Source organism: Streptopelia decaocto (genome assembly GCF_964273445.1).
Source record: "Streptopelia decaocto genome assembly, chromosome: 4".
NCBI classification, from domain to species: domain Eukaryota; kingdom Metazoa; phylum Chordata; class Aves; order Columbiformes; family Columbidae; genus Streptopelia; species Streptopelia decaocto.
The window spans coordinates 29,629,645-29,739,062 of record NC_138658.1 but is presented as its reverse complement, the minus strand read 5'-3'; the positions used below and the strand labels follow the sequence as shown (position 1 = coordinate 29,739,062).

At 41.5% G+C, this 109,418-nt stretch overlaps 1 protein-coding gene across 1 annotated transcript; it reads left to right on the top strand.

Moving 5' to 3' along the window:
- Window positions 1-32,756: 32,756 nt before the first annotated feature.
- Window positions 32,757-89,779, top strand: TECRL (trans-2,3-enoyl-CoA reductase like; the record flags this gene model as incomplete). The annotated part of the gene is made up of 12 exons (XM_082051994.1): window positions 32,757-32,990; window positions 49,647-49,698; window positions 69,285-69,329; window positions 70,488-70,591; window positions 81,562-81,677; window positions 83,506-83,611; window positions 84,486-84,558; window positions 85,107-85,150; window positions 87,332-87,389; window positions 88,234-88,319; window positions 88,730-88,775; window positions 89,652-89,779. The coding sequence occupies 12 exons, from the start codon at window positions 32,757-32,759 to the stop codon at window positions 89,777-89,779; spliced, it is 1,092 nt and encodes a 363-aa protein (XP_081908120.1).
- Between the last annotated feature and the right edge of the window lie 19,639 nt (window positions 89,780-109,418).

Genomic DNA, 109,418 nt, shown 5'->3' with positions numbered 1-109,418 from the left:
AGTCAAGTTTAAAATGGCAACAAAAAAGATAGAAGTGCAGAACTGACCATAATTCAAAACGTGTCACTAAAGATAGACATAGGAGGGACTCTCAAAAGAGACAGTGGCAAAGGACTGCCATTTGTGGTTCCTAGGTTCTCTGTGAAACATTAGGGTACTCTGGATTGGTAGAGACATTACTAATGAAGAGGGAAGAGAAAAAGGTGAAGCCTAGAAACAAATTCTATCAAGGCCAAGGTCATTAAAAGTAAAATTGCTCCTCCTTTTGTACTTGGTCTTTCAGAACATCAGCTGTTGCTATTAATTCAATCCAAAATGACATGGTACTTCTCATCAGCCTAATAAAGCAGCAAAATATAAGGAGCCCAAAATATGACTGTGCCTCAGAAGTATTCTAGGGATGGAAATGATAAAACAGGTGCAGAAACAATACATTATAAGGGGAGTTTGTCTACAAAAGGAAGAACAGAAAGAATTATTGCATAATGTGGCTGCTGAACAACAAGGTGTACTATGTAGAACTGTCAGCTGATTTGGGATAGCTGAGCTGGTAAGTCTGTCTCACGAGAAAATTCTGCTTTTATTCTAACTTTATTCCATTTCAGGAGTATTTTAGGATGTGCATAAACATAGCAAAGTCTTCTCCAATTTCTGGAGCTAGAAAGCTGCCAGGGAGGGACTAATTAGCAGAGAAAGAGCAGCTGGTTTACTGCAGGTCTCCAAGACCTTTTCAGTGCCTCTTCACTCTTATTTTCTGCAGTATGCTATAATCTTGACTGTTACAAAACAAACAAACAAACAAACAAAACAACACAAGCCACACAAAACAAAACAAAAAAACCCCAACCAACCAACAAACCCAAACAAACAAAAAACCCCCACCACACCCAGAAGTCACTATCTTAAGGTATTGGGTAGGGTTTGAGATGCTTGAAAGGGATGTTCTGCAGACTTTTCAGCATTGGTAGGCTGGCAGCAATCCACACACCCAAGTTTCCTCCCCTGTGCCATGTTGGAACTGCTTTAAAGAGGGAAAAGAGGCTGGGGAATGGAGACATTGAGAATTAGGTTTACACTTTAAAACCAGTCTAGAAAATTTATTATGCTGGACAGTTTGCATTGCTGGCTGGGATGGTCCTTACAACTTCCTTAAGTTGAATACTGATACTTCCATCAAGGAACTTGTATCAGCCTGGAGCTGCCAGGCACATTTCAAAAACATTTTCACTTTTTTTCCTAAAAAAAGTCTTGAAGAGCTCTTGAGTCTCCAATAAATGCAGCAATTTTATTCAACAACACTTTTCAAAAATGTATGAGGTCTAGGAAAGGAAGTACAATCTTACCATTTGCCTTTCAAATATTTGGTGCAAGTGGAAGCCCATTCTGAAATACCCATAGCCTTGTTATTAAATTCATGGAGTGTGTGGATATATTTTAGATCTGTAGATATTTGCATAATTAGCATAGTTGATAAATAATTACTAAGCTACAGTTAATTGTCCCAATAATTTTGAGAAAATCAGTTTGGAAATTGGAGAAGCCTCACAAGTTGCAATAAGACGACTGAAGAGCAGAGAAAAGAAAAAGATAAATTCAATTAAAACCTCATCCAAGTCACCTTAATATTTTTTAAGGCAGTGAAGGCAGGTGAGCAATTTCCATCCTGCTGCTGTGAGATTCTTCTCTGCCATTGAGATCTCTAACACCGTTAGCCCTGATCCTCTGAATTTTTGCACAGTAGCTCAGCCTGTTACATAGAAACCATTAGCCTCACTGGACTCTGAGCTATACTTACCCTGAGGAAGGTTCACATATGTAAACAGAGACGCTTGAAAGCTTCTCTGTTTAATAATACATTATTGGGAAGTAGCTTTCTATGAGTTGGAGTCTTCATATTTGCAGGCTCAGCAAAGAGCTTAGAGTAAATACAGCCAGACCATCAGTGTATATGCCATGCTGCCTGTAACACTGCCTTCAACTTTGGTGACCCTTCTTTGACGGATCTGTTAGCAGCAAACTTCAGACTGGCTTCTATAGAAAGTGAGTGCCTGGGCGAATCTGGGTGTATGGGACTGTACATCATGTTATCCACACTTGGGGGAAACAGAAAAACTCATTTAAGGTTTTGTGGTTTGTTTTTTTTTTTTTTTAAGAGGAAAGAAAAAGTCGGGGTGCTACAACAGAAGAACTGAAGACCAGAGGGTAAATTGCCTTTTGTATGAAGCAGCATTAGAGTCACTCCAGCATGACAAGACAAAAGGATTGCTAACCACAGTAGGGGGGAGGCAGCATCTTGGAGGAGGCTGGGAATTTCTGTTGTTTGCGTTCTTTGAGCACTTTAAGCATAGCCTCTACTTTTCACACGTGATTTTGCAATTCTCCCATGTTTTAGCCATGTCTTCACCCACCAGCAAGTTTACTTTGCAAACACGAGAGAATAACTGCAGTTTTAATAGAGAATGCTTTTAGATGTGTATTTATTTTCAGTGAACAGTCTGTTCCTCCCTCTTTTCCTTGCTTTCCCAGGTAACTGGGCACACATCTCCTACTACATCACCTTTTATTCTTGGCCATTGTCTTCAGATGAACATTTTTCCCTGTCACTCACACTTGCATGGCAGTTTAGAACATCTGCCAGTATGTAATGTGTTTTACTGGTTGTTTTACAATACTAATACTGAAACTCCCTTTGTTTCTTTTTTTTTTTTTTTTTTGTACAAATTTCCTGGACTACAAATTAAGTAGCATGCAAATATGGTTACTTATAACCCTTGCAGGTTTTTTTTTCTGATTTTTTGTCTAGTCATCTAACTACTGGAAGCAGACTTCATCTGTTTCACATGGATAGTGTATTCCATTTCCTCTCCTCTTCCTCTGTTTTACTATCCTTTATCTCCAGCTCTATGTAAATACCAACAGTAAAGCGACTAGAGCTTCTGTATACTTCAGAGCATTGGTATTACAAGTACTCCCCAAGGAGTAAGTTAATGCCCCCTTTATGCTCCTGTGCCTTTTTTTCTTTTTTTGTACCAGGGGAGGTGGGCTGTGAGTGAAAACACAAATACAGACAGATGTTCCAGCTCAGCTGGCCATGGATAAATGTAGTGAGTCTTCATAATCAGTGAAACAGAGAAAAGCTTGATGTCACCTAGTGCTTTTGATAGTGAGAACAACCTGCTTTGGGAAGGAGCTTTGTTTTGTTAGCTTTTAGGGAATAAACAATTGTGGTCCTGATTCAAATATGTGTGTTGCTAGCCACAAATTACTGATGGTCTCCAAAAAGACTTTCAGTTATTGCTTGTATTGTTTCTCCTTGACATTTTCCTAGTCTGTTATTTCAAATGTCCTCAGCACAGCTGTGTTTACCTGCTAACCACACACTATTTTGCCTTAAGGAGTTTCACTCTGTGACACAATTGCATTACCTTTTTTCATCAAAGGAAGGAAGCAGTGTTGACATGTGTTTGGCATTGGCCAATATCCAGGGAAAAATTTTAGAGCGAAGTTCAGGGTCACCATAAGAGAAATTCAGCCTGCGTTTGGAAGGTAACTTTGTCTCAGTAATTTTAAGGAATGTTTACCTGAATGTTAGTCAGACTCTTATTCATGGTGCAGGGCTACATTAAAATGCTGAATGCTTGCTCTTAGAGTTTTTCTGTTTCATTCAGCAAATACTGGAAAGTTCTAATTAAGATGGAGAAAAAAAGAAACTGCCGAAAATTGTGCTGTGTTCATCTCAGCTGCATCAAGCAAATGCTGAAAATCTAGCACAAGTGCAATTGCCAGAAGTAGTTCTGCATAAGGTGATATTTGCTGTTCAGCTCCACCAGAAGTGAAAATGGAGTGCTAACACATAAGTGTTATATAAGAGGTAAAAGTGAGTATATGCCAGGCTAGTCTGAAAACTTTTATGATGCTCTTGGTCTTACCATCCACTAAACCTAAGACTATGGAAACAGTGGGTTTGCATAGTGGCACAAACTTGTTTGCTCTGAGGCATGTTCCTAATGTCATGTTTGTAAAGATATTTAGGGGCAGTTAACTTTTAGTGATTTTGCGGAGTACAGGTGCCGTAGCAGCTCTTAAAGAGTGACCTTTCCACTGTATGTGCTCAAGTTACCTGGATGTAAAAAAAAAACCCAACACAACAACAACAAAAAACCCCCAAACATGACCAAAAAAATGGTAAAAGATTTCCTCATAGTAACATAGGTATTGATATATTCAAGTTTGAGGATACTGAGGTAGTTTGGTGATGGAAGATGTGTCAGTCCTTGAGAAGTCCCCAACAGGGATTCTCCATGTGCCTAAATTAATCCCTTCATATCCCTGACCCCAGTCAGACATTTCTGAGCCTAACTCCTCAGCTCCAGCATGGCTGGAAGCTGCATGAGGAGTAGAATGGAGGATCTTCTGGTGTCCCCACAAAGGATTGTTCAGTATCTGCTGGATTCTGTAACATGGGACAAGCACCACATGCTGTATAACCAGGGACTTTGGCAGACTTCAAAAAGGTTAGGTTTTCATTTAAGCCTTTTATAAGTGGATCAGCTCTTTTCCAAGTTCTTTCTTACTGTACCACTTGATGGCACACTTGCATTAGCACACTGCAGGCTGGAGGCAGGACAAATCAGCAAGCAAATCCTGTCCAGAATTGTTCCACTTAATTTGTTATGCATCATGAATGTACCTGTTTAATTGACTAAAGGAATCTAACAGTGAAGTATTGAGTAGGAATAAGCAGGGCATGCAAAATAATTATACCAAGAAAGCCCTGTGTTTTGCAGTTTTCATTCCAAATATTGCCTGGATAATTCATTAGTTTTTCATTGTTTCAGTAAGTTTTGTAAGAAACTTGCCTTTGCCTTACTGAGCCTTTTCTTCCAAGGACAGCAAATTTTCCTTGCACAGTATTTTCCTTTTTATCAGAAAATTTGTAGCAGGTTTGTTCATTAGATGTGTTCTGCCCAGTTCAGTGGTTTTGTCCTTTCAGGTCAAAAGCAGCAAAACAATAAGTTGCTACTGAAACTTAAAGACACCTTCCATTTGGGTGGACTGTAAATAGAAATTAATGTCCTCTGAGTAGTAAAATTGTGATCCACCCTTTTTTCAGAGGAACATTCTCCAGTGGACTGGATAAGGTTAATAAATGAGTACAAGGTGTTATCACATAAGCCACTTACCTCTAGATAGCTATAAATACATCAACAAATGCTGCAAATGGTTAAAGGCCACAAGTAGAAACAACTTGCTGGTCTGCTGGATTTCTGACTTCATAAAGAATGTATTAAAACATAGATTAGCTCTGCAGAATCTTAATGAAAAATATAACTGACCAGGATCTGAAGGTAAAATATTTCAGGAACTGGGGTGAAATATTCAGAGTGTGGCTGCCTGTCACAGAAACATCTGTTCAAGAGCTGGGATCAAACATCTGAATGAGAACCTTGAGGGGAAAGCTGGAAGCATCTCTCAGTACAAATAACCGAGTGCTGGATGACCCTTCGATTTAACAAGGCCTAAGTCCCACATAAACACCAAAAAAAACCCCAAAACCGCAAACAAAAAACCCCACAGAATCCAAACCAAAACCAGCAAAAAACCCCACACAAACAAAAACCAACCAAAGCCACCAAAGAAACAAACAAACAAAACACCTTACCAGCCAAAAAACCTACAAAAAAACCAAAACTACCTGGTGCAGTTGCTAACAATCTTCCCTATTCATGACCTGAAGTGTCAAAGTAAGGGATGAGACAGTTATTCAGCTCCCCAGAGGGCTAAATGAGTGAATGCAGACTTCTTGCCTTTTTTTGTCAGCATCCTTGTTTAACATTTTGGATTTGTTCCCCTCCTTCTTCAAATGCATGGACAAAAGATGGGCTAATGGTTTAAACCAGGGAGAGCTCGTGTGTTTTATTCTGCCTGGAACAATGGAGGAACAGAGTGGGAGCCTCACAAATAAGTATCATGGGTAGGTAGCACCAGAGAGGTTTTGAATAATCTACTGTCCTGACATCCTCCATTACACACTGAATTGCATTGGCAGTGATAATTGCAGCTTCAGGAAAAATAACTGCTAAACAGTGATAGCAGTAAAGCCCTACAGCCTTTCTCAGTTCTATCAAGTGGAAATTCAGTCCTGGAGTACTACTGTTGAAACTGGCTGAGCAGAATAAGAGCAAGTGCCCTGGAAGACAGTTTAGGGCAGGAGAAAGACTACTCACTTTGCTCTCTGATCAGCCTCTCTGTGCCACACCCCCCACCAGCAAAAAGTCAGTGGCCACCTCTGCCCTGTATCTCATGTTGGCATCAGAATAAAAACAACAGATTGGAAGTTGAATCTGCTCTAATGGAGGCCACATAAGGTGGTGAATTTAGGGGAGGGCTATTGTCATCTCTGTAGCCGTCATTTCTCTTCTGGTTTTACATCAGTAACTTGTCCTTCCACCATCATTCATCTGTCTCAGCCACTTCTTGATCTTCAAAGGCTATTTTGGTATTGTTAGTATGTCCTTTCTACCTCATTTATTTCTACCCTTTCTGGTTGTCCTGTTTTTTTTTTTTTTTATTAGCAGTATCTGCAAACACCTCACATCTACAAACTTTAGTCTTACAAAGTAGAACCCTTTGTCTCTATACATTTCTGTGCTAAGGGGAACTGGAGTCAGTTTTGGTAACAAAGGAAATACCTTTACATTGATTCGATATAAACTACCCAAAGTGAAAGAATGAAGCCAAGTAGGAAGTCTTTGTCATAATAACTCAGTGAATCCAGGAGATTTTTTTCAAAAAGTATCAAAGAGAGCTTTTACTTCAGCCTTCATAAAGGAAGGGGACTCTGCCTTAATGAACATTATTTGGGATAAAGACAGAATAGGAAGGACAGGGTTTTATAGAAAAGAATGGCCCACAAATTGATACAGCCTTTTAACCTCTTTCTGCAGAGCTGAGAAACAGTAACTCAAATAAGCAGAAATGTTTATAGCCAACCTTTACATAATAAAACTCTTGAAGAAGTGCTGTCTCAAAGATTCTACTCATCAGTTTATCTATCCAAATTGTTCACAGTGCTTAGAAAAGCTATCTGAAACTTTGGAAACCAGATAGACACAGCACATGGCTCTAACCTAAGAAAAACAGATGCGTTCACCTTTGTCTACCACCCAAAGGTTGTTCACTGAATTGAATTTGCACCATTTCCCCCCTGAGGTGACCAGGCTCTTCACAGCACTTGGGTCTTGCCTGAGGTTTCCTTTCGCTGTTTCATCATCACTTTTGTGCCTGTTCCCCATTGCTTCTGGTGTATTTTGAGCAGCACTTGACCCCAGTGCTCTGTGACAGGCACTTTATCAGCGTAACAAAGCATCTTTGGTCTTGTGGGAAACAGAAGTCATCCTCTGTCTGGAAGCAGCCCAGACTTACTACAGGTTGTCAGGCAGAATCAGAGGCTGAGAAAAGAGAACTTGTCAGCTTTCCCTTGATAAGCCTATGAGTGTGAAAGACATGCCACATGCAATTTCCATTACAGAGATCACCAGGAGTCCATGAGAAGCAGGAATCTGTGCAAGGAGTCAGGCATGCAGAAAATTATTCAGACCAGAAACCTAAAGTTGTTTCAGGTGCTTTTCCAGGTTTGCATGCCTTCCATAGGAATCAAAGGGTTCTCAAAGTTGTCTTACAATCTCAAGAGAAGATAATCCATTAGAAAGTACACCAAGATAGTAAGGTAACATTTTCAGATTACCCTTCCTATAGTTTCCTGTCCCCCCCGCCCCCTAGCAAAAAAGATGATAAATTCTCTCACAGTAGGAAAGCAGTTGTAGTGCCATCCAAAGATATTTCAGTGCTTTTCCACTTAGGACCATCTATACACATGCCACACTGCTGGCCATGGGACCCCCTGCAACTCAGCAGCCTTCTTGTAGCTGCCATGAGTCCAGCTAGGAGATGAAGGTTCCTCTTCCTGAAGCTGGCTGTTTGGTGTCACCAGGGGTGTAGGGAGGCATCTAGGAAAGCTAAGGCCTCCTTAAAATTAAATCTGGCAAGAGGGGTCAAGGACAGCAGGAAGAGCTTTTTCCAATACGTGGCAGATAAAACTAACACCAGAGGCAATGTAGGCCCACTGGTGAATGAGGTGGGTGCCCTGGTGACAGAAGATACAGAGAAGGTAGAGTTACTGAATGCCGCCTTTGTCTCTGTCTACTCTGCCAGAAGCTGTCCTGAGGAGCCCTGTACCCCTGAGGCCCCAAAGGAAGTCAGGACAATGGAGGAGTTTGCCTCGGTTGATGACGACTGGGTTAGGGAGCAGTTAGGCAATCTGGACATCCATAAATCTATGGGTCCAGATGGGATGCACCCACAGGTGCTGAGGGAGCTGGCTGAGGTCATTGCTAGACCACTCTCCATAATCTTTGCCAAGTCTTGGGAAATGGGAGAGGTGCCTGAGGACTGGAGGAAAGCAAATATGACTCCAGTCTTCAAAAAGGGCAAGAAGGAGGACCCGGGTAACTATAGACCGGTCAGCCTCACCTCCATCCCTGGGAAAGTGATGGAACGACTTATCCTCGGTGCCATCTCAAGGCATATCAAGGATAAGAGGGTCATTAGGGGCAGTCAACATGGCTTCATCAAGGGGAGATCATGCTTGACCAACCTCATAGCCTTTTATGAGGACATAATGACATGGTCAGATGTTGGCAGAGCAGTGATGGGGTCTACCTTGACTTCAGTAAAGCATTTGACACAGTCTCCCACAGCATCCTCACAGCTAAACTGAGAAAGTGTGGTCCGGATGATCGGGTAGTGAGGTGGACTGTGAACTGGCTGAAGGAAAGAAGCCGGAGAGTCGTGGTCAGTGGGGCAGAGTCTAGTTGGAGGCCTGTATCTAGTGGAGTGCCTCAAGGGTCAGTATTGGGACCAGGATTATTCAATATATTCATCAACGACTTGGATGAGGGAACAGAGTGCCCTCTCAGCAAGCTGGCTGATGACACCAAGCTGGGAGGAGTGGCTGACACGCCAGAAGGCTGTGCTGCCATCCAGCGAGACCTGGACAGGCTGGAGAGTTGGGTGAGGAAAAATTTAATGAAATATAACAAGGGCAAGTGTAGAGTCCTGCATCTGGGCAGGAACAACCCCAGGTTCCAGCATAGGTTGGGAAATTACATATTAGAGAGCAGTGTAGGGGAAAGAGACCTGGGGGTCCTGGTGGACAGCAGGATGACCATGAGTGAGCACTGTGCCCTTGTGGCCAGGAAGGCCAATGGCATCCTGGGGTGGATTAGAACGGGGGTGGTTAGTAGGTCGAGAGCGGTTCTCCTTCCCCTCTACTCTGCCCTCGTGAGACCACATCTGGAATATTGTGTCCAGTTCTGGGCCCCTCAGTTCAAGAAGGACAGGGAACTGCTGGAGAGAGTCCAGCACAGGGCAACTAATATGATGAAGAGAGTGGCGCATCTCCTGTACGAGGAAAGGCTGAGGGAGCTGGGTCTCTTTAGCTTGGAGAAGAGGAGACTGAGGGGTGACCTCATTAATGTTTACAGATATATAAAGGGTGAGTGTCATGAGGATGGAGCCAGGCTCTTCTTGGTGACAGCCAATGATAGGAAAAGGGGTAATGGGTTCAAACTGGAACACAAGAGCTTCCACTTAAATTTGAGAAGAAACTTTTTCTCAATAAGGGTGACAGAACACTGGAACAGGCTGCCCAGGGGGGTTGTGGAGTCTCCTACTCTGGAAATATTCAAAACCCGCCTGGACACCTTCTTGTGTAACCTCATCAAGGTGTTCCTGCTCCAGCAGGGGATTGGACTAGATGATCTTTCAAGATTGGACTAGATGATCCCTAACATTCTGTGATTCTGTGAGATGCCAGGAGATGCGCCACTCAAAAGTGTCCTTGTCAGTGGATGAGCTGACTCTGATAAAGGAAGGTGCTTCCTCTGGACCTGGCAAGCTTTGTCTCTCAACAGTGAGGTATGGGTGCCACCCTGGATTTGGACCAATACCTAAATTAAACAATATAAATGTGCCTAACAGTATGTTTTTGAATAAACCTAGCTGCCTCTTCCCAGAGCATCAGTGCTATGTTTCTGGGCAGCAACTTTGTTTTAAAAACTGATTTCAGTTAAGGAAGGAAACAAGCTTTTGTTGCTTACATTCACCCCCTCACACAAAAAGCTTCTGCACCTAGAAGCTGGTAACAGCACAGCATATTTGTGCAAGTTGAAAACACAATTTTACTTAGGAAAAATAACATGCCTTCGAAAACGGCAATTTCAGACCAGCATTACCCCCCGATAAAATGTTTGTTCATCAATACAGTGCTAAAGTAGCATCACTGTAGAAGTTCCCCAGCCTAGTCTCAAGAGCAAAAGTCAGATAATGGTTACTTTTGCAAGACAAGTAGAAACAAAGTCTGCTTGTGTCAATCAGTATGAAAATGTAATTTAATTCAGTGCAACAGAAACCAGTTTTTCTCCTAGAATCTAAGATAACTAAATATCCCATAGTCAGCTTAATTAGTTTCTGATACTTTTACAACATTACCTTTAAACTCTAGAAAAAGCACATTTTGTATGTTGTTTACAATTCTTTCCTGTTCTGCTTTACTGCTTAGAAAGCTTTACAGGGGCAATAAAATCTTACTCCCATTCAGATGTTCTTGTGGCAAGCAGGAGATGGAATCAAAGATCCATCAGGGCCATCTGATTAGTATCAGATGAGGCCTCAAGCCTGACAGTATTCAAGAGACTGGACAACGCCCTCAGACACAGGGTGTGAACTGAGGAGTTGTCATATTCAGGGACAGAACTTGAACTCGATGTTCCTTGTGGGTCCCTTCCAACTCAGGACATTCTATGATTCTATGAGTATCACTAAAGCAAGCTCAACAGAGGGGAGAACACAAAACCAGAGGTTCTGAAACCTTTCAAAAAAACCCTTTTCTCATCAGTTGCGTTCCCTAGAGAAGTAGCAGCGCATAACAGATGGCACAAATTCAAACTGTTTTCCATTGCCCAAAAAGATATATCTGTCCAAGTCTTTTCAACATCAGTAGCCTCTTCTACAGCCCCTGCTCTGTCAGCCTGCAGTCTGAGGCACTCAGATCCTCAAGTTTGGTCTAGAAGCTCTCATAAAGCAACCAGAATCTCTCTGCTGCAAACAAACTTTCAGGGTCCTGTACCTTCACCTTTCCCTGGAGAAGCTGATGAAGGCAGTCGGAGTCTATTAGCACTCTCAGGCCATGCCTGGCTCTCCCCAGGCTGCTTTGAATCAGCAATTTTACCTGTGGTCCATGAGACATAGTAGACACTGGTTTTATTTTTTTAATTTGGACTGCATTTCCTAAAGTTAAAAGAATTTTCCTTGTTATAAATGTTTTAATCAGTCACATGCACTAATCCCTCATTCAATATGAGGTTTGTAGTGGTTGAACTAAACCGGCTCTTGCACTTGGATTTGCACCTCTAAGCCCAAAAGCAGCGTGATTTCTGAGACCCCTGAGTTGTCTCTTTTCCAGTTTGCCCTGAAACACTCCGCTCTGTGCTTTTCCCCCATACACCCTTCTAGCTCTGTAGTCCTTTTTCGGGCCTATATGTTTGCCATGAGCACTGTCCTTAAAGAATAAAGCCAGGTCCGTGAATTTTCATGGACATTCAGAAAAGGCATGGTCCTGCTGTGCCTGTAACACAACCTGAATGCCCCAAGGTCACACAGGTAGTATGAAGTGCAGATTTCAACCCCCCCCCACAATAAGCACTTTTATAAAGCTGTGCTTACTGAAGCGGGCTTCACAGCATACTGGAGCTATCCAGAACTTCCTTGGTAACTGTTGGTTGGAGAGGGGATGTTGCTTGAACTATGTGCTCCTTTAAGCGCAAAGTTGTGATGTGATAAAATGAAAGATGGAAATCTGCATGGCTGTGATAATAACCTCTCATTCTCTTTAAACTTACCAAGGGCAGTGGGGTGAGAGTTTAGTTAATCAATCCTGAAGAATCCTTCCCTCCTATCTTTCCCATCAGTGAAAGAATGAAAGCACAAATGATGCAGATGATACATACCCAGCAAAAAAAGACATGAGAAGCTCAAAGTGCAGTTGGCACAACAGCTTAATTAAAGCAAGTGGCAGAGGAGACTGTTGATAATGCCCTCTCAAATCTCTTCTTTCTTGAAGTGGCTTGTAAGGTCTTGAGGTAAAACTGCTCTAAAACTGGAGGCAGAGAGCGTACTTATGTGCCACTGTCTGTCCTGCCCTGAGACTTAATGCATGGAGGCAAAAGGCAGCACCAATATTCCAGGCAGGGGACCTAGATCAAAATTTGTATTGGGATCACTGTGATTTTACCACCTATGTAGCTGCTTGACACTTTCAGAGGGATAACCTGAGTGAGAAGCTGATTATTGGCAAAAGCTAGGGGACAGTGTAAAAAACACTATCCTACCCTCAAGAAGTCACAATTCAGAGTTTCATTATCAACTCTTGGATTAGTTATAGGATTGTAGAGGTGAAGATGTTGAGAAAAGAGTGTATATATGTGGACTGATTGTAGAGAGAAAAAGAAAAGCATAAAAATGTTCAGACTGGAAGGGGGAGCAAGTTGGGGTGAGGCCAAGCCTTTGTAGCACATTTGATTGTCAATTATGGCAAGAATTCTATGCATGGTTGAAAGTCCTCATCTCCATATTGCTATTGGAGTTGATGACAACATGTAAAACACATGTTCCTAGAATCAAGGCTACAGTCATCTGCTAAGATAGGCACTACCAATTCTACCAACACTAACATTAAAAACATCATGCATGGGGCTTCAAAGATGAGATAACTACATTTTTTTTGTTAATGAATGCTAATACTGTAGCATAACCTCTTTACTCCAAGAGGTGAATCTTTCCAGGAAACCTCAAAAACCTCAAACCTTCAAGGTTCATGCTTAAAATCTCGGCATATCTGATTTACAGTACAGGATGGCTTTGGAGAAAATCAGTCCTGTAGCCGTAATGGTGTTTGTTACTGCAAGTGGCAGAAATAACACAAGTGGTGGAAAAAAAAAGGAAAGATCCCCATCAGGAAGGAATAATTCTCTAACAGAAAACATACTTCATTTTCTCTATATTTCATTAGCTTAAAAATTATCTGACTAGTTTCAAACCACAGCCTTTAAAGTCCACAATAATTTGCAGTGCAGTGCACCCAGCCTATCTGAACTTCGCACTGGAGCTTGATTCTGGTCTAGGTTTGTCTTTTCAGCCTTATTTACAACTTTGTCTTCCTGTAAATTGCTGGGAAAACTACTCAAATTTCAACTTTTTTCTATACTGTCTTGGCTTCTATCCTCTTATATAATTTATTTTTCATGCATACTGGGAACTCAGCTGAACTCCAACTGCTAGGTACAACCACCTTTACGGTGCTCAAAGGGCCTGAATTCCAATCACAAATTCTATGTGGATTATCCTTGGGTTGGAAAGAGATCCAAGGGGCTTGCACACTTTTCAGCTGGAGAAAAATAAGATTTATGTGGGGGTGGGAGATGTTCATGTCAAGAGCCTGAATTTCTGGATTGCTGGGACCGTACCTGCATTTGGCATAGATCACGGCCAACCGTTTAGCGGCTGAGGGCAGAACTGACCCTTGAGATCACTGATGGGACAAATATGAGCATTCATTGTAATATTACTAGCATCTAATCATGATTCAGAAAAAAATGCAGCCCCTATGGAAGGAAGGTACAGATCATATCTGTCTGGGGCCTGCTGATTTTCTGCACTGCTACTGTCTATATTAAAATCCCATATGTATGGTATAGCTTAGAGCAACCCTAGAGCAGCTTTAAATGATAAGATGGCCAGGTCTGGTCTTGAGAATCATTGCATTGGAAAGGGCTTTCTTGTTGTCTGTGGTTTCTAGCCTGTTAATCAATCTGCTTCAAGATGCTGACAGAGCTCAGTCAGCTGTATTTGAAGGTATTATATAGAACAGGATTTTCTAAAGCAATCATGGTTAATTTTGGTTATTTAATAAGACATAATAAGGAATTTTCTAATTGGCAAATACTTTCTGATACCAAGAATCTGATCCCTTGTCTGATCTCTGGTGAGCATGAAGGGTTGTTTATTGCTAATGTTATTTCCGTTGTGTCTGAGAAGACAGTTTTCATTCCATCCATTCCATTCCATTCCATTCCATTCCATTCCATTCCATTCCATTCCATTCCATAGGTAATTCTCAGGTAGCCATGCTGTTGTTCCTCTGTGGGGTAGATGTGTATAGCTTGTGGGATGCCAAAAGCATTCAATTTTAGCATGGAAGGGCAAGGAGCAAACTAGTCCTCTTTATAGAAACTGGCAAAGTCACACCACCATCCCTTATGTTGCTGTTCTGAGAGAATGGGTAGGACGTAATTCACTTCATCTCACACAGAAACAACTTGGCTGTACTGACATTTGCAGCTCTCTGGGACAGCCCTAGCTACTGACCTGTTTGCTGAACACTAGTTCAGCTGTGTCAGTTCTGTTGAAAACTATTTCCTGGCATTTGTGTTCAGCTCAGACTATTTTGCAGTACCCCAGCCATGATTGTTTCCTTTCTTAAGGAAAACCGCCTCTCTACTTAGGCCATTGAAAACCTGGGTGTTCAATGCCTTTCATGTATTTTATCTGCACTGTGCACCTGCCTTCTCTGCTGTTCATAATGTGTCCATTTGTCATGCTTCACATCTACAGACTGTTAGCAGGGTTGCTTCTGGGAAGCTGCGTGGCACAAAATGACCCTGCCCCTTTATCCTCGCTGCAGTGAACAGACTGGACTGTGCAACTGCATTTATGCTTAGAAGCAAAACTCAGAAGCACTGTCCCCAATGCAGCAGAAACAGCAACATCTCCCTTGGTCTGGGAGTAAAGCTGAGCCCTCAGAGGCACAAACGCCTGAAGCTGTTTCCTTCTGTCAGTTGTCTGAAGTCACTGTGAAATTACTGAGGACAACACATTTAACTAGAGAGATCAGTTCTGCACATCACGACAAAACTATGCAGTAGGCATAGTTCCTTCAGTAGCAAGCAATTTAAATTACAGCATACCTGCAATTCTTTCAGTGCACTCACACTGCAAGCAGTGTAGCCAAACTCTAGCTTTCTGTTTGCTTAGCAGCAATAGCACTGCTAGATAATAGTTCACATTGGAGGACAGCACTTCTTCCTTCAGTTCTGTATTGTAAACATCTGTAAGCTCCACAGATGTTCCCCACATCTCTCCTAATGAGCAGGTTTGAATACATATTATGCCATTGCATTTCAGAAGCAGCTAATCCCATACACTTAACTGGCACATGCTCCAAGAAGATTTGTTTGGAGCTTATGTTTTTCTCCATGAGATAAACAGATCTGAGATTCTGTGATTCAACAGGAGAGACAAATGCATTGGCTGAGGCAAAATTTACAAAGCTATACATGAAAATTACTTAAGTAGTATTAAATTGCATTTTTTTCCTTTTTTTTTTTTTTTTGTAATTGAAAACTTTCACAGGTATACAGCATGGGAAGAAAATACTAAAGGAGACAAAGAGTCTACTGTTCTGATAGTGGACCAGCATTAGACATTGGTTTGCAAGCCATGTAAAAAAAGCCAGTGGCAATCCTGCCTGCCTGTACAGAAGTACTCTGGTGCACTCATTTCTTGTATGTCCTGTTGAGTCTGGGCATTGTGTTATCAGTTGGGAGAGGTCAGAGCTAAAAGAGAAAAAAATTGATGAGCAGACCATTGACTTGGAATGAGCAACTCGAACAGTTTGAGAAAGATTAAAAGGACTGAAGTGAATTGTACCAGCTGATGATCTGAGCTGGCTAGTTTAGTTTTGGTCACTAGCCAACCTAAAGGTTGAGAACAGAGCTCAGCAGTCTGCAAATAACTGAAGGCTGTTAAATACCAAGGAGGAAATGAAATTATTTAATGAAGCACACAAAGGTGTAACTAGAAGTAGTTGGACTTAATTAAGGAAGAGAAGAATGTAAATGAGTATCTAGAAAGCTTCTTGCTAATGAAATACAATAGTTTGCAAAATCATCTTTGCCTCAGACTTTTAAAACTGGATGTGACAGAATACAAATGTCCTGCAGGTCAAGAGATGTTGTATGTTTATGGTATATGAATTTACAGTTACTGTGGGGCTGAGCTAGTTGAGGCTTCGCAGTCTTGGGCTCATCATACTTAATATGTCCCAACAGACACACCAAATAATAAAATAATATGCGCATCTTGGCAGATGCACACTATCATGTATGTTTGAGAGCCGCAAGCATATACCCACTATATAATTTTGCTCCTTTAATGTATGTTTGCATCACTCACTTCTGAATGTGTGTGTGTGTGTGTCTCCCCAGGCTAGTAAGGCATGCTTAGTAGAGAACTGGTTTTATGGTTCAATGGATAAAAGTGGAGATAACTATGTGGAAGAGTAGCAAGGATAGCCCTTGCCAAAGTTCTCCGATCAAAACTCTTAGAAAATGTCCACCCTGCAGTGAAGCATTTAGGTACTTCTATAATGCAAAGAAGAGGTACAGAGGTATTACTGCTCCCTTGACATTAAAATCAGTAGCAATGGATTGGGGCAGTGACATTTCCACTTGTGAACAAACTGAATCATTAGCTCAGATGTTTGAGAGAGTATGATTGCTCTGAATTTGCTAAAATGGCCAATCTGAATTTATTTCACAGCTCATTGGGGAGCTGTGTATAATAAATTAGCCAGCATGTTACATTCAGCTAACATGCCAGCTCCCTGGTTTGTTTTATGCTCTGGGTTGCTGAGTGTGAATAAGCGTGCAAATGACAGTGACTTGACAGAGCTTTTTTTCTTTCCATGGAACATAAAGTGGTCTCTCACGAACCTGAAGGTGCTTTTCTGCATTCTACAGCCATGAGGCTGTTTCTACTCTATAAGAAATGACACATTAGCAGAAGGATGGAGCTACCTAAGGGCAGGACGGTCTATTTTTCTTACTGGTTGGTGCCCACAGGAATGGTTTGACTCTGCCTCGTAATTTCCACTGCCCAGTGGGCAGGATTTCCAAACAGGCTTGACATGACTTGTAGACCTCAAGGACATGCTGGCCACATGCTCAGCCTCCTTATTTTGTTTTTCACTTTGTGCTGTGGTTTCATCTGGCTGCTGCACAGCATTGGGCATAGGGAGAAGGCTTCACCTTAGTTACTGTCTGTAACAGCTATGTGGGGTTTTGTTTTTTTTTTTTTTTACTTGACTACTCAGTCCCAATTTGCTCTGTGGCCCCACTTTATCATCTGTAGAGTTGTAAGAAGGCACAGTTACTGATGTGGAGAGTGGCAAAGCAGGAAGAGTTCCTGTGTGTATTTTTTTTTAAACAATTCAGTTTTTCATGGAAAGGATGACATTTGGGTTTGTGTGGTGTTTTGTGTGTGTATGTTTCATTATTGGGGGGGGGGGGCGCAGCTGGGGAAGGGTATTAGTGTGTGTTTGTTTATGTTTTGTTCTTTTCCTTTCAGAATTTGAACCCTCTTGGTGAGATCTCCTTTCCTTTCCTTTCCTTTCCTTTCCTTTCCTTTCCTTTCCTTTCCTTTCCTTTCCTTTCCTTTCCTTTCCTTTCCTTTCCTTTCCTTTCCTTTCCTTTCCTTTCCTTTCCTTTCCTTTCCTTTCCTTTCCTTTCCTTTCCTTTCCTTTCCTCTCCTCTCCTCTCCTCTCCTCTCCTCTCCTCTCCTCTCCTCTCCTCTCCTCTCCTCTCCTCTCCTCTCCTCTCCTCTCCTCTCCTCTCCTCTCCTCTCCTCTCCTCTCCTCTCCTCTCCTCTCCTCTCCTCTCCTCTCCTCTCCTCTCCTCTCCTCTCCTCTCCTCTCCTCTCCTCTCCTCTCCTCTCCTCTCCTCTCCTCTCCTCTCCTCTCCTCTCCTCTCCTCTCCTCTCCTCTCCTCTCCTCTCCTCTCCTCTCCTCCCCTCCCCTCCCCTCCCCTCCCCTCCCCTCCCCTCCCCTCCCCTCCCCTCCCCTCCCCTCCCCTCCCCTCCCCTCCCCTCCCCTCCCCTCCCCTCCCCTCCCCTCCCCTCCCCTCCCCTCCCCTCCCCTCCCCTCCCCTCCCCTCCCCTCCCCTCCCCTCCCCTTCCCTTCCCTTCCCTTCCCTTCCCTTCCCTTCCCTTCCCTTCCCTTCCCTTCCCTTCCCTTCCCTTCCCTTCCCTTCCCTTCCCTTCCCTTCCCTTCCCTTTCAGTTATTCTATAAAGTAGATCTCCACAGAGTGAGAAAATGTTTCATTAACTTCTTTGGTGCTCCCTAGGAAAGACTAATTCATACTAGAACTAGTAAAATACATGTATGAGAGTAAAATATATGTATGAGTCTTTATACATATATATGTATAATAGTAATGTATTTGTGCTTTCTCATAGTGAAAGCATTTGATGATGAACAGGGAGATTTTGAGATATTTCTCTGTGGAAAATTTCAATTTTCTGTCAGTGCCATTTATCGATGCAATTGATTTTTTTCACAGGTTATCTGTTCCAGACCATATTGCTGGCTGTTCAAGACTCCGCGGGGCAGTTTCTGTTTCCTGCTCCCTGGCAGGTTTGCATTAAATCTGATATAAACAGAAAAACTGTACTGACCGTCTAGAAGATTTCCCAGTTGTTTTTGTTAAATCAGCAACATCCATGACTTTGATATGATTTTTAGGTTAGGAAGTGCTTTATTCAGTGTTTCCTGAATTGTTAAAAGGAAAATAAAAAACAGACAAGTATTGGATACTTCTGTCTCATATAAAGAGTGTCCTGTGAAATAAATACATGTATCTTTACCAAATTAGATTTCATACAGATGTAGGTAGACTGGTGCCGAGATTGACTCAGACTCTTCCATAAAGTAAGTCACAATGTCAACTTTAATTTACAGACTGGTGTTAAGCGATCAGCAGCATTCACAGGTACATCACAGCAATACGCAGGTGTTAAGGCACTTCAAACCAGTGGCCACATTTTTTTTAAAACCAGCCACTTCCACCTGCTGGGAGGAGACCAGGATTTTTTCCCTCTGTGTGGTTCATGACTGAGCAGCTCTTGCGCTGAGCTGGCGTTTGGGAACTGCAGGTGCCTTGCAGCCAGCTGAAGCTGTGAGTGTCACTGGAGGCAGATTGTGCCTCTGTTTCTCCAGCTGTGGCCAGGGAGAAGATTGCACTCATTGCTTTGTTTGTGCTTTGATGGCAAGTGCTTTGTGAGAGCCAGGCACTGGGGCTATGACAAATGGTCTGTTCTTATTCCCCTGTGCAGTTGGTAACACCACTAAACAAACAGTCCTTTCACGCACATGTACACCCAAATAGCTCTGCAAACTTCTGACTGATGTTTTCTGACACTGTCCTAAATAGGAGATGAAAACAACAGGCTCTGTGCAACAGAATAGAGGGAATTCCTCTTTCTTTAAACCATACAGTCTACCTTAATTGCTTTCCTGTAATAATATAGTGATATGGTGTCGGCTTTTTATGAATAATTCAGGGTAGTAAAATGATAAAGTTATCAACAAAAGATAGCTTGCAGTGATTCTTTCATGCATTTCATAGATATTTCAAAGACAAAAATATATATCTGCAGGCGGAATGTGGAAAACTACCTTGAGAATGCATACAATGTATTAACTATTACTGGGGTAGAGGAAAAATAAGTCAACTGAAGATAGTGAATAAAACATTTTCTTATTCCCTCAATGTATGTTATCTTCTTCTATTAAATAATTAATAAAAGATCTTTGCAAAATTCAGATAATCTCTTGTGGAATAGGTACACTTTATTTTACAATAAGGAACAGAAAGACCTGAAGAAGATACAGGGCTCTGTTCTGTTGGGCTGGTTAATAAATGTGGCAGTATGTGTACAGCAGCAATATAGATGGGAACAGATTTTATGTGTAGGCTACACATACAGGGGGTGCTAGGGCTTTGCGTTAGAAAACATGCCCTGCATACAAAAGCTCTTCTTTCTTCAGCCCACTCCATGCACTGCACAGCCACTGTGAAGATGGAGGATTTGAATTTTTAGGTACAAGGCTCAAGGCACTCTTAAGTTTGGACCACAGCTTGCTTTATGTAAATAATTTATCCATTGCAGTGACATTATTCATATCCATTAACCCTTGAGAAGTGCGAGCACCAAGCACCACTAGAGATCTGCCCCTGGAATAAGCTTGGAGATTTCTCTTGTATTAAGTAAATTACCTTGTTAACTACATTTTCCCCCATTCTTCCCCATTTAAAGCAAGTCAAAGAGGAATCTTCACTCTTTGGTGTCAGACGAAAGTATCTTTTTCCTCCGTTCTATTCCCCTTTACACTGTTCATTTACCTGTTCACTATTAAAATAACTATCTGATGGTGGCATTACTTGATAAAGTTATAGAGGTATGCTAAGTGGAGTGTGACAGATGAATTCCATAATTTGAAAACCTGCTAGCTATGAGGTAGCAAGCACTGCATTTTTCTGTCTTTATTGGCTATTAAAGCTCCACTTTGCAGCACTTGTTCCAGTGACAAGGCTTTCCATGCAAAAAGTCGTGTTTGATTGTTTGTTTGTTTGTTTGTTTGTTTGTTTGTTTGTTTTTCTGAAACCAAAAAGCTTCCCTTCTGAGGTCAGGTGGGCTGTGTAATTTTGAGGACATTTATTCAGCCCTGAGAATAATAACATGGCTTTTCATTAGATTCCTAGAATGTACATTTTTTAATAGGTAAATTAAAACCTTGCTTATTAAATGCAGTGCATGCATTGGCATTCTTTCAGTATAGCCATGCCAAAGCGGTTGCTGGCCAGGATGTGGCCCAGCAAAGGGAGAGATCTGAGGTTGTATGGATACATCTGGTCTGAGTGATCCTGATGGGAGATTCGACCACAAATCCCTTTCCGTTATTGCTTTCTGCTCTAATTGTTTTGTGAAAAGACACAATGATTGTCCTTTTGATAAGATGACAAACTTTTTAGATTGAAACTGTACAGTGTTTTCCTTTGGTGGAAGCTTCCACTTTAACAGGCTAGGAGTGCTTACAAACTCAGCTTAATCTCATTTTGGCTCAGTTCAGTTCAGCAACAAACAGCTGAGGAGTATCTTCATTAAACATGGGCTTTGTGGCAGGGGAACATTGCCAAAATCTGTACTTACTGTGAAGTATGTCATAAAGAGGGAAAGCTAGGATTTCATTATGCATTCATTCCTATAGCAAAGATAATTGTATTTGTCTCTCATATAACAACTTTCATGGACTTTAATAAACATGAGTTAAACCTAACCTAACCCTTTACTCTACAAACAAAATGATAAATAGCCATCCTTAAAAATCAGCTCTCAAAATAGGCTTTTATATTTGTATCTATTCATTGGACTGTGTGCTGAAAATGAAAGGCCAGATCTTGATCTTGGTTACCCACTAAGGAGTGACAACAGACATGCTGGGGGCTAACAGAGATTTATGCAGGTGTTTTCGTATTAAAAACCTTGTCTGCAAGTGGTAGCTTTGGAATAGTGTTGGCTCTCTGGTGACAGGTGTGCACATGCACTGCTCTGAGTATGGGGCAGTAACTTAAGTCTATTGGGAGTTCTGTGTTACTGGAAGTTTTTTTGTAGCTGGGATCTAAGCTGTGATTTCTGATTACCTACCTTTTTTGAGAAGTCTACTAATCCCAAAATTTAAACCATGCCATGACTCAAGTGGATCAGAAAGCCAAACTTTAATTCCGTGGGAGTTTCTGATGATGGACATCCAGAGGGCTATTTGGAGAGCTTAGGCACACAACTCCACAGAAAAGGGGCTGTGTTTTTCCCAGGCCTGATTTATGTGCCTTGATTTACCTTCCGTCCACTGACTATGTATGTAGGAAGGGTACAAAAAGTAGTTTCCTGTGCTGGAAGGTGTGAACGACCGTATTTTATTCATTTCTTGGCTAAAAACATCTGAACGAGACAACAGCTAAATTGAATTATCTCTAAACCTTTTATCCCATAAAATGTTACTACCTTCTTTCATTTTCAAAATATTTCATTTTTAAGTGCTTCCTTCACATATTTATCAAGGACACAAACATGCTGATGTTATTCAACCAAAACCAAGTTTCTTCTTGCTGCTGCAAAGAGTTTTTGTTTTAGTTTGTTTCTGAGCTCAGCCTCCAGGTCACCGGCTGCTGAGCCCCGCAAGGTTTTTGGTTTTCTGGTTTCTACCCAGACACCTAGTCCACGCTAATGCACTTGCTCTGATTTTCAGAATTCTGCCTAGATGGTCTTCTCCTCTGGAATAGTTTGCGATGCTGAATCTCCCATTCTCCTCATGGGAGAAAGATATAATTTAGTTTGTGGGGTTTAGTAGTCCTACTAATGACTTTCTGCTTGTGTTATTGTTTTTGAGTAGCTACAGATGCTTCACTGGCACTTTTATATTGTCCTGTATTGTTTCCATCAGTTGTTGGATTTCAGGAGGGAGAGATGTAACCTGTACTTCAGCTTCTTGGAGACAAAGCTGACAGAGCTATTGAAAATGAGGCATATTCTGCTGTTGGAGATGTTGACTTTTTGGATTGTATTTTGCAAGAGAGAGCTGGAAAAGTATTCCCATGTGAGAAACTATTGATACTGGAATGCTTGTTCACAGTCTAAAGAGCATCAAGTAGGAAAACATTAACTTTGGGCTCAGAACTTGCCCTTTAGCAATACACAGAACATTATTAAAAAAACCTTTAAGGATTTTGCTGTTGAAGATGCCTGGCAACTTGTTATCAGCATCTCAGCAGTGCTAACTTAAGGCATGAGGGTAAGGAGGTTGGTCTCTCATATTGTTTAGGAGTGTTTTTAAAAGGTGTACTGCAGTAGTTAGCATATAATAACAAAAATGATACAAGCAGAAACTATTTCATCCTTGTGGTAAGCCATGAAGAAACAAGATAGAAGGTTGCTCGCTTCATGCTCTGACGAAGATTCTTTTTTATCCTGGAGTGCATCTCATAGTGCTACTGCTAGCTGGAAACAGAAATATTTTCTGGAAGCTTCAAGAGAAACTCCTTTTTTTGGCCCTCTTCATGAAAGGTGTATTTTTATTCTGGCTGAAGGACCAAGTATTTAAGTTTAAACGGGTGTTAGTCTGCTAAGGAACTGTCCTGAAAGAAATAATCTGAGATGCAGTTTGCGGTTCCGTCTGTGTCCTGTTCTTAGCTTACAACAAGCTGACACCAGTGGTCAGTCTGCTTTACTCTAGATGCTGTGAATTCAAATGTTCATTAGAAACCTGAGGCTTTTCAATATGTCCTTTTTTTTAAAAATTATGAAAACTGCATATACTAACAGTTCACGTGGCAGCTGGGTGCTCTATGATAGCTAAACCTACAAAGAAAAACTGCAACAAAGAGTGATCAAGTCTCTACTAATTATTTTCTGTGTCTATTCTTGGCTGTCATGCTTTTGCATCCAAAATCAGCTTTTTTGAGAACAGCATGAAACTCCCAATTCCTCTGTATAAAGAGCAGCAACAGCAAAGCAGGTTATCTGTAAAAAGAGACTGGCAGGTACAGCCAGTTCCTCTGGGGGCTGAAACAATGCCAAGAGCTCTGGCACAGAGACTGCTAAACAGAATAGACTCAGATACAGTATCTGCAGCGCTTGCATGAGGTTTGCTCTCAGTGGAAAGTCGCAGCAGAAAGAAATTTGGAGCAAGGTCTTTAGTATGATGGTGATGGCCACAGTTGTCTGCAGCTCTGGAAATAGAGAGACAGAGACTATGAAGGTTGTCACGTGTGTGCAGTGAGTAACCCCGGCCAGCTCACCCCTCCCAGTCAGCACCAGAGAGCAGTGCACAAGCATTATGTCTAAGTACATCTGCAGCAGTACATGGTTTGCCAAATGTCTGGCAGCTTGAGGTCCTGGGAATCAGGGAAAAATAGCTGATGGTCAGGAAAGGAAAAGCAAAGCTATACCTCATTGCTTTTTAGACAGGACACAGGACCAATTATTTATTAAGGCTGTATAGGATGTCTGGCAGCTTGACTGACCTTTCAAATGCAAACAGATACTCCAGTCTCCTGCTGTAAGACAGCAGAAGTAAGCCAGAGTTTCCTTATTTGTGGAAAAAAATATATCTATAATAATAAAAAAAATTATATATCTCATCAGCTTGTGGAACTAGTGATAATTGCATCAGGTCCTGCTATGCAACTGTGGATTTCCCATTCCACTGGTAAATTTCTAGCCCTAGAAGATTGAAAATGTGATACTGAATCTTCCTTCATTTCACCCTTATATACGGGCATGATGCTTCAGTTTGAGAGCACTTCTTACAATCAGGTATAGAGGGAGGACATTTATGCTACTCAGAGCCTTTATTTTATAGCATTTTTGAAGCTGTCTATGGATCTGAGTCGCTTTCTGCAACAGGAGGTCCTGGCAAAGTGTGCTGATACCTTACCTGTAATTCTCCAGTGCTGCTTCCCAGAGTGTTAAATACCACAGCTCTCCTTGTCACATCTATCTGTATGACCTTGCTCCCAGGATGGCTACAGAAATTGCAGGAATGCTTTGCAGAATCATTTGCCAGCCTGCGAGCAGCATCAGTTTTTTTTTTTTTTTTTAAAGCAAAGATAATTCTGACAGCTGGATGTAACCACACGGTAGTGGTCCTGACTTTGTTTGCAAGCTGGTCAAAGTAATTCCTGACTAGGAGCTGTTAAAGTGGAAATCAGACTCCAGAGGTGTTGAGTGACATGCCGTTGTCTTAATGTGTCAACCAACAAGTGCTATCTTTTGGCGGCCAGAGCTTACATATTGTCTTCTGTCAAGGTTTTAGAATCTACTGTGGCAACCATCTGCTCTGGCTTTGCTTGTACTCAGAGCCAACTCAAAACTACTTACCACCATGTTGTTACATACAAGCAGCAAACCTCTCTCCTTTCTGATCTGCTACAGGACCAGGGAAGTCTGTGCATTGCAAACTTCACACAAATTATTGCACTCTTCCATGCCAACTGTGCCACACAGAAGCACATTTTTTTTACTTTCAAATGTTTCTGTGCCAATGTTGGTTGTGATAAAACAAAGCATGAATAAGTTGAGAGGCAACAGAGAGCCAGGTGGAAAATGCTTTCTTCACCAGGAATGCAAGTGTTTCACAAGAAACGACAAAAGCATTTTTGGAGCTAATAACACCATTTTTCCTTGGAGCTCAAGGCACTAACCCAGGACAATACCCGTGTTTGGGTAGGGTCACTTCTTAATCGTGGTCTGGGGGCAGAAGATTTTACTGTATAAGGAGAAGAGTCTAAACAGGAGAAAGAACCATAAATAAATAAGAGTATTTCAGCCTGATGAGCATGCTTGTGTTTGTTTTTTTATTTTGCTGCATGGAAGCGGTTTGTTTTTTTTCGAACATTTCAAGCTTGAAAAAAACCTGGCACTGATCAACAGTTCTAATGAAATAATTAAAATCTTTTGTTCACTTATCTAATTCCAAGTTAGGAACTGTGCTGTTTCTCACAATCATTCTTTTTTGAGAGAAAAATGCCACAAGAATATTTTTTAGTCAGAAAATGAATGTGAAAGTAAAGGACTGAACATTTTTCAGCTCAAGAATAATTTTCAGGCTGAGCCTGAATATTAAAAATGTCATACCAAATGGCAACTTTTCTGAAAACTTGAAAGTTTGTGAAAGGAGGAGGTTATGCTGACAGATGTTTCAGAAACCTAATTAATGAAGCTCTGAAATGAAAAAGACTGAGAACAATTTGACTTCTTTTATGAGAAGAAATAACATAACATTTTGAAAGTAATAAAAGACCAATCACCCCAAGAACTTCAGACAAAAAGGGAGGATTATAAAACAGGAGGGTTTTTTTTTTGCCATTGTAAACTTTTAAACATATCTGTGGATAGAACTGTCTGAAAGACCATAATTATATTTTGTGACAAATATCAGGTTTCAGGATTTTTATACATTGTACATCAGCAAACAAAAAGTTTTGAATGTTTTTATATTGAAATAGCTCTTTCAGGAATCTGTAGGTGTTCTAATCAAGGTTGTTCTTCCCTCCTACTGGTCAGAAATTATTAGAGAGACGATATTGTTCTGAACCTCAAGATCTTTTCATTCAAATGAGTAAATCTTTATTGGTGCTTCAGTGTCAATGAAAACTGCATATTCGAAAAACATTTTGTTTTCCTGAAATTATTCCAAGTGATTCCAGCTTCATCTTGCACGTAATAGTTTTGCATAAAGATGCATTTAATCTCAGCTCTAAGAACATGGATTTGCCAGTTCTTTATTGCTGCTGTTTGTGAAAAATAGCTTTGCCTTACTGTATTTCTTTTCATCATCCTTACTCAGTGGTTGATCAGCTTCCGATAATGTGTCTACTTGATCTTACACTGTGAAATTACAATCCATTATCTCGTCAGGATATGTTCTAGGAGGGGGATTTAAAAAATGCTGTCAGTAATACATATACTCAGTTGAAATTAAATGAGGACATAAAGTAAGGTTGCACTGCTGCAAAGTCCAGGGTATCAGCAACTGTCCTTCATTAATCCACTCAGTCCTCTCTCATTACACTGTGGAGTGGCATTGATAACATAAAGTCACAACAAAACGTGTGGAAACCTTCTGTCTGTCCATCCTTTGAGGACTTCTCATCCGTGGAGATGCTGTCTTGTTGCTTGCTCTGCCACTGGGCACATGATGGTGAAAACCTGAAATGAAGCCAACATTTGGAAGCAAATTTCTAACCTTTGTTAACCGAGATACTATTTCATGAGGTGGAATTGACAATGCCATAAGAGGACATCACACCATATTAAGACCAATGTATGGAAACACTTACTGAAAGGCAAAGGCAGTGTAAGGAGATGGTACAGGGTGAGTGTGATGCTGCAGGAAAAATTCTGCAGGTAAAGGTCAGTGGGATTTTCCTTAAAAGTATTTCTTAGACAACTTTGGGTGACATTTCTTTGTCTTCTAATACTGCTTTCTAATCTTTGCCTCAAAGATTAGAAAACAACAGGGTATAAAGCATATTGACCGCGTAAGGACTCAAACATGAATAGCGTTGATCTCCCTATCTGACTGCCTCTTAAAAGCCAAGACTGGCTTAAAAATTTGTAAACTTTGTTTGAAGGGTAGGGAGTATCTTTGTTTCTAGACCTTTTGAGGTCAAGTTTTCAGACATTCTTGTATGAATGAGCTACAGATTTATGTGAGTGAAAAAGAATAACAAAATGTATAAGTAAAACAACCAACCAGAAAATACATTTCACATAGCACTTCACAGTCATATACTTCAAAATGCTGTGTATTTAGTGAAAAAAAATCACATGCCTCAAAATAATGAGTTAATAACGTGAAGAACAGCAAGATCTGCAGTGATTATTTTAAACAAGGATTGAAAATTCTCAGCTGCACAGCTGTAAATATGCTATCTTTTGTCAGTAACATTTTAATTAATCTAGCAGGTTGCCTACAAAGATTTCTTTGGGCCTCTTTATCGCCAGGACCATCTATCTCCCCAGGCTGCTTCTGTTCTCCAGTCCAACAGCTGTTTTTTGCAATATATCCTGACTGCCATCAGATTTGAGCTCTGTATCAGGCTGTACTTAACTTTGGTAGAAAAGCAGGTGTGTGTTTGTGTGCAATGGGCTAGGGGTAGAGGTTTCACTTTGTACTTCTTGCAGGTGAAATTCCTGGGCCTGTCTGTTGTCTTTGCTTATTTCTTTTACGTCTCTTGGGTATATCTGTGGGGTATAAAATAAGCCCTGGCTTTGCATTTGATTCATGCCGTGAATTTGCTTCTAATTGGCACCACCCACACTAAGGTTTAAAGTCACCATGTTTAATTTTCAAGCCAGAAGAGTAAAGCCGGGCTACTGGAATGAGATTTTAAACAGCTGGCAAAGGCCATTGCTGGGACACTCAGTGGTAAAAATTTCTCCTCCAGAGCCAAGGTGGGCACTAGAGATGACTGGGTGCTCTCTCCTTCTGTGCCTTCCTATGCTGACCATTACCTCCTTGTTAAGAGATTTAGCTTCAGGAGAGAATATTGAAGTACCAAGTAGTTTTAGTAGCAACACTGTGGAGCTTCTTCTACCAAGTAGTTTTACTAGTAACACCGTGGAGCTTCTTCTAAGTGTTTTTTTGTGTGTGTGTAGACACATAGGTAGAACACTTTAAATTGATTTTGAGGCTGCTGAGGTGGGCCTGTGCAGGCAAAGAAATCCCAGAGGTTCCTGCAGGTGCTTTTTTTTGTTTGTTTGTTTGTTTGGTTGGTTGGTTGGTTTGGGGTTTTTTGTGTTTGTTTGGTGTGGGTTTTTTTTTTCTTTTTTTGGGGTGGTGGTGGTGGTGTTTGTTTGTTTGTTTGTTTGTTTTTCTTTGGTTTGGTTTGGTTTGGTTTGGTTTGGCTTTTAACTACACAGCCTTTAAAAACTGTACATGTGACTAACAGTATCAGACTTCACATACAGTACCCTGCAATCTTAGATATATGTTCCTTATTTCTAACAGCTGGGCTCACATGCTTAAATTCCTACTCTGCTTCAGAAGTGCATTCTAGTTGTTACTAATATGATAGAGATAACAAAATAAAACCAAATATTTAAAAGCATTAGCACCCAAAATAATCCTGTAAACCTATTCCTTAAGTCTAAGGCAGATGAAGCCAGAAGCCAGAAAAATGACTGTTTTTCCAAATATGAGTACATTGTATCAGGTTCTTCAATCCTTCCTTGGACAGCTCAGTAAAAAGAGGCTGAAAGCAAAGCTACGCTCCTGCCTGGTTCTGAAATCATGAAGCCCGAGATTGTGATGGGGAGATGCGAAGCAATGCTGATTAGATCAAGTGCGGTGCCAGGCATATGGGCTGTACAGCCACTAAATGAGGGTGGGGAGGCCACAAGGCATGGTGCGTGTCCTGGGGATGTATTGGCTCAGCACTCCTTTAGCAAGGGCATCTCGCTGCTTGTTTGCAGTAGTCAAGCGCTTGCTCCCAGTGTCTCCTTCCCCAGCAAAATGAATGGCAGAATCTCCAAAAAAGGACACTGAAGTATGATGTGACCTCAGGAATCTGCTTTGCCTTAGGCCATGTCACCTGCAGTACCAAACTCCACCTCTGGAGTCTTGTGTCTTGGGGGTGTTGTTCAGTTCTTTGGCATCACAAACCTGATGGGAAAGGAATAATCCAGCTTCCACTAAGCATTTGGAGTGCATGTGATAAAAAAGTGATGTGTGAGGGGCTGTTGACAAGCATCTGGAGTGACAGAACTGACTTAACAGTTGACATTTTGCAGACTGAGAGGAGATCACAAGTTCTCTGGAGAAGGAGTACTAAACATGACCAAAGATGAAAAGTTGAAAGATGAAAATAAAACTTCAGAAGCGCCTTCAGGCCCAGGCTGAGATCTTGTGAAATCCCTTTGTGCAGAGACACAGTGCAAGGAGAGCCTCTCACAGAGAAGGAACAGGGAGGGAAAGCAGAAGAAACAGCAGTTCCCTAACAACTCACAGGCTCATAAGCAGGAATTGAAAGCTAAGTCATAGCCTCTGCCCAGCGCTTTTTTACCTGTTTTGTCATTGCCTGCACAGGTTGATGCTTGTTTCCAGACATCATATTAGAAGGCTGCAAAAAGTCTGCTACAGGTGTTGATGTTGTTGTGAAAATACCAGCATTCAGTAAACCTGAAATGATGGCGCTGCTGCATGCCTTGGGGGCTGGTACCCCTCCCTCCTGGAAGAATAGTCTTTCAGACGGATGGCTTAACAAAATGCTTGCCCATGTGCAAAATGGCTCATGTCAGCCAAGTGCCAAGTGAGGAGGAGGTACAGCCACAGTTAGAGAAGAGTTACGCCCATCCTCATGGCCCCTCGAACACTCGAACATATCGGCCCTTATATGGCAGGAAATCCAGTGCGAGTTGAAGATGTCAGAATGATTTAGTTCTTGCTGAGTGCTCTTTGACTCCTCTCAGAGTCCTAGAATGAAGCTGAGGTCAGGAACTTGGTGACTGCTGGTTACTAGCCCTGCCATGGCTCTGGGACAGTTCTGTGCCAGCAGCTCTTACCTATCTGACATGAATCAATAAATCTCACCATGGGACTGAGTGCTTGTCCCCATGTGCTGGGACTCCCCATCTCCAGCGTCAGGGGCTGAGACAAGGTACTTATAACTGCACTGAATGTGAAGATGTGCCTTTTGTGCTGTAATTAATGTTTCCCTTCTGTGTGCACTTCTACACAGAATGGGCTGATTTCACATCGAGCCAGAACATCCAAACCCATTGATGACATTTCAAGTGAGTGCAGCACTTGTGACATTAATGGCAACATCTCCACTGCTTTTATGCATCTCCCTTTTAGAGCTTAGGTTATCAGTGGTAACTCTATCCCTGATTATTTTTGGTAGAGTAGCTCTCATCAACCTTATATGCAAGTAATATGTTTGCTATAGACATGATGCTGCAATCTAATCCTAGACCCATAATTTAATACAATGAAGAAAGGGCCAAACACCTTGAGGGAAGCCCTACTAGTTTATGTCAGCTAAGTATTTGGCCCTGTAAAGATTGTTTTATCAAAATATTGCAATTGCATATGAATAGCTTAGATGGAAAAAAAAAAATTGTAGGCGTTTTCCTGGAATTGTTTCACATACCCAAGTGTTCATTAGTCAGTAACAAAAATCTGATCATTTAAATGTCTGTAAGAAAATCATAAGGTATTTTTTTTTCAAAATCAGCAGATTACATGTTATCATTTTAAATAAAATAGTAAACATACCCACAGTAATAACTGCAACATCAGTTCCTTATATAAGCAGAAATTAGCCATGATTATCAATATTAGTCTTTATTGCTTTTTAATTGAAATAAATTTAGAAATTTATGAATATATGCTGTTATAGCTCACTGATCAGTAGATTTTACAGCTAAAAGCGGATATTATATCAGTTTGTATCATCTCTTGTACAGCAGTTTATACAGTTTCCTTATGGTTCAAATAATTGTATTTACACTTGGAATTTGAGATCTGTGTGAGCTGTGGTGTTTAACTGGCTGTTTTTAGTAAGCCTGTTATAGTCAACCAAAAATTTCTCAGTCTTCACATTCTGACCAGTTGATACCAACATTTCTGCAAATTAGTTCTGCTTGCGATACTGACTCTACTGGTGTGATGGTTCCTTGCGCACTTCATCTATCCTTGGAGACAGGTGTACTTCTTTGATCACAATATAATCTTGTTCAAGTCTAACAACAATTCTTGTCTTTAGGGGCTGACTTGTTTTGCCTCAATGGCAAGACATTGATTGATTTCATTACATTTTTTCATGTCATATAGACATAAAGCATCTCAGTTACAAGCTGGGTTTAGCCTTTTTAGTCAGAACAACTGGCTAAAGAATCATGAAGAATTTTGCTAGGAGAGGAGCTTTAGTTTGGAAGTTGCATTCCTTGGGGGGTCTCCTCTCATTTTTAATTCTTGCAAAAATGTATCAATAAGCTTATCTGTTATTTCATAGATCTTCTTGTCCTGTCACTAGACAAGATGTGGTGACCAGTATATTTTCTGGAAGTAATAAAAGAGTCAAAGAAGAGACCTGTGCTTTATTCCTACCCTGCCTCCCAGAGAGGGTATTAGCTGTGTTGTCACTTTTATCTTGTTGAAGGTTTTTTTCACTTCATTAAATTTCCTTAGTGGCATGAAATTATATGGTTTCTGTATTAGTGATCACAGTTTCACTGAAGTTTTACCATGTGTTCAGAACTTACTCTGTGTCTCCAGCTGTCTGCAGAAATCTGTGGTACCCTCTAACACTGTAATCCTTGGCAGTCCAGGGAAATTGAGGCAGAAATCTCAGGATGGAAAAGTGCCACCAGTTCTAGTAAATCATATTAAAAAGTCATACAAGGAAAAACTAAGTTTAAACAAGGCTTGGGGAAGCCCTTGGGGAAGACAAAATTTGCTGTTGTAAGGAATCCTTATTTTTACTATTAAGGCTACTTTTGTTTTGCTGCTGATTTGCATTGTGAAAATTAATTGTCAGGAAATGAGTAAAATGACCCAAGCCCTGAATTAGTGCCTTTATTATTATAATTTCCTTTGCTTCAGTTGAGTTTCCCTGGCAAAGCTGTAAGGAAACCCCTACCCTATTAAATAACAGAGTTCATAGTACTAAATACAAGTAGGTACAAGATCCTCTCTATATTTGCAAGTTACCCCTAAATTTTGCTGAAGAACTCTTGGCATTTTTTTTAGTAAATACTTCTAGAATAGATGACATCTGATGTAATTTTGCAGATATAGATTAAGGCTGCATCACATGCATATAACACATATATATGTACGTACCTGTACCTATACATATCCGTAGATTTAAACATCCGTCTCAATAGATAACAGTGGAATTTGCTGTATTCATTCCTGATTCCTTCAAGGGTCTGGAATTTCAGAATCTGACTTCTTCTAGTAGGGAATCTCTAGATGTGGCATTTCAAATGTTGGTTTAAATAAAAATAATAATAAAGCAGCAGCAGCACAGCATAGCACAATAGCAGGTTAAATATAGACATGGATTACAGAGCCATTGTTTTCACTCCTCCTAAATAAGACAGTACTCTTAAAATGGAATGCCACTTGACCTTTAGTGTCCCATCAGTCTGTGATTGTATTTAACTGATGCAGAGAGGAAACATTTTACCCTGGAACTGTCCCCTGACATGACGATCGCTCCTGCTGGGTCACACCATGCACAGAAGGCAGAAACCCGGAGCTCCGGAACACAAGAGGGACCTTGCAGCTCACAGAGGAGCTCTATCCATGTCTCACAACGACACACGCTCTTTTTTCAACTTGTCTCAGCTTGTGCTCTCAGCTGGCCAGCTCAAATCACCACCCGTGCTCAAACATTCCAAAATCACTTACTTTGAAGTGGAAATTCTTGATGTGCAAAGTAAGAAGCAGATCTGCATTGTGGACAAGGTGAGTGTGTTATTCCAGGATGCAGAGGATGTGCCTCGTTCACAAGATGCCACATCAGGGATTCTGTTTTCACTCTGTTGTGGTCCTGTTCTGTAATATAAATGATTCCATTCTTTTCACTGGGAGATAACCAGAACTTCTTGTTAGTCACAAGCCTTGGCTGTGTTACTCCTGGATTTTTACAGATAATCCAACACTGGTTTCTTCTAGACATCCTAGCTACTCTGTGGACTCAAAATACATCCTTAGGCTGTCTCTTGACACTTAGATTACAGTGTTTATTTCAGAGCACAATACTTTAATGTCTACATTGGATTGTATATTCAGTTTTAATACATTCATAAAGCTTAGCATCCCTGCAATGCTTTGGGTTCTTCATATCTAAACTTATTCAGCTGTGCTCTACTTATCCAATAGGGCAGAAACCTGACAATATTTAAATTTGTATTTTTAAACAAACAGTCTTAGCTAAGAGAAGTGCTTTTAATAAAGTAAATAAAAAAATATAAGCTGCAGTCAAGTTGTATAAGTAGGAGGAAAGGACTGGGTAGGAAGGAAGTTTACAACACAGTAAACAAAAGCTGAAAAAATACTTCATAATTATTTTCATCACAGTTTTTGTGGTTCATTGTCCCTCAGCAGAAGAGCTAGTCTCTTGCACACCATGAAAATGGGAATCTGTTTAGACAAGAGGAATTTTCTGTAACATATTAGAGTTTTGAAACTTACTGTTTTGCTAGAAGAAGAAAATAAAAATAACACCCCCTCTTATATTCACTGGCAACAGCTGGAACTGGTGGATAAGTTTGCTTCATAATGTTCAATTTAATGCCTTTTATATATGTGGGATGGAATACCACCAGATTTCTCATGTTCCTGGTTGTTTAAAAGGGTGTTTTTGCAATTTGTATGCCTAGTTGAAGGCAAATGTCTCCTTTGTTCATTCTTAATGGGCAAAATGTTTTTTGAGATTTTTTTAATCTAGTCAAAGGGGAAACGTAAAAAATGACCAAACAAATATGACGACTATTAATACTAGTTCTAATGATAGTGTTTCATTATTTAATTTATTGAGTGATATTTACACAGTTATTAAAAAGGTTATCTAAATACTATGCTGAATAAGGTTTTGATAAAAAAAAACCGACATGAGTCTGTTTCTTATCTTAAGCTTTCCTATAATTAAAAGAAATATATTGAGGTCCCTTCCAATCCCTAACATTCTGTGATTCTGTGATATTAAGAGAAACAGAACTAGACCATGGGACACATTTCAGGAATCCTTCCGTGATGCATGGAAGAACTGTAGTCTGCTGGGACAATCACAGACCTGCATTTTAATCTTTATTCTGAATTTTGATGAGCCTTAACATTTTTTACACTGTCCCCAAACCATGGACTCTGCCCCTTGTAGCGATGGAAAGTGAGTTACGGGTGGTGACAGCAAAGTATTCTCTATATAGAGGTAAAATACACATGGTGGAGCAATAGCAACTGTAAACTGAAAGCGTCTGCTCAGGAATCTATGTTCAATTTACAAGGCCATTGCCAGCAGTGTGGACCTTTTTAATTTTATTTTTTATTTTGGCTCAGTACCAAGGAATTAGTGCAAGCATGGTGCAAGGCTGAGTTTTCCAAGATGGCCTAAAGCACTTAGATTTTGAATGAACCTGGCTGTCCAAGTCCCTTAATTTCCTTTGAAAAACCCTTCCTAAGGTGACCCTGAAAGCACAGAAGTTGCGTTCCTTGCTTCCGTGAACATTTGTTAGTATTGCTGAACTTCATTTTACTTGATTATGCATAGTTTTCTGCTTAATTAAATACAACATTGATACAGACCCAGCATGACACTTCTAATGCCTGTTTCCTGTTTGTAAGATAATTATTATTAGCTTAATTTCTCGGGGTTGCATGTAATTATTACTTGTCAGGATTTATAATAGGAGAGAATAGAAACCATAGATTTTACAATGTATGTATTTACTGTCTTGCTGTCCATTGTTAGTAGTTCAGACTATTCTCATTTAGCAAATGCATTTTCAATATTCACAGATTAATAAATCTAAAGGGACAATACTATAATGGCAGAAAGAAAACCCCTTTCTTTCTCCGCCTGATGGAAACTCAGACAGAGTGATCAGATGATTAATGCTCTGTAGTTAAATACCAGTCACTGCTTCCAGAGGGTTAGTTTTTGTGAGACTCTTGCATCAGAATCCTGTTCAGATTAGTGGGGACTCTGTAAAGCCTGCAGAGTGATGATACATCTAACTAGTTTTGGTATTTTGAAGGAAAAAAGGTCCCGTGCTCAGTGCAGTGTCAGGGACTTAGCAGAGGTGTGCTCTCGAGCAATCGGTTGACATCAGTAGGCTTGGAACTAGTCGTAAGTAACTGGGAATCAATTCTCCATCTTTTAAATGAAAATAACATTATCTGCTTTGGCTTTCTTACCCATCTTACACTTTGGGGAAGGATCAGTCACTTAATATATGTAGGTGTGGTGAGTGGTCAGTATAAGGTCTTTAAGATTGACTTAAAGAACAGAATAAATACATATTTACCTGTTTTTTAAGCCCATAAGATATTAATACATATGCATCATACTGCGGGCTTTTCCATAATCAGAAAAGGCAGAAAAAAATACTGAAAGGAAGTAGCAGAAAACTCCAGACATATCATCATATAGTCATCCCCTCCCAGGAGCTGGGTCTTGAAGAAAAATACCTAATCTTGCAAAACTTGAAGTAAATTCACAAGAGTCAGCAACACTGGCTGTTTGGTTTGTACATGCACACTTCAAGCATTATTTTTTTTATAAAAGTATAATTTCTTTAATATTGTCAACCTGCCCTGGAGACTTCCTCTGCTATGGATGTGAAATTATGCAAGTAGTTTGGTGCACACAAGCTTTTCTGGCAAGTTCCTTAAAGAATTTAAAAGAGAAATAATAACAACATGAGATATTTTTCCCCAGATTTGCTCTTGGTACAGAAATTAATTCTGAAGAGAGATATTAGGGAGAAGAGGTTCCAGATTTTGGGGCTGGGGAGAAAAGGGAGGAAACAGAAAGGTGTTTACTCAAGTAGGAAAAGGCCTCACAACAGCTGGTGGCTGAAAGCCTCAGTTAGGCAAATTTAGCCAAGAAATCTGGCCCAGATTTTGACAGTCAAATCAAGGACAGACATCACACACACAGTATCACACAGTATGTTTGGGATTGGAAGGGACCTCGAAAGATCATCTAGTCCAATCCCCCTGCTGGAGCAGGAACGCCTAGGTGAGGTCGCACAGGAACGTGTCCAGGAGGGTTTTGAATATCTCCAGAGAAGGAGACTCCACAACCTCACTGGGCAGCCTGTTCCTGAGAAGAAGTTTTTTCTCAAATTTAAGTGGAACCTCTTGTGTTCCAGCTTGATCCCATTACCCCTTGTCCTATCATTGTTTGCCACCGAGAAGAGCCTGGCTCCATCCTCATGACACTCACCCTTTATATATCTGTAAACATTAATAAGGTCATCCCCTCAGTCTCCTCTTCTCCAAGCTAAAGAGACCCAGTTCCCTCAGCCTTTCTTCATAAGGGAGGTGCTCCACTCCCTTAATCATCTTTGTTGCCCTACGCTGGACCCTCTCCAGCAGTTCCCTGTCCTTCTTGAACTGAGGGGCCCAGAACTGGACACAATATTCCAGATGTGGTCTCACCAGGGCGGAGTAGAGGGGAAGGAGGACCTCTCTCGATCTACTAACCACCCCCCTTCTAATACACCCCAGGATGCCATTGGCCTTCCTGGCCACAAGGGCACAGTGCTGGCTCATGGTCATCCTGTTGTCCACCAGGACCCCCAGGTCCCTTTCCCCTACACTGCTCTCTAATATGTAATTTCCCAACCTATACTGGAACCTGGGCATGTAAGAGTTGGGCATCTTCGGTCACTTCAACATGGAAATGTTAAAAAAAAAAAAAAAAAAAGCTGCATTTTTAAAACATGTTCTGTAGTCAAAACATGAGTCACACAGGTTTCTGGCTCAAGGAGTAAAAAAAATATTTGGAAAAGAATAAATCTCTTTTTTGAGCAGTGTAAAAACATCAGGTGAGCCCAGATCATCACAAGTCCGTTTTTATGGATGAAATTCCTTTCTGTGAAAAGGAGAGAGCATGTAATTAGTGATGACTAATATTCTGGTATGAAATAGCTTCATACTTTCAAAAGGAGTTGCAAAATGTCTAAGGGATTTGTCTCCCATTTAATTCCAAAACACTATAGAAAACATCAGAACATACAGAGTTCATGAAGTGTTAAAAATATAAGAAGATAATCACTTTTCCTGTTTATTTAACAAATAATACACATTTCTCAGCCTCAGACACAACTTGTGAAAGATACATGGCTACTCAAAAACTGGTTTACATAATTCCAAAAGCCTGATGTAGGTTAGTTTTAAAGTTACCGCTGTGCAGCTATTTGATTTGTAAATGCTGTTAAGGCAACTCATAACTATTGCTGTTATAGCATTCATTGAATAATATATTTTTTTCTTCAAATTAACTCATAATAAAATGTATTTTCCTACAAATGTAGTGCAATGTAATTAATTTTGCATGAGTTGCTTTTAAGGCAGAAAGCCTTACACAATATAGGTTTTACAGAATAAATCACCTTTGGGGAAAACAGCAGAGAAAGCTTTTTGCCATCAAAAGCCTCAGAGCACCGTAGTTTAATGCTTCACAATTTTGCTGGCTAACCTGTAAGCAGAGGGGTAAACTCTGGTTTTAGCAGAGCCTCTTTTCTTGGTGTGCTGCAAAGATGATGGAGACTTCCTTCTTCCTTTTTATACATTTCAAGCACAGCACTGTCACCTCTTGCAATTTTAAAACAACTCACGTTTAAAAAAAAGAAAAAAAATTTATTTAAATCACCACCTTTAGCAATCATGAACCTTTCAACTTTGATTATTTAGTTCTCTAAGTACACTTCATCTTCCTACTGTGACCCTTGGACACTCAGAAAACTGAAGGCAGATCAAAGGACCTTGTGATTTCTTTCTGTGTTTCTCACTCATGGTTTAAAAGTTTGTGACCCAAATTGCAGACTTTGGAAAACCCAGTTACTAATAGTTACGTGTTTGTGGTTGATAATATATAGTGTAGGAACATCTAATGGTATGTTTGTGAGTGCAGACATGCTGTGCAATGCATACAGTGAAAGTGAAGTGAACATTTTTATTTCTGTAAATTAAAGGACCTTTGCGTAGTGCCGGTCCTCTAGTTACGCACTTCTGTCAGGCCCAACATAATATCAGTTACTTCTATATATACAACTCTCCTTGATGTTTAATATTACACAATACATGTATACCTACACCTTTGGCTAAAAAGACAAATTAGGGCTTATTCTCACTGCTCTGAAAGGCTTGTATGCCTCTGTCCTTATATCTGCCCACCGTGGCTTAACAATAAAATGGATTTACACTGGCATGCCAACAAAATCAGATACAGGCAGAAATGGTATCTCCAGTGGCAGAAATCTCTAATTCTCTCCTGTGGGCTGCAGCTCTGTCACAGAACGTGAGCAGCCAGGAACAGCTGTCACCAGCTCTTGTGCATAGTCATCTCTAACAAATAAAAATAACTTCTTGCATCATGACTTGGAGATTAGACATACTACATTGATTTTAGGTGAGCAAATGCAATCATCCAAGTAGGTAATAAAATGCTGCAAAGAAACTCTTTTTAGTACCAGGACATGGCCTTCTTCATCAGATTCTAGGGAAGTATAGTAAAGAAGTCCTTTCTCAGGAAAGAGATTAGGGTTTTTTACTTCCATTTGGAAAGAGGATTTTTGGTGTCCTTGTATTTCACTAAACGTTTTCACAGCATCCAGCACAATGGGAATCTGGTCCCTGCTGAGAGGCACTGCAAGAAAATACATTACATTTACAAACATGTTATAAAGCCTGTGTGTTTTCTTGCCTGTAAGAATTGAATCTTATGCCTACTCCCCAATGCTGAGGTGATGACAGTGGTATTTTTTTTCTCAGTTATTGGTTACACTTGGCAAAGTAGGTAAACATATTCCAATCCTATTGTTGCAATGCATTACACTCATTTCTTCCTGCTCTACTAGAAATTCACATCATTTCAATGTCAATATAGCTACAGATAGTTTCAGATGAAGACACAATTTCTGCTTGCTCTTTGCTGTTACCATTCTTTTTTTTCAATACAGCTTTTTAAATAGAATACCTGTAGAAATGGCCTTTGATTTATCTGGAAGAGAGAGACTGGGGAGCAGAGAAGCTGGTAACTTCAGGGCATTTAGCATTTGTAAAGGAATAATTTAAAGAATTACAGAAGAATAATGCTTCAGCTGAGATTAATTTTCAAAGCTTAGAAGTGCCTTTAAATGGCAGGTTTTATACATCTCTTATTTTACATAGAGAAGTCTAAGCCTGGGGGGAAGAAAGAGTGAAAAATACAAATGATTAAAAAAAAAAAAAATTAAAGTTGCTTCAAAGTTCAGCAAAAACAAGAGAATGAATTCCTGAGACACCAGTGCTGCTCCCGTTCTTCATGATCATGAGCTGTTTGTTCTGACCAACACTAGAAGTCAGCTATGTCACTAGAGCAGTAAATATTGCCAAAAGTGTCTCTGTAGTGTGAAAATGTCCTCTTCTCAACAAAGTTCTGACATTTTACCCCAGCTGCACATTTGCCTTCTTGCATCAAAGATAATTCACGGATTATTGCAAATTTTTAATGTATTGGAGCTATATAAGACCATAGGGAGCTGTAGGAGTTTTATTAGGCTAATAGTTAATCAGCACAACCCATTATTGAAATTTAGGTGTGTAATGGCAACTCATACAGGCCCTGGAGCATTGAAGTACTCCTGCCCATGATTTATTGGTTCATCAGAACATGCTTCAGCCTCTTTCCAAAATGTTAGTCCTGTGATTCTTCACAAAACACCTGAGCCCTGTAGCAATGGATCTATAAATATCTAACAGTATATATTAATGCTATCATTGTACTGTATCTGTCTATGTTTAAACAATTGTGGCTTTTAAAAAGTCCTTAAAATGCAAGCTTTCCTTTTCTAATATATACAGCCCTTGTGCTACAAGAGAACAAGTTGTGGCAGTAAAACAGCCCCACTTTATTGTCCAGTGGACACATTGTAGGAGCCAGGGAAGAGCTATGGGGTGGCTGGAAAAGGCTTTGGAGTCCCTTATATACTATATATATATACGTATATATATAAAAGAAGATATGGCTTTAGTAGCCCTGCTACTTGTAGAACCACTTGTTTTACTAATACATGTTCTCCTGTGAATTTTTAGTTGGTTGATCTTGCTCTTGCTTTTTGTTTTCATACAGTTCCCTAAATAGTTCGTGACCATCCTGTGCCACGTATTGGTTTCTTGGGTGCGCTGCTTGATTTTAAATGTTATCAATCTGCATAGGTGTAAAAGAACAAGCAAAAGCCTCTACAGCCATTTGATAGAAGAGAGAAGGCAAATTCAGAGAGATCTCACAGCTAAGCTATATGCTTAATCTGTTCTAGGACTTGCAATTGAAATCCAAACAAAACCCTACACCACCTTCTTCCTGAGAAGAACTGGTCAAAGTTTTGGTTTGGTTTTTTAAAAGAAACCAGTCCATATCCCAAATATTGTTTTCTTTGCAATTTAGAGTGAAAACAAATGAGTCTTGAATTTTTGATGAGGTAGAATTTGTGAAAGATTGCTTTACAAATTAACTTTGCAATATTTCAATCTCTTACGACACAATAAAAATTTAATTTCCGGTGCAATTTGTTTTACAATTTAATAGTGCATTTATTTGATTATTATTTCATATTGGGTTATTTTCCATGACTTGAAAGCCATGTGTTATATTATTTCACACTATCATGATTGATATGTCATAAAATAATGCAAAAGAAATGAAAGTGCCATGCCAATGAGAAATAAGAAATGAAAATAACACAGTGAAATGAATTTTCAGCATGTTCTTGAAAAAGGATTAAAAAAAAAAAGTTTTCTATTTCGTTTTAAAAATTCAAAGTCAATACAAATTTACATATCCAGAGTTCCGCTAGAACAATTCCATTTTCTGAGTAGAAAAGCGTTGTGACAGAATCTTCCTGACTAGTTCTGCTGTTGAGCTCTTAAGATGATTACAGCAACCTCTCCCACTTCTCTTGCACAAAAGGTTAGAAGACAGAGAGGCATACCAGTTCTGTTTGGATTTGCTCAGCAATAGCTGAATGTACTGAATTTTGTAAATTGAGGGATGGCCTGCATGCCACCTGTCTGCTAAAGGTTTGCATTCTCTTCCCTTCTTGTCTTTAGCAGAGGGAGAAAAAGCTCTGACAGATTTAAAGAATATCAACAGTTTCTGGAAAGACTGGCTTGAGATCAGAGCTAGCTCTTTAGTTTTCACTAAATTCCACATAAAGCCTTTGTGTAGTTGCTGACAACACTTGTCGGTGTGTACAGCATTTCCACGATGGGCTCATCTTTGGACATGACCAGCGCACTGGTTCACCAGGCTAATGAGTGCAGTGAGGGAAGTTACAGTAAAACAGTAGCCATTTTTAATACTGTCTTTTAAAAATAAAAATAAGAAAAAATAATCAGATATAGAAGCCAAAAACCCCCCAGAGATCAATTAGAACAGGTGTTTATCTGATAAACTTTATGTGAAAAAATGCTGCTTATTTCTAATAATACAGAATGTTCCCCAAGCAAGGACAGGATGCAAAAGCAGCAACGATGAAGTATTTGCAGTATTGAAAAGTATTTGTTGAGCCCTGATTTTGAAAATTACCTGGCTTTCTCATTATTATCTGTTTTGGGGTCAGATCCTCAGCTGCAATAAGCTGACATCACCTTTTTGAACAGATTTACCTTGGCTCATGATGGAGTCATCTGTGGTTTAATAGGTAGCTGCAATGGCAGAATTTCTGAATTTCTGCAGTTATGGAGAATGAGTGCCTGTTGGAAAGTAGGTGACTAAGCAGTGCAGTGGTACTGACACATCACAAAGGGAAATGTTGCATGAAAGATCACCTATCTGGTAAAATTATTCAATTATTCAAATTCATATTGATATTCTGCTAACCTCTAACCCCTCAAATAATTCTTTAGTGCAAGAAGTGTGTGATGCAATTACATACAGATCGACAGATTTGTTATAATTCCTTGACTTATAAATGTGAAAGAGGTATGAAAGTGGATAACTACCTGATTAGCTTTCAGTCACAAAATGCAGTATTAAGTTCCCATAATATCTTCCACTTAGGGCTCTTCCTTGAGTCATAGCCTAGGTTACTAATATTGTATTTTAAGTCTTAAAAATAAATGTGAAGCTTTGTGCATTGCTGCATAAAGGAAGGCTAGAACTGGAACGGATGAACCAGAAGGTCCTTTCATTCTTGAATTCCTAAAAAATGAAAAGTTGCCTCAAATGGAAAAAGTAAAAGGATTTTTTCCTTTGAAGGTACAGGAAAAAAAGGATTTGAGGTTTTAAAATCATCCTTTTGTGAATGAAAAGTGTAATGAATGCAACCCACACCTGTAAAATACAATTTTTTCCTAATATGTTTTTATGAAGCAAATGTAGTCTCAAACCTTAACACATGATAGCAACATATCTGAAAGTTACTTTTATTTAAAATCTGGTGTTAGACTACAAGTTAAGCAATTGCATGGAAAACTGGCTTGCCTGTCAGAGAAAAGATAGGTACCAAGTAAGAGATGTTTTTACAATGAAGTCCATCTTGTTGTAAATGAACCAAGGGTGGTCTTTCACTCTGTTTTCCCTTTGTGTATTTGAAAAGTGCTAAAATAGAGAAAAGGGAAGGTTTATAACACTTTCAGAAATCATTTAAAAGAATAAAAGGAGAGTAAAACTAATAATTACAGTGAAATGTTCTAGGGTGTTTTATTCAGTTAGCTCAAAGGGTAGTGAGAGAAGGTGCTCTTCCAGTCCTTACAATTCTTTAGCTCTTATTGATGTACAATGAAAAGAACAAAAGATAATTAATGGTCTACAAAGAGGACAGTCTTAGTAGTAAGCTGATGTCTCAGCATCCATCTTCACATTGATCGATATTAGAATCCATAACTTCATCGGTTGTTTTATGAGGTCTTTAAAAAAGTGACACAGAATTACCAAGAACATAAGAAAATTTATTTCATTCTTTTGTGACTATAGTCTCGTTATTCTGCCTGGGAAGGGACACTGCGACTCCTCTGTGTCACAGCCCTGTCTGAAGAGGAAGATATTTGTGTAATTTTTCAACTTGCTGTCTCTGGAGTGTGTCTCAAGCCAGCTAGCCGATAAAACAAGTATCTGCCCTCCTGGCTGAGCCTGCGCTCCTGGTGCCAAACAGAGCTGCCAGGCTGTGACTAACCACCCAAGAAAACCATTTAAACCAGTTCTAGCCTCAACTAGCTGGACTATCCTCAGGCACAGCAGTGGTCTGGCAATTGAGCTACTGAGAGAGGCTTCTCATAGGTGTCCTGTGGAGCACAGTCCAGCTGCAGCTATGTGGTCTCAGCACTGGCTTGGGATGTAGGGCAGAGAATATGTGATGGTTCATGTCACACCGCATGGACATGATCATGGGTTCATAGAATCATAGAATCATTTGGATGGTGAATCCACCACTGCCCTGGACAGCCTGTTCCACTGCTTCATGACCCTTTCTGCAAATACATTTTTCCTAATATCCAATCTGAACCATCTTTGGTGCAACTCAAGGCCATTTCCTCTTGTCCTATTGCTTGCCTCTTTGGAGAAGAGACCAACACCCTACATGCTCCAGCCTCTTTTCGGGCAGTTGTAGAGAGTGAGGTCTCCCCTCAGCCTCGTTTTCTCTAGGCTGAACAAATTGGGTTCGTCTGCTGGGAGCACAGAACCTGGCAGGCACTTTGTAACTTTTAAACAGCTAAGGCATGTGAATTGTTCTATGAGTAGAGCAAAACCACAAGTTTAGGCTAATATTAGGCTAAAGTTAGGCAATATGAACCCCATGGCTGGTATAGCAGGGTTTGGAGGGCAGCAAGCACTGGAAGCCTCAAGCTGAAAAATGAGGGATGTAAAGGTAAAGTTGCTAAGAAAGGCTGGACTAGAAATTCTGCACTGAATGAATGCAGCTCTGCCCTGAACCTGGCACATAGCTGGTGCAGATGGTGGAGACCATGGGCTCAGTTTTGAGCTAGATCAGCTCTGTAAGTGTGCTCAGCTTAGCAGTCTTTCAGCTCCACCTGACTGACTCAGCTGATCAGCTCTCCAGGGCAGGGGCTGGCCCTGGCTGCTCTTTCCCATAACCTGACATGGTAAAATGTTGATCCCCTGTGGGGATGCAGGCGCTGCAGTTATGTGGCTTACTGCATTTAAAAGTCCAGAGGGTCCTCCATCACATTGGAAAAGACTAGCCCCTTCCTCGAGCCAGCAATGCCAGCTCTGGTGCACCCAACAGACTACTATGCACTGCTGATCTTCCAGACATATGGGGACGAAGCTGTGTCCCGCAGTCTGAGGGGACTGAAGAAAGATTTCAAGGCCTTGGGATGGATGGTGAAAGAGTCTGGAGCTCAAGTGATTTTCTCTTCCCTCCTTCCAGTTTTGGATGACAACGGGAATAGAAAAATTCAGTCCATAAATGATTGAATACAAGACCGGTGCTACAGGCAGGGCTTTTGATTCTTTGATAAGAGATGGTTTTATAAGATACCAGTGCGGACAGTGATACGTGGGATAGGTTTATCTCGCAGGGGCAAAAAGATGCTCGGACAGGAATTAGCAGGGCTCATTTGAGAGCTTTAAACTAGATTTGAAGGGGGATGGGGTTTTAGCTGGGCGTGCATCAGTGGGCCAGCACTCTAGAATTGAAGACTGGGAGGCTTCCCATACCCTTAGGGTGAAATCTCTGTGCTCAGCTCACTCCCTGAAATGCCTGTACACCGATGCATGCAGCATGGGGAATAAGCAGGAGGAGTTAGAAACCTGTGTTCGGGCAGGAGATTATGATCTGCTGGCAGTTACAGAGACATGGTGGGACAGATCACAGGACTGGAATGTGGTCATGGATGGCTATGTCCTTTTCAGGAAAGACAGGCCAGCCAGGCGTGGTGGTTGAGTTGCTCTTTACGTGAGAGAGCAACTACAATGTGTGGAGTACTGTCCAGGCACGGATGAGGAACAAGTTGAGAGTCTATGGGTGAGAATTAAGGGGCAGGCTGGCAGGGGCGATACAGTTGTGAGTGTCTATTACAGGCCACCAGATCAGGGAAAGGAAGTTGATGAGGCCTCCTACAGACAGCTGAGAGCAGCCTCACAGTCACAGGCCATGACTGTCGTGGGAGATTTTAACTTCCCTGATGTTTGCTGGGAGGACTACTCTGCCAGCAGTCCACAGTCCAGGAGGTTCCTCCAGTGCATCGACGATAACTTTCTGATGCAACTGGTGGAGAAACCGACTAGGAGAGGTGCACTGCTGGACCTCATCCTCACTAACAAGGAAGGTCTGGTTGAAGCAGTAAAGGTTGAGGGCTGTCTTGGTCGCAGCAACCATGAAATGGTGGAGTTCAGGATCTTGTGTGGCAGGAAGAGAATAGCAAGCAGAATCACAACCCTGGACTTCAGCAGGCAAACTTTGGCCTTTCCAGACTATTGCTAGGGGAAATCCCATGGGCAAGGCTGCTTGAAGGTAAAGGGGCCAAAGGTAGCATTCAGGGACTGCTTCTACCAAGCTCCAGATCAGAGCATCCCGACACGTAGGAAGTCAAGGAAGGGAGCCAGGAGACCTGTGTGGTTAAGCAGGGAACTCCTGGGTAAGCTCAAGTGGAAGAGGAGAGTTTATCGATCATGGAAGGAGGGGTTGGCCACTTGGGAAGAATATAAGGCTGCTGTCAGAGGATGTAGGGAAGCAAATAGGAAAGCTAAGGCTTCCTTAGAATTAAACCCGGCAAGTGGGGTCAAGGACAACAGAAAGATCTTTTTCAAATACATGGCAGATTAATACCACAGGCAATGTAGGCCCATTGATGATCAAGGTGAGTGCCCTGATGACAGAAGATACAGAGAAGGCAGAGTTACTAATTGCCGCCTTTGTCTCTGTCTACTCTGCCAGAGGCTGTCCTGAGGAGCCCTGTACCCCTGAGGCCCAGAGGAAGTGGAGGAGGAGTTTGCCTTAGTCGATGAGGACTGGGTTAGGGAGCAATTAGGCAATCTGGATATAATCTCTCCATAATCTTTGCCAAGTCTTGGGAAATGGGAGAGGTGCCTGAGGACTGGACGAAAGCAAAGGTGACTCCTGCCTTCAAAAAGGGCAAGAAGGAGGACTCGGGTAACTATAGACTGGTCAGCCTCACCTCCATCCCTAGGAAAGTGATGTAATAACTTATCCTTGGTGCCATTTCAAGGCATATCAAGGATAAGAGGGTCATTAGGGGCAGTCAACATGGCTTCACCAAGGGGAAGTCATGCTTGACCAACCTCATAGCCTTTTATGAGGACATAACAAGGTGGATAGATGATGGCAGAGCGGTGGATGTGATCTACCTTGACTTCAGTAAAGCATTTGACACAGTCTCCCACAGCATCCTCACAGCTAAACTGAGGAAGTGTGGTTTGGATGATCGGGTGGTCAGGTGGACTGTGAACTGGATGAAGGAAAGAAGCCAGAGAGTCATGGTCAATGGGGCAGCATCTTGTTGGAGGCCTGTATCTAGTGGAGTGCCTCAAGGGTCAGTACTGGGGCCAGTATTATTCAATATATTCATCAATGACTTAGATGAGGGAATAGAGTGTATTCAGCAAGTTTGCTGATGACACCAAGCTGGGAGGAGTGGCTGACACGCCAGAAGGCTGTGCTGCCATCCAGCAAGACCTGGACAGGCTGGAGAGTTGGGTGGGGAGAAATTTAATGAAATAGAACAAGGGAAAGTGTAGAGTCTGGGCAGGAACAAGCCCAGGTTCCAGTATAAGTTGGGGAATGACCTGTCAGAGAGCAGTGCAGGGGAAAGGGACCTGGGGGTGCTGGTGGACAGCAGTCTGACCATGAGCCAGCACTGTGCCCTTGTGGCCAGGAAGGCCAATGGCATCCTGGGGTGTATTAGATCCTGGGGTGGTTAGTAGATCGAGAGAGGTTCTCCTTCCCCTCTACTCTGCCCTGGTGAGACCACATCTGGAATATTGTGTCCAGTTCTGGGCCCCTCAGTTCAAGAAGGACAGGGAACTGCTGGAGAGAGTCCAGCACAGGGCAATGAAGATGTTTAAGGGAGTGGAGCATCTCCCTTATGAGGAAAGGCTGAGGGAGCTGGGTCTCTTTAGCTTGGAGAAGAGGAGACTGAGGGGTGACCTCATTAATGTTTACAGATATATAAAGGGTGAGTGTCATGAGGATGGAGCCAGGCTCTTCTCGGTGACAACCAATGATAGGACAAGGGGTAATGGGTTCAAACTGGAACACAAGAGGTTCCACTTAAATTTGAGAAGAAACTTCTTCTCAGTGAAGGTAACAGAACACTGGAATAGGCTGCCCAGGGACGTTGTGGAGTCTCCTACTCTGGAGACAATTCAAAACCCACCTGGACACATTCCTTTGTAACCTCATCAAGGTGTTCCTGCTCCGGCAGGGGGATTGGACTAGATGATCTTTTGAGGTCGCTTCCAATCCCTAACATTCTGTGATCCTGTGAAAACCTGCATGTCTGCCCTACGCTAGGAGACGTGACAGATTTTGATTTGCAGTCTTGCATGCTGTAGGGTTGTTGCTACCTAACAGCACTTGCATCTATATCTGATTCTGGGCTACAGACCTCACAGATGGGAGAAAGCAATTTCAGATATTTTTAGAGGTTTTGAAAACATAAAACCCTCCCATTCCCCTACTCAACTCCACAGTGCTCATATACATCACAAGAAAAGGCACATGTAGACTATGGGAGATGTGCTGTTCTACTGGAAGTTGCATGGAATGGCTTAAAATCTGAACTTCATGTACTGCTTAGCACAGGTATCATTTTATAGCTTTAAATCACTGAAAACTGTATTGACCTCTGTGCCTGTTCATATTATTATCAGAAAGAAGCTGGCTTACTCCTATGCACTAATGGCATGTATATTGTGTATTTGTGTGGGGTGTCAAATTATATAAGAGCAAAAGTTTTCTTTCTGTACTGATTTGTTGCTTTTGAGTCAGCAATTTTATTTCCTTATATCAGAGTTTTTCCAGACTCAGTCTTTTCAGCAAAACAACCTATGTTAAAGTTCTGACTGATCTCTACTAGCAGAATTTCCTTGATTGTTCTCTATTTTTTATGCATGATTATTGTCACAGTTCTCTAATATGACAAGTAAGTAAAATAAACAAATAGATAACTATCATTTATCACATTTTGAAGAAGTGGGGCTGAAGATGGTGCAAAGATCAAAGCAAGGCTGAGTAAGCTGATTAATGCTTCAGTGTATGAGCTCTAGCTAATGCAGTGAAAAAGTAATTGTATTGTTTAGGTGGGAAAAGAGTGACAAGCTTTTGCAGAGGAGAACTGTTGGGTTCCTGTGTAACTGCCGAGGAGGCTCCATCAGGAACCTGCCGTGTTCTGGTTAGACTGGGGGAAGCTGGAAATGGGGTGAGCCAGGTGAGGAGGGCCCAGCCAGGGAAAATGGTGCCTTGTCTGTTTCTCTACCTCAGAAATTCTCTACCAAAAAAATTCTGCTGCTGGTCCTCAACCTCAACCTCCACCACTTACGTTGCACTGGTGCCTAAAGTCTCCAGGGAAGGTGGTTTTCTGCATTCTGCTGTCTTGACTGCAGCAATGAGGTCTCTCGCTAGAGTCAAAGCAGATGCCCATGGTTAAGACACAGTTCAATTTACTTCTCAGTCTCTGTGCTTAAATGAACAATATAGAATATTAACTCAGTGTCAACTGTGAAGGCATGATCTTGTTAAGACCAGACCCTTGCCTCTTGACACCTCCATCTCTAGATGAACATACTACATCCTGAGGTTGTCCATTCCCTTTCCTTGTAAATGCAAGGTCCTTCTAAGTCTTTCACTGTAGTAACTTCAGTATTTTTCAGGCACTTTGTACAAAGTGTATTAAGAAATCAATATACATAATAAAATAGAGCCTAACAGGCCTCCAGACTGCCATCTAACACTGTGACACCCGAATTGCTTCGGTGCACATGAACAACAGCATACATAAGCCAACTCATTTCAGACAGAAAAGACAGAACCTGCTACCTTTATGACTGGCCCCTCAAGGAAGACACCTTCAATTCTTTTTACAAGAGACACCTAATGCTCGAACCTGACTTTAGAGCTACCCCTTTATGTTGTCCCATTGGTATGATCTTGGAGGCAGCTACTGCCTCAAGCAGGGCCAGAACTTTCCCTCTTGACCCTTGGGATTTTAGTCTTCCAGTGACCAAGCAGAGGTGGCCCAGGTCATGTGTAAATCAAATACAGACAATGCTTAATAACATATCAACATGTGAGGGCAAATTGGCTGATTTGCTTCATTATTGCCTAAGGAACTTTCAGACTAATTGAATCATTTCTCCATAGAGGAGAGAAGGGTTCCCAGACTGAAGATGATAGAAAAACTAACCTGCATGCATTTTATTTTCTTTTCCAGGTACCTCCATCATCTACCCTTCTTGATGTGAAACACAAATTTCACAAAGCCTGTAAGTACTACGGATAGCAGGCTGAAGGCATAGTTAGAGGCCTTTCAGCTTAGAGAAATTGTCAAATTTATTTTTCATTAAATCTCGCACAAAAGTTGAGTGGCTTGACAGCTCCACTGTTAAATTAGAGCAGTATTTGGAGTAAGGTTCTACTGTAGCTATCACAGATGCAAGAGGCTGGAAGGAGAGGACTGCATAATTTGCCAGCCCATGAGGAGCAAGACTTTTCTATCCTCTTTTTAACATCACAGTGTCAATTCAAGACCACGACTGCATTCGCCCTTCCAGTGTTATATGAGATAAGCTTCGATAACATTAGATGGCTTCAAACTGACCATAAACAGACCAGGCAACTACTGTAGTGGGGACCTCAGGCGCAGAGTGATTGAATGACATATCTGGGTCATGCAGGCACTTGGATGGACTTCTCGACTGACTCGGCCATGTCCAGTTCCCTAATGTTTGGGGCAACCTCCCTTTCTTCTAGTACTGCTTTTTTTTTTTCTTTTTTTTTATTCGTGAGGAGGGAAGAAAATGAGGGGGAAGGTAATTTTTGCACATATAGACCACAGATATGGACTTTGTACATGAGATGAGAGCAATCATACTTGAAAATCCCTCTTGCTGCCAGAGAACAGAGCCATTTTGCTGGATTCTTCCTTTCTGTTTCATCCTGGCCACATGCCTCCAGCCCCTTCTTACAGGGAGCTGGATGGAAAGCTGGGAGAAAAAGTGATGAAGGTAGCGAGCACCAAAGTTTGGTGGCATTTACTTTTATCCACTGATTGCTGGGTCAAACCTTCAAGATGTTTATGTATGTATAGTGTGAAACGCTAAAATGCTGCTGTATCTGGTTTATACAGAGTCTAACTGTGCCACCCTTGCTCCTACACTGAGAAATGTTTTTCCCACTCCTACCTCTGGGAAGTACATTGCTACTTGTGCTGAGGACTGGGACCTTGAGCGTCACTCATGTTTGAGATGTGCAGGTCTGTGAAAGGCCTGTTAACTTGAGCTGGACTTCTTAGAACTGATTTAGTTGAGTAGAAAATGTGCCAAAAGAACTGAGGGCTGGAAGTGAAGGCCACAGAAACTCAAATTAGGAATGAGGTATTTGGTTCCAAGAGGCAGGATGGTTTACTGTTGGAGTAAGCATCTTAGATGATGGGCTTTCATTATTTTTACAAAAAAAGGTTACATTCAACCTTTTTTTTTTTTTTTTTTAAAAAAAAAGCTTTAGTCAAGAGACAGAGCTCAGAGTAGGGTAAGGAAAAGAAGTATTATGCTTCTCCTCTGTCCTTAAAATTTTATAAAACTCTAAAGCTTGAGGCTCCTGTGGTTGCACAAAGGCTCAGTTGATGAAGCAAAAGGCTGTTGACTGCTCCAAAACTATTTGTTTTCACTCCCTGTATGGGCTTGTAAAATGCAGAAGGGTAAAGTCCAAAAACTGCACAGCTGAATATGAAAAGGCCTGAGTGCATAAGACTTAATATTTCAATAAGAGTATGTCCTCCCATCAGTTTGTGAAATGCAGTGCATTTCTGCCTAGACTCTCTTAAATCAATTTAAACTGGGTTTATATTGATGCAGCTTGAAGATCACTGGCACAGAGATTTATGCCAATTTAACTGTAATGAGGTTTTAAATGGATTTGGGCTACAATGGTGTGAGTCTGTGTATAAGCCATTTTAATGGCACCAGTTTTCATATTTAGAGGTACCTCACTGCTCCACAGGTACTCCCAGCGATGCCAGTGGAGCTGACTATAAAGGCAGACAGTAAAATACAACAAAGCACCATACAAATCCTGAATGGAAACTCTGACAGTATGGAGCTTTACAGCACGTGGAAGGGTTGTCATGTGCCTTCAGTGCTTTTTCAGTTCTCAGTTCAATTCCATCATTCCTGGGAGCACACCATGTCAGTGGCTTGTGTCCTTTTTTCCCATTCCGTTTCTTTTCCAGTTCCACCTGGATGTTGTTGCCTCTTAAGGTTCCCCCCTCCTCCTCCTTTCCCTCTTGCAAAGAACTAACCTTATTTTTTCTCTCTTCATATAGTTTGCAGGATGACAGCTTACAGAATCCAGTTCTTTTAGGCAAGAGCTGAGAAGGGACTGAAGCTGATCTGTGGGTGCCTTTGGTTAGCATGCTATTCCATACTAGCTCATGAATTCATTTCTGTCATTTTCTGTGTGCCAGCCTCACAGGTTCCCTATAATCTCATGCTAAAACACACTCCCACACACACCAGCTTACACTCTCCCTGTCTACATCCATTCTCTTTTGATCACCCATGCAATTAAGCTTTCTCCTCAGCTGGTATCTTGTCAGCCCTTCAGTGAGAGGAACCCCTGTGCAGCAATTCCACAACCATCATCTCTGTCACTGATCTGTTTTTGCTGCCTGATTCAAGAAAGGAGGAAAAAGATTGAATTATGAATTGCAGCACAGGAGGCTGGTAATCATTAAAATAAAATAAATGGGTTGCATGTAACATGTTACTGCTCAGTAGTATCTAAGTCACTCAAACACTAGTTTGCATCTGTGTTTATACAAAAGGCAGAACGTGGGTGTAGAAGTCCAGGAACAAATGCCGAAATACTCTTCAGCCCTCACTGCAGCAAAACTGTCTCTACTGAAACAATCCCAGCAAAGCCTAACCCTGTGTTTTTTATGGCACTGAGTTCAGGGGGGCAGTCCCAGTTTTATCACTGGAGATCCAGGGATCTGTGAGCTCTTAGTGAAGAATAACCATTGAGGACAAACTGCCATTTCCTTTGAAATTAAGGGCTTTCTCCAGATTGAAGATGGATGTTTGGAATCAGCTCGTGGCCACTGTAGCCACTGTCCCTGCACTAGGTGACTTTACTACTATTTTCCTCCTTCCGTCGGCTTGCTGGCAGAGGTGAAACCAAGATAAAAACACTGTATAAACAGGAAGCCTCTTGTCTCATTTTCTCAGTTGCTTATAATGAGTTAGGTACTTGGCATTTTCTTTATATAAAGATGAGGGTTTCAATGAGGAAAGAAATACATTTTAGGCTAAACTTTGCGAGCTTTTGTCCTTGGCAATAACTCTTCAATTTAATTTATTTTTATCTTTGCAAAATGTATTGGACTGGTGGGGAAGAAATCTTACTGATAAAAAATGAAAAGCTGTAATAATAATGCTAATTCAAGTATCACATAACTAAAATAAAATACCTCTAGAGCAGGTAATACAGTGGAGTCAGTGATCATTAAATATTTTCAAGGTTACTGCACAAGAGTAGCTGAAAAATCTAGAACAGAAGGTGGAGGCATAATAAGATCTCAGCAATATGGTAACAAACTCCTGGATGCAACCTCCTGCACAAGGAGGTAGCATGACTAGAACTACTATTTGAAGTCAGAAAGGAAAGCCTAGGGAGGCCAGAAATTGCCCTTTATGCAGAAGGAGCAGGTGGGGAAGGAAGGACAGATGGGAGGAAGCCTGGCAATGGGTGGAAGGAAAAAGGAAAGTTGAAGAGAGAACTGAGAACTTCATATGCAGAGTATCCCGGTCTGCAGAGGGGAATGAGATACCCAAGGAACATTACAAGCTGCCAGCTGTCCCAATAAAATATTATCTCCTAATCCTTCAGCTCCAAAACTGTAGCCCACCCCATCTAAGCTAACAGATGTTACATAGGGTATTTAAAATAAGTAATGTCAATGAAAGTAAATAATTAAGAAATTGTCAGTAGATGGCACTCAAGAATAAACAGCATAATTTCTCGACACTGTGCAACCTCAGAAGTCTGCTATATGATCTTACAACTGCTTCTTACAGGTAGTTCTAAGGCTATTCTAAGAGCCATGTTCCCTGGAAAACCACTCAGATATTTTCTGTTGCTTTCCTCTAGGGAGAGGAGAAAAACAGTGCAATTCCTTCTTCTCAGTGGGGACCAATCTCTCTTGTCACCTCCTCCTTCCTGGCTGCAGGGCAGCGTGTTGGAGTGCATTCATCTGCCAGCTTTCACCTACTGCTCTTCCTCCCGCTCGTTCCCTAGAAGCCACAGCAGAACAGGCAGCCCCATCGACGCTGTCACCTCCTGGTCAGAGCGTATCCTGACCAACACCATGTGCAAAAGCAGCATCGAGGGCTCCTGTGCAGCCCCTTCCAACACGCCATTTCACCAAGACTATCAAACACTTGCCCTGAACTTCCAAGTGAGATCCCATACCGTCCGAGAGGACAAATGTAAGCACAAGTACCAGATCACACAACTCTTCTCCAGCTGCATGGGGAGGCCTGTGCGTGGTCCCGCTCCTTCCCGTCTCCAAATGAGCTGTGACTGCCTCCAGCTCTCCTCTTCCCCTGCTGTCTCTCAGTCATGCTCAGGTCAGACAGTGTTGAGCAGCTGGAAGGACAGCAGCATTTTAAACCCAACAGGTGCACCCAAAGCCCTGAAGCAGATCTTCAGAACACAGAGCAGTGGAAGCCAAGCTGGCCCAGTGAAGAGCAAGGAAAAGAATCTTGCATTGCTTAGAAATCACAAGGCAGGACTTGTGAGAGGAGCACGAGGTACTGAAATTAATCCTCTGGCAGAGGAGGTCCTCTTTTGTTTTCTCCTTTCAAAAAAGCCTGCTCTGAATCTGCAGTTTGCCTCTTTTTAATGGCATCTCAGAGCTAGTAGCATGACTACAAGAACAAGGCTTTAAGGAATAACTCCATATTTTGCAAGAAAAGCTCGATGCATAGCTGTTGCTGGAAAGGATGACTGTTCTTACTGCATCACGTCATTCCCTCTCAGAGGCTGCCTGTGATGTTAAACTGCAAGGCTCAGAGAGGTGAGAAACGATGCTGTGGGGATTAGTCATTAAGAACAGTACCAGGGATAACAGTGACTGCTTAGCCAGTGCCTCACCTGTATCATCAGGACTGTCTGATGACACAGTCTCGCTGAGAAACAGCAGTTCGCTCTGATTTTTCCACAGTGTCTATTACAGCTGGATTCTCAGGTTGAAGAAAGTTAATGAAATCTGTCAGTTTTGATGCCTGGAGAGAGACTCGTATGCCTGATGAACACACCTGCTGGGGACTCAGAGAAGCTGAATTATGCTATTTATGGCTCTCCCAAGCTGACCTCCTAGTATTTTCCTGTCAATCAACCAGGAGCCGTTCATGTGTTTCACACACTGAAGAGACACAAAGAAGTTATATCTAGGGCACAGAGCCTTCCAGAGGGGTCCTTTTTCTGCCCTATAGTAGGAGATCAGTCTTTGAAAAAGCCAAAATATTGGAAAGAGGGTCACGATCTGATCCTGGAATGAGTCGCCTTGAGCTGGATGCACTCCCCAGACAGAAAGGCAGCTGCAAAGCGTATGTTTTTTGACAAATCTCAGTCTCCTTCCTCCCTGTTCTTATCCTGGGCAGTTCAGGCTAGCCCACAGTCACAGCTCAAATCCACATATGAAGTTTTCATACATGTTTTCATCTATGTTTTCAAAGGAACAGGCAGCAAACCGCTGTCCAGGCTGGCTGACTGCAGAGCTCATTGGCCCAGTTTTACATTCCCAGTGCAAACATGCAGAGCGCATTGGCTTGACAGTCACATCCAGCAATTGTTTTCAATAAATTTCCCCTTTCTGCTTTCATAACAAATCAATTGGAAGTGAACAGTGAAGGCGAATCACTGGGGGCGGGCAGTTATTGCAAATGGGTGCTATGAAGTACAGTGATTTCATCTGGGTAAATCACTCATTCATCTGTGTTGACTTTGTAAATGAAAATGACTAGATTAGATGGAAACACAAAGAGATTTATTTCCTATTATATTTATAATTTATTTTTCTTTTGTTTTAGTCTCAGAGCAGATAGCAATAGAAGTGTATGATGAATTTCAGTATCCCTCAAATGGCAGTTCTAAGCTCTTTTGACTCCTCTATGCCTGTCAACACATTTCAGTTTACTAGGAGCTCCTTGAATTCCTTATTACTGACGCAGTGAGGCTCATATATACTTAAAATCTTTACTTCTTATTTTGCAAGGCTAAGCAAAGCTCCTGCTACAAAACTCAAACCGGTTGCTACCATCTTCTTGCCCACCTCATAGTTGGAGATCTAATCCATGAGTTAAGTTGCTTCCTGCCTCTCCAGAGCACACATGCCAGAAGAGAGCTAAATCCTTGCCTTTGCACGCTGCTTCGGCCATGAGGCCAGCCTCTCCAGGAGCCTTCACGTCTGATACACACAGGAACAAGTTTCAGGAGGATGACCTCCTCTCAGCTTCCCTGTGGCACATCTGTGCCAATCTCTCTATACAAAATACAAGAGTCTGTCTGCTGGTAGTTTTGTGTAACTTGAATTTACAGCTTAGCTGCCAAAATAGTTGAAGCGCACCTACGAGACCTGGGAATACTTAAATTTCTTTTGCAATAGCCAGCCAGGAATGGCATCACTGACCTAACACATGTAAAAGACAGAAGACACCAAGCTGAGTTAGCCTCATCATTGTCATTGTAGGAAATAATTATTTTGCAAATATAATAGGCTCAGGCAGGATCTCTCAGCAAAGCAATTTTTTTAATAACGATATTGCAACACCAGGTGTTCTACCTAGAGGTAGGCACACATAATAGGGCAAAAAGCCCCTGCTTATATCCCCCCAATATCCCGGCCACAATTTCCCTCCCCTGTTCCCCATTGGTTGGGTACTTCAGGGTTTATAGACTATCCCGACACTTGCCTCAGTTTACATATAATACCCTTCCTCCTATATTAACTTGTAAATACAGGTATCAGTATGTATACAGGTATCAGTGTATATTCCAGGAAGAGACTGTGTTTTACATTAAGGATTCATAGTCCAATGTCTCTCGGTCCTTCCACCTAAATTAACTTGTAAATACGGGTATCAGTATGTACACAGGTATCAGTACATATTCTGGGAAAAGACTGTGTTTTACATTAAGGATTCATAGTCCAATGTCTCTTGGTCCTTCCCCCCTGCTAGGGTCAGGCACCAGGTCCTCAGTTATGTAAAAACAACATTTCGTTCCTTACAATTTTCCCCCTCTTTTTCTTTTACTTTTGTTGTTTTTGCATTATCTTATGATACAGACTAGTAGGTGGCTTCAAGCTGAGACAACATAATTTCACATTTTTCTTCAGGAGTTATGCATTCAGCATTGTTTCTTTCTTCTTGTTCTTTTAGCAGCATCATTTTATCAGAGTACGGCGGTGGCCCTAAAGGCATTTGCTTTGATAGAGCTGCCTCAATAAGGCGTTGAACAAGTCCTTGGACACATGGAATGATGCAGCATCCTATTGCAGTTAACACCCCTGCTACTACAATTAAAGAAGTAAAGGTAGATGCAATAACTTCTTTCAATTTTCCAAACCAAGATTCTAACCATCCCGTGAGCGAACTATCTATTCCTGAATTCTCAGCCAATTCTTCTGCTAAAATTGTGAGTCTTTGCAGTGCTCTGGTTATAGTGCCGTCAGGGATAAAGGTACAACACCTATATCTCCTAACATTACACATGCACCACCTTTTTCTGCCAGCATCATATCTAGGACCATCCTATTTTCCCATGCCAGTCTACTAGTAGCATCTAATTGTTCAGCAATTCCTTTAATTGCTTGTCTAGTATAATTTATAAATTGTTGTTGGTTATAATAAATATCACTTATCCTGTCAACATTCTTGTTTACAGTTACCCACCAAAACAAAAAGTACTCAAAACCCGCAACTACTTGATTCCTTGCTTTGTGTTCATTTGGGATCCCTCTGGGGACCCCAATCAAATCGAGATAAATTCTGTCATCAAAGGAAAACCCTGAACTCCTTTTTCTGTTGCCCTGATGAATTACAGTGTTCAAATGCCAGGGTAAAAGGAACTGCCAATTGAACAATGTCACAGGTACCCCCCAGTGGGGGGTAAAATGGAATGAAGTGTCATCTTCCCACAGTACCACCAAAGATCCACTCAAGAAGCATTTGAAGATGTATGAGGACCAAATTCCCATGTCTCTACACACCTACTCATGTTCCTCAGAACTTGGTATCATTCCTGCCCCATCATGAGAGACAGGCAGTGTGATTTCCAATTATTCCTGAAAATGCCGGGGGAATTTTGGTATTTTTTTCTGCAAGGCTGGAAATAGTAGGGAGAGAGTATGACACGACTTATTTCCCCATGCCGTAGAGTCTTGGTATAAGGCTAAGATGCACTCCATCCCCTGTCAGTCTTTACTCCATGCCAGAGGGAGGGGCACCACTTGGGCCACAGGCCTTCCTGGTGCACAGGCATAGCAATTGCTCTCATTTAGGCTTTGCACCATATATTTGATCCATTCTACCCAGGCATTTGTATCTCCATACCCTGTTTCTACTTCAAAGGTTTCTCTTAAATCTGATATTTAACAGTTATATTTTGAACCTTCCCAGGGCATCTTTCTACTAATGTCTGTTCGTGATCCATAAACCCCACTTACTGAATCATCTGCTCCCTGTATTGTAATTAGCAAAGGGTTGCACTGCAGGGACTCACATCCTGGGAGAAATTGTCCTTTGGATAGGATAATTTTTCTTTTCAACTCTGTAACCGTTCATTGCTCGCTGTCCATCCCCTAAACTCTGTGGTCCAGATAACACTGTACCAGGAGGGGCAAGGAGAGACAGCAACAAAAACTATGCACTTATTTAAATCATACTTAGACTCAGTCCCTTTGGACACGTATGTTTGTTTTCATAACTCAATTCTCTTTAGCTCTGTACATCCTCACACTTAAGGATCTGACAAGCATCTACTCAAATTGTTAGGGAACCTTCAGCTTCAGTGATGTTAATGTTAAGTAACCCATTTGTAAATTCTACATAACACAGGATTAATAATCCCCCAAAGTTTCATTTCATTTTCATCTCTGTATCTTTAGTTGAAGGGGGTTGTTAATTGTCAGTACTTGCCACTCGTCATTGTCCTTTGGAGGTTCGACTGGCTCTTTAATCTATGTGTAATGAGTACACCCTTTCTCAGCTGGCCGTAGTGCTGCTGTCTTGGTGATCAGCAGAACGTGAAATGCTCCTTCCCAAACTGGCTCAAGCTTAGTTTCTTTCCAGGATTTGACCAGGACCCGGTTTCCAGGTTGAGACTTATGATCTGCAGACTCTAAAGGCAGACTTTGTGCTACAAGCCCTTGGTGCCTGAGAGAAGATAGAAAAGAAGACAACCCAAGTATACAGTTTTTGAGAAACATATCCTTAGTTTCAAACTGTGAGGGTCCATCCATTATTTAATTTGTTGTAGAATCGCTTTTGCTACCACTGCTACTGTGGCAGTGCTCAGAGGGAAAGCTTCTCCCCACCCAGTAAGATGATCAAACACTAGTTAAGTTTTTAATTCAGCCAACAGCATGTAATTCTGTGAAATCAACCTGAATATTTTGAAAGGGTCATAAACTTGGACTCCGCCCTACCGCAGGCTGCTTTCTAAGTGCCTTTTTATTTACTTTTTTACAAACCACACATCTTTCACAAATTTGCTTGGCTATAGTATAAATTCCAGCACACCTGTATTTTCGTAATACTGTCACACATGGCTTGTGTTCCCCACTAACTCTCCTGATGTAAAATTGCGAATACCTCCCTCATGGTTTGCTTATTTAACATTTCTCTACCATCTGGGAGTACCCATTTCCCATTCTGTTCCCTGGCTCCTAATTCTTGGAAGACTTCTTTTTATTTTTCATTGAAAACTGGAATTTCTTGCAGGGCCAGGACCTTGGGCATGAGATAACTTATTGCTTCAAGTTTTAAGGCTGCTTTTCAGGCCATTTCATCTGCTAACCAATTTCCCTTGACACAAAAGGAGTTTCCCCTCTGATGTCCATTAACATGTACTACAGCCACCTCTATTGGTTACAGCAGATTACATAACATTTGTCCAACTATTTCTTCATGAATCAATTCTTTCCCTTTGCTATTAATTAGACCCCTTTATTCCCAGATTGTCCCAAAGATGTGCACTACTCCAAATGCATATCTAGAATCAGTATAAATGGTACCTTCTTTTCCTTTTAACATTCACAGTGCCTGATTGAGAGCATATAGCTTGCGTGTCTAAGCTGACCAGTTATTAGGCAACCTTCGCATTTCCCTTATTTCACCACTCACACCTTCAATGATGGCATACCCGTTGTGCCTTCTCCCCTGAATTGCCTTTGAAGACCCATTGTCACCTCTCCATAGGAAAGCAGCAGCGTTTAATTTCCTGCTTTCTTCCACCAGAAGAGCAGTTGCTGCTGCAGCCTGCACACACTCTGGCCAACCTCGAGACACTGTGTCTAAGAGCTTAGATAAGTGTGCCACTGGTTGTTGCTTCCCCCAGCCCACTTGCTGGTGGGGCAGTGTGAGGGGCAGAACAGGCCACTCTGTGCAAGCATTGTTTGACAATAACAAAAACATCTCTGTATTATCAACACTGTTTTTAGTATAAATCCAAAACATAGTCCCATACTAGCTACCATAAAGAAAATTAACTCCACCCCAGCCAAAACCAACACAAACTTCCAGGTAATATAATAGCTTTCATATTTTCTCCTTGTCACCCCCCAGGCAGTAACTGTGTTTCTGCACCCAAAGCCTGTAAAAGATTTCTCTCTAATAAATAACCTGGGGAATCTTCCACTAATATAAACCTTCCCCATACACTTTTAATTCCTATAGCCACAAATAGGTGTTTATTAATAATTCTCTCTCCTTTCTCCTGCTACCTTGTTTATTACAACTGTATCTTCGGTCTAAGCTCTTTTTAGGGTGAAATATAAAAGGGACAGGGTAGCTTCCATTTCTAGTAAAAGCTCGACATCATGACCTCCTGCTTTACTAAATATTATATTATATTATATTATATTATATTATATTATATTATATTATATTATATTATATTATATTATATTATATTATATTATATTATATTATATTATATTATATTATATTATATTATATTATATTATATTATATTATATTATATTATATTATATTATATTATATTATATTATATTTTTTCTCCCATTCTTTTACTTTTATCACCAACTTCAGTCTAAATCCTCTGTGGTTTTTCCCCTTCCAATCTTTATCTTTTACTTGCAAATTCCTAGTTAAAGCTGCTGCTAACATCATCTTCAAAGTGACTAAAAATTTACCTTATACTTAGACCCCAAACTCTCTTTGCTTGCTCCCCCCATGTTGGAACAACAGAAAACCAATTCTGGCCCTGCAGTTCACTTTTGCTGAGCACTTGAATCTCATTCAGTAGTGTGGAGAAAGATACTAGATCAGCCTGAAAAGCATCTGATCAGATAACCCTGGAGTTTTGGTTTTGGAAGTGTACATGTGGTAGTAAAGAATATTTTCATTGTGTACTGAATTAGGAAATTATGGCTGAGGCTTGACTCACCTAGAAGCAGTTCACTTAGCAACATAGGACCTTAAAAAACACTTTTAGGGTCAGATTTTTAAAGCACTAGAAGATAGCAATAAAAGCCAGATGGCTAACTGGGATTTTTGAAGTCTCCCAGTTCACATGGAAATGAATGTGAAGTTCAAGACTTCAGTCGTTGAGACTTGATTCAGAGCCAGTGGGAGCTGTGCTACTGACCCGGGTGAGTTGTGTGCTAGACACTTTCTTCCTTTTGAGCAGCATTTTCTCATCTATGAAGTAAGAATAATTAACCTGCCTTTCATCCACCTTGTGATCTTTTGTCTGTTTTGGCTGTGATCCCATAAGAAACATTTGGGACAAAGAATGACTTAAATGTATCCCTAATGACCTATTGAACCGGAGGGAGTGAGATGTCTACAACACAAAAGCCAGGCTATCCATTAAATGCTCAGAGGAATAAGATGACCTTCAGGAAAAAACAGGAATATTTAAGCCAGCAATAGAAAAAGTGAAGATCAACTCAAAAACTTTAACGGAAAGTCACATTATTTCTCTTTTTTTTGGCAGCTGCTACATCTGATGTTATTGCATTTCATTAAGAGGATTACAGATATCATTTCAGATGAGTAATATAATAAACGGAAAGGCAGTGAATCTATTGAGATGTAGCTTGAAGCAGAACTGGCCCTCTGCTTTCTGGGATATTGTTCCCAGCTGAGATTTCTGGGTCTCTAACAATGCATCACAAATGACATACTATGTAAACAATCAGAGAACAAATGTGAGATGCTGTTTAAATGCCTCATTGAGAAAATGAAATGTCATAGCTAGAGTCGTTACTTTCCTTGCCTTTGCAGTAGATTTAATTGACAGACCTAGTTGAGAAACAACAGAATTTGTTTATCAGAATTACCTGTTATTAGTTACAATGAGTCTAATATTAGTGCCTGTGGCTCTACTGAGAAAAGGACAGTGTGAGGCCCTGTAGAAGTAATCCAAGCCCTGGAGAATATCTAGTTTCAGATAAAACAAAGAAGTGAAGCCTACTGAACTGTTAACAGCAGATGACAAGGTAGTTATTGGTTTTAAACAGCTCCTACATCAATTTAAACTCAGGTATTATTATTTGTCTGAAGAACAGATAGAATTCCAGTGTTAACCTGGCCTTCACCACCAGATTCATGTGAGCTTAATGTTCATTCAAGGAATTCAAGATACTCTGTACTCTACCCATCAAAATCTGATTGAAACTAATTCCTATCCCCACCAGTTAGTCTCAAATTTTTCTGTGAAGGACCCAAACACCTCACCATATCTAGTTGTTGCTGGTACTATGATGTATATTTGCTGTGGGTTTCATGCCGCAATCTAGACACTTGCCTGTTTTCAGTGCACACGTGCATTCTGACTTGCTTTCTGGGTAATACGGCTCATACTTTTTATTTCCCATCATAATGAATGTAGGAGGCACCGTGTTTTCCAATCAAGATTTTGCCACAGAAAGCTAAGTTGTGCCTAGCAGCAGTTAAAGAGACTGGATGTTCTCCTCAAGACAGGCAAACCTAACTTCATAATTACCAACCAGAAGTTACTAAAACTTTAGACAAAGAAAAATAAATGTATGGTCTAAATTATTCCATAAATGTGGTTAGAAAAAAAAAATCTGGAGGTAGAAAGAGGAAAAAGAGAACTGTACATGGCAAATCAGACACTGAAAAAGAACCAGTAAGCCAGTCATCAAATATGAGATCGGGGTTTTTTTTCTGGGTTTGAAATAGAAAACCTGACTTTCTCCATGAAAAGCTGAATTCTTGGAACAAAAGCCGTGCTTTAACAACAGCAAAAATATTTTTGAACACTTTGACCTAATTCTGCCTGCAAATGGGAAGGTCAGCTCAAAAAACTGTTACCTAATGGCACAGAAATGGAACGCACAGGATGTTGGTGGTTTATTTGCTTTGAACAATCTGTGTTGCTCTGGTTTAAACTCTCCAGTGAGAATTTAATTGGCACTAAGGAAGAAAGCATGTAAATTCAAATGTGGTCAGTTAATTGCTGCCATTGGTATAGCCATTAGATTAAAACAAACAAACAAACAAACAACAACAAAAAACAAAACAAACAAACAAACAAACCCCCAAACAGTCAAATATTGAAAGAAAATTGTGCTTCATTAGCATATTTCATTAGGTTATTGAGTAAGGAATGCTTTTAAAGAAAGAAGGCTGGGGTAGGACTCTACCCAGTGTTTGAGCAGTTAAGGATTCAGATAGCAACTGATTTCATAGGCCACCAAACATAAAGCTGCATTTTTTGAAATTCCATGTTAGAATATAGACAGGCAGCAAGAGAACGAAGGATATTTTAGGTCCCTGAAATACACTGTAAAACATATATGCAGTTTCTCATGGTTGGGTCGCCCTTTGTATGAAGGCTTCACTGATAGAGTTTATATTAAGGAAGAGAATCCTGCTTGAGTTCTTACATCCCCCTGATATCTCGGCAGCTATCTTTGTTACCCTTTCCAAACTTGTAAAGACAGGAGAATCAAAGCTAATTGCCAGAATGCAGATCCCAAATCAGCTTAAAATACTGCATTGCTCTTTTAATTGAGGTTGGCATTTCAGAGCCAGGACACAAGTGTCTGCAGATGTTGCATCCAGCACCTGCTCAACTCCTCGCACTCCCCTGACATCGCTTGCAGCTCCAAGATTGTCAGGGTATTGGTTTCCCTGTTTCTCTGGATTCTGCTCTGTGGTTGTTATTAATGAAATAAAAGGTGAGCTGCATTCCCTTCCCTTCCCTTCCCTTCCCTTCCCTTCCCTTCCCTTCCCTTCCCTTCCCTTCCCTTCCCTTCCCTTCCCTTCCCTTCCCTTCCCTTCCCTTCCCTTCCCTTCCCTTCCCTTCCCTTCCCTTCCCTTCCCTTCCCTTCCCTTCCCTTCCCTTCCCTTCCCTTCCCTTCCCTTCCCCTCCCCTCCCCTCCCCTCCCCATGCACATGAATTTAAATACAAATCCACACAGAAAGATCAAAATTATTCACACTTTCTGCAGCAGGCTACAGGGAAAACTGAAATGCACAGGACTGGATTTTCTTTTTCCTTTTTCTCTTTTTTTTTTTTTTAAGTAGAAGGGAGAAACAATGTAGCAAAAATATTAAAATGCCCATATTTGCTTGCTTTTAATTTCTGATGCTTTGCTTCTTTGAATCTCCACAGCTGCTTTCCATGTCTAGCTGTTGAAGAAGGAAAAGTGGAAGCTTAATCTGCTAGTGACATAAATTGATCTTTAAATGATGAATAATAACCTGTTTACCACTAATAACAATTGATCTTCATTAAGAAAAACTATGCTGACTCTTAAGAAATATGTCTGCTATTGCTCAATCAGAATATAGCTGAAGTATGAGATTGGTTTTTTTCAGGGAAAAAGAAGTGGGGGGATGCTTATGGTCAAATTGCTTCTTTTTCAAATTCCATGTGTCATGAAAAAAGTGGTTATTTGTGTCCCTATAGCAACTAGAGGTTAAGGTGCCTTTGTAAAATACATGGCCAAACATCTTCCCTGGAAATCTCACAAGTTAAATAAAGTAGAGAAAATACTCAAAGAAAAAAAAGCAAGAAAAGGGATTTATCCTTGGCTACACAGCCATTAAACACAACGCCCATTTCAGTACCAGCTGAGATTTTCCTGAAGAGGGCACACTGGGTCTGCTCTTTCCACTGACTCCACATAAAAACACAGATCTACTTTTAATATTCTGATATATCATGCTGAAGGTGTTTTTACAAGGAAAACCATGGTCTAGCTGAACCATCCCAAGGCCAGGACTGGGCCCTGCAAGCCCAGCTGGGCTCAGGAGCTCAGCACGGTGCTGGGCCAGCACAGCAGGCATGGCTAGAGCCGGTCCCTCTGCAATAGCCCCCCAAAACATAGAAGACCCAGATGTGATTGTGCCTGCATTTAGCACGTCAAAGCAACAAAACATCCTTTGGTTTGTGGCCAAAGAGGACATTTTGAGTGGGACCATGTGGAGGGACACTGGTAATAGAATGCCTTTCAGCTGTGCTCAGTTCAGGTAGGTGCTGTTACAATTCTCAGCTAACATGTAACATTTTGTGATCATGTAAGAAGTATTGGTGGTCCCCAGAATTTCCTGTATTTCTGCAAATTTAAACAATGTGCTGCTGTTGATTGATGATAGCAATTTTGTTGTTCATATCATCCTATTCATATCACAGCAGGTATTGCTTGCAATTATTAAGCCTATTTGTTATTAGAGATGTGTGGGTGGTGAAATCCAATGAGAAACAAATAAGTTAAATGATAATAAAAATTAGCTGTTCATGGAAAGTCAGTCTGCTAATTATCTCCAGACGGTGTCCGTCAGCTCTGTTGTGCATTTGTTGGACTCCTTGCTCCCCAGTGGCACACAGGGCTGTGTTCTAAGGAACGCACTGAATTTCCCCAGCAAGAGTTCTTCGTCATGGTGTATCTTTGCTCTCATGTAGGTCCACGTAACCCCATAAATACTTCGGGAAAAATAGGCATTTCATTGTGTAATTCACTGCAGAACAGGCAGCACACTAGAGATTTTTTTATGGAAGGATCTTTATGAAACTTTAAAAAATTAGACTGACCCCTTCACTTTCATAACTATTGGAAAAGTACCTAGTACTTGTATTTCGTAGTTGTTAAATTTTCAAAACCTCTCGCAATACATAAGTGGTGGAGCACATATTAAGCTCAGTTTGAATCTTGTGGATAAAGAAAACTCGTGGATGCTTTTAAAACTGCTTATGGGCTTTTAAAACTGTCCTCAGTTCCTGCGATTGTCAGCTGATTGACTTCCTGAAGTTCTAATAAATGCAGTGAAGAAACAAACCATGTGAGCAATGGGACCAGTAGAACTTGGTTTTCTGTGCATCTTTGCATTGCAGTATTGTCAATGATGTTGACGACACTTAAAATCAAGGAACTTGCAAATATTCTTTCAGCTAAGGAAGGGGAAAAGCTGCCGGGTGCCCATGTGCCTGCAGCTGGGGGAGATGGTTTTAAAGATCAAGACAAACATCCTTCCAGAGAAAGGTAAGTCAGGAGGGCAGAAATAATCAAACAGGAGATGGGTGTCCTGGTTTTGTTAAAAACAAAACCATTTTGTCTTTTAGTGAATTTTCCTTTCAGCTAAATTCTTCTAAGTAACTGCATTTTTCTGAATTTGGCTGCACGTTTTTTGTTCCGGAGCTGATAAGGGTAGCAATGGTATGGCAGAAGAGGCCCAGGTCTAGATTTATTGCTATATGGCAGCCAAGGTTACTGATAAAATTTCGCACGTCCCGTAAGTGAGAGGGGCATATTTGCAAGGAGGGGCAAACAGAACAGGTGACTAAAATTGACCAACTGAGTATTCCATCCTATACACGTCATGCACCCTATAAAAGTGGGAGATCACAAGGGTCTCACTCTCTTCGACCATAGCCAGCATCTGAAGAGGACCCTGCCTGTCATGGCTGTGATACAAGGCCTGGTTCCAGACCCTGCATCCCTGAATCCAGTTCCGGTTAACTGTAAGGTCCAGCCCAGGACTTCTGGGTGCCTGCCCTGCAGCTGCTGGAGCCCTGCCAGCTGCCCCAGGAAATTCAGGATTGGTTTTGTATATTTTGTATAATTTTCTGTATTTATTAGTAGTATTAGTAAAGCATTTTTAACTTTTCCAACTTGCAAGTCTCTCTCCCGTTTCCTCCTATTAACTTTCCTTAGTGGGGAGGGTGGGGCATTAACAGAGAGCATCTACCATGGTTTATTGTCGCCCTGCAGTAAACGGTGACAATGGGAAACCAGGAAGACATTTCTATAGCTGTTCAAATGCGCTGCAAAGAACGGAACCAAACTTGCTCTACACAAATGCTAGAAATCTGAGAAATGTGACTGTGGAACCACAATATTGGCTAAATATCAGAGAATGTAATATTGGCTAAACAGACCTGTGGTTTGAACCATTTTATTTTTTGGTCAGCCTATCTCTGCTTTATCAAGTCAAAACTGGTCTGGGATCTATATACAGACCCTTAAGATTTAGTCTAAAACCAACCTACTTACAAGTAGAGATGCGTTTGGACTTTGTCCCGCACTCCCTTTGCATCACATTTCCACTTGACATTATCTAGTGGCCCTCCACTAGATATTAAGAGCTGGGGAGGAACATCCCAACAGCTAATTTCAGGTCCCTCCACAAAATACACACAGCACCCCATGTATGGGCTGGAAAACAGAGCCACTCACATCAGGGTGATATCAGGGTCACTGCAGCAAGGGCACGCTTCCATCTGTCTAAATCTTTGAGTATGTTAAACATTACAGCATATTGAGGCTACAGGACTGGAAATGTGGGATGACATGCTTAAAGGCACAACCTCTGTTTGCCCTTGCAAAGATGATGAGCCATACCCAAAAGCGCATTGCCACAGGATCACATAAATTGGCTTTTATTGAAACATTCTGTAATGCGAGACGGGGGAGTGCTTGGGAGGAAGATTCCAATTTAACCCACAGACATTGCATTTTAGGCTCCCAAATAAGTATTGATATCTGCTGTCCTGGAGCAAATCATATCTTCCTTGACAAGTCAGACAGCTGCTCTTTCTCTATCTTCCTTTTGTTATCTTTAATAGCCGGGGATGATTGTGGTACCTTGAAAAAAAGTTTGCCACTTACTTGATGGATGTCTCACCTCCTGCTATTAGCCCTGGTTCCTGTGTTCATCTAATGCTTGTTCTTGCCTACAGAACTCAAACTTGGACCAAGTACTTTGGGAATGAGGGTGTGCCAGGTCCCCCTGCATGGTGGGTGAAGTGCACACCAGGTACAGTTCCCCTTCCGCACCCAGTAGCAGCTGCTGGGGTGGAGAAGCTCTGCTGCTCATCCTAAACTACAGTTCAGGTGGAAGCCACCTCTGGAGTTCATATGGGCCAGGCTTCTGCACGGAGCAGGGCCAGCTTTCAAGTGATGTGAGATCTTTCAGGATCTTTCCTAGCTGCAGTCTGTCTGTCTCCAGGGAAGTCAATCCCAGAGTTTCTTTCCCATGTTTGATCACAGTCATTGTGAAGAATTTTTTTCTGCTTGCTTAAGGTACTGGTATCTTAAAAACAGGAATACTAACAATTGTAAGACAGGTCTAAAGGCTATATTTGACCAATTTCACCCAGACTTTGAATTGAAAAGACAAAGCAAATCTCTTTCAGGCTACTTACTATCCTGAGGTGTGTCAAAGGAAATAAATGCGGTAGTGATGGCTGGGGGTGCAGCTGTTCCCTTGTCTTCATTTATCAGACTTTGCTGCACCTAAACTCCACCAACACCATGGACTGTGTGAGGTCTCCTCAAGCTGCTCCAATGACAAATGTGCCAGGTCAGCCCCAAAAGCTTTCAGCAGTAAAGCAGCTAAATTATGTGGTTTTGCAGTGCTCATAGCAGCAAGGCAGCCAGCAGAGCTGTGGTGGCACAGCCTCCTACGTGCAGTCTCTACAGAGAGCTGGACAAGGTGACAAATGGAACAGCCACCAGCCCTTCTGCAGGCTTTGTGGCACTGACCCAATTGCTCTGACACTGGGAGAAACAAATAGAGCTGGAGACTTGTACCTGTTTGAAATAACAGTCATACGTAGCCCTGTATTAGCTACCCAGATGCCTCTGCTTTTTGTATCTCTACCTGACTAATGGGATTTCTGTGCTCGCTGCATGTCCTGAGTCAGATTTTATATTCCTGAATGGGGAAAAAACAATCCCTTTGAACCAGACTGCAGAACAGGCATCATTTTGGAGGGAAGGGCAAGACAGATACATTTAATATGGAGGTTTGACAAATACAGTAGTAAACAGGGTCCTCTTCATAATTCCCAGTGGTACACACGCTGCCATTTTTTGTGCACTGGTGGAACTTTCAGCAGTGAAGTTGGCCCTTCCAGCACTCAAGTGGGGAAAAGGGATTTCTGCTCTAATACATGTAGTGCATGCTTCTTCTAGCTCACTTATATTCTCCTTGTATAGCTGAGACCTAAAGAGAGGATATTTTCCCCTCACATTTGTAGCTATCATCTTTTAGAATACTGTCAATAACAGAATGAGAAATTTAGATTCTCCACTATGAAATTAAACAGCCATGTTTTTGGATTTCAACAGGTCCCCAGTGGTACCCTTCCCGTGTTGGCCTGCAACTAGAACGTAGTGAGTATTCACAGGGTTGAGTACAGGCACCTAACATATTCCTAAGCCTTTGGCAAGTTCTCCTCTTAACAGCATTGCTCTCTCTATATGTGTTATTGGGTGAACTGTTAGCACTTTCTCATTAATTGACATCAAAGCTTAACTTACTAGCTTTCTCATTAATAAAGGAATCTAATGGTTTTCATAGCCATTGCAGAAAAATGTTTCAGAACACAGTATATGATCAAATAATGAAGACAAGACAGTTTTAAAACCATTCACTCCCCTCACTCACTGCATTATCAGTTGTAATACTTGCTCACAGCCTCCTCAGAAGATACAACTGGCTGCAGGAGACAACCTCTTTTTTTGAGGCGGGGCCAGTACACCAGTTCTTGGTGGACATGGCAAGTGGGAGATGCAGCTGCTACTGGTCGTGTCACATTTGGTCTGTGGACACGCAGCATTGCAGAGCCCTAGAAAATGAAGGCTCAGCACCTGGTGGAATTTAGCACCCTCACAGACTTAAACAGTCAATAAATGTTTATTGGGAGACACAATACATAAAGTCGAAAAGAGAAAAGCATTGCAGCCACAGCAGCACCCCATGCCAGTGGCTGCTGGGGTTTCCTAATGTCCATCTCACTGTCTCTACAAAATAAAAGAGAACCAGATACTGACATTTTATATTTCTGCTTGTACGCTCCAGGTTCATCAGGACTGGAAGCAGAGTAATACTGAGATAGACCGAGGCTGGCTAGGTCACACAAGCTTACAAAAAAATCCTGATTGTGGGCCTTTGCCCAAGAAGTTGCATTCATCCTGATGGTGCCACCTGCTGTAAAATAGCCTGAGAATGTAAATGCTTCAGCAAAAGTTACCAGAGAGGAAGACATAACATCGACTTTACCATTAGTCTTGCAAGACAGAATAAAAAAGTGCTCTATGACACCATCTGTGTGATTGCATGATGTGTCTCTGAGAGCATAGGTGAACAGAGAGCATAGTGGGAGCTGTGGCACATTGCTGCTCAGCATCATGTCAGCCACATGCTTTTTGTTCAAATGAGAGGAAAACTCCTCTTGTAGAAAGGTTTTGAGCTGCTAACCTGAGCAGCCTATGCTGAGCCTCTGCAAGGATGCCTGTTGTTCATGCCATTTATTCTTTTTGTTCTTACAGATGGGCCCTATTTGAAGGATTCCATTAACATTCAAAGTCTGGCCGTTTCCTCCATCATCACACTGTATTTCACAGACCTGGGTCAGCAGGTTGGCTGGACCACAGTAAGTATGTTCTTGTAACAATTAACGTGATACATCTTAATGTACTCAAGGTCTTGCAACTTCCTCAGCCTGTCCTTCTACATGTCAAATGGTGTTATTCCTTTATCAGCAGTCAAAACAGAATTAAATTGATGGTGAGCCAAGTTACCAACATGCTAACTCTGACATCCAGTTAAAGGTTAGAAGGTGGACATAGCAATATTGCCTGAGAAAAGAAAATATTTTTAAAAGCAGTTTTAGCTAATGTAGGGTTTATATGCATATGCAGGAGCTGTACTCAAATACATCCATTTGCTGCAAGGCTCCTCAGCTTTGCAAGTGGAAGGATATTAAAAGAGAAAAAAAAAATGTTTTTCTGCTAATGCTGTCACTAAAGCAGAAAAGTTGTTGGATGGGAATTAGTTAAACTTTGTTCACCTAAAGAACAGTTCCAGGAGTGTGGCACAGCCAAGGATTCTGGGCAGAAGATGCCCAGCCAGACTTAGGAGTCACAAAACTTTAAAATCTCTTTGTAAAACAAAAGCATTCATCATGAGCAACAATACCTGTATTACGGTGTTGGTAGAACCATCGTCTGTTTTTACTGCTAGTCTTGGTTCAACTGGTTATTTCCTGTAAGCACTTGTTGGAAGGCCCAGGTGGTGCAGGAGAGGCGTGCCATAAAGGCTGCAATGAAACTGTTCATAGCAATGGAAAACAGTCAATTGCCTGCAATTCTTTTAATAAGGCAAATGAATTTTTGTTAATTGTCATTGTTGGCTGTAGGGCAAGTTATTAATTAGATTCTGGCCTCAGGCAGCCCACAGATCCCTCGCTGCTCCCGTGGGGCAACCACAAGGCCCACAGACAAGCCACTAGCCTTCCTTGGCTGTGCCTCTATGGATGGAGCTTGTGAGCTTTCAGCTCATGGTACTGGTTCCTCTTTCCAGCAGCTCACAGGCTAGGAGGCTTTACTATGAGATGCCTAGAACAAAGTTGCTATTTTATAGCCCTTTCTCTCTTAAACAGTACGCTCAAGGTGGATGTTACTGCCAGAGCTGCTGCTGACTTTGGGAAGAGTGTGTGATAGCACCGTCAGGTCACATATCCATCTGACCTGCTCGAGCTCACGTACATTCCCCATTCGGAAGCAGCACAAACTTGGGGACATTTTAGCCCCTATGAACAAGAACATGACCTATATCTGTCTTACTGGTTAATGCGAGTTGGGCTTCTGTTTCCGCCCAACCCATCCCACAACTTCTTAACCGTGGAATTGCTTCAGAAAGCAACATTTTGAGCAGTGAAGCCTCCTGTTTGCTACAACTAAGTAATCTGCAAGAACCTTATTTATTTTCTCCTTTTCTGGTGGTTTATGTAGCCTAAGACAGTAACATAACTAAAGCTTAATATCCCATTATAAATAGTGCAGTTACGACTAGGCATTGATACTGCAGACAGTGTCATTTTTTAATGATTTAATCTGTGTGTGCAGAAAATGGATTCCATGAGTTTCTAAATACTCATCGTATCCCATTCTGTTCCATATTCTGAACTGTCTCCGTTCTCACTGAGAGTCAAGAGATTTTTATATTATAGCCAGTCTGTAGCAATAGAGAAAAAGTTTTTAGAAGATAGTATTCTAACGACAGCAATTAAGAAAGTATTTGTACACAGGAAATATTGTTTTACTGCCATTTTTACTGTGCATAGAGCTTCCATTCAAACGCCCTCGATGCTCTATCAGATTTATGCACAGTGAGAGACGCTTCTGATTTATAGAGCTGACATTTAAATAAACCCGGCACAGAATAAAAATATTCCAATCTCGTCAGCAAAGTGATAGCTGAGGTACAAAGGGCCACATTAAGGTCTAGACTCCAAAAATAAACATGAAGGCACATGGAGATCTGTTGGTTCTCCAAAGGTCAATCTCTTAGGTGTGGATCTGTCTACGGGAAAACTAAGCACAGAGGTGGGTCATCTGGAGCTTCTTTACCTCTCTTGAGGACCAAAACCACTGAGATCTGCAATCCTGAGGATTTCCACCAAGAAAAGAAACTCATGGCTGTTTGAAAAGGGAAAGTGGTACCCACTCTGCTGCCTGGGAGCAGTACCCCCTCCAGGTACATTGTAAAATAAAATACTATGCTTTTGTCTGTTCCCAAATAAACCATTTGGGTCCCTAAGTCTAGAAGCATATTTCTGAATTGAGAAACCTCAGCTTCCCATTTGGTGCATGTGTCGTCTCTGATTTACAGTCCTTGTCAGATTGCACCTTGGTAGCTCAAGAGTTTGTCTGCTCCTGTTGCCTACTCAGTCCTTCTTTGTAGGAAAGATGTCTCCTCAGCCTTCTTACAACATGGTTCCCAGTGAACCCTGGTTTGGGGGTTTGTGCTGTTATGAGCAGGTATCCCCTAGGCTCAGGTTGTACCACAGCTATGAGTTTGGTTGCCTGGATTTCAACAAATTCTAGAGGTTGGCTTGCTCTGGAGAAGGAAGGACAAACTGGGTTGAGGGATTTGCAGTTGTCCTCCACTGGAGCAGTGAGCTTTTGAGAACTCTTTTGAGAATGAGGCCTTTTCCTGGGATAACATGGGTAGAAATCCAACCTCAGCTGACTCTTCTGAAAGAATGGAGGTCCTCAAGGCTCATCTCCAGGAAACAACTGAGGGAGAAAACAAAACCTGTTTCTTAGCATCAGGGATTTTGTTATAACTCTGCCTTCTTTTTTATAAAACAATATTACCTGAAACACATAATTTACTTCTGGGCGAGATTTACCAATTCCTTTACCCTATATCTGGGGGGGGGGGAGGTACTTGAGGTTCGCTGACTGGTGCTGCAGAGATACCAATGGGAGTTGAGCTTACAGATATTTACTATATTCTTCCTGCAAAGATTGTGCCTCCAGGGATGTTTGAAATACCCACCACTGAAGGGATAGTGTTTTATTTTTAATCTAGGTCCAATTTTGGGCCTAAGCATGTTTGATAGAGACCTCTTTTTAGATATGGTAGTGCAGCATGTGACTTTTTGAAACGTGGTTGGCATTTTACTGCTAAGAACATGTACTGCTGCTGTAGTCGAAAGGAAAACCATTCTTCCTGCACAAGTCCAGACTTCTGTTAAAGCTTTCCTCTTCTGAGAAGTGATTGCAATTTCTGATTTATCAGCTTCTGCTATCTAGTTGCTATCCAGGCAGGCTAGCAGAAGGATAAAAATAGAACTGGAAAAACAGTGTTGAACTGTGAAAAGTACATTTTACCTCCAAGTCTCTGAATTTTGAATATAAGCCTTGAAACACAGTGCTTCAGTAAATATTTTCTGTAACTGTGAGGTAAATTAGGGACTGCTCAAATACTTTGACTTGTGAGAGCCTTAAAATACTGAGACTGGCAGCAGAACTGCTCCATTTCCTTACGTTGTACTTTTTTTTTTTGCTTTGTGTTTGTACAGCCCCCCCCAATATAAACCCTTCCTATATGACTCTGATTCCACACAGCTCTGTAATACAAACAAATAATCACAGAGAAAACCTTTGATAGTCTGTGATCTGACTTATGGCTACAATAGACTTCTGGTGGTGTAAATCAGAGCTGGCTGAAAAAATGGAACTATATTTAATAGATGTAAGATTTTATTATATATAATTTTTCTGGAACAATTTCAAATGAGCAAAGACAAGATCTGAACAATTTGGAGGAGTGAGAGGGCTGGGAGTCTCAGCAAACTAGTGGGTCAGTTAAGAAAAGTTATGTTTTGACACAGTCTCCCACAGTCTCCCACAGCATCCTCACAGCTAAACTGAGGAAGTGTGGTCTGGACAATCGGGTAGTGAGGTGGACTGTGAACTGGCTGAAGGAAAGAAGCCAGAGAGTCGTGGTTAATGGGTGGAGTCCAGTTGGAGGCCTGTATCTAGTGGAGTGCCTCAGGGGTCAGTACTGGGGCCAGTATTATTCAATATATTCATCAATGACTTAGATGAGGAATAGAGTGTACTATCAGCAAGTTTGCTGATGACACCAAGCTGGGAGGAGTGGCTGACACACCAGAAGGCTGTGCTGCCATCCAGTGAGACCTGGACAGGCTGGAGAGTTGGGTGGGGAAAAATTTAATGAAATATAACAAAGGCAAGTGTAGAGTCTTGCATCTGGGTAGGAACAACCCCAGGTTCCAATATAAGTTGGGAAATGACCTATTAGAGAGCAGCGTAGGGGAAAGAGACCTGGGGGCCCTGGTGGACAGCAGGATGACCATGAGCCAGCACTGTGCCCTTGTGGCCAGGAAGGCCAATGGCATCCTGGGGTGGATTAGAAGGGGGGTGGTTAGTACGTCGAGAGAGGTTCTCCTTCCCCTCTACTCTGCCCTGGTGAGACTGCATCTGGAATACTGTGTCCGGTTCTGGGCCCCTCAGTTCAAGAAGGACAGGGAACTGCTGGAGAGAGTCCAGCACAGGGCAATGAAGATGATTAAAGCAGTGGAGAATCTCCCTTATGAGGAAAGGCTGAGGGAGCTGGGTCTCTTTAGCTTGGAGAAGAGGAGACTGAGGGGTAACCTCATTAATGTTTACAGATATATAAAGGGTGATTGTCACGAGGATGGAGCCAGGCTCTTCTCGGTGACAACCAATGGTAGGACAAGGGGTAATGGGTTCAAACTGGAACACAAGAGGTTCCACTTAAATTTGAGAAGAAACTTCTTCTCAGTGAGGGTGACAGAGCACTGGAACAGGCTGCCCAGGCGGGTTGTGGAGTCTCCTACTCTGGAGACATTCAAATCCCGCCTGGACACATTCCTGTGTAGCCTCATCTAAGTGTTCCTGCTCCGGCAGGGGGGCTGGACTAGATGATCTCTTGAGGTCCCTTCCAATCCCTAACATTCTGTGATTCTGTTACTCTGTGATTCTGTGATTACTTGGGAAGGAATGTGAGAACAAGGTGTGAGAGTGAGCTGAGGATCTGTAGAATGTATCAGTGGAGAATGTCACTGAATATATTTCTTAGTGGATACATATCAGAGCTTGCCAGTTCAAACACAATTAGTTGTGGGACAGGACCCTCCAAATTGAATGATGCTTTCAGGGAGTTGTGGGTACCTTGAAAATTTTGCAGCAGTGCCAAAGAAACAGAATGTGTGATTCTGTGTAACTCATGAGTGGCTTAAGGATGACTACAACACAGATGCCAGAGAGAAATCCCCAAACATATTTTCATTGCTACATTTCTTGGATAATTTGATCATAGAATAGGATCTCCAGGAAACAAAAAAAGTCAGTTGCCTCTACAGGCCCTTTTCCAGCTATAGTTATTTGTAACACAAAGCACCTCCATTTTACAGCTAAGGGTTTGTATTTGGCAGAGGTTTCTGCCTGAACACGTAATGTTATACACAGAAAGTGTCACTCTGCCTTGGTACAACTGGCCTCAAGGCTTAAGCTGATACCAGTCACAGGATGGGAACCCTCAGAACGCTCTGACTTTTCACAAAGGCAAACCACACACGCAAGATTTGTCTTAATTTTCATTTAATTAAGTCTAACAGTTCTCAATCTCCAGAGTTATCAGAAGAGAAGAGCTTCCATTTGCCTGATTTCATTACATTGTTTGTGCCTTTCCTTGGGCCACACATATTCTTGGCTTTTTGTTTCTGCCTAGTGGCAGCATGAAGTCAAGTGATAAGGGATGCGGAGCCCTCAGAAACTGCCCAACTGGCTGCTTGGGATCCCTCAGACACTGCTTCTCATGAGGCAGACAGTGGTATAATAATTCCTCTTGGTCTCAGCAACAAATGCCACAAGCTCAGGATGAACCATGCCAGCATGTCAATTTTTCAGGTGTCAGCGGGATTTAGGGAGCTACTAGGAAAAATAATTCCAATGAGTGAATGTTCTAGTTGCTGTTTAGCACAGTACAGGCTGCACAACCTATGCATAAGTGTTTACAGTAACACCCTTGAGTTTTTAATGCTTCAAGAGCAAAAAGAAGGTAGAGAGAATTCAATAACCAGAGCAAGCTCTTTCTTTCAGTTATACACAAATTTATCTTTAAACCAGTCCTGCTACTTACAGAACAAATAGCTACTCAAAGTATGGTGCTGATAAGCGTAGAACCTTTCCTGTTTGTATTCATGGTATCTAGGGAGATCGACAATTTGTCAGTCTAGGCAAATTGGAGAAGTTTTAGTCCCTCTAGAATGCATGAGCCTAGCAAAATTATTTTCTATGGGGAATTTTTGCCCAACCCCATATTTGGGGTAAGAAGAGCACAGAGAAGAGAGTGAATCAGTGTTTGGGAGAGTGAGGTTCTTTGCCCACCTTGTCTGGTGAGTTTGACATATCTCAGTTTCCAGGTTTGGAGCAAGAAAATAAGAGTATTTTCCTCTTTTGCAAAGTGCTTTGAGGCTTCTAGACAAAAAGTGCTGTGGAAGAGCTGGTTGAGGTTATTAGTAATAGTCAGGTGTTTAAAAGCATGACTTCATTTAGGTATCTGCAGAGCAGGTGGTGGATATACATTTTAAAATGATACATATTATAGCACAGATTGCAAAATGCTGTCAAAGCCCTGTAAAGATTTGGCAGCAAATGTGAACTCACCTTGGTCTTTGGTTACAAACAGAACTTAAGGGCTTCACTGAGTGTGCATAGGTACAAATATATATAGCATGCACACGTGTGTGTATGAGAGCATTTGTTAATTTGCAGTAATTTAACATTTTGAATATGAACACGCAAAGGCTCGTGCTCTCAGGGTATGAAGAGGTCTGAATCCAAACCCGTTGTGTTAGCTCAGTCTCAAAAGAAGAGACAGGAGGAAAACTGGGATTTCCCCTCCTTTTTCTCTCTGGCCTGGCTGGGGGAGAAGCAGCATCCATCACTGTTTGCTCCCTGGCTGCAAGAGCAGGCCTGAGTCAGCTGGAATTTGCCTATAAAATCCTACAGCAAATCCATCCCTTTCTCTGGTGTTTGCAGTAAATATTGAGATGCAGCCTGAAATACACTGAAAAACTCCGAGTCACTGCAAAATCTGCCCAGACAGGGGACTTTCAGGTGCCCCCTCTGTACTCTATTTAAGTTTTATAGACTGGATCAACCAATTCCATGAGAACTTGAACAAAAATCATTGAATATTCAAGGAGCCATTAAGAATTTTACCACCCGATGCAAAACTGCTGCTGAGGATTTTTGCAAACATGAAAATACAAAAAAAAATATTTAAAAAGTGAAGATTCAAAGATGCTGCTAAGATGATGCCATTATCATCCCTAGGTAACTATATGGCCTTTAATGAGGTAGCAAAGCATATGAAGTAGGAATTAGTCCAGAAATTAATGATGTTTCTTAATGATCATTAGCTCAAGAGTAATTAGGTCTGGGATTGTAAAAGGAGTCTAAGGTAGCTAGATGCTATATTCAGTGTGATGTGGGGACTCAGGGATGATTCAGCTGCCTGTTTCTCCAGGGTGTCCCAGAAACCCCAGCTGTTTTCTGTCCCCTCGCACACAGCAACGTGTCTGGTATCAGCACATCCTCCGTTTGTCCTGCATCTACTTCCTTTGCCTCACATTTATCAGAGAAACAGAGCTCTATCCATTAGATAATTTATATACTGCAGCTGTTTTTTCTGTTCGAGTTACCCAGGACACACTTGCGCTATTTTGTGTCTCTTGCTGAGCTGAGAGCATCTGGCAGAAATCCAGTGTTGTTGTCCCATCTGCAGGTATTATCTTTTCCCAGATTCAACTCAGCCATCCTGCTGGCAGAAGGGAAGCCATCGCAACCAGCACTGAGGAACCAGGGAACTGCCCCTACATGGCATGGAAATCACTGTGGGCTGGGATCAGCCTGGAAAAGGCTGTACGGCCTCTGCTCTGCAGCTTGCCCTCAGTGAGATATGGCGTGAGGCTGTGCCAAAAGGCAACATGATCCCAGAGAGGGTGGCAGTGTGGTATTACTGAAAGGGCATGTCCTGAATGCTGGAGAGAGGAATGAGCTGATGCCCTCATGTAAAGATATTGCTAATTTGGGCAATGTTTGTTTTTAAAGGTCCTGATGAACTTTTTTCAGGCTTCCTCACTCCACACTCTGATCATAGCTTCCTTCTATCCTTTTATGCCTTTTCCCAACCAGGACACACGTCAGAAACCTTCCATTCCCTGTCTCGGCCCTGCTGGGATAGTGTCAAGCACATCAGCTGCCCCTACCAGCCAGAAAATTCACGTCCTGTCCCTTAGAGTTACCAACAACAGATAACTGTAAAGAGTTTGTTTCACCTCTGGGGAATTCCTGTCTCCCTGAATAGACACTCTGCCTCCTGAGGTCTGGGATTATAATTCCTGACCTGGTTGTTACTCAGTTCAGCGAAGTGTTACTGGCATCATAATATGAACAGAGATTAAATTCTGTTGAGCTGTGCACATTGTAAGAGATGCAATGCTCCTCCAGGAAAAAAAAAAAAAATTATATTTACTGTGGCCATATCTGCCACATCTGGCTGCACCAAATCTAGGTAGGCCCACAAGATGGTAAATAAAAAGCAATTTTCTTCTAAATATTGGATGTTTTTGACATTTCTGAAGATAAATGCTCTGTGTTTTAAACAACCACTTTTTTTGTTTTTTTTTTTACAAAATTATATTTCTTTTGTCCAGAAGCTACAAGCTACAATGTTATTATTTTTAGGGTTTTGTTTAAGTTTTGATTATTTTTTTTTTCAGGATATGTCAGCAGAAACTAGTATCTTAGTAATTTTGTAGGTTTTTTGAGTATCTGTAAAAATAAGAAGTTGAACTGATCCTTAACACCATTTCCCAGGCCTAGGAAACAGTCAGCTGTAGGATGAGTTATGAAGATGGTAGGCTTAATTGCATATATTCATCGAGAATCCATAGTGCTTGCCTTAGCTGATGATTAGAACCAATTGTAATTTTTTGTTAATTTAAGACTACTTTCCCCTGCAGCTGCGTGAACCTGTGAGATTTTCAGCAGCATTTCTCTGCCTTTCTCATTTCTGGTACATTTAAAGCTGGTGGGCCAGAGGAGGAGAGCAGAGGTTTGAGCATGGGAGATGCAACAGGGGGACACAGACCAAAACTCACCCAAAATGTCACAAAAAGCATGGCAGCAAATCAAACCTCCTCATCCAGGCAAAGGGATTCAGGTGTCAGCTTTGGCTGCTAAATAGAGACCAGATTACTTTTTATTTTTCTTTACTATGTCCTGAAGCTTCTCCTTTCAGCATCTGAAATCAGCTGGGGGCAAAAGGGGAGCACTTGGTGCAGTGACAAGTAATCACAACTTGGTGCCAAGTCCTGCCAAACTTTTCTTGGCAGCTTTGTCCTATATTCATGCCAAACAGGTGAGAAAAGCTGGCGGTTACTGGGTGTGACTGGGAGGAAAAGCTACACCAAAGCAAACAGCTCATTCCATGCTCTTATACTGACCTGTCCAGGGCATGTTCTCTGCACCTCTGTTTCCTGTCCCATCATTGTCTATATTTAGTGTATTGCTTTTAATAGAATAGCAGGGGTCATGTCATACAGAGTTTCCAGAGTGCCCAACACAGCGGGCTCACAAACAGTTAGGAACAGACCCACACAACTGCTTCGAGGACAGAACTCTGATAATCTCTTGGCTGCAGTGTGTTTCACAACCACGTGGGCTCTTAAACACTCCTCAATCAAATGTTTCCATACACAGAGGCACGACTGCTTTTGGGATCATGCAGGGTCTAAATGGAGCACAGAAATCATGGTGTCATGGGAAACAAAAGAGAACCTGACATTTCCCTGATAGAGAACACCAAAGTCTCTCTCCTTTGGAGACAGTCCTGCTATGAAAGGTTGAAATTTCCAATGTTTCTCCCTGTAACAGACAAAAATAAATACTACAGGGGTGGTTCCAAAAGAGGGAAGCCTAATGATGGAATATTTCTGCAGGAAAACCTTTGTTTCAAAGCTTCCTTCTTTAGAGGACCAGCACACTGAGGCTTGAAGTGCCTGCCACATACCACTTTTGAAAATTGTAGTCTAAATTCAACGTTACCTCCTTAAGCCACACGTATTTATCCATTACAGTTCTATAGCAGTGCAAATAGCCACCTTAAAGTCAACCAGTCCATTACTAATGAATCTTTATCCCTTAAGTAACACTATGCATTTGAATTACAAGTTGCCACTTGCTGGCCCTTGTAAGCCATTTCCATTTTATTCTGAGATTTCATTCCAGTGATCAAATCCAGACCTCATGTCACTCTTAACCACATTTTACTTCTTCCGGCTGTTTGTAGCTTCAGAGTGTATCCTGACAAAAGTACCAAACCAAAGCCAGAACTTCGACCTGAGGATGGCTTTCGGCAGTCTGTGGCTCACAAGGATCGTGGTGGGGAGGTGACATTATTTCTGTTTTACAGGGTAACTTGTCCCATCTACCCACCACAGGCTATTTCTGCCCTTGGAGGAGTCTCCCTCTGTCCCTGAACAAAGGCTCAAAGCCCCAAACACCAAGCAGACAGGTTGTGATCTTCCTCCCACTGCCACATTTTAGGCCATGATCCCTCCCCTCCAGACAATTCTGCTCACCACCAGGATTCAAAGCTACGTTTGTTGGCTTTTAACTGATGTGCAAAAAACACTGGCGGAAAGCAAGCTGCCTTCTGCTTCTGGACATTGATTTTTAGTGTTATTTAGATTCCAAATAGGCACCTGATGGCACAGACAAAAGTATAAAGAGGAGATAACTGATTTTGACCACCTTCCACAAAGCCTTCCTGACTGGGTTTGTGTTCTGCACAGAAACCTCTCTCATCTTCTAGATGGATTTTACTCCTAAAGAGACAGCAGGAAAACAACTACACGTAATTTAAGTCCTCAAAATAAAGCCAAAATGACATTTAAAGGATGAAAATGTGTTGTGGATAGGGTTATTCTTTTTCTCATGCCTTTATTGGTAAAATTTTCTCCTCTGATACAGCTATTTTCTTTCTCATTTCTAGTTTTTTCTAACCGAATACACTGGGCCTCTTCTAATATATCTGCTCTTTTACATTCGCCTCTCGAGTATTTATGATAAAGTGGAAAGTACGAAGAACTTCCGCCACCCAGTGGTACAGTAAGTGAGGGTTGTGGGACCTGTTTCCTGGAGGGACAGAAACTGTATTGCCAGGGCAGAGGAGGTTCCAGGGGTCTCAGATTATTCTTATCAATAGCAGCACTCATAAGCCTGACCAAAAATGAGATCTCAGTTCAGTGGTCTTTGTGCCTCTGTGCCTCTGTGTTGTATTTGACCCAAGTGGTTTGCACTCTAGACGTGCATCCTGAACAGAAGATGACATAATAAACACAGCGGGTAGTCACCCAGAATCTTGAGAAAAGAGGACAAGACTTCGGGTGTCCCACTCCCAGTCTCTTCACAGCACATTCCCACTCATAAGTAGCATCCACGTCCAGCACAGAAGATAAATGCTCCACCCACTGGCAGCTCTCCTGTAGGCAACAACAAGGAGGAATTAATTCTGCGAAGTCTGCGTGTCATAAGTCAGGTCAAGAACTAGAGAGAAACTCAAAAGAACCACCCTAAGAATTCAGAACTGGTAATCTGAATTTCAAAACTACCCTCTTCAAATTCTAATTGTTCCCCAGGGCCACACACACAACCACAGAATTCAGATACACAAGATATGTGAGTTCTGAAAGAGCATTAGGAAGTAAAGCACTTAGGTGACAAACAGAAGTAAGAGCTTAGCTGCTATTACAGAAGAGTGAAGAACACAGAACAGTTGAATTCAAACCCAGAGCTGCAAGGCACCTGCCTGCCTTCTTTTGCTTATAAAAGGAGAGAGTTTCTGGTAGCACAGAGGAGCCAGCAGTACCTTTAATTTCTTTTAGCTGGGTAAGGGGTGTGTAGAACCCTTCCAGTGGCCTCTCCTTAATGGGTTCATCTGAGGTCCCCATCCTGAGCCAAATTAATTTTTAATTCCCAGCAAAGCTGGAAGTTTGCTCTAGCCTTTGGATAAATCGTTAACTGTTTGAAATTTCCTTAGCTAAATTCTTTCTGGTTTAATTACTTCAAAATTGTTTAATCTTTGGCTATCATACGAGTTGCATAATAAAAATATTTGAGATTTCACGTGCTGAAAAGCACTCTTCATTTATGCCTTATAATTGTTTGCAATGAGACAGGCACTGGCAGTATGGTAAATGTAACAAGATAAAATGCCACCAGGAATCACTCTTGACATTTGTTTCTGAAACTCAAATCTCTGTGACGTGCAACTCATTCTCAGAAGCAAATCAGCAACGCCTCTTATTGGTTCATAATCTTCCTCAAAAGAGAATCAGTGTAATAATTTCTACCACAATTATCTCATTTCTTTGTCATGGGGAACAAAACGGGGGACAAAAAAGCCATCAGAATGGAATAACTTTGCAATAAAATCTCATTTTGCATCCCCAGGGTAATGAAATACAAACTACCTCCATGTAGTTACTTCTGTTGGCAAAGGCCAAGGAAACCATTCCAAACATTTTTAAATGTCAGGCACATCCCATGGGAGCATTAAGGTAGCCTGAAAACATGGGAGATAGCTTTCGGAAAAGCATGGCAGATGTCTACTTGGATACACAGCTGTCCTGGTTTAATGGTTTGTCAGGGCTGTGCATCATACCCAGAACTCTAGGAGTTCTTTTTCATTCAAGGCTAAGAAAAATCAGTTTCTTCCCTGCAAAATGAAAGCAACTTTGTACAACACTGAAAATTACTCCATTAATCTTTGGTTCCAGGTGCTTCAATTAAGACAAAATCTTAAATCCCACAATTTCAATGTGACTCGGCAGTTTCGGAACATTAGTCTTTATTCATTTTGTGACATTAAGCTGTGAAGTCTTAAAAAGCAATCTTTCACTTATGTTATTTTCCTTTTTTTTTCTTTTCCTTTCAGCTTGGCCTGCTTCTGCCATTGTTTACACTACATCAGGCATCTTCTGGAGACGTTATTTGTTCACAAGTTTTCAGGAGGGCACACTCCTCTAAAAAATATGATAAAGGTGACAATATGTTTATAATTTTGTCTAAGAGAGAATACCCTCATATTAAAGCAGTCCTTGAAAGAACAAAAAATAATCCATTTTCTAGCTTCGGGAATTATGATTGGTCAAAATACAAATGTAGGAAGAATTTCAGGACCATGTCCCCAAGGATGTGAATTTAAATCAATATCCATTTTAGCTCCTGCATGTCAACTGACTCATCTACCCGAAGAGCTGACTGTAATGTCCAGGATATTTTTCAGACTGAATGCTATTTTATGATGAGATAAGCTGCTGCAACATCTAGCAATCCTGACAGAAATCACACTCTTCTTCCTCGGTGCAATATAAATACAGAGTGAGAGACAGGCCTTGTATTAGGAAGCTAAAATCAAATTATGAGTAGAAAAAAAAACTAAATTGAGGCCTTGGGAAGGAAGATACTGAGCTGGTCAAAAGCCTTTGTCTCCCGAAGTTTCCCAAGCTTCGAATGTGTGTCATTACTCATAGGCTCTCTTTTCTTTTATATCACATATTTATGGTCTAGTACCAGCTCAGCTGTTTTAACCAGTCCGAGACTTTTAATAGTTCAACTCAGAGAAACGTGCCCTTCAGCAGCAGAATGAAATAAGGAGGAAACAAACATCAATCCCTACAAGAGGCATAAACCACATTCAGCACAATTAAAAAAAAAATATATCTACACTATGTGTCCTTTTTGTTTTTATCCTAGTGGCTTCATAGCATCTTAAAAGCTCTATATTCTGTAACTCAGAAAGCCACTGCAAAGTGGCTTCAAGGTTTTGCATTTACCAGAATTTATGAAGTTACAGTTTGTACTTGCTTATCTCCCTTTCTAACAAAAAATAAATGTCTCTTCTGTCCATTTCAGGGCTGTGCCTTTTACTGGGGATTCACATCCTGGATCGCATACTACATCAACCATCCGCGGTACACACCACCATGTACGTATCATTGGAAAGGTTTTGGTGTGCAACCTAAAGTCCTCCAAAATCAAGAGGTCTCATACTGGTCAGTGAACTTTGGGGAATAAAGGGTTTTCTTCACCACTTTTAATTACACTCAGTTAAATTTCTAATTCTTTTAAATCAAAAATTTCTTCCACACGGAACTTGCTTTCCTAAAAAGTAGCTTTTGAAGTAGCACAAAAAAAAATCTGTTTCAGATCAGTGAAGTGAGGTGCAGACACGTGGTTTGTGTCCCTAAGCCGCAACCCAGGTTTACAGGAGAACTGTTGACCTTTGGAGATGAATATGATGGAGCTGACAAATATTAGAAAAAGTCAGGTGAAAGCTGCCTTGAGATTGGTGGTGAGGAGACTGGCATTTCTAGAGTGCTGTTACTATTTGCATTGTGTGTGATAATATCCATTCTTCCTGCAGAGCCTGTCAGGAAAGAAGTATTTCTGCTCCTCAGCACTAGATTAATTTCACCCATTGCAAACCATGTGCATACTGTAAAATGCAATTTATTATTTTCTTCTGTTTTCCAGCATTTGGCCACAGACAAGTTGCTTTTGCTGCCCTTGCTTTTCTGGTATGTACAAAAAATACAAGTTTTATGAAGGATTGCACAATAGGAACTACTTGTAATTTGCAAAAATGCTTTAATGCTGCTCTGCATTTGTGTATATGTATGTTTACTCCCACAACCCTGTGTCCTTTGACTGGATGTAGCAATTATTTACTAAGTCTAAGCCTTAAATTCACCTAGTACTATTTACCTATACAGAGCTTAATGCAAAGCATTGTCCCTGAAAGCCATTAAGAACATCATTAGCAGTATTACTACTCGCAATTGTGTAAAGTTGCTAACACTTAGACAAATTGCAATTTTTAAAACACTGAAGAATTCTATCCTAAGCAGACTTTGCAATAGTACTGTGTGCCCTGAATAACTTATCCTTGACAGCTATTAACACCAAAAATTATTATTATATATTAAAAAAATGCCTGCAAAGTGGAGGAAGCCAAAGGAAAAAGCACAGGTGAAGCAGGATGGCTGGCATTTGTTTTTCAGCCAGTTTAACCTTGTCTTTATGGAGCTACAGCTAGAAATGCCACTTTTTCAGAGAATTAAAGCCCTGGGAGTTCCGTGGTGGGTAAGCATGTGGTTTGCTGGGAAAAGAGGAAAATGTATCAGTTCACCTGTTCGGGCATCAAGCAGAGCTGAGTTCTGTTGGGGTGTTTGCTATAAAATATATCACACCCTTCAGATCTGCACCAGCACCTGCTTTGTGCTCTGAATTCTGAGAACTTCCTGACCATGGAAACTTAAAACACCTTTTCCCTTCCAGACCTTGTTCTGGCAGGTTCCCAGACTATGAATTTAAAAGAGTAACATACACAAGAAAATAATTTGAAGCTGTTTTCACAGGTTTCTAAAACATATGAATGAAGTATTTGGAAGATTTTTTTTCTTCTCTTTAAGGCTTATTACACATCCCGATTTAAGTGTATACATCTGCAGCTGCTGTAAACAACAGTACTCAGTAATTTGAAAAGTGTCAGCAAGGCCCTTCGGAAATACTGTCATTTTTAGAGAAATTACTCTAAGCTTTGCAGGGATGTTTTTCTCATAGGGTACACATGGAATACAAAGAGGGCGAACAGTATGTAGACTTCAATATTTATCATCAGAAATACGGTAGGCCTTTTTTTCTGCAGTTCTCCACTGCCCCACATTTCATAGTGCTGGACGATGACTGGCTTGCATTTAGCAGTACTTAGCAATATTTCTATAGAGGGGCATAACAGCTAATTACAGCTAAATGCAGCTGCAGAATCAAGGGTAAACTAATAAAAATCCCTGCAGAAATGCCCTTTGCTTGATTTACTTTGAATTGATTATACAATTAGTAGGTATTAACTACAACATGTGAAACTCTTTTGCTCCACAATGGTGTTGGCATCACACATCTTGGTACGTATAGCATTTCATAAAACCACTTTTAATTTGGAGACTTTTTCTTTAAAATAATAGTAATCAGAAACAATCATGTTCCTACCTCGTAATTGGAAATACATAAATTAAAATTACATCTGTTGTTATGGCTAGAATTGTAGCTTCTGTTATGGTATTTTACAATAGAATCTCCTTTTCTGGCTATTTAGTGTTTTGCATCTGGTGTTTATGATAGGTGACAGCCAGTTAGTTGTAATTAAAAAACATAAAAGGACTGCAGGATTTGACCCATGACTGCATATTCACACAGAATAACAGCTTTGCTAATATAATTTAAACTTTCCTAACAAAACACACAGTAAACTCTCTGCCAAAAAGGGTAAAATTCTTCAGCAATGCTATCTACAATATTCTGTCAGATAATGGCACATTGCAATATAAAATGAAGTTACATATTCCTTTCAATTCGTTTTCGTTGAAGTTTGTTACAGCTGACTTTCAGAATTGGCTTTAAAAAGGTACAATCATGTTTCTTTTTTTCCATATTAATTTAGTGACTTTACACTTTTAAAGTCTCTAGGTTTTAGCACTCTTCCTTTTTTATTCCAATTTCTTATTTTTTTCCTCAGCTTTGCAAAATTTAGAATTACAAACGATATAAGAAAACTTTTTAAGAACTTTTTGACACTGCATTTTTTCAATTTGAGGAGAAATCAGCATTAGAACCCAGAAATGAATAACGAAGTTCAGCCCAGTCCGAGATTTAAATGCATACAGGCATACAGCTGAAAAGATCTTTTTAATGTCTTGCAGATATGTGAAGCTGGAAATCACTTTATCAACGTAACTTTGGCTCACCAAAATCATTCAGGTCTGTCTTTGTTTCTTGTTTGTCTATTTGAGATGGAAGCGTGCTTAACTGATCCATCTTCTGATGTTATACAGTAATTTATGTATCCACGGAATAAAGATGAAGTAGGTACCATGCTATTGCTATAACGTCTTCAAAATAAATGTGGTGACAGGGAAACGTTCACAATACTGTTGTTCCAAAGCTTGCAGCAAATTAATCCTAATTATACAGAACTGCACTTTAAATACGGATTTAAGCATGGAAGTTCTCTACAGCATCCTGTTGATTGACAGTGGAGGACTCCATCTTAAACAAGTTGCAAAAACTTTTAAATTAGGTTGTAGAGTTTTTAGATACGTGTATCTCATGCAGAGATCCATGCGCACACACAAGTGCACAAAGACAGACTCATGAATACTTACACAGACATCCATGTATATGTGTTACATAAAAGAGTTATACACTTAGAAAGTAAAATATATTTTCAGATAATAATAGTATAATTCTCCACTGGAACACCCAATTCCAGAAAATACTGAACCACGGTATGATCAGCTTGCACACTGAAATGAGTTTCCATTCCAGAAAGCCTCTGATGTGCTCTGGGCAGGCACTTATGCTGTTTGCTGGAAGGGGCCTAATACAATTTAAAAGCAGCGTGAGCCAAATATTTTATCAACATTCTCCAGTATCAACATCTACGAGTATCATTGCCAGAACATAACATCTTGCATATGTGGCGTTTTGTGTGAGTGTTACGGGTGGCTGTAGAAACCTGTGCTCTTGGCTCTGGAGTTGTTCTGGATTTTTTCTTTTCTTTTTTTTTTTCTTTTTTTTTTCTTTTTTTTTTCCTTTCATAAAGGAGGCAAAGCCTGTTTTCCAAGTCCAACCTACAACCCATTCACGTGGCTCTTCTTGCTGGTGTCCTGTCCCAACTATACATATGAGGTACGTGACTTTCTCCTGCTTACATGCAAAGGGCAGGTGGTTATGGTGGCTCAGCCTTTGCCCCACAGCAGATCTGCAGTTGCTCCGCACGGTTCCCTCTGCACATCAGCCACTGTGTTCTGTTTTTCCACCAGACCTTCTCTTCCTCCACATCAGTATCATGGCTCTGTGTGTTTCACTCCAGCATAGACCCCTCAGTGATCCCAGGGTTTACCACGTGTCACTTCACCCCTACATGTCCTTTTAGTAATTTTTCCTCTCCTGTTTCCAGTGTATCACACTCTTCTTCCACAAGGAGCTCTCAGGGAAGGGGTTGCTTTTGAAAACTTGCTCTTTTGTTTTACATAACCTATAGCATGAACAATTTTACATAAAGGGCAGCATTAACAGTGCCTCCTTCTTTGTAACAGGTTGGGTCCTGGATTAGTTTTACAGTGATGACACAAACTCTCCCAGGTGAGTTTGAAACAGAATGAAGATAGCCTCTAAAGTGTGGTTTGCAGAGGTGAATTCCGTAAATCTAAAATTTGCCAAAAAATATGTAGCATATGAAATATTGCCATCAAATTCCCCTTGTGATGTGACTGTATGAACTTTTGAAGTGCAACCCTCAGAAGACTGGGCAGAGCACAAGCCTTGCTGCACCACCTCCAGTTAACCTCTTTTCAGCAAAACCCGCTCTCCGCTTTTTGTTAGGCATTGTTGTTTTTTCTGTTTCCACAGTGAAAAAAAGACTTTGAAATTAAAAAAAAAAAAAAAAAAAAAAAAAGAAGTCAGTATTCTTCATTTACAGTCAATTTTTTCTGATCTAGGAAAATTTCTTTTCATTGTAAAACTGGAATAATACTGCCAATAGGGATAGGAAAACAGATGTACTTAGTACTTTGAAAGAGTGAAGACACATGCTCCTGGTAGCATCTCCCCACTTGATTATATTGGGCAAGCAGCTCATAACAGCAGCCAGCTCAGCAGCATTTGCAACTCTTGCTCAGTCCTTTCCTGCACTCTTAGAAACCTGAGTACACAAATGTGGTTCCTGGAACTGAGATTTTCAAGATATTCACTTCTTCATTATTTTGCCATTCCAAAACAGAAACCTATAAAAACTACATGCAAAACCCATATGGTTTACAAATGAAAAATAAAGGAATTTCAAAAGTTGAATAAACTGCATCATGCAAAAAATTAAATTAAACTTCTAATTTTGTTTGAAAAGAGAAAACATTTTTGGTCATTAGGCCCTGGTTTGGAAATGACCAGAAAGTTTGGGGATGTTGTAGGGCTGACACTGAAGGAAGACACATGATCTTTTTTTTCTTGTTTTCTTGGTAGTTGGCATTTTTGCTTTCCTGATGGTCATCCAGATGTCTCTGTGGGCCCGCAAGAAGCATAAGCTGTACCTGAAGAGATTTTATCCTGAAGTGCGGAGAAAAGCAGCCATGATTCCCGTTATCTTCTAAGCTCTGCACAAGAGTTGCAGCTGAAGTTCAACAGCTGACTCAGAGTAAATGAGCCATTTTCACTCAGTAACCACGTGGATCTGAGGAAGAGCGACTGAATATCTTTTTCAGAAAATAAACAGTTCAAAACAAAGAGTTTTTAATTAAGTGAAAAAACGTAGCTTTCAGATTCTTTGTTTCTGCTACAAGATATGATTTAATTAGATTTTCTTTAAAGGAGATAATGGGGAACGGACAAGAAAATTGCTTACATTGAATTTTAGGCTAGATATTTAGCTAGTGTAAGTGGGGACAGATGCTTTTGAAATTACCAGAATAGAGCTCATCTGCATGTGTTCAGGCCTGGTGATTTTAAGGTTCAGTGTTAGACGCTGACAAGTCTTGGATTTTTGCATCAGAAGATGTTTCATGGACTTATTTTTATTAAACTGCATAGAACCAGCAAGTTTTGCCTCGGCTCCTCTAAAGCATCACATCAAAGACAGACCACTATACTGTTAACATAGTTTAGTTCAGCTTTACAAGGTTTTTCTTTCTTTCTTTTTTTTTTTTTTTTAATTGAATCTGATATCAAGTTGTTTAACACAAATTGTCTGAAATCGATCACTGCAGATAGGTTCTGGCTCACTTTCATTTTCAGGTAGGCAGATCATCCCCGTGGTCCCAGGAGGGGCCTGTTTGTGAAGTGCCTGCCATCTTGCCACTAATTTACAGCATGACCTCAGGTACCTCATTTAAAGTCCCCCCCTTTTGGACACTGAACACTTCTGGAAATAGCATGGGACTTCCTGGACTAACAAGTGTGTTAAGATCCCCTTGTTCAGTGCCTGACTGCATCCAGACGCCATTTGCCTGACTTGTACCAAGAACTGTGACATCCTTGGGCGCGAGGTGAAGCAGAGCACAGCTCCTTCTCAAAAAGGAGAGGAATCCTGCCAGAATAATTTCAGATGAACACTGCCCCATCTGCTTCTCTGCTTTCCAGGACATTATTATTTAAGGGATTCTCTGGCCTTGTTATTCCAGTCCTGAAAACTCTATTTAGCCCCATTTGCAAACGGGCAGCACTCATGTCATGCTGAAGTAAAATTTTTAGGAATTTCAGTTACAGAGAGCAAAAGTACCAGAACTGCTTTAGCAGGTATTAAGATATTGAGAGTTCAGACATTAAGTCCAGTGTTCATTCTGTTTCTCTTGCACGTGTATTGATGAAAAAGCTTGTCTGAAGACCTTTGATCATTAGAGGAACATCAGAGTACACCAGCAAGGCAGGCAGCTTCTGTCTCCTAAAGGCACTGCTATCTTTGTGCCAGCTCAAGTGTTCTAACAGAGTTATTTTGACCAGTAAATTGGGTTCATATTCCCCCCTCTAATGTTTAACTCACAATACTTATCCTTTTAGCTGCAGTTAATCTGTTTCATCTTGGGAATGTGAATCAATTGCTTTCCTTATTTTTCCACTTGGAACCTGTGAACACCTAGAATTTCTTATTCCTCTCAGTAGAAAACCTGAGTCACAGTGAACACTCAATTCTCTCTACCCAGACTGCTAATTAAGTTTTGATTCAGGTTTATTAAATGTCTCATTTTTAGCAATCGTCAAGTTTAAAATAGTTCATGTGGGAGTGTAGTTTGCCAAAATTACTCACTTAGCTGTTAGTCACTTGATTGTAAGGGCTGCAGCTTTAAGTCTGTCCATGGCATGTTTCCAGAGTGATTCCAACTGCTAGGAGCAGGTTCCTACTTCAAAGTAGGCGCTTAGGAATTGTTTCTCTCCCTGATTATTAATTGGTCATTCAGTCCATGGGGAGGTTGAGAGGGGGGAAGAAGGGGCTTGGCTCCTGTAGTAAATGACTAAAGTTTTACAACAGGGGTGAGAGCAAACACTAAGAACAAATAAAGATCTCTTACAGAAGGCTGTCTCGAATAAGCAAAGCAGGTAATTTTGGAATTCACCAACAGGGTGTTGAGTAGCTAAAACTCCTCTGAACAGCAAACAATGGCTTAAAAAATAGCAATAAATCCAGTTTCGTGCAACTTCACAGATTTTTCTGCATTAATCTGTCCTCTGTGTGATTAGAACAGGTCAGTTAACTTCCCGGCATGAGGGGCATGCTTTGCTTCAGAACGAAAAGTGTATAAAAATGGTCAGTCTTTGTTTTGATAAATGTTTCGCAGAGATTAAAACAAAGGGGGGAGGAGGGAGAAGCATCGTTATAAAAAGCTGTGATCATCACCACAAGCATCATACACCTTTTGAACCCCAAAGAATTGTCACCAAACATTTTTATTGGAAAGTTTGCCATGACTCTGCTAATTACCTGAGAAAAAAAATGCCTTATCAAGCCCTAAATATGCCAGTATTTTTTTTATTTGGCCTGCTGAGAAATTTTTTTAAAAAAATAACAAATTAAAAATCCCTTTGGCAATATTTTCTCTTAAGCACAGCACTAGCTTTTCAGAGTTGTCAGTGGATGGAATGCGCGAGCGAGGCCCTCCCAGAACATCACCATGGCTCTGGGTCAAGGGGAAGGAGCTGACATCCAACATGAGCTCTCACCTGGAGCTCAGGTAGTCACCCCCCGCTATCTGGTTCCCCAGTTTTATCCCCTTAAGACCCAGTCTGAATCCCCTTAAGACCCAGCCACATACGTGTCTTATAAGATGGTACCACATCATCTCAGCAGACAGGACTAAAAATAATCTCAGTGATTTCATCTTTCCATAGGGAAAGGACACTGGAAGTGGGAGAAGTGAATCAAGGCAGATGGCGGTCCTTTTTTGAAGATGTTCTAATCATCAACATATCTTATACTTGCTATTGTTTTGAATAAAGTTAGTGGCTTTTATCACACTAGGAATTGAGACAAAGCAGCCTGATAACAAAGTTGTTCTCTTCAGAGCCTGCAGTGATAGCTAAACATAATAAAATAAAAATCACGGAATAGGAAGACTTCTAAAGCACACTATAAGAGGAAGAAAGCAATAGGAAAGCAAGAGACTATTTATCTATTTATAGTTTTAACAAGTGCTGCTGAAGTAAAAATTAATTCAAACCATAAAAGAGTTTTCCAGCGAGCTACTATTTTCCACATGTTGCTTCATGAGCTTCCCTTTTCTGTATTTTCCTAGGCCCAAGTTTTGTCTTCAAGCTATATTCCCTGTCATTAAAATTCAGGAAAGCTTTTAGAGAAATACACTCTATGCCTGCTGCAGTCTACTGCATATGAACACCTCCACAGTACCCAGGCTTCTAATGTAGATCTGCTTTTATCTGACTTCTAAAGCCTTTGAAGATGGAGAAACCAAGTAAGAAGAAATCATATATAGTTAAATATGATAAAAGTATTCAACAATACTAATTAATTCCTTATTTAAAAAAGCAAACTTCACATCTTTCGTCAAATCTGATTGTTAGCCAGTATTATTCCTGTGAATAAGTAATACAGCTCTACCAGCAGTCCCTGGTACTATTCCAGGTACCTGACCATACTCAGTAAGGAAGGCTTTTGTTTTAAAATTACAGGTTTCACTACATGGGGGCTCTTCTAAAGCACCACAGGACTGGCTCCAGATAAAACATGCCACATCAACCATCGTTCTTATTCACAGTGAAAAGTGGATGAGTTTTCAGGTGACTGGTGAAACACTGTGACACTAAGTTAACAAAACGAACAAATATTTAAAACATTCCCCTCCTCAAGACCAGAAAAGAAAAAAAAAAACCACACTTTTTGTCTAGGACTTCTGTTAATAGGCTATTTCCCAGGTTCAGTGGCATCCTTGCAGAAAGAAACACTGATTAGAAAGAGAGAAATAGAATGTGGGCACAGCGTGCTTTTAGGAATGAGCAGCTATGTCTTTTTGGAAAGAAATTTCACTCTTTCTGACAACTGAGCTTGACAGAAATGGATTGGAGATGACACACCTCCAATGTTGTATCTCATGAAAAACAAAGTGCCTATTCTTGAACCAACAGGCAAAATTTGTCACAGGAACAGACATTGTGTTCTTCTACCATCTGGCTGATATCATCTCTTCATGTTTGGACTTGCACACCTTTCATTCGAACTCTTACTTATCTGTTAGAGCTCTGATATACAGACCGATGCCAGAGGGAAACCAACTGTTGATTTCAAAACACCAAGGAAGAAGAATCTCTTTGTGGACTGTTGATCGATTTCAGCCCTGTTGCCCCACACACACCTGATGATTTTGATGCTGTGTTTAGACACACTTCCAACAGCCCTATGAAGCATAATGCCTTGTTCAGAGATGTGCCAAACCCTGACCTTCACCCAGCTACAGAGCACAGAGCTCCAGCTCAAAGCAGTGAATTGCAATCCACCGCGCTGCCCAAGTCCTGACGAGGCAAAACTCGTGGGTTGGGATAAGAGCAGTTTAATGGAACAGCAAAGAAAAAATGAACAAACAATAATGACAACAGTAATGAATGTACAAAGCGATGGATACGCAATCTCGCCATGTGGCAGTTGCGAAGTTGCAGCTCGCCTCCTCCAAAGCAGCAAGTGGATTCCCGACCGCAGCCCACGCTGATACCTGGACCTCATCCCAGACAGCAGCTCACACCCGAGACACAAAAGCACTGAACCACGTGGTCCAGAGAGAACTGAGACTGTCCTGGACTGCTCCACTCCCGGCAGCCAGAGAGAGCGAGGCTGCTCCCCACCCAACCTCCTTTGTAACTGAGCATGGCCTTACATGGTATTGAATCCCACCTGGGCGGGTTTTGGGTCAACTGGCAGGTGGTGGGCATGCCAGTGCTGGGGCTGTCAGCAGCAGAATGGTGTAGAGATGGCGGTCCTAAGGGTGTTGGTTCCAGGTCAGGGCAATGCTGTTTCCAGGGCGGTGGTTCCTTTAGTTAACTGCAAGGTTCCAGGCAGGGCCATGGCCTCTTCCCCTGGGCTGGGGCTGGCAGGATTGCCAGGTGAAGGCAGCAGAACCAGAAGTGATGCTTGGCAGGCCTGGGGTTGTCATGGCAGGCAGAGGGGGCTCCCACATACTGGAGCAGTTGGTTGGGCCACCTGGTGCACCATCATCTTCTTCTCTTTGGCGGAATGTTGTCTTGGGGAAAGGTCTCACTAATCTTGGGGATGCTGGCTGGCACAGGGGGCCTGGCCTTGGTGCCACCTGCCTTTCCCAATCTGGGCAGCACCCGTCAGAAGATGATGCCCAGCAGCAGTGACAAGGAGATCAGAAGCATCCGGAGCTGCCTGCGCTGCACCTCCTCCCCAAGTTGGGTCATGGGGGGTGGATGACACTGGGGGGCAGCCAGGGGCCTGGCCAGGAGACTCAGGGGTGGGATGTGCAGGGGCTGAGCAGAGGACTCTTCAGAGGGTACTTCAGGGGATCCTTCCAGGGACTCACTGCAGGACTGTCCACTGATGTCTCCTCAGAGCCCTCTGGAAAGCTTTGCTCAAGTCGGGGATGCTGTGGACATTGGGGATGTCGTCCTCACCATTCGTCAGCCCCACCGCCACCACTAGCTCCTTGGGACAGCTGCCCTCTGCCATGTGATTGGAGAGATCAGGGAGCTCAGTGAGGACCTCAGCAGTCAAACTGGTGCCACTGGTGCTCAAGCTGGTATCCTTGCTGTCCCCTAGCCATCCCACCAGCACTTGGTCCTGGAGGCAGGTGCTCTCTGCCACTTCCTCCAAGAGATTGTGGAGCATATTGAGGCTGTTGTGGAAATTAAGGACATCAGGGATGGTGTCCTTGCTGTCCCCCAGCCCCACCTTGGTCTTGGTGCCACCTGCCTTTCCCAGTCTGGGCTTTGGGGCAGTCTTTGGGGCAGCCACCCTCCACCACTTACTCAGAGAGGTCAGGGAGCTGGCTGATGAAGTTGGGAGAGTTGGGGACATCACTGACGACCTCACTGTCCTCCAGCCTCACCACCACCACATGGGACTGGTGTCCTCTGCCGTGTACTCAGAGAGGTCGGGGAGCTTGTTGAGGCAAGTGGTCAAGTTGGGGGTGTCAGGGACATCAGGGCTGGTGTCCTCACTGTCCCCCAGCCCCATTGGCACAGCTTTCTGCTTTGGGCAGCTGCCCTCTGCCACGTACTCAGAGGTCAGGAAGCTCATTGAGGAAGGTGGCCAAGCTCGGGCTGCTGGGGACATCAGGGAGCGTCCTCACAGTCCATGGTGTCGAGACAGGGAGCTGGTCCCCGCTGGGCAGATCCACTGGCCTCCCCAAGGCTGCCTGGGTGATCACCACTGCTGACAAAGCAAACAAAGCCAACCCAGCCCAGAGTGATGCAAGCTGTCCTCAGCTTGGCCACCCACCCATGGGCTCTCCCACCCCAAAAATTCACCTGTGGGCTTCACAGTGGTTCTGCCAGCTGGTGGAGCCAGGGTGGCAGCAGAAACACTGACCTCGATAGCCACTCCAGCCTTGTTGGATGTCTCTAATGGCTCCTGGGTGCTGCCGAGCAGGGTACGCAGCACATGAGGGCCCTGCACCTCTGAGCTGTGTGGCCATGGGGTGGTGGGGGGCCAGGGCGGGCAGGGACTGACAGCTGGCAGGAGTCTGTGGGGTTACAGGGGCTGCACCTGGGCCACCGCCCCAGTCCCATTGGCTGGTGTGGCACCAGCATACCTGTTATCACCTGCTGTCCCCCACCGTAGGATGGGGGACAAGGAGCAGGGATATGAGGGAGCTGCATCCCTTGGGGAAGCTGCACCCCTTGGGAGACCTGCACCCCGTGGGGAAGCTGCTCCAGGGTCCCCAGCACCCCATGCCAGACACTGGTCTGTGTCAGCCAGTAGGTGACAGGATGGACCTGGGCAGCCTGGAACAACACCAGCAGCTTTGGGACAGAGGGCAGCACACAGGCAGTGAGCGGTGGTGTCATGGCCGGGGCAGCGAAGGTCACGCTTGGCACCTGCAATGCCATTGGCAGCTGGAGAGGGAACCTCTCTGTTGGGGGAAGCATAGCAGCATGGTGGGGTTAGATACTGGTGGACAGAGCCAGTTGGGGGTAACCTGGAGAGCAGGAGGAGGAGGAGGAGCTGCTGTACCTGCCTTGGTGGTTGGTCAGTGTGGGTTTCATTGGGGCCAACCACCTCCATCCCTGTGGCCATGATTCTGCCAGCACCTGCCTCAGCGTTGTGAGGGGTTGAGTTTTCATACCATAGCTTCCCATCTCAGTGATTTCCTGTCCTGCTGATGATTGCCTGGCCTGGCATGAATGATGGCTTCCCATCCTGATGATGGTTTCCCAGTAATGATTTCTCAGCCCCACAATGGTTTCCCATCCTGACTCTCAAACCACTTTTTCTGTTCTTGGGTCAGTTGCTGAGCACACGCATTTCCTGTTCCTCCATTCTTTCCCCTCTCCTCTTTTACTGAGTAAAAGACATTTGCATATGAAATTTAAAAAAAATAAATAAATTAAAAGTATGGTCCTGTAAATTATTTCAAGTGAAGACAGCCATTCCTGTGGATGAGCACTGCTTGTGTCAGTACAAGTCTGGTACCTCGCATCTGTGCTTCCTCACCTCTATTTCAGTTTTTCATCCTTGAACACATGGTTCATGTTTGCTTCTCATCCCCTGGGGCAGCTCTTGTAGCCTCCCAGCCCAGGCTCCGCTGAGGCACATTTTTGACTCTGTCACAGTGGCAGAGAACTGCACAGAGCTGCAAAGGTGAGCACAGCAGGCACTGCCATCAAACACCTAGAAAAATGACTGTTTTTATTTACTGGCAAACCATTTATGTAAGAGCACTAAATCTGGGCATGTGCAACAGGCAGTATGGGGCAATTGCGCCTGCTGCAGTTCCGTAGCCTCAGACTGCAGGTGCATGTATCATCTGAAGGGATCATCTAAGCAAGCAAAAGGGAATATCTCCTGTAATCACATTGTCATCTTGCCATTCTACGTGAATAATGTGTCATAAAACATGTTGAAGAGACCCGCACTTCTCAGCAGCCCTTCGAGCAGTCATTTTTCAGCTATCGAGCAAGTAGAAATAAAACTAAATCCTTCAGTGCCCACAAATGTACCGTTGACATATACAATCAATAGGCAGTTACAAAGAGAGAAAAACTGCAGGAGTTTTCTTATTGGAGATAAGGAGTACCGGGAGAAACTTTGTCGTCATCTCCCCCTTCAGCAGAGAAAATAAAATTGATTCATTGGTTACAATGTAAGGAGATGAGCATCTCCAGCAGAAATTAAGGACACAAACAAGGTCAAGATACATAAAAATTTCAAGCAGCAGCAGACAGGACTGGCTAAACTGACTTCCATTTTAACTGCAATTGTCAACAAAATGGTCACATTAAGAGGCAGACTGAAGGACAGTTAAAAAGGTTAAGCCAGGTGGGCTCAACAAGAGTTTCGTCAACCATGACAAATGTCTGCATCCAGGGCTTCTCCTGCTGCTGTCCTGAAAGGGAGAAGGATGAAACACTCAGAGCGAGCAGGGTCCAAATGCCCCCATCTCAGACCAGTCCTGGGTTCCAGGAGTGGAGCATTCCCCACCTCTCTGGGCAATCTGGGCCAGGGTGTCACCACCCTCATGGGGAAGAATTTCTTCCTTATATCTAATTGAAATCCACCCTCTTTCAGTTTGAAGCCATCACCCCTTGTCCTTGTAAAAAGTCCCTCTCCAGCTTTCCTGTAGGTCCCCCTTAGGCACTGGAGGCTGACAGAAGGTCTCCCCAGAGCCTTCTCCTTTCCAGCCTGAACAAACCAAATCTCTCAGCCTGTCTTTGGACCACTCTATACATGGCAGTCTGGCATAGTCTGAATGGCAAGTGGCCCAAACACCTGATGTTTCAGACCACCAAGATGTCCAAAGCAGCAGCAGACACATCCACGTGCTGCCACGGGGAAAACAAATGCATCTAGAAAGCTCTGACCTTTTCTTTAGAAATGGTGGGTAAGAGTATGAGGGGAAGGCAGCTGGACCGTAACCAATACTGGAAGTGTACCCAAATTTTTGCTCTGAAAATGGGCAACTTGAAGTGGGTGTGTGGATGCGGGGCCATCATCCAGCTCATTCCATCCATAGGATGGATGTGGGAGAACAGGCTGCACCTCTCCTCACCACCAGCTCATGTGATGGAGTTGGCTGCTGCCCTGGCCTCAGGAGGAAGCTGATGGAGCAGAGCAGACCCACTGACCCCAATATCCTTGAAGCTCTGCCCTGTCCCTCATGTCCCGCTGTCCTTGACAGTGCCAGAGCACATGCCTCCACCAGGAAAGCTGCCCACAGATGCTGATGGCCACTGTGATCTTCCCGAGTGACAGAAATAAAGCTGATGGATGTGAGCAGACTTATTATTATCTACTCCGGGACACTTGGTTCTGATGCTTTGAAAAGAACAGCCGGTTGTCAGCAACATATTTACCAGGAATTTAAAAGGCCACAACAGCCATATAATCCAGAGGATTTAATGACAGAGTGGAATGAATGCTGAATAAATGTTCTTTTTGATAAACTCACAAACATTTGGGGGAATGCAACAGTGATTGATATTCTTCTGGGAGAAATAAACAAATTAAGGATTTCACGGCCTTGTGGAGACCAGATTTTGTGAATGTGTATCTTCCAAAGTAACCTTTTCTCTCTTGGTATTAGAGGGAAACAAAACATTGAATTTTCAACTTGCAAGAAGCTCCAGATTTTTGCTATGCAGCTTGCTTGTTATTCTGTCCTACCTAAATCAAGCAAGAAAAATTTCTTGCACACTCAAAATAATGGAACAGAAATTCAAGCCTGGTCTACAGTGAAACCACAAAATGACCATACCAAAATTTAGTCCTTGTGACTGTCAAAATGTTTGAATAAAAAGTAAAGTTTTCATTGTGTTAAAATGTTTCCTTGCATCATGGTAGAATCACTGCAATTCAGTGATGCATAACTCTAAGCAAATCCCAAGCCCCATATGAATCAACATTAACACCAGAAGCAAAGATCAAGGCATCGTTGTGCTAGATACTGCAAGCAAAATAAAAAGGAAACCAACCCCTGCTTCCACCTGAGCATGAGGGGAGGCAACAAATACAACCAGGTACTAGGGCTTGAGTTACAGAGGAAAAAAAAAAAACCCTTCTAGATTTTCATTACCAAACTCATTTGAGATAAACTGCAAGAACAATAATTTCGTGGAGGAGAAATTAACTTTATACAGTTAAGTCTGTGCTGCCAAAGGCAAAAGATAAGAACGACCTCTGCTTTTAATGTATTTGTCTTTCCATAGGCATCCACAGTGAGCCCAGCCTATTAGCACCACTGGGCTAACGCTAAAAGTCAATTTGATTTAACCACGCTTGCTGGCACTGCAGACTGCCTGCCTATCACTCAGTTAGAAAAGAGACATTAGCTCAGGTGTTGCCTAGAATCCAGCTGCCCCCTTGCCTTCGTAATGTACCTGGGATTCTGCTTTAATTCAATGTTCTGTAATCACCAGGGTTTAAATCAATCCAGGGTTGTCAAAAGCATATGGGATCAAATGAAAATGTGCAATTTAAAATATAAATAATCACTGAAGGTAGGTTTTAACTGCTAATGCTGTATCGTTACAGCAAAGCTGTTATCATTTACAGCAACGTTAAAGCAAGTGTTATTAAGAGAAAATGAGACATTTGTCAATGAGCGTTTTTAGTGTCATTGAAGGTCTCGGAATTAACAAGTTTGCAATATTATGACTAGAGCAAGCTCATTCAAAGGCTTTTCCTAGCACATTAGCATCTAATTAGACTTTGAAGGTGTTTCAGATCTTCCTTCCTTTGCTAGTAAAGGGAGAGATCAAATTCCAGTAAGAACAGTGCAGAAATAGGAAGTGTATTATCTGCTCTTGTGTGGACATTTTGCAATAAAAGTACTCTGAAAAGAAAGATCAGCCTTTTTGCCAGAAAGTATAAAACTTCATTTCCATGGTTCTGAAAGGAAATATGAGCCAAATTCTCATATCCCCAGCCTTTACTGAGGAATTTTTGATTATATTAATTACCCATTACCTTTTATAGGTCTATTTCTTCCCTGAGAATGCACCCGCTGAGATTAGAGGTCTGTCTCCAGCATCATAAAGCAAGCTGCTAGGGAATATCATAAATGGGTAATACACTTAATTTTGAGAGCCTTTTTTGAATATTCAATTGTAGAAGGAAACTTCTGAAAACCAACCTGAGTTGTTTGCAGAGCCCTTAAAAAACGTATTCCTCCCGTGTCTTCTCCTCTAAACGCCTATAGTGTCTTGTACATACACATATCTTGTTACAGAAATGCGTACGGGAAACAGCACCTACTGTGCGCTGTGCCAGGGAGGGGACACAGTCTGATTTGAAGTGTTTCCTGGACAGTATCCTGACCAGCCAAGACTTATCAGACACGTTTTGCTACCCCAGATTTCTCCCTGCATTGCCAGGCACCCGGATTTTGCTCCCAAATCCTGGTGCATTGCAGGAACCCTTCTCAGAACCTTCCTGTTTTCTTCTCTACTGCCTTGCAGCCCAGATCCTTGCCTTTCCCACCCTCTCTAACACAACACATCTGGGCAGAGCTGCATCAAAAAGACAACATTCCAGCAGTGCACTTTCTTACACAAGTTTAAAAATTAATGTCTCGTTCCGGCCACTCACCTTTGGGTGCTCCTAACAAAAATCCACGTTACACATTACAGAGCTGCACAGAACAAATGCACAAGAAGTTCTGGGTAACAAGAAAAAATGCTCTAAGGTGTAAGAGACCATGATATAACTACAACAGTGCTGAAACAAGAAGCAGGCAAGTGCTATCCCTTTCAGTCAGGGAAGCTCTGGCGCTCTGGCTTATTGCTCAATTATAAAGTTAATCAGAGAACTAATTGAGCTTGGTCAGCTTGGTCTTTGGAGTCTTTTCACCCAGATTAAATTTTATTAGAGCTAGCGGAGGACATGAGGAAGGCTGTAAAGGGCAAGGAGATGGTATGCCCAGTATGTGAGGGAAATGTTATATGGTGTATTTGTGCAGACAAAATTGAGTTCCAGGAAGGAATATGACAGAGCCATGTGCCTTTTAAAGCCCTCCATCCTGCATGGCATTCAAAATCTTTCTTATGCTCTTTTGTCATCTGCTGTGCATTTCTTGAACTGTATGTCTTGCTTTTCTAACTGGTTTGCAGCAAACCAGTGCCCCGTGGGAATGAGATGCTGCGTCTGTCTGTAACTGACACTAAAGGCTGTAACTTTTTTCCTAGAACAAAATGATCACAAGGAAAAAAAATAGGTAACCGTGGATATTAAGAATATGCACATATAATCTCATTTATGTGAAGAAAAAATATGACCAAAAGAGCCCAGCAATAAAAAGGCTGTGCAAAGGAAAGGTGTTTTATTAAAGATGCTGTTAAAAGTGAACTTGTGTTATTGGATGTGGGCTTCGAAATTAAAGCACATGATTCCATTATGTGGAAAAATGATGAGTTACCGTTCCTGATGCTTTCCTGCTATTTCCTCTGAGACGGATATGAAGAAAAAGAGCCCAATCATTCTATACTTCAGAGCAATTAGAATATTTTCTCTTTTAAATCTGTTTTGAAGAGCACACTTTCTTGGCTCATGCTGGATAATGATGAGCAAGCTAAACAGAATTTAGTGCTTTCTAAAATGTAAATACAAGGAGGGATTCTTTTCTCTCTGCTACAACTGCCTTCCTTTGGGCTGTCTAAATAATACTCTTTGATAAAAAGGAAAGCGCTCATGGGAACTCCCACATTATTTAACCCACGGCAGGCAGGATTCAAAGGGAAAATATCCAATTTTACTGTGTTCCCTGGCTGTAGGGTTTTTGCTGATCTCTGGTATGAGAGAAGAGCTGCTGACCAGGAAATACATGGCCAGGGTGAAGTTCAGAGGCAGGCGTTGAGGTTCATACATTCACTTCTGAAAACTGAAGCAAAATGGGGCACTTTGGTGACTCCTGTTCCCTCCTCCCAGGAGAGAAGAGCATCAATCCTCACAAAAAACCTGGGTAGACCTTGGCTGAAGCTCAAGGGACATTTCTCACCATCTCTGGGCAAAAATATGAACCCAATGGGGCAGAGGTGCAGGATGATCAAAAATGATGAATTTGTCTCTTAAGAGTGAATAAGAGTGTTTATCTTACTTAGCTTAGCAAAGTGGAGGCTGAGACTGGGCTCTATAAATACATTGGGGTGAGCATCAGGGAGCCAGAAGAGCAATTCAAGCTGAAGAACAATGTTGGCACAAGAACAAATGAGCATTAATTGACACGAATAAATTTTGGCTGGAAAGCCGAGCGTGATTTCTAGCTATTTGAGGGGCGATTGCCTGGAACAGACTTCCAGCGGAGGTAGAGAAAGCAAAAATAAACAACAAAAAAAGCAACAAAAAGCAAACATAAAGGAGATTTAAGGCGTGTTTTCCACGTTTATTGTTTTGGTGGGATTACCATTGACAGAAATTACTCTGCTTTGCAGTTTGGGATGTTATTTTATGCTTTCAAAGACACGTGGATGCCCCTGGAGTGTGGATGCTTGCCTTGGTGATACAAAGCCTCTGGATTTTGGACCAAACCAGATGTTCCTGCACCGTCTGAGCATCTGTCTACCACAGCTAAATCTCCACCTGTACAAACCAGTGGTCCCCAGAGAAACAGAAACCTACAGTAGAAAGGAGAGCCCTTTATTCTTTAATTAACTCCTATGTTTCTTCAGTCATGTCGTACATCAAACCAGGCCATAAAAATGGCAATTTTATACTGTGCAAAAAATAATAAAATTATTCAGAGATATTGAAGATAGATTTACAGGAAATGAATATGCCTTTCTGAGTACAACAGATTCCAAACAGGTGCATTACTGTCACCCAGAAAACTACTTTGGTAACTTATTTTCTGTAACTTTGGGTGACATTGTCATAATAGTTCTGTAAGATCCATAGGTGCGTCAGGTCATCATCATATTGTTCTTGAAGGGATGTTTTTTGTCAGACATGTGATGTTGGTGTGCAGCAAATGGCGAATGCGATGGCGTGATGTCCATTATTTTGTCTATATTTTGTTAGCACATAAAATGGGTGGATGAACATCAGAATAATCTGGGCAGCTTAAGCCAAAACTAATTAGAACATTTCTCACCTAAACTTTTTACCCTGAAGACTTGAAAGACAAGATTTAATGTAACATGAATGTGACCAGTTAAAAAAAAAAAGAGAGAGAGAAAAAAGAAAAAAAAAGATAACATTTAAAATTAAGATACAAATAAGGACTTGAGTGCTGTCGTCTCTGAAGAGAATCAGCAATCAAAATCTAGTATCCTCATATTATGCCAGATAATGAAACACTAAGCTGGAGATAATAAGATTTCTTTCCACAGGATAGTCTTCAGCATAGTTAAACCTATGAATGAACAGCTGAAGTGGTTTATATATGCAAAAGTTTATACGTCAAGGATTCTGAAGGGTGAAAAGAAATACCAGCCCATTTACTTTAAACTAGGTAAAACTCACATCGCTCATTCTCTTGTCAAATTGTACCATAATTAAATGCATTTTACGAAAGACAGCTTCACCAGTGCACACTGCTGGGGACTGGGGATGCAGTGGGGCATGTTTTACCTGGCTTCCCTAAGGAAATAACATCTAAGTAATTGTGCTGTATGTATACATACATCTCCACCATCATCCTCCCCAGCAAACTCAAATATTTCCATCAAATTTGACAAAAAGGCAGGGATCTCAAAGTCAGTAAATTCCTAACAGCAGGTCACCTGCTGCTCTCGTACATCCATCCTGCTGGTGACAAGCAGCCACTGCACCTAACACCTGACCAACGGGCCCCTCTCTTGTCTAACGGCTTTAATACCTTTTTTCCGCCCCGCTCCTTCTTTTTTGGCAGATGTTTGCTCACTTTTACAAACCTGCAGAGATATTTTGCCAGTTTTCAAAAACACTTTGAAACAATGAATCACTAATGCTATAACATCACACTCCACAGCAGCAACTTGCTCCAGAATAGATGGACACATTTTTCATGCAATTTTCTAAGTGCATTCAACTGCTAACACAGTGTTTTCTCACACAAGGGTTTTTGAATGGATGCTCCCTTTTAAATGTTTACAAATGTTCCTGTTCTCTTTATCACAGATATTCACAGAACATCTCTGCTTTATCTCAGATTACAAAACACCCTCAAGTAATCTCTTGCCTTCCTCTGCATTTGGGCACAATTCCTTTTGTAGACAAATTGTGGAGAGGCAAAGACCAACATCAAAGTCAGGGCGCAGGGACAAAAGGAGCTTGGTGAAAAAAAAGATGGAGATCGTGCAAGCTTGGTGGGGCAGCATCAGTTTGGGAAGTGCTGGGTTTCTTTTTTTGTTGTGTGGTTTGTTTGTTCTGTTTTGTTTTGGGTTTTTTTTGTGAAGCAGAATCTTCCCGAAGTACTATTCCTTAACACATTAGGAAAATCGCTGTAGCAAATGTGCACAGAGAATGTGAATTTCCACTTGCAGCTGAACTACCTTTCCAGCAAAGGCAAAGCTTCTCTTGGGAGCATGTATGGTCTTTGCAAACAGGAAATATGTCAGGGTTTTCCTTCTTTTTCTAAAATAAACCACAGTACTGCACAAAGAAGGTGGCAGATGGACTGCACGTGAAATATCTTCCAATTACAGAATTTATTGCTTAATGTCTCAAAGTCTGTATTAACTACACACATTAACAGAGAGACAGCATTGAGAATGACTGGATCTGGTTGCAAGGCTTCAGCGTGGAGTTTAACTCTTGTTCCTCATAAAGCAGGTGAAAAGCTCCAATAAAGAAATCTGGCCAGATGGCAGCTGATAACACAACATGTTGTGTTGCTTTTTCTGCTGCCAACTGCCAGGGGACAAAACCACCAGTGGGTTTAAGGATTGGGGATTTTTTTTAAGCACGGGATAGAAATCTTGGTGGCTTTTCAGGTGACAACATGGTCCACACTAAGTATGTTGTGAGACTTCCAAGTAAGTCACTGAACTGCAAGAAAATATATTTTTGATACACACATTTAGGAATCAGATTAATTACACATTCACACCCTTGTGAAGCTACAAACCTGCAATAAAAGCTATTTTATGATGCTGAAAGGAAGAAAAAATATCATGGCAACTTTTCTGTGCTATGTAATCACATTTACTGAAATTTTATTAGGTGCTTTTGAAGTAAAATGGAAATAAATAATCTATAAAAAATAATGTGATTTAAAACACAAAGGCCTTGAATTTGAGTGTATAAAAACCAAACCTCTACAAAACTTATACAATAAACAAAACTCTAATTTAGTGGAACCAGTAAGATTAAAAATAATTACATTTGTAAAGTGAACATCTGGAGAAAATGAAAGATTAATGCGCTTAGTAATAACATCCATCTAATTTGTAAAACGAGCATATTCATTTAAAGCCATGTTTCCATTCAAAGTATGAGTAGATTAAAAAGAAATAACTCAGAGTCATTAGCATCATCTACCTGTATTTACGCCAGCATCCCGATTCTGAGTACAACGTGGTTTTATGGCCCTGCCATTCAGTCTTTACAAAAAAGCAAGAGTGACAACTTCTAATTAAATTTTTTAATTTATAAACTCACATACATTACATGAAACATTAATTGTGGCAAATCAAAAGAAATACTAGACATTTCAATACTGACTGCTTGCCATGTCAGCAAAAGCACAGAAGTTAGCAATCTATCTGGGTGTAAATTAATATTCATTAGAGCTCTATTAACTTTCCCTGATAAGAACCTTGGAAAATACTATTTTGCCTTTCTGTGTGTGGTTTTAATGTTAGGCTGGCAGTTTAATTTTAGCTGTTCGTTGCATTTCAGGTCAAATTCAAGAGATGTTCCACAGAAAATCTGAACGTCATTGATATTACCTCCTCTAATGTAGTGGTTAGTTAGCATAACATAATTTCCCTGCACTCCCTAAAGATTTCTGAGCAAAATCTGTTTTTCATTTGCTGCCTAAATGAATGAAGAGGAAAAGAAACTAGTCCACATTCAGTTCAATGTACTGTAAGGCACCAAAAAAAAAAGAGAATTCCACTCCCAGTTCTCATTTTTAAAGAAAAAATTGACAGGAATTTAAAAAAAAATAAAATAAGGTACTTCCCACAAACTTTCTCTAAATGTGTCACATTCTGTTTTCTGAATGTTCAATAACACTTTCAAGCTGGCAGACTTGTTAAATGAGACAAGGACACTGAATTTCTCCTGCGCCTCTAGCCTTGTCTATGCCAGAAAAGTTTAAGTGTTTTTTATCTTGGCTGACTGAGTTGCTCATAACCCTCTGTCCTCCCAGCACCAAAAGAACCGAACGCATACAAGAGAGCTGCAAAAACATAATCCGATATTTTATGTGGTAGATGCCCAAGGTGAAGCGTGCAAAAATCCCTTCATCTGAGTAATGCATTGACTGAAAATTAATGAGGCTGTTAAATGTTAAGAGGAGCTTTAGTCATGTTATTGTGCTCAGCGCCAGGGCATGGAGGTGAGATGCTACAGAGGTCAAAGCAGATGGTTGAATGTGTCCTCCTGGCCTGAAAATTTATGAAAATGAATAAAGCCTGAACTTAAACTCTCATTTTAGTATTAACATGCCTTCTCCAGTTTAATTCAAAGTTGCATGGAAATATTGCTAAACTTATCTGAAATAAGAAGGCCCAAATTCCTGCAGTAGTCCCTAAAATTTCTTCTCCTTTTCTTCCCATTATCCTTTCACAAAGGAGAAGGAAAAAATTCCAACCCTCCATCTTAGCTTCTGCCATTTTTTCACGAGTATTGTTCCCTTTAAGAAAAAGAAGGCCATCCAGGTTGGGAAATGAGACTGTCATTTCTAAGGTAAGACAAGGAAGAATCTGTCATGACCACTATTCAACTGATCAGGGATAATATGTCAACAACCTCATTCTGTCAGAAAATATGTACAACAGTGATCTCCTCCTTTACTGGGAGCAATGGGATACAACAGCACAGCCATTATTTCTGTGTAGATAGGAGCATCCCCGCATCAGTGATGCACACCTGTGGCTTTCCCTAATGTCTCACATTTCTCACCACTGGCATATTTTGATTCTGATACTAATAATTGATTTGAATACCCTTGTAATGATTTGCAGCAGTGCCTCACTAATGAGAATTAATTGTTGATGGGGGGATATGATGTTGATTTGGGGGTGCTGGCAGCCCAGTGCAGTTAGGGAAGGACAGATGGAATAATAAATTTAATAATAATTTTTAAGCCATTTTAATAAATTTGCAAGGACCACTGTAATTTAAACAGATTTCTGCTATGCAAGGCAGTCAGGCCAAAGATCAATACCAAGTAATCTCTGCATCGACCCCATAATTCCTGACCGAGCACTAGCAGTTGCTTTAGAGAGATGTCATGGGAACAGATGGATCATTCACCCCAACTTGAGGTTAGTTACTCCTTCCTTGTTAAACATTTCTGCTTTATTTATAGACTCATTTTGGCCAGCTTCATTTTTCCAGACAATTATCTTAATGAATTTTTTTTTCCCCCTAAACATTTCTAGTACCAAAAATCCCTGCTGCACTTCCCCTAACTCTAAAGCCCTTCTGTGGTTCCTGTTTTTGAGAAGCTGGGTGGCAAAGACATCGTGTGAAATCAATGAAGGCCAGAATCTGGGAAAATGAACGCAAAATTGCCTTTTTTAAAATCTCTAGCAGATAGGAAAAGAAGTGGAAGGTTGAGAAGCCAGAGGCATGTGCAAAGAATCTCTTCACTGTTTCAAAACTGAATTCCTTACTGCCATTGTCATTAAAAAGTTTTTCCTGCCAAACGCTGTTAGCTTATGCCTTCAAACTGCCTGCATTAATGATGAGTAAACTCTTCTGCAAGGCATTTACGTGTTGTCTTGTCACTGCCACAGACAGCGATTTTATAAAGGGTGAGAGAAAGAAAGAGGGGAAACTTGGGGAGTGAATTCTGTGATATCGCAGGACAAATACCTTCAGCACATACAGCATCCCTAGCACAGGCAGGTTTTGCAGGAGTCACCAAATCACGTTCTGTTGATAACTTCTCTTGCGACACTCAATTCCCTTCCTTAGACACCATTTTCTGAGACACTCATGGCCACCTAGTCAACATGAACTACAATATGTGTTTCTGGGTACATAATCGTTTGCTGAGTGTGCTAAAAATATAGTTCAAGTGAAGCAATCTTGCTCCATATAACTTGATTATCCCTATTGCTATTTTTCACTCTACTAATTCTATTTTTTTTTTTTTTTCAGCAAAGTCTGGACAGTATCTTGCAGACCACAGGAACAGAAAATGAAGTCTCCAAGATCAGTCCAAACAGGTTCCTGGGGTACCAGTCAGATCTGTGACCCTTTTGTTGCCAACTTCCTGTTTGCTAATGCTTTTGTGTAACTATTGGTAAACACTTTATAAGACCTCAGACAAAAAGCACATCTACTGGTCAGTTCAGGTCTTGACTGACCCTGAAGTCCTGCCCAGAGAGAAGATAAACTGTCAGTCACTTGTTAAATGAAAGATGCAGGTTCAATCTCACCTGGTTACAATCTGCCTTTACTTGATATTAAATGTCTGTTGAGTAAGCTACACAAAATTAAGCACCACTTAAGACCACATAGGA